At 33.1% G+C, this 140,439-nt stretch overlaps 12 protein-coding genes across 13 annotated transcripts in view; 6 read left to right on the top strand and 6 right to left on the bottom strand.

The window, feature by feature from the left end:
• Positions 1 to 1,440: 1,440 nt before the first annotated feature.
• LOC134228626 (fibrinogen-like protein 1) lies at positions 1,441 to 5,362 on the bottom strand. Its single transcript, XM_062710294.1, has 3 exons — positions 5,264 to 5,362; positions 3,910 to 4,006; positions 1,441 to 1,592 (listed from the first exon to the last, which is right to left on the bottom strand). Exons 1-3 carry the CDS (start codon positions 5,360 to 5,362, stop codon positions 1,441 to 1,443), a joined length of 348 nt encoding a protein of 115 aa, XP_062566278.1.
• Positions 5,363 to 19,170: 13,808 nt separating this feature from the next.
• On the top strand, positions 19,171 to 20,774 carry LOC134228621 (octopamine receptor-like). Its single transcript, XM_062710288.1, has one exon. The coding sequence runs from the start codon at positions 19,320 to 19,322 to the stop codon at positions 20,748 to 20,750; it is 1,431 nt and encodes a 476-aa protein (XP_062566272.1). The 5' UTR covers positions 19,171 to 19,319; the 3' UTR covers positions 20,751 to 20,774.
• A 1,614-nt stretch (positions 20,775 to 22,388) lies between these two features.
• LOC134228625 (uncharacterized) lies at positions 22,389 to 24,921 on the top strand. Its single transcript, XM_062710292.1, has 3 exons — positions 22,389 to 22,485; positions 22,904 to 22,982; positions 23,178 to 24,921. The coding sequence occupies exon 3, from the start codon at positions 23,260 to 23,262 to the stop codon at positions 24,919 to 24,921; it is 1,662 nt and encodes a 553-aa protein (XP_062566276.1). The 5' UTR covers positions 22,389 to 22,485; positions 22,904 to 22,982; positions 23,178 to 23,259.
• A 2,013-nt stretch (positions 24,922 to 26,934) lies between these two features.
• On the top strand, positions 26,935 to 28,794 carry LOC134228620 (muscarinic acetylcholine receptor M2-like). The gene has a single exon (XM_062710287.1). It carries the CDS (start codon positions 27,110 to 27,112, stop codon positions 28,703 to 28,705), a length of 1,596 nt encoding a protein of 531 aa, XP_062566271.1. The 5' UTR covers positions 26,935 to 27,109; the 3' UTR covers positions 28,706 to 28,794.
• Positions 28,795 to 30,074: 1,280 nt separating this feature from the next.
• LOC134228624 (mediator of RNA polymerase II transcription subunit 6-like) lies at positions 30,075 to 37,940 on the bottom strand. Its single transcript, XM_062710291.1, has 8 exons — positions 37,931 to 37,940; positions 34,177 to 34,384; positions 33,991 to 34,082; positions 33,722 to 33,804; positions 33,215 to 33,254; positions 32,468 to 32,536; positions 31,249 to 31,389; positions 30,075 to 30,448 (listed from the first exon to the last, which is right to left on the bottom strand). The coding sequence occupies exons 1-8, from the start codon at positions 37,938 to 37,940 to the stop codon at positions 30,333 to 30,335; spliced, it is 759 nt and encodes a 252-aa protein (XP_062566275.1). The 3' UTR covers positions 30,075 to 30,332.
• Positions 37,941 to 38,047: 107 nt separating this feature from the next.
• Positions 38,048 to 40,228, top strand: LOC134228642 (histone H4 transcription factor-like). Its single transcript, XM_062710322.1, has one exon. It carries the CDS (start codon positions 38,321 to 38,323, stop codon positions 40,163 to 40,165), a length of 1,845 nt encoding a protein of 614 aa, XP_062566306.1. The 5' UTR covers positions 38,048 to 38,320; the 3' UTR covers positions 40,166 to 40,228.
• Positions 40,229 to 45,124: 4,896 nt separating this feature from the next.
• On the bottom strand, positions 45,125 to 48,656 carry LOC134228641 (methionine synthase reductase-like). The gene is made up of 2 exons (XM_062710321.1): positions 48,602 to 48,656; positions 45,125 to 47,794 (listed from the first exon to the last, which is right to left on the bottom strand). Exon 2 carries the CDS (start codon positions 47,785 to 47,787, stop codon positions 45,583 to 45,585), a length of 2,205 nt encoding a protein of 734 aa, XP_062566305.1. The 5' UTR covers positions 47,788 to 47,794; positions 48,602 to 48,656; the 3' UTR covers positions 45,125 to 45,582.
• A 5,745-nt stretch (positions 48,657 to 54,401) lies between these two features.
• Positions 54,402 to 67,893, bottom strand: LOC134228640 (collagen alpha-1(II) chain-like). Of its 2 annotated transcripts, none has more exons than XM_062710318.1 (18): positions 67,582 to 67,893; positions 64,661 to 64,718; positions 64,499 to 64,534; positions 64,220 to 64,279; positions 63,135 to 63,152; positions 62,912 to 62,929; positions 62,689 to 62,706; positions 62,016 to 62,042; positions 61,782 to 61,799; positions 58,626 to 58,652; positions 58,371 to 58,388; positions 58,200 to 58,217; positions 57,552 to 57,578; positions 57,266 to 57,283; positions 56,566 to 56,883; positions 55,816 to 55,878; positions 55,567 to 55,701; positions 54,402 to 55,465 (listed from the first exon to the last, which is right to left on the bottom strand). In XM_062710318.1, the coding sequence occupies exons 1-18, from the start codon at positions 67,891 to 67,893 to the stop codon at positions 54,711 to 54,713; spliced, it is 1,944 nt and encodes a 647-aa protein (XP_062566302.1). In that variant the 3' UTR covers positions 54,402 to 54,710. The 2 variants fall into 2 exon arrangements, with proteins under 2 accessions (XP_062566302.1, XP_062566304.1); XM_062710320.1 differs by lacking the exon at positions 67,582 to 67,893 and adding an exon at positions 64,923 to 65,271.
• A 5,496-nt stretch (positions 67,894 to 73,389) lies between these two features.
• LOC134228638 (uncharacterized) lies at positions 73,390 to 79,468 on the top strand. The gene is made up of 6 exons (XM_062710316.1): positions 73,390 to 73,585; positions 74,446 to 74,626; positions 74,900 to 75,082; positions 75,459 to 75,719; positions 75,862 to 76,118; positions 78,777 to 79,468. Exons 1-6 carry the CDS (start codon positions 73,435 to 73,437, stop codon positions 79,466 to 79,468), a joined length of 1,725 nt encoding a protein of 574 aa, XP_062566300.1. The 5' UTR covers positions 73,390 to 73,434.
• LOC134228639 (programmed cell death protein 7-like) lies at positions 79,428 to 86,596 on the bottom strand. The gene is made up of 9 exons (XM_062710317.1): positions 85,850 to 86,596; positions 85,064 to 85,207; positions 84,645 to 84,734; positions 83,659 to 83,790; positions 82,173 to 82,311; positions 81,652 to 81,764; positions 81,125 to 81,248; positions 80,042 to 80,129; positions 79,428 to 79,687 (listed from the first exon to the last, which is right to left on the bottom strand). Exons 1-9 carry the CDS (start codon positions 86,567 to 86,569, stop codon positions 79,564 to 79,566), a joined length of 1,674 nt encoding a protein of 557 aa, XP_062566301.1. The 5' UTR covers positions 86,570 to 86,596; the 3' UTR covers positions 79,428 to 79,563.
• Positions 86,597 to 95,839: 9,243 nt separating this feature from the next.
• On the bottom strand, positions 95,840 to 124,991 carry LOC134228637 (hemicentin-1-like). Its single transcript, XM_062710315.1, has 7 exons — positions 123,807 to 124,991; positions 100,508 to 100,629; positions 99,441 to 99,657; positions 97,865 to 97,906; positions 96,947 to 97,234; positions 96,360 to 96,398; positions 95,840 to 96,007 (listed from the first exon to the last, which is right to left on the bottom strand). The coding sequence occupies exons 1-7, from the start codon at positions 123,940 to 123,942 to the stop codon at positions 95,901 to 95,903; spliced, it is 951 nt and encodes a 316-aa protein (XP_062566299.1). The 5' UTR covers positions 123,943 to 124,991; the 3' UTR covers positions 95,840 to 95,900.
• An 11,199-nt stretch (positions 124,992 to 136,190) lies between these two features.
• The window catches only part of LOC134228635 (organic cation transporter protein-like), a 7,413-nt gene continuing 3,164 nt past the window's right edge, over positions 136,191 to 140,439 (top strand). Inside the window, exons 1-4 of the mRNA XM_062710312.1 lie at positions 136,191 to 136,309; positions 136,797 to 136,894; positions 138,479 to 138,684; positions 140,182 to 140,412. Of these exons, the coding sequence (XP_062566296.1) occupies positions 136,242 to 136,309; positions 136,797 to 136,894; positions 138,479 to 138,684; positions 140,182 to 140,412 (603 nt within the window). The 5' untranslated portion in view covers positions 136,191 to 136,241. The remainder of the gene's footprint in view (positions 136,310 to 136,796; positions 136,895 to 138,478; positions 138,685 to 140,181; positions 140,413 to 140,439) is intronic.

Raw genomic sequence — 140,439 nt, 5'->3', positions numbered from 1 at the left:
AACGAAATATTTCTAATTTCAAATTTATTTCAACACATGTAAAGTACACCTTTTACTGAATACATTCAGTATCGCTAAAACAGAAGAGTTCAACCCCCTTCCTTTACCGAAAACACATTTGTTTACATGTTTTTAACTTGATGTTAAATATTGAAAAAAAAAGAACTCAGTGATAAAAATTGATTTAAAATCGTCTCTTGAGGGTTTGCATAATCCATGGATGATCTTTCGTCTGTAAAAAAAAATGAATTAATACTTCACATATAGAGGTATATTTGCATATCCACTGCTCTCTCCCACTATGAACATGTAACCATCCACTGCGTTCATAGGACTATAGACGCAACTGCTTCCACTATGAGTACAAGTGCGCTATCTCACTCGTGTAGAACAATCTCCACTACACCTATATGTCGTGTTGAGAAGTATATATATGAATTGTTTCGTAAAAGGACTAAATATAAGTTTTTAATAATATTTTTTGGAAAAAAAGGAATTCAGAACAATTTGAAATTGCCGTTTGATATCTTTAAAAATTTGATTTTGGTCAAAGTATTTAATTGTAAAATAAAACCCTTAAAAAATTGAATAGAACTCCATATTTTTATTTTTTCGTATCATGCATACTTGTACAAAGAACGATAACTCTTCAAACTTGGGTTAATAGCATTCAAAAAGAGAAAATTTCTTTAACTAGTAGATCTGTATCTATTTCAAGAAAAAATAAATAGAAAAAGTACCAAAAAAATCACAGAAAAGCATACTGGAGTAATAATCATAATAAAAGCATTCTCATTTTTGTCATAGTGTTAAATTATTGATTTTTGTCAGAGGATTTCAATAACGTTGATCGATGACGTCACGACTGCATCAAAACAAAAATTAAGAGAATGTGATGACGGCGCTGCTTGTATCCAGATAACTGTGTTTGAGAGGGAAATACTTCATAAATTGTGATTTATTAGAGAAAAAGAGTATTGATCAGGTGTATTGATTTTAAAGCGGTATGGTTTTCTTTACTGAAGACAGAAGAAGCTGCGTCCTTATTTAAGTCAGGATTTCCTCTGATATTCTTGTCAACATCAAAGAATGCAAATATAAGTAATAAACAACGATTATTTAGTGAACATGGCGTAATGAATAGCAATAGCTCTGCTGGCATATTTTCCATGATGCGCTAGCGCGCATCATGGAATATGCCAGCAGAGCAATTGCTATTCATAACGCCATGTTCACTAAATAGCGTTGTTTATTTCTTATATAATAGCAAATGTTTTCTATATAAAAAAAATATAACTGAAATTTTCACAGTAATATAAAAAAATGGTCATTGATATTAAATGAGGTTTACCTAGTGACGTCCGACCATCATGGTGGTCCCCCTCACTGATGTACACTCTGTACTGTGGGATACCATGGCATAGACCAGGAGTCCGGGGATCAGTGACCATTAAGGAAGGCGACGTGACAATGGTGAAACCACCACTCTCCTGTAATGTTACTCTGGGCAGCACAGTTACCACCAAGTCTGTCATTATCTCTGTCTGGGGCGGAGAATGACATAAGGCCATGAACGCTTCGCATGCTGTCTCCTGAAATACAATTATATAACAATATAAATAAACACGAGTCAATCTGTCTTTATCCCTGTCCGGGTTGGAGAAGGACATCCCAGACAGATCGTAGTAAATATAACTAGTGTTTAACATACTTTCACCTGTAAAATTTAGCAAAAGGAATCACAGAGATAATTGATTTATATATATTTATAATTTAATTTCACTTGTATCAAGCTATTTCATTGGCTGAATCATTCAGAGGAACATATATGGATAACATAACTTGCCTACGTCACAATGAATTACGTCAAAAACGTATTACTCCGCTTGATGTTACTTTTAAAATAATGCACAATTTGAAGCCTTATTCTGGAGGAAAAATTGTCTTATTGTCTATACTGAAATTAAATTATAAGGAATGAAGCTAATTTCAACTTATGTTATACGATATAACAAAACTTGGGGCAGTTTACGCTTTTTTATAAACCGCTTCGCGGTTTATAAAGCGTAAACTGCCCCAAGTTATGTTATATCGTATAACATAAGTTGAAATTAGCTTCATTTCTTAATTAATCTAATTATCATTAATACTGAGGTACTTCTAAGACGGCTTTAGGAGCTACAAAGAGTAATAATATTTATTGCGTTCAGTCCTCGAATCCCCGGCATCTATCACACTGGTACCTGCAGAATAAGATAAAATATATAACAGAGATAATGATTATTGATTATTGAATTCTTATTTAAATCACATTAATCTTAATACTGAAGTACGTCAGAGATACATAGTTTAACGTGTTGTTCCCTGTAAAGAGAGATTGCAAAATACAAGTCAACAAAACACTGTACAATTTACATAGCATCCTTTCTAGTGTACCAATGAACAAAAGGTGTATTACACCTTTAAAGCATGGTACATGTATTTTTTTTTGGGGGGGGGGGGGTTACGGTTATTGAAAATATTAATAAATGAAATATTCATATATGTCAGAGACCATGCTTTAAAAAATGTATGAAATGCAATACGTAGTGACTCATTCATAATTATAACGATATCAGATATTGTTTACATGTAAATGTTTTAAAATATTAGATTTTCGTTCACTTAAGAATTGGTATTGTAAATGTGAAACGCGTTGAGGTGTTTTGAATATGGATTATTAAACTTTTTTTGTTTGAATAAATCTAAGATAGTTTTTTTTCATCATTAAATTTTCGTAAACTTTTCGACATTTACGATTAATAACGCTATGTAATCTTCCTATTCCGTAGTATTTAAAATGTGAATTATTGAAGATTAGACCAAATTTTCATTTAATAGAGAAAAGGTATAGTAGATATGAAACACGTTGCGGTATTTTGAATTTGTCTTTTCTAAAATCTTTTAACATCAATTTTTGTGAATATGTTGACAAAATATATCATTTAAAGTCTGTAAACTTCTTTCTCCGTAGTAGTTAAAATGTGAATTATCAAAAAATTATCAGGAAACCAAAGCTGAATGATAATGGTTGAGCGAATGTTATTACTGGATTTGTTTGTTTAAAATAATTACATAATTTTCCCTGTACATAAAGTATATAATTTGAAATTCTAACTACTTGAAAATAACAAAATTCAATGTCTGCTGAATACGTGAATTGTACCTACAAATGAAATATTAAAATGTTTAATTAGCATGGAATCGAAAACGTTTACAGAATATATGAAAAAACGTGTCTTTCTCTTTATTTTACAACTTAATATTTTAATGCAGAAAAGTATAATTATGATAATATATGTAATTTGAACCAGATTTTAAGAACTTAATATGAATACAATTACCTAAGGTTCCCTTCGGCAGATCCTGTAAGAAAGAGTTGATATTTCCCTGCTTCGCCGGAGACATTCAACCCATACTACATTTCATATAGAGTTGTACCATTCATATGAGTAATGGATACACAAAGGGATGATGAGTTTTCTTTTGTTAATTGATGGATTACGTCATTTCCTGTATTAAGATATATCTGAAATCATCGGAAAAGTTCATCGCATACAATTAATTCTTTTAAAATCTATATGAATCTGCCGTAATGAAAAATCCAATTTTTTTCATAGTGTAGACAATAATGCTATATTTGATCTCATTAGAATATGCCGCTAGATGATAGTCTTATTTTCTATTTTCAAAAAAAATTATTTGAGATATCAATTAAACTCGATATCTAAATATCGTAGAACACACATTAATTAGTCTTAAAGTTAGATCTTTTTTAAGCTTCATAATTTTTTACCTGCCACAAGAATATTTTCATCTTCAAACTTTAAAGGAATAAAAAGTTCTTATTTGAAATCGATTTACACTTACCAATCCAAACCTTCTGTTCCGGTGAACCAAAACCATTCTTATAATCCGACCAGTTCCTGTCAAAGATCACGGATCTGTCTACTCTTTTCTGAATTGCCTTTAAAAATTAACATGCATAACAATTCAATTTATTGTTTCGGACATTCATAGGATCCATAGGTTATGATATAAACTACAATACAATCCTACAATCCTTAAAACCACCAAAACAAGGTGTGTTATGTTAAATACTTTTAATTTTAAAATAAACCACATACCGTCCACCCCCAACCATTACAGCAGATGCTCTTACCACTGTTCCACGCGGACGACTCTACAGCAGACACACTAACCACTGCACCACGCGGACGACTTTATAACAGACACTCTACGCAGTACTGTTAAGGCTTCCTGAAGCTAAAAATGCATTTAAAACGTAACAGTGCATTGCAAAGTTGATTTTAAGTTTTATTATCGGCCGCAGCAGCGGCCGATCTATTTGTGGTTGTGTTAGAAAGTGCACATGGGGAAATGAGTCGTTATTTTTCATTAGTTCAGTTAAACAATTCTTGATTGATAAAAAGTAAAAATCATGAGTAAAATATTTTTTAAAAACTTCCTTTAAAATTAACATTAATTGTTGTTATTATATTTCAATTTCATTATCATTTCTCGTCAGATAATTGATAATTTATGGTACTATAAAAAGAGTGTACAATAGATACTCCCCGGTCTGGGAGTGTGTAAGATGTGAAAGGAAATCGTCATGATTTTCCGGAAAATGTTGACGTGATAAAAGTTCATGGTGAATATTCATTTCAGTAACATTATTGTTTTGAATATGCTCTAAAGCTGCAAAGATATTTTCCCTAAATTTTGCACCGCAGCCATGGGCATTATCACGTGACAAAGATCTAGGGTATATCAGCTCGTGGTTTATCTTGGGATACCTACATCATCATTTACTTATCATTCCATCATTGTCTTATTTTTTTACGTCGATGAATCTATGAGCAAATGCGGTAAAATGTCTATTAATTAATTTTCTAAAAAAAAAAAGTTACTTTGCTTTAAAGATAGTCTGAAAAAAAAGATTCAACCATTTCTCCTTTGAATATCTTGACGTGCTTTCCTTGCAGGGGCGTAGCTGCCTATACGCCAGCACGCCATGGCGTGCACATCTTTTAGTCCAAAAAAAAAAAATTACTGTGCATTTTTATAAAATTTATTATTAAAAAAATGATTATATCGTCATATAAAAAATTCAATTCCTAAAAGATTCCGTGTAAACTTACTATGCCTGCAGGCCTAACGTTATATATGTAATACCTAATCAACCATGCTATAGTTAATCCGGATTTACATGTACATGTACCGCTACAAGTGGATGAAAGTATGCCAAGACAGTGTAGAAGACAGACAGGGAGAGCCAATCACCCAGCTGATACTCCCCGACAGCATTGGCGCATTTCATTGTATTATCCATTTGTGGATCACGTTATTATGGAACTCGATTCGCGACTACTTAAATCCGAGGATCGCTTCATGGCACAACACCTTCTTCCCATATATATTTAGAAAATATTACCAATGAACATATTGCAGCCATATACAATGCCTTTCAGGACGATATCATATTGTCTTTGGAAGAGTTTAGGAGAGAAGTTGCCCGTTGGCGCACAAGATGGGGATTGACGGCGCAAGATGAGAAACCGCGCACACTTTGCAGTACATTAGATTCTATTAATTCAGCGCTATATCCAACAATAGAGTCCATTTTATTCATATTGCTAACCATGCCGGTAGGAAGCGCAACTGCGGAGAGGTCCTTCAGCGTTTTGCGGCGACTGAAAACGTACATCCGTTCCACTATGAGAAATGACAGATTGTTATGGCTTGGACTTCTCCATATTCACAGAGATTTTAAAATTGATATAGAAAAAGCAATGGGACTATTTGTTAATGCTAAATCCAGAAAAATGGATTTTGGAGAATTTTAGGTCAAGGCTAAACGATAAAACACGAAACATGACGCCGCACGTTTTGGGGAAATTAAATTTGCTGGATTAAAATTGTTTTGTTTTATTTTCATTATTTAAAAATTAGACAAAAAATGGAACTAAAAATACCTTTTTAAAGTAAAAACAAAAATTCATACAATGCACTTGATTTTATTTAAAAAAAAACATAAATATTTTTTAAATATTAATAGATCTATTATTTTTTGGTTGTCATAAATCAAAATATCGCGAAGTTAACTTCATCTCGTAGCATACGTTATATATTTAAAAATACCGTAAATTTTGTCCGTCTAAACGTGAAAACCGAGGAGCTTCCGGGGGCTTCGCCCCATGGGCCCCCACCAGGGCTTCCCCCAGACACCCTGCCTTTTTTGGCGTGCACATCATTTCCGTCTAGCTACGCCCCTGCCTTGCATGTGAAAGAATTTTTTTTACTGCTAAATTGTTTGCGGCCGATTTGATGCTTTGCATCAATTTAACTTGTTTTAAAGTTATGTACTTAAGTACGCCCAATTCATACAGAGAGTTCTCTAAGCTATATATAAACATATTTGTAACGATATCACATGACCTTGTTGATCATGTGACGGTCATTTCTTATTTTTTGGAATGTTTCACATAAATCGCTTCGGCGCAGGTTATTAACACAATTATTATTAACTTTTTGTCACATAAATAAACTCATTGGATCCTTGTGAACCCGAAATGTGCTTGGGAAAAGTTATACTATTTCTTTGGGACAATTTATTTCACATTAACTTCAACTTACCAACAAATCTGAGGGTATTTTCCGCTGAATATCTTCATCTGTTTTAAAACAAAGCCATAATACATTTTCCCAAGCAGGATTCAGTTAGAGGGGAAACTCCTCTTACATATTTCCACAAAAGATATTAAATAAATCCTCATTAACAACCTGCACCAGGCTCTTTTATACACATATTATGAATTCTGTCTCTGTCCACGGGCTTAAAAAAGGGTAAATGTCAAACGTATATTTTCGTATGTAGTTTGAACACGCTGACTCTTAAACAAGAGTAATTAAGCAAAGTTATCTATTTTTTTGGCTATATTAAATTTTTGAAAAAAAAAATGATTAAAATACGTTTATCTTAAACTAGCATTCTGCATCCTTTTATGCAGATTGAAACAAGGCGTAAAATTTATGACACTCTCCCCATCTTTACAGCTCAAATATGCAGTGACTTGACGTCATTTTCAATTATGACGTCATACATTTGTAGTTCAGAGAAGTGCATGCACAGAGTACACTGCAATATTCTCTGGGAAGCCTTATCGTACCTGCGTAACAACTGCACCACGCGGACGACTATACAGCAGACGCTCTAACCACTGTGTGACGCAGGCGACTCTACAGCAGACTCTCTAACCACTGCCCCACGCGGACGACTCTACAACAGACGCTCTAACCACTGCACCACTCGGCCGTCTCTACAACAGACGCTCTAACCACTGCACCACGCGGACGACTCTACAGCAGACACACTAACCACTGCACCAGGCGGCCGTCTCTACAACAGACGCTCTAACCACTGCACCACGCGGGCGGCTCTACAGCAGACACTCTAACCACTGCACCACGCGGACGACTCTATAAAAGACACTCTAACCACTGCACCAAGCGGATGACTTTACAGCTGTCGCTCTAACCACTGCACCACGCGGACGACTCTACAGCAGACACTCTAACCACTGCACCACACGGACGACTCTATAGCAGACGCTCTAACCACTGCACCACACGGACGAATCTACAGCAGACGCTCTAACTACTGCACCACGCAGGCGACTTTAAAGCAGACGCACTAACCACTGCACCACGCGGACGACATTACAGCAGACGCTCTAACCACTGCACCACGCGGACGACCCTACAGCAGACGCTCTAACCACTGTGTGACGCAGGCGTCTCTACAGCAGACGATCTAACCACTGCACCACGCGGACGACTCTACAGCAGACGCTCTAACCACTGCTCTACACGGATGACTCTACAGCAAACGCTCTAACCACTGCACCACACGGACAACTCTACAGCAAACACTCTAACCACTGCACCACACGGACAACTCTACAGCAGACGCTCTAACCACTGCACTACACGGACGACTCTATAGCAGACGCTCTAACCACTGCACCACGACGACACTATAGCAGACTTTCTTACCACTGCACCACACGGACGACTCTATAGCAGACGCTTTTACCACGGCACCACACGGGCAACATAACAGTAGACGCTCTAATCACTGCACCACAGGGACAACTCTACAGCAGACGCTCTAACCACTGTGTGACGTAGGTGGCTCTACAGCAGACATTCTAACCACTGCACCACGCGGGTGACTCTAAGCTGACGCTCTAACCACTGCACCACACAGACGACTCTACAGCAGACGCTCTAACCACTGCACCAACGGACAACTCTACAGGAAACACTCTAACCACTGCATCACGCGGACGACTCTAAAGCAGACGCTCTAACCACTGCACCACACGAAGGACTCTATAGCAGACGCTCTTACCACTGCACCACGCGGGCGACTCTACAGCAGACGCTCTAACCACTGCATCACGCGGGTGACTCTACAGCAAACACTCTAACCACTGCACCACGCGGACGACTCTACGGCAGACGCTTTTACCATGTCTCCAAGTGGGCGACATTACAGCAGATGCTCTAACCACTGCACCACACGGACGACTCTATAGCAGACGCTCTAACCACTGCACCACGTGGACAACTCTGCAGCAGACGCTCTAACCACTGCACCACACGGACGACTTTATAGCAGACGCTCTAACCACTGCACCACGCGAACGACTCTACTTCAGACACTCTAACCACTGCACCACGCGGGCGACTCTACAGCAGACACTCTAACCAATGCTCCACACGGGCGTCTTATTAAACAATAAACATCAACCCTCTCTATATGACATATCATTAGGAGGGTTACACAAAAATTATGCTGTTTTAATTTTTCTTCTTTCAAAGACAGTAGAAGAAATGTCCTCCCCGGCATTTAATTATTTATTTACTTTTGTAGAAATACCCAATGCATTTATTTCAACATAATGTCAAGAGGCCTTCCGATTGTAGCAGTATCCCTATTGAGCTGGATTGTTACAGGTAGATGACATAACGACTCACCTTCCGAATGGTTAAAATGTAAATGACGGAAAAGGGGAGCGGTCATTAACTCTTAAATTTGTTGTCTATGAAGATCTTAGAAATTAAAGGTACTTTCTCTTTTTTCTGAAGCGAATATGAAAACATATGATTGCTCCTGCCGGAAAAAGGAAGAAAAAGAAGAAAGTCGTTGAATATGCATCTCCAGAAAACCAAGCATAAATTATTTAATTTAACATGCCATATGATTGGATAAAAGATCTTTTTACATCCTATAGGTTGCCTAACTCACGATATGTTAGGTCGAAAACATATTGCTCCCCTTGATGCTACTTTTAAAGTTCAATTCGAAGCCATTGTTTTGGGAGGAAAAATGTTTTATTGTCTACACTGAAATAAAAAATAAAAGGATTGAAGCTTTTTAAACCTATGTTATACGTATAACGTTAAACTGCCCCAATTTATGTTACAACATTGGTGTCGGATGGAAATTGAAAGTGTGTTTGTGTGTGTGGGGGGGGGGGGCTATTCGAAAGTGGGGGTATACCAACAAAAAAGGTATATCCCAATTTTCAATGCCTATATAATGTCTATTTTCAGTATTTTTGCAAAAAGAAAGTGGTAGGGGTAGGGCTACCCCCCCCCCCCCCCCCTCTCTCTCTCTGACGCCTATGTATAGTGTATACCATACATGTATGTTAAAATAAGCTATATTCCTTAAATATTTACATTTGCAAATGTTTTCCTTTATATAGCACTTCTGAAAGCAAGCGTTTTTATAACTGTATAAATACAGGTACGTGGTCAAGAGGTCATAGATGTTCGTATGGATAAACGTTCGACGTAATTTCTCTGTGACGTCATAAAGGGTCGACGCGCGGTCAGTGGATTACATACATGCCGTTGGGTTTGAAAAACAATGCATTTCACACGTTAAAAGTCACAATCAGGCAAGTTTAAAGTATGAATAAGTCACAAATGTAAATATAAGTAATAAGGTATCATTTTTTGAGTGTTATTGGGATGTAAAACGGGTTGGCACATGATCAAATCTTCCATAAAGCCCTTCGGGCTTTATGGAATTTGATCACGTGACCAACCCGTTTTACATCCCAATAACACTCAAAAAATGATACCTTATTTCTTAAATGCTATCATTGACATCTCTCTCTTTCTCTCTCTTTGTGTCTCTCTGTCTGTTTGTCTGTTTGTACGCAAAAACTTTAATACTGCCAATAGCTTTTGATTTAGTGGAGCTATGACTTCATATTTCACATGTGTATTTTTTGTGACAAGACCTTTCCTAGGGTACCACATAACTTGACATTTTGACCTTGACCTAGGAGTTTGACCCAGTTTTACATAAAAATCCAAACTTTTACTTTGGCCATATCATTTGAACATTGGATACCAGGGTTGTTATAATTTTCATATAATTCACATATATATTTTTGTTAAGAGACCTTTCATTGGATACCAACAACTTTGACCTTGGAGATTTTAGTACTTGTGAAAAAACTTTAACCTTGGCCATAACTTTTGAACGGTAAGGCCTAGGGCTTTCATATTTCACCTAATTGATCCTTGTGACAATAAATTTCATTTGATATTAAGATTCTTGACCCTTTGACCTTGACCTTGGAGTTTGACACATTTTTACACAAAAAATCTAACTTTTACTTTGGCTCTAATTTTTCAATGGTAGATTCTAGGAATATCATATTTTAAATATCAAGTCTTCGTGACAAGAGCTTTCTATTGAAACCAACAATTTAAACCTTTTGACCTTAGAAATTACGCATTTACAAGAAAACTTTACCTGGCCATAACATTTGAATTGTAAGATTTAGGTCTTTCAAACTTCACTTATGTAGTCATTGTGAGAAGACCTTTCATTGGATTTCAACACATTTAACACTTTGACTTTGACCTTGGTTTTTGACCTACTTTTTACAAACAAATCGGAGTTTATCCTACCTTTAAAAACGCTTACCTTGGCCTTTACCTTTGAACAGGTTGTGCAAGGGTTTTCTGTGTCATATTTGTATTTTTTGGAAAGGCCTTACTTTATGTACCAACATATGTGATCTGCATTTGAGAAACCTTAACCTTCGCAATGTTGCCATACGGGGGCATCAAAGTTTCACAAACACATCTTGTTATTGCATGCTGTTGTTTCTTGGAAGGATTAAAGACGAAAACCCCAAACACCTGGGTATATACGGAAACAATTCATTCATAACATGCTTTCATTTTTATCAAATGCATACAATAACAAAAATATTTTTGTCAAATTTCTCTACAATGCAATTGATTAAAAAATTGATACTCTTTAATCAAGAAATATGTAGATTATATTTTAACACCTTTGATAAAAAAGTTATTATTAGATTTTTTTTGCTTTCTACAAATCTGATTTTAAACTTTAAAAAAACATTAAATCTGGAAAATATATTTCTGCAGTGTATCAAAATTGTTTATTTCTAATTTCACCCATAAACATGATATTCCTATGTTATTCAAATTGAAATAAAGTTTGGCCTAGGTTTGCTTATGCTCGTTAGAAAATCTTCTATTGTTACACATACCACGACGCAAAAAAGAGAATACTTTCCCTTCAAATGTCTACTGAATTTTGATACAGCGGATCAAATCTTATAATTTTTAGAGCATTCAGGATGTAAAGCAACAACTCATATTGTATCGATGGTGTTTCAAATTTGAAGATTATATAATTCTTTTCTTGTCCTTTTCTGCAGAAGTTGATCTCAACGGTTCATTTGCATTTCGTGCCAATATTTTGACATTTGACGACAATGAAAGACTCATTTTTGATAATTGGACACCAGTGACGTATCAGAACTGGAATCCTAACGATGAGGGCGAGACAGCAGTTGACCCAATCTTTGGCCTCCTTTTGACTTATCATAACGACGGCAGGTGGCGCTGGGTGACTGAGAGAAACTACACGTACTATACGGGAGAAGACGAACTAAAACTCCCCTTTATTTGTGAGGATTCTCCATTTTATTTGGAGCATGAAGAGTGTTCTGTTACATAATGATTTATTCTCTTTTAATTAAAATAAACATTTGCAATCATTATCTTTTGTTATATAAGTTCATTAAGCATGGTGTATAAAGTTCTAAATCATTAAATGGAGTATTCTTAAGTTAACGTTGGATCGTATATTCGTCTCCTCGGAAGTCATCTAGATTTATCCTCGGATCGTACATTCCTCTCCTCGGAAGAGATCTAAATTAATCCTCGGATTGTATATTCGTCTCCTCAGAGGAGATCTAGGTTTATCCTCATGTTTTAAATAAACTATTGATAGCATGTACACAAAGACAGACAGTGCATTATATTGTTTCGTTATTTTCCCAAGGAAACTGACTGGGATCTCCTCTCACCATACAAACAAACATTTTAGCACAAAGTGTTGTTTTTGAAATTTCTATCCGTAATTCAAAAAAATAAGGGGCAAATATATTTTGCTGTGACGGTCGGTCCAGTTGTCTGTTTGTTTGTTATTTTTTTTTTCCTGATTTATCTGTAAGTGGTAAGTCCTATTTATATATATATATATATATATATATATATATATATATATATATATATATATATATATATACTCTAAAGCGTTTAATACTGCAAGTCAATATAAAACAATGATTTCACAAAAATGGTCATGAAACACATAAATGAAAGACATTTATAGTACTTTCTATGACAAAATCAGTTTGAAAAATATTCCCCTCATGAAAATGGACAAATAGCATTCAACAGACATACTTTCAATTAGTAATGCAATATAATTGAATATATTTACATTTGCAAATGTATTCCTTTATATAACAGTACTAAAAGCAAGCGTTTTTATAACTGTATAAATACAGGTACGGGGTCAAGAGGTCATAGATGTTCGTATGGATAAACGTTCGACGTAATTTCTCTGTGACGTCATAAAGGGTCGACGCGCGGTCAGTAGATTACATACATGCCGTTGGGTTTGAAAAATAATGCATTTCACACGTTAAAAGTCACAATCAGGCAAGTTTAAAGTATGAATAAGTCACAATATACAGTTATTGACTGGGTATGAGGGCAACATATGATTTGTTGGACCTGAAGGTGAAAATGTTGCCCGAGGCCGCAGGCCAAGGGCACCATTTTCATCTTCAGGTCCAACAAATCATATGTTGCCCGAATTTCAGTCTATAACTGTTTTGTTATACCCTTCACTGCTCACTTAAGATTGATCAATTTTATCAATACACGCTATACTATCAATTGTTTTATATGGAAAATTATGGTTTCTTCAGTAAACATCAAGCTGAGAAAGAACAAAATCAATTATAAATCTATTATATCACAAAAATTATTCACAAAACATAATCTTCCCTTCTACCTTACCTTGCTGTTAGCAGCAACTCTTAATAGCTCTTAACTTCGGCTATTTTCGCGTCGCCGATATTGAACGATAATTATTAATTGTGACGTAACAGACGAGTGACGTTGCGGTCTAACAATTCTTATGTAAGACCGGTCAATAGTGATATTGTTAGACCGATGTAATAAACATTTCTTTTGTAGGACTTTTTATTAGTAATAAATATATAGAAGGATATTTATAAGGGTATAACAAATGTAAATATAAGTAATAAGGTATCATTTTTTGAGTGTTATTGGGATGTAAAACGGGTTGGCACATGATCAAATCTTCCATAAAGCCCTTCGGGCTTTATGGGATTTGATCACGTGACCAACCCGTTTTACATCCCAATAACACTCAAAAAATGATACCTTATTTCTTAATAAAATAAGAAAATGCACAAGAAGCATTTTCTTGAAATTTTTAATCCTTCAAGACTGCCCAAGATAACCTAAAAATGTCTTGGGTCTTTTATACACATGAATACCACAGCAAAACGTCCTTTATTTCCAAGCTTATATTTTTCATAAGGTTGTCAGACACAAGAACATTAACCCAGGTACAAGCCTTTGGACTTATCTCAAAGAAACTTTCTTCTTTGTATTAATTTCTTATGATAAATCACTGATAGCCCTTCCACTGAGTATGATTTCATGTATTACCGGACCTCTATGTTCTATGTTGAGAGCTCTGGCTTCTCTTTACAATAATAAGCAAAATGTTTTTATTTTATTCTTTCTTTTAATTTGGTGTCCAAACAGATTTTGATTGTCCAGTTTAATTGCAAACTTGTAACACCACCCATTATTTGGATCCTTTTAATCCATCCGAACACTTTGCAGCGTAAAAAGGCGTGTCCTTTTTAGATAACAATACCACATCTTTTACACTGGTTCTGCAGCAAAAATTTATAAAGAAGGAAATTTGTTACATACGCCCTCATTTTCATCTTCTGAGCAGAGACCGTTTTAGACAGTTTTCAGCTCAGTGTAGTGACTTTGGTTGATTTACAATGTGCATTTCTTTGCAAAGACTTAAGGGAAAAAAGGTCTTCATCAATCTAAGGTGCATATAATTATTTCTATGAAAGAAAATAAAATATGTAATATGTTATGCGCAGAAGAATATATACGCAAGTAGCAAATCCAATGTAACTGAAATCAGATGTTAATGGAAGTGTCTTTCTGCACAAAAGAATATAAAATCAAAATACTGCATAAGATTATTGATGTGTGGTGGACGAAAAATGAGAATTCATTCTAAAATATTTACATAGATTGTATGTCTAAAAAGAATGATTTTCAAATAAAGTTTGAAAATTACTAAGTGACTGATAAAATACAAGTTGATCATTAATTTTTCAAATTAGACAACGGGCGAGTCTAATCTTTTCATACCACATCATAAGAAGAAAATGAAAATCCATAGGGTTATTTCTATTGTAAGCGTAGTCTGAACAAATTTACCATGTAAGTGAATCATCTTCAATACAGTCACATGTGCAATAACTCTTACAATGAAACAGGGATAACAATAAGTATTCAAACTTAAAGTCTATTTGTAAAATGCAAAGCGGGAGTAGGAAAAACATGGACCTAAAAATAGCAGAGAATTTAGGTGCCATGGGGGAGATAGCATCTCCTGTCTACCGGTCACATCCCAGTGTGCTCCTTGTCATGATCAGGTAAAAGGAAAAATCCGTAGAGATTTCAGTGTGTAAAATAGTCTTACAATTAGTATAACAAAACATTTGTCATCATACGACATCATGAAAGATTGCATCCGTTGATCAGTTCATAGTATCGAACATAAAACTTGCAAAATGATGCCTTCAAACGAAACTGTTGATATACTTGTTTCATCAACTTGTTGATAAATAGCTTGCATCATGTAAGAAGCGAATGTTCTTGCATATCGAATGGACTGGGAGACGTAACCCCAAATGTTGGTGATAAGGTATTTTGATACATAATTAGGGAAACGTGTAGTGATTACGTTTATCATAAAGTTTTGTTGTTAGCTTCAAACAAACGTCTTTTTCTAGATAAATGTTCAAATATAAAACAATTGTGTCAGCCTCCATGGGGTCTTTCAAATAAAGATCACGGCGATATATCGAATCGACTTATGAATGGAAGTAACTATTCTTAATTGATAATACCTTGTCGATATATCTGTATATCGAGTTGAAGGCCACAGCACATGTTTGCAAATAAATTCTGCTTCAAATTCAAAAATATATTTGCTTATAATTAATGGGCCGGTGGCACTTGGTACCCATGAAAATTGAGACACACGACTTTACGATAAATTGCATTTGTTATCAAGACCATCGTTTAAAGTCTATATTTCGTAATTTATATTGTCGATCGATACAATGACTTGTCAGCAACAGCATCTATCATCATACCAAATGTTGACTGATGTTTTTCATGCAAATTGTTAGACCATATTTGATACTGAATTATAAACGGCTTTTCGGATACCCGATCATGACAAGGATCACACGGTGGGTGTGACCGGTACCCGATCATGACAAGGATCACACGGTGGGTGTGACCGGTACCCGATCATGACAAGGATCACAGGGTGGGTGTGACCGGTCAACAGGGGATGATTACTCCTCAGGGTCACCTCATCCAAACCGGATGTTGTAGTTCTTAAATGGACTTTGAAGAACAATTAATGTTCATAATTTTTCCCATTTCTGTAAAAATGGATGAGTTCTGGAGAAATTAACAGTACCAAAGCATCGTTGTTACTGGGCTACAAGATGAAGATAAACATAGGTAATCAGAGATTACAGAGCTCACCTCAACGAATGTTGTCTTTAAATAAGGCAAATTCACACAATTAACCAACAAAAAGTGTACATTCCAAAAATGAAAATATTTAAGCAATTTTGATCTGATACTTTGAAATAGACCTACATAAAAAATTTAAACTAGTTCTTTTTCATGAAAATGTAATCAAAATCCAGCATCTGAAGCAAATTTGAGAATTTTCATCTCTTGATAAAAACTTTAACCTGTTCACTCAACCAGAAAATGTAGGTCAGATTCAGCATCCGAAGCAAGCCCGGTAGTGTGCATCCTTAGATGTATCATGCATGCAAGTTTGGTCAACATAGGGCTTATAGTTACTTGGAAATGAAACCAGCACCAAAAACTTTAATCTGTTCACTCAACCAGAAAATGTAGGTCAGATTCAGCATTTGAAGCAAGCCCGGTAGTATGCATCCTTAGATGTATCATCCATGCAAGTTTGGTCAACATAGGGCTTATAGTTACTTGGAAATGAAACATGCACCAAATACTTTAACCTGTTCACTCAACCAGAAAATGTAGGTCAGATTCAGCATCCGAAGCAAGCCCGGTAGTATGCACCCTTAGATGTATCATACATGCAAGTTTGGTCAACATAGGGCTCATACTTACTTGGAATTGAAACCTGCACCAAAAACTTTAATCTGTTCACTCAACCGGAAAATATAGGTCAGATTCAGCATTTGAAGCAAGCCCGGTAGTATGCATCCTTAGATGTATCATCCATGCAAGTTTGGTCAACATAGGGCTTATAGTTACTTAGAAATGAAACCTGCACCAAAAACTTTAACCTGTTCACTCAACCGGAAAATGTAGGTCAGATTCAGCATCCGAAGCAAGCCCGGTAGTATCCATCCTTAGATGTATCATCCATGCAAGTTTGGTCAACATAGGGCTTATAGTTACTTGGAAATGAAACATGCACCAATAACTTTAACCTGTTCACTCAACCGGAAAATGTAGGTCAGATTCAGCATCCGAAGCAAGCCCGGTAGTATGCATCCTTAGATGTATCATCCATGCAAGTTTGGTCAACATAGCGATTATAGTTACTTGGAAATGAAACCTACACCAAAAACTTTAACCTGTTCAATCAACTGGAAAATGTAGGTCAGATTCAGCATCCGAAGCAAACCCAGTAGTATCCATCCTTAGATGTATCATCCATGCAAGTTTGGTCAACATAGGGATTATAGTTACTTGGAAATGAAACCTACACCAAAAACTGCACCAAAAATGTTAACCTGCTCCAAAAACATTAACCTGGTCATTCCTTTGCTGAAATTGCAGCATCTGAAACTTTGACTGATACAATGAAACACACTAGAACCATCTTCCATGCATGTCTAATCAATATAGGACATAGAAGTACTTAAAAAGAAAACTGCTCCAAAAAACTTAACCTTAACCTGGGACGCCGACGCCGACGTGGACGCCGACACCGACGCCGACGCCGAGGGTATTACATAAGCTCCCCCAACTTCGTTGAGGTGAGCTAAAAACTCAAAAGCCCTGTTGCTCATACGCAGGAAACCAGTAATTTTATTCCAAATATCAATTATCAGTTTCTGGTCTCGAGAATCGTTCTACATTTGTGCAATAATATCGTCGATTAAATTAAAGTTGAGGGATATTTCTTAGATAAAAGATGAAAATATATCCATATCAGGGATTTTAAAGCACTGTGGTAAAGGTAATATATTTCCCGGCCTCCATACCGTCTGTCCGATGCATGGTGAACAATGTCCGATCCATGGTGAATTTTCAGTTTTTTCTAAAAACTCGATTTTTGGGGATATTTTCTCAATAAACGGCATATAATTGTGTCCTAAATTGTTATTTTAATCACAAACTAAATGTTAAACTCCATTTTGATAATTTTCCATCGGTAGCGATATCGCTAGAACTTGTTAAAGTACAAGGGTATCCGATGCATGGTGAATTCACCCTATGTGGTTTGTAATAAATCGTCATTTGTGGCCCTGTTGCGGGCCTGTAAACTCGAAAACCTCATTGCACGTACACAAAACCCCATCAGGCCTGTTCCTTAATGCAAAGAGGTTTCCGATTTCTAACCGGCCTAGCAGATGAAAAGGAAAAAATCCAAAACTTCCTTTGTTCATATTGTAGGGTACCGATCATCACCTGAAGATTAATTGGCTAGTGCTAAAAATGTATGATAAGATAGTGTGACACACAGATGGAGATAATAAAAATATATCCAAAATTTCTCATCAGAGCAGGGATGAAATCTTTTGCGCAACTTTTGTTTTCAGAAGGTTCCAGTGACTTTATATCCCGTGCTTAAATATTTCTCATGTTTCCTAAAACAAAATGTTCACTTATTATAATGAGCTTAAGGTATTATGTCAAACAGTACAGTATTTACTAAATATCAAACAGGATCTATGTATTGTATGAAGACACGAGGAGAATAATTTACCACTCTGTACATTTATATTTAGTAGGAATTAAGTGTAAACTCACGTCCATCACACTAAGGTAATTATTGAACGGGTATTTAAATTTTATAGTATGTCAAGACAAAATGTTTTCTCTTATTTAAAGAAGTTTTTCTTCCTTCAACGATAAGTTTTAAATGCCAACTAGTAAATGTTTTCACTTACTACTTTAAAAGAGAAAATGTAATTTATATTAAACTAGGCACCTAGAAATAAGAGATGGCAATTCACATTTTGTAAAATAAAAATAGTTTGAAAGGATGGTGCATATTTATGTTGTTTAATTGTTTATATTTTAGTAGATATTTAAAGACAACGAAATTTTCTGGCATAGTTTCCTTTGTACCTGGAAAATTTATATTGCTCCTTTAATAGTTTTGTTAAAAGCATTTCTAAACTACCTGCCTATACAATATGCACTCAAGTAAAGTGAAGTAATATTTTGTATTTAATTTTTTTCTTCCAACATAAGTGGAAAAGCCCAGAAAGTCAACAGAAAATGAAAACTTCAAAAGTTTTGAAAAGAACAAAAAGATGACAAATAACAGAAGTACTTCTGTCCTTGATTATACATATATTCCCGAGGATTATATTCTGTGGATTGCGAATGAACGCTTGTACGATATTAACAAGCCCACTGTGGTTATCTTTATACTGTTGATAATTTTTGGATTATTTGGGAATCTTCTCGTTATTTACGTTTTTGGATTCCGTTTAAAGAAGTCGACTGTGCATGCCTACATTGTGAGTTTGTCTGTGTTTGATACTCTAACCTGTCTATTGTTAATTTTCGAGGTTTTTGATAAACGTTTTCCCATGTATAGTGGGAACTTCCCTGAAATTTGCAAACTAGTCCGATGCTTAGAAGTGTTTGCCAATGGCTGCGCCAGTCTTACTATGGCAGGCATTGCTTTCGATCGCTTCTACAAAGTTTGGAAGCCTCTGCGGAGATTGTCCTTAAGAACAGTTAAAAAGAGCATGCTGGGAATAGTAATAACAATGATTGTCCTCAGTTGGCCCATGGCAGTTTTTCACGGCCCAGAAACAGTTACAACTATTTATCCTACCATAACAGGAACAGACTGTGCTGATGACGATCGCTTTAAAGGATCTGTGTACACCGGGATCTATTTCCTCGCTTTATTCGTCATTATTCTCTCTTGTATGGCAGAAATCGTCATCATGTATCTTTTAGTGTTTATCAATATCTTGAAATGGAAACGTAATTTAACTGGAGAAAATATTCCATCAACCTCAAACAATTCTAGACCATCTTCTCATTCTTCAAAACATATAAACAAGTGTGTAAAGAAAAACAATAGAAAAGGGCAATCGACTAAAAAGAATTCTGTTTTTGATGAAGACGATGTGGCCAAAAGACATGATTCCGTAAAGAAATCTGATCATAAGAAAAAAAGATATTTCTTCACGTTAAAGAAGGAAAATGAGGTGTTTTCTGATCTCACAAAAAGCATATCTGCCTTCACATTATGTTCTAGTAATAGAGACAAATCTAACTTCAGCCTCTCAAACGAACACAAAGCAGAGAGGGAATCTAGGGGAAAAACGGAAAACATGGAAACTCCTATACACACTCTAGCTAACCCGCAAAACTCAAACCATATAAAAAATAAAGAAGAAAACAAGGAGAGTTTCTCTAAACCAAGATACATGATTCGTCGAGAGAGTGGAAAGGTCAAGGTTAAACTCGGTTCCACAACGGTCATGTTTAGTTTGATAGCATTGGTGTATATACTTAGCTATATTCCAACAATAGTTGTAGAAAGCATAAACGCCTTAAGTCCTATCAATGAAGAACAACTCTCAATGTCGGTAAGAAAAATTATCGTGTTCTGTAACTCGGCCTATTTCATAAATATTGCCATCAATCCTATTATATATGGCCTCTTTAACAAGTTCTTTCGAAGTGAAGTGATACATATTGTAAGAAAGAAAGCAAAGTAAATTGTATTTTCTGTTCGCAATAGACATCCAGTGTATGATCATATTTTTGTTCAATTATATTTGATTTGATTTTTATCATGATTGTGATAGCTTAATTTTTTTCTATACTTGTATGCATTCTATAAACCAGTTTGGTTTTATAATTTAACAATATTGCAGAAACCAAGAACATTGTCATTCTAATAAAATGACAACGTGAACATGACATTAATAGCTATGTTTGATAATGTGATACTTGTATATTCGAATTATTTAAGAAATAAATTCATAATCAAAATAATTTAAGTAAATGATTCTAATATCAGCAATTTCGATTCAATTGAATTTTGAGCCTTCCACGGTACCAAATTTATAAGTGTTCACATTAAATTTCATACATTTCTGAACAAATATATGATTTTTCCTTTATACCTTTCCTCGTTCAATATTGATACTTATTTGGTGAATAACAAACCATTTTTTACCCTTGAAGAGTTCATAAATATGCAATCATGGACTCTTTCGGTGGTTTTTGTTTGTTTGTTTGTATGCATGTCGTTTAACGTCCTTCTCGAGAATTTTTCACTGATGGAGACGCAACAACTTGCCAGTGTACAAAGTTGAGCAATTTAATTGTTGTGTAGTGCGATTAATAAAGGATCTCCCATGATTTGTAGCTGAATATAATTTTTATCCAATATGTTTTTTTTTATCATCGAGCCTTCGTGATGGGATAAAAACATACAACGAGTTGGATAAAAATCATATCCAACTACAAATCATAAGATATTTTTATCCCATTTTTAATACTTCACAATCAATGTTTTACACACTTTATTTTATTTCATCACGCTAACGCAAAACCCTTTGTTCTGTTTGATACGAAAACGATATCATATGAGCTATATCCGCGGGATAAAGGGGTAATAATGGCATAAAGGCAAATATACATGTATTCTATATTCGCAAAGTATATATATATATATATATATATATATATATATATATATATATATATATATATATATATATATATATATATATATATATATAACAAAGTCTGGCAGAGATTTTAAGGACTGTTGGGAACAAATCTGGTGCCTGCACACGGGCGACAGATGTTCTGGCACCAAATGTATACCTGACAGTGGATGTAATAGTAACTTCCATAAATAGAGTTCGAAAATCTCAGGTAGAACTAGTGCTACAATTGTGGTGTCATTTATTTTTCTTCAAAAGGTTAATTAGAATCGATATCTAAAGTATCCTTTTAATTAACTTTCATACATGTTTATATTGTACTACAAGCTGCTATTTATCAGTTTATTTATCAATATTCATGTATGTGATATATAGATATCACATATTTTGCATTGCATTAATTAATTAATAATTATTTTAATTAACAATTTTTCCGTGTGTTCAAAATATAAAATATTTTTTGAATTCGAATGATTTTTTTTTCTTTTCTTCATTTCCGTTATCTTAACTTATTTATTGCGAAAAGGTAATATCAATGGTGCAATGCATCTTTGCGATCTGTTGTGTCATGAGTATCAACAATAAGTAGTCACATTTTTAATATAAAGATTTTAATTGATATGTCTGTATGAATCTCTAGTAAATGTCTTTAACCTAAATCTAGTCGATACATCCTGGAAATGTAAAATGGAGGTAGCAGCTTAGTATACCAGGATGAGTTTCGTTTACGTCCTTGTCGGTAAACACCAGGAAATAATTACAGATATCATGGCAGGTAAGCTTAAACTGAGATATAAAATAAAACTGATTTTCATTTTCAAATAAACTGTTATACAAGTAAAATTTGGATTATGATTGTTTTAACTACTGCACATGAATGATTCTCATCTCAATATCTCTTACTCTTTTTGTGTTTGTTTGCGTGTGTCTAGACCCTTAGTACAAGCATACAATCAAGATCAAAATATTAAATCTTTCATTTTTGTTTTCTAATTTGACATAAATTGTTAAAACTCATCCATAATATGACATTATGATATAAGATACAAGATCATTGATATGGATTAGGTATATAAATCTGAACAGGTTTTAGTAAACATAAGTAACGTACAAGAGATGAGTCATCACACTTTTATACGAGGGGGAAATATTAGGTTTATAATTTACTTTTACGAAAAAATTCTCTATTTCAGAATATGCACAGACGTCTACTTCGATATTTTAAAGATGGATCCCATTCTCAACTTGGTAGCTATTTGGATGTATGTAATAGTAAGTAGATACTGCTCTCCGTGAATAAGAATTCACTTCTTAAAACTAAACTTTGACTTGCTTACTGTTCTTTGTGATTTCCTTAAATCATAAGTTTATTATATTAATTCTATTGATTATTTTTTTAAAATAGAGATAGATAGATGAAAAATCTTGATACCTTACACGTATGAATTATCTCCCTTCTCTTTACAGATTTTTATAAAGAGGCAGAGCTAACATATACCAGTAGTTCTCTGACACCCGCGTCAGGAAGTGGAGCTAGAATGAAATCACAATGAACCCAACATGGCTAATTTTTTCTTGGAGTATAAGTGCCATGGTCATCACGATAGCTGACACCATTGAAGATGGAAGTACCACTGTCTCCAATGTGTCTGCAGAGTACTTATTATGGATATCTAATGAAAGACAATATGAGATTAATCGCCCTTCTATGATCATCCATATAATTACAATCATTTGGGGTTTAATCGGAAATTCGCTTGTGATATATGTGTTTGGAATCAGATTTAAGAAGTCAACAGATAACGTATTTGTAACTTGTCTGGCAGTTTTTGACACAATCATGTGTTTTCTTTTAATATTGGAAACTTTAGATTTGAGATTTCCGATGTACAGCGGCGACTATCCAGCTCTTTGCAAAATGGTTCGCTTTATAGAAGGTTTTATCAAATCGTTTTCTATCATCTTACTTATATGTGTAGCATTAAACCGTTATTACAAAATATGCAAACCTCACAAGCATATTTCAGTTGAAAAAGTAAAGAAAATTTTAATTGCAAGTTTTGTAGCTGCCATGATTTTTAGTTGGCCCGCCTTATTATTTCATGGTTCGGAAACGATGGTGACACACTATCCTAGAATAACTGGAAATGATTGTGCTGCTGATGATAAATTTAAAGGTTCGCTTTATTCTGCAATGTATTTCATTTTCATTTTAGTTATAATATCTTGTTGCATTGTTGTATTGCTAGCTTTATATTGTTTTGTTATCTGGACATTTTTGAAAAGGAAGTTCACAGCTATTGAAGAGAATCAAGATTCGGCTATATGGTATTCTAATACTTCGTATCATTTTCAAAGATCTTCAAACATAAGTTTAATTCGAAAAATACAGTCAGGAACAGATACTGAACAGAGACTACAGTCCAATTTTACGGACATGGCTGAAAATTTTGGAAAAGAAAATAATTCTAACGAACAGAAACCTGATCGTAGGACAGTCGAAAATAAACACCAGTCCAGATTCGTGGTTCTGGGGGAACAAAATAAATCTACAAATGGAAGCCAAAATGTTTTAACCCCAGAGAGTCAAAATAAGACAGAACTACAAAATACACCTATTCCGTTAAGGGGTATTCTGAAAAATAAGTTAGAAGACAACAACAAAATGCTAAATAAATCTGCTATAGCGTATCTTAGTGGTCAATATGAAGCAGAGGAAGAGTTCCAGGTTAGTGATAGACCCAAGAAGACCGTGTCCTTCATGTTCTCAATTGCTGACTGTGATGAACATCCCAAAGTCACACCTTCTGAACCCGAGGATAATTCAAACGAAGTGTCCCAAAGGCATCTAGCATTAAATGTGGACGAAGAAGAAATAGTGGATACAGTTTTACTAAAAACTAAAAACATAAATACTTTGGTGAATAAACAAAATAGTGGTGCAAAGGAAAACGATGGATCTATAACTATAACGTTCTGCTTGATAACAGTAATCTATGTGTTATGTTATATTCCAACCCTAGTAGTAGAGAGTATGAATGCAGTGCAGCCATTCAACCTGAAAGAGATGTCAACCACAGCCCAGCAATTCATGGTGCTAGCCTATTCAGCCTACTTCATGAATCTTTTATTCAAACCCCTTATATACAGTGTTTTTAATAAGCAGTTTCGAGATGAGATTATCTTAATTTGGACAGACAAATTCAAATAAAACACAATTAAAAATTATTTCACTATTTGTAATTGTTTGTTGTTTATATTGATGATTTGATGGAAATCAAAAGAAATGTCGAAGTAAAATTGAAACAAATATTTTTAAGAGCTCTTATTTTAGGATAAGATTGAAATTCAATATTATCGTAAATATTAATGCTTTTTACTTTTAAGAAACAATGTCTTGAACTTGTATCACAATTTAAAACAAGCTTTAAGAAGTTTAAAAATAATGAAGGATAAATTGGGTAATCAGCTGAGTCTCGATATTGTACATCTCTCTCCAAGTTTTGGGCTTAAAGCACTATTGTTCTGTCATATATCTCAATTCTATCTATCAATTAAATTAATTTTTACAACTGGGCAGAGTAAAGATGGTCCAAGATATAACAAAATCCATTTCTTGTTGATGTCACTTTTTTGTATCCCGCTTTTGCGAAAGAGAGGAGACATTGAATCTCATTTGCTTGTCAGTAAGTCTGTCACAAAAGCTTTAACCTTGGACATAACTTTTGATTGGTAAAAGATAGGTCTTTCAAATTTCACAAGTACGTTACCTGTGACAAGACCTTTCAAAATATAATTTGATATTTGCCCCCATGACATTGGAGTTTGATCAACTTTTCGAAAAATTTAACATGACTTAAAATTGGTGATAACTTTTAAAACAGAAAAGATAGGATTTTCGTATTATATAGTATGCATATTACCTGTGACATGGCCTTTTTAAATACACTATGTCTTTAACCCTGCTACATCTAACTTGAAGTTTGGCCTTCTTTTCAAAAATGATATTTTTTCCTCATTCCTTTTGATTAAGAAGAAATAGGACTTTCATTTTTGACAGACGCATTACCTGTAACAAGATGTGTCCCTGCTTTCTATGATTTTTGACCGTTGATCTACATGTTAGACCCAAATTTAAAGAAAAAACGTTGCCGAATACTTTTGAATGACATAAGATCGGGGTATCATATTTGACCCAATATGCCATAAACAGTTGCATTGCATCCATTAAAATACCCAAACGGGGGAAACAATTCTTTGAATTTGCTGATTTATATTTGTTATTGAATTCCTTGACTTGTTCAAAAGTTTGAATTCTGTGCCTAGATATATGAATAAAACTTCAATTCAGTACTAAGAACTTTATACCAAGTGATCATTGTGAACATGAATAAGATATTGGCACAAACTATCAAGAATTCAAAACTTAAGAGTTGATTGTTCATTAGCTAAGGTTAAAAATATCAAATAAAACGCAGAAGTGAGGTTACTCGCCTGTAAGATAGAAGTCGTCATCAAGAGCATGAGAAATGTTCTAGTCCATTACACCTACCCGGATATACCCACTTAAGTGAATGAAGTTGAATTTAAAGGACTCAAATGAACTTTTAACGTATCCTACTTTACCTTTCTTTTAACTACGTTTAAATTTGTCCCTCTTTATTTTCGTTGACAGTGCTATAGGGTTTGTTTTGCTACGACTTGCAATAGGCTGTAGACTTGTGCTGATTTTTTTTTTAGTTTTTGGAATACTTAAATACTGTTTGTTTTTTATAATTATGAAACAAAGCATTCTAAATTTCTAAACTTATTTTCTTGATATTATTTTCATTTTCAGTGCATGGCCAATTTTCAGCACTTGACACTTTTGACGATAAAAAAAGAACACATATTACATCACTAAACAATCTTCTACTTTTAGTATTGGTTATAAATTGAAAGTTATGATGCATAAAATTTCCAGCATTTGAGAGTATTTCCTTCTATTGATCTGTCCAGTGATCCATGACAATAGCATAGCAATGTGTACCGGACTGTGGTTTATCATTTTTTACTTACATTCATCATACGTGATCACGGAGTAATATCGGCCTCCTTACGAAGGTAGTGCACGCTGGCGACACGCAATTGTTGTTATTCATTGCTTTAAAAGCCAGCATTTATATCCTATTCCGGATCGAATCTTTTCACTGTCAGAAATGCACATTATACTAAGCCCGTTTATTTGGATGAGCGATTTAAGTTTTTAATTTTAAAGGTAAACAAGATTTTAAAAAGTTAACTGTAACGCAAAAATTCGTTGAGAAAAACATTTTGATAATGTCAATGAAATGAAACAGACCAGGAAATGACATGATAACGCAACAAGCAGGCCGGGTGTAGAAATGTAACATGACAAAATGGTGAATATTTCATTAAACGTGGATTACTCCAGTGAAAAACAGAATGTGGAAGCAATCAAGAACACCTCTGTCTCCCAGGAGTACCTGCTGTGGATGGCGAACGAGCACCTGTACCACATAAACATACCCACTGTTGTCTTCTACGTCGTCGCCATTATTGTAGGGATTTTTGGAAATTCGCTGGTGATATACGTGTTCCGATTTCGTTTTAAGAGGACCACTGCCAATATATTTATTGTGTGTCTAGCTGCTTTTGACACAATAACTTGCTTTATGTTAATTTTTGAAGTTTTCGACAAGCGCTTACCCATGTATAGTGGCAACTACCCTGCAATTTGCAAACTAGTGCGGTGTCTAGAAGTCTTTGCCAATGGAGGTGCTAGTATCATTTTAGTGGGGATAGCGTTTGACCGTTACTATAAAATATGTAAACCATTTAAAAGACTTTCGATGAGGAGCGTGAGGAACTTAATTATTGGGACCGTGATAGTGATGGTCCTTGTCAGCTGGCCTATGGTGTTATTTCATGGATCGGAGGTTGTTACTACGAAGTATCGGGATATTACGGGACAAGACTGTGCGGATGATGACAACTTTAAAGGATCTGTGTATCCGGGAATTTATTTTATCATCCTTTTCATTTTTATCATTGCTTGTATCGGTATGATTGTTGTTTTATATGCTTTAATTTTCGTTGCAATTCTTAAATGGAAGCATAGAATTGTCGGCGAAGACATTCGAATGGGATCTTTGTCAGACAGTATTAAAACTGTATCTTCTTGCTCCCAGAAACAAAGAAGACAAACAAAGGAGCACGTTCCAAATCTAAGAGAAGAGAATCCACCATTTAGTATCACAAATACCATGTTTAGCAAAACTTGTAATCATTCATGTTCTGGTGAAATTTGTGAAGATAAAACTAGGCAAACATGCATCACACAAAATGAGGAAAATGAAAATAAAATGAAAGAATTAGCAGTAAAAAAAGTAGATGAAGTCGCGATAGAAAATGATTCATGTACTGCTGGAATAGTTAATGAAGGATTCACAGATTCTGATGAAAAGACTGAGGAAGAAGTGTTACCAGATTTGACAAAAACAGTGTCCAGTCTAACAATCAACAATTATACTGAAAATAATGTGTCTAAAACAACCATATCTAACGAGATAGTCATAGAAAACCTAGGAGACGAGGCCGATACAAAGCCTAAACAGGACTATGTCATTAACGGGTCTATGAGTATCGAAGAAAGCAAAATTAAACTGAAATATAAAGTAAAATTTTTAAACTTTAGAAGCAAACTCCGGCGGCACGGAAGCAAATCCGATGTCCGGATAAGTGCTACAACTGTTGTGTTTAGTTTGATAGCCCTTTTGTACGTTTTGAGTTACATCCCTACTATAGTAGTGGAAAGCATTAACGCAATCGACCCTCTAATCGAAGAGAACCTGTCTGATAACACAAGAAAAGTTGTGGTCATGGCAAACTCTGCGTACTTCATGAACGGAGCCTTTAACCCACTAATCTATGGACTCTTCAACAAAGCCTTCAGGGATGAACTTCTTTTAATAGTCAAAGGAAATCCAAAATAACTTCTCATTTGCAATGTTTATTATTATACAGTTATGTTTTAGAAATGTCAAAATGTCTCAGTGAAAATAAATGAAACATGGGTTAACACTAGGGCTGTATCAATATATCGATATATCGATACGTATCGATATTCAAGAAAAATATCGTATCGAAAAATTACTTCCAATACGTATCGGACAAGCAGTTTTTCTTCTAATTCTCATTCATACATCAACTATGTTTACTATTAATTTTTTTTAAAATAGTTATGTATTTTCTTTTGATAAATAAAGTTGTCTCAATTCGAATCTCACGCGACCACTAATTTATTCTTATTCTACATGATATTCATGTCTTTTTCGACCTCAATAAATTGACTCCGTCCCGACACTTGGTGATTGACAGCTATCAATCGATTGTCCACAAAAAACAAATCTCGCCTCCAATAAATCACCAAAGTCCATCAATACAGTGACAAGACGAAACCAAATTTACTGCAAGTGGCACGGCAGATAATCTATTCAATGTCTAAACAAGTTTCCATTTTATGCGCATTCTTTTTATCGATAAGATCTATATATGGTCGTAAAGTCTTCAAATTAAAGTATAAACAGAGTATATAACCTATGTATTTTTAATTTTCTGTGTGACCGGTCGGTAGGAGATGCTCACTCCTTCAAGCATGGCACATTATTGCCCCCCCCTACTTTAGCGAAAGTTAGGGGACATTGAATCTCATTTGTCTGTCCGTTTGTCACAGAAACTTTAACCTTGGTCATAACTTTTGGATGAGAAGAGATAGGGCTTTCATATTTCACATGCACATTACCTATGACAAGACCTTGCCAAATTTACTGAGATTTTTGACCCCGTGACCTTCACCTTGAAGTTTGGCCTACTTTGCAAAACATTTAACATTACATGTACTGTACTGTTCTGTACTTTAAATTGATCAAAAATTTTGAAAGGGAAAAGAGGTTTCGTATAACACATGTACATTACCTTTGCAAATGCCTTTCTAAATATATACTTTGACTTTTTATACTCTGATCTTGACCTTGAAGTCTGACCTACATTTCAAAAATGTTATCTTTTCTTGTAACATTTGATTGAAAAGAGATAAGGCTTTCATATTTGACATGTAATGCCTGTACGTGTAACAAGACGAGCTTGCTATGATTTTTTTTACCCTTGACCTTGACCATCAAGATTGACCTTATTTTTAATAAAATAACTTTGGTTATTTCTTTTGTATGACATATGATAGGGCGTACATATTAGAAACTATGCCCTAAATAATGGCATCCAATCCATGAAGACACAAATTTTTTACTACACATTTTGCATTACAATATGTTTAATGAAAGTAAAAGAATAATTTTGCATTCCTCACTTTTTTAAAAATTATTTTTACTCGCTCAAAATTACAGCAGAGATAATTCCTTTAGATTTTCTTTTTTCCAAGTTTCAGAAAATCTCGTTAAAATTGAGATAACTTTATACCGGTAAGTCTGAATTCTGAATGTCATCTGAACATGCACATCATTCAAAGAGCTCATAAAAGCATCAGTTTCACTCAATTACATGTAGCTGTAGTTAACAATGCGGACATCAACCACTGAGCAGAAGTCATCTCCCGAGCGGGCATCACCTCACCAGCTTTGCGCGCTTTTCGGGAGGAGGTTTGATGCTGTTCGTTTTGTCCTCGGCTTTTTCCTGCTTGATCTCCTGCTTCACGACAGATTCCTGTTTAACCGGCTCCTCTGAAAACGATCAAATTCCTCAATACAACAGCCATGTATACTCTCCTGATCTATCAGCTAAATTTTACATGTTTATATTCTCCTAAGATTATTTTAATAAAGTTCAATTAAGGAATAACTGTCTTATTTTTTGATTTCCTGATATGATCAATCGATTGGCTTGCATGATAATTTGCATAAATGCCGAAGGTGTATAAAATTATCACACAAACCAACTGATTGATCATCGTCATAAAATCAAAAAATCTGACAGTTATTCCTTATATTTACATGGCATTGATTCTGCCAATCCACGTGCTAGAAGCCCTGCCTCTCGTCTCTATTTGTCCCGCCTCTCATGTGATTTTTTTTTAATGGCACCTATCGATGAACCAGTACATTGTTGGAGAAATAAAGTACATTAACAATTTGTAATTTTATCTCAAACAAAGACACTGGAAATGTAAATATAGTAAAATATTACTCATGTGGAAACAATAAGGAAATGATTTTCATCGAACTGTTCCCACAGATTTTAACATGGATCCACACATGATTACATGAAAAAACTACCTTTGCAAATTAATAGTGAAAATTAAACGACTGCTCTGCATTGGGCAATATTCCATCCCATGTGGACTAACATAATCAATGTTGCCTTAAACCCCACTCAATATTTGAAAACTGATAATTACAGGAGTAGATCTGATGTATATAGCATAAAGGGGGAGGACTGCTATTGGGAATGGGGCCCATATTTGGCCCTACATGGGGCAGTGGAAAATTCCTGAGGTTGGGTGATTTTTAAAGTTTGGTCCTACCTTTTGTGTCTGGTTGAGCTGGCTGGATGATTTTGGGAGGAAATTTCTTGGCTAGTTCTCCAAGGAGATTATCCACCCTATGTCGCTGAAACAGAGAACTCGGCTCCTCTTTTTTCTTTTTGTCAGCTGATTCCTTCTTCTCTGTTAAAATGAAAAAATCTGTTTATCGATCCTCAATTCTGGCATTAAACACTGATTAACTACAAGAATCTATATTTTCATAATAATACAAAGAAAATCAAATGTTCCTAGAAGAGGAATCTGCCGATGACTGTTGATGTCAGTCTAGTGTGATGTCACAACTGAAATTGGTATTCCCCTTCGAAAAATGTGTATTTCTCTTAGACACAAGTGCCCCTTCTTTGTCTTCAAAAAGGAATACAAAAAAGAGGAAAGAGTTAGGGAACACTCCTTCAGGATTTTTAAAATAGGTCACCGGCTTGGTATTATTTTCTGGTAAATATATGCTGCAGTTTTAAAAATGTAGTATTTTTTTTATTCTTGCAAATGCAGCCAATTTGTTTAAAGGGTAATCTTTTACAGATCAAAGTCATGGCAAAGATTAAAGTAATAAAGCATAAATAAATCTATTTAGGATGGTCTTATTTTTTCAAATTTACATGTATTTGACTAAAAATATTTTTTTGTTGGGGGGTATACTAACATACAGGGAGACCAGTACACTGTATTCAGAGAAATGAACAAAACTCTGTTGACCACTTTTCAGTATAAGTGATTTAAGGAATCACTGTCTGAATCACTGATGGCCAGTGTTGGGTATGCCATGGTATCAACAATTGTTTGAAATGTGGGGTAATTTTCATAATGGGCAAAGCCCATAAGCCATAATGTAAAAATTATCCCATGCTTCCTACTGACAACCAGACAGTGATTCCTTATACATGTATTTACATTTATATGTAAATTAAATCGTAAATATAAATTTTAAAAAAGTTGTCTAATAGATTAAAAATAAACAAAGCCTCCCATGTTAATTTTATTACTCCCCACCCACTGGCATCAGACACAAAGACTGCCACATGAGATTGACATGCATACTTTCAGGCGGAAATTTACCTTCAGGTGTAACTATCAAGAAATCAACTTACCTAACTTTTAAAGAGTTATCACATAGAAAAGATCTGGGAAAATATCATGAAATAAAGTAAAATCATTCTTTAAAGCCCCTGAAGCAGCATACTCATACACAAACACATACCAGTTTCATCTTTGTCTGAGAACTCCCAGGAGTAGCCTTTTGATGGATGATAACGGGAATAGGACATCGCTGAGGGAAAAAAAGAGTTAAAATATCACACTTTGTAAACTAGAATACATATATCTACTCATACCTCAGGTATTTTCATTTTTCAAATATATAAACCTTTACGTAATTTCATTCTACACTACACTGTTTATCCATCTCAATTTGGTTCCAAATTTTATACTTTTGAAAGTGAAAATAAGGACTTTTCATATTAAAAAAAGAAAGATTTGCAAATTTGTTTTTTTTCTATATTTAATCTTTAAAGCAATATGCGCTGCATTTTTGAAAATTTTATTTTGCAGTAAAATGTGTTATTATGGTTAATCTGTATGTAATCTAAACCCTTATTATCAAAAAGACCAAAATAAAGTTTTAAAATGTTTCAGAAGAAATATACCTTTACAACCAAATATACAGTATTATATAAGAAATCATTATTGTACAGGACGACAATAATTCAATTTTGCTCCAATCAAAGCTTATAAAAAATTCTTCCATAGCAATGTGAACAACAGAAGTTTATTCACGTTCTATTTTTCTGTCATTGAAATAGTTAATTACAAATTTGAAATATTTTTTTCCGAAGTCAAACATGCAGCTCATATTGCTTTAAATAAAAGTGTCTGAATTTGTGCTTAATAATATTAGAGTTTTAAAACATAAAGTCAGGATTCAGTACATACCTGTAAGAAAACTTACCTTCATCAAATGCTGACTGTAAACTTGACACAGTGTTTAACTATATATAACAAAAAAATTAATCAGGAGAACTCTTCACAAAATGATGAATTTACATATTACTTGAGTTATGAAACCAAAGAATTAACACGCAACTGTCACTAAATAATGAAGTATCACTGAAATTACATCGAAATTTTCATATAAGAAAAAAATTGCAATACAATTTGATCTGCATCTATCCTCAGTATTCCAATGAATTATATATTGTATTTTTTTTATTTAAAATAAAGCATAAAATTAAATTAACAAGAATTAATAACAGACCATTTAAAAAGCATCAATACTTAGAACCATTAATGCATATTGTTACTTAATGAAACGATACCACCGAATTGGTATTTTCCGCACACTGATATCAATTAATATACACCCCTTATTTATCATTTATTGAGGTCACTTTGATGTTGAGTTCCACTTGTAGACCTTGAATATAGATTAATCAACAGATTAATCAACAATACTTACCAGTCTGGAATTGATGACTGAGTACAGATCTGGGGCTAAATGGACCACTCCATTTACAATGTAATAATCAGCTAATGGAGTTACTGTAAGCAAAATTTTGAAATCTTAATTTAAATTTTCATCCATGTTGATTTATAGTAAAAATTGGTAGCTATTGCCCAGAACACAAAATTTATTTAAATATTTTAATAATCAGGAATAAATTCTATTTTTCAAGTCTCACGCTTTTTTTTTTGGACATTTGTCTTTTTTTGAAAACAAAATTATACCTTGGGTAGGAGAAAATCTGTGTTGTTTTCTTATCACATAAAGAATTGGTTCCTGTACATGCAGTAAAATGAACTCGATCCCTACCATATTACTGTAAAATGAAACATCACAGTCATTTTTTTTATTTTAAAAAAAAAAACACACAACATGGAAACAGAATGAGTTATTGAGGTGTGTATAAATACTTGAGCTGGTCCTGACTTAGGCGTTGACTCTTTATGATCTGATTATTACAGGTATGGTCATAGAAAGGATTGGTCCGTTCACAGAAATAGTCCAGCACATTGGACGGGTTCAAGAGGGGGACCCATGCACTGTCATACCATGTCATCCCCAAAAGGGGGTTTTCTGGAATGAAAACATTAACAACATGAATTAAATATTTTTTAAGAACTCAAATTCACTTTTTGAATAATGTACTATAAAATGACAGCTTATTGTATAGAGTATTGTTAATGTGTTGGAGTTCAGAAAAAAAATTATTTTCAAAGAAATTTTTAAGTTTATAGGAATAAAAATTTTAAAATCAGCTGTGTCAAAGTTAAAATCTAATTTGACATCTTCTGTATTGATTTTATACAACATTGCCAACATTTTTTTTATTTTCGCTGACCAATCCAGTATCTTTCAAGTTAGCATTCCTGAGTAAGACATTGCAATCATTATTTGATTTTGCCAATTTTTCCAGTCTTGACTAATATTTAAAAACAAGCTGGTATATTTTGGCATATACAGGAAAAACACCTAATTCAATTTTTGTTGCTAACTTTGATTCCTTTCAATGCACACCTAAGATATTTTTTAAGGTAAAAATATTGAATTTTTTCAAGAGGAGTTTTATCAAAATTATTGGGATTTGTATTAAACACCCATTCTCAATATAAGGGCTCAAATGATGTCGCCTCATTTTCATTTAAAAGAAATACCACTGATGTAATTTCTAAATCAACATTATAAATAGTCATATAACAATGAATAAGAATTCATATAATTATCGATCTGAAAGGGTATTTAAGGAGTTCCAAATTCAAATATAGTAGCCTATTTGAAATGTACGTTACTGTCGCCGAGGCAAATATTATTCTGAATCCCCTCTGTGTAATATATAGTTTTGATTCTTAAGTAAAAATTTTCTGATAAGTTAAACCTTGTATCATATATATTTCTTTTCATAACAATAAATACATTTTCTTTGTGATAATAAATAATTTTTATTGTGCAATGTCCCTGTCGCTTAATTCTATTTCAACCACATTACAAGCAAACACAAAGATTATACACCTGATAGTTTTGTTCTCCTTTATTTACTGATGGGCTAAATTTGAAATTTCAATAGAATAATTACTCCTACTTAGATGATGTAACATGAAATTGAACAATTTGAGCAACTTTTATAAATATGTTTACGGAATGAAAGACATTTTCAATCGTAGAGATAAGAAAGAAATGTACGTTACCTATATTCTTCCATTAAGAATATATATTAAGTAGAAAATATGAGACGACTCTGAATAAGCAACCCCTTGTATCCTGTAAACTGGCAAAGACGTTTTGCTTAACACAATTAAAAATTATTTTTTACATGAAAAGTGATCATTTGAAATGTACGTGACTGAAATGTACGTTACCATGAAATTCGAATTAAGTGAATCTCGCACGAATTTTCATGTATTCTCATACTTTCATACACTCGAATGTGTACACAAAGGAAAGTTTCAAAGGTTGGAGGTCGGCTAAATCCCAAAATTAATGAAAAGAAACATTTCTGCTGAGGAAAAAAAATATATTAAGGTCAATTATATGTAATATAATTCTGATACCTGGTATATATTTCTGAATACGAAACCTGAATGATGCATTCCTTATGATATGCAAGTTCAAATAGTATCAATATATTGCGTGTCTAACGTACGCTTGTGGAAGAGAATTGGTTTTTATATTTGAAATGTACGTTACGTATGGTAACGTACATTTTACGTATTTCTGACATTTTTTTTATTTAGTCAATGAATTGCGTTTACACGAGCGAAACAAAATTATTGTTACAATCCATTTGACAACTGGCCACATAAATCCATCTAAATGCACCCCTAATCCTCGTAAATGTTTTAGACTGTTACCACATGCTAGAAAATTTATTTCAAAGTGTCTTAAATTCATCTTTGGCAACCTTTTTGCAGTTTGTTTACTTTTAATATGCGACTTTTCGTCAATATTAATTTAATTGTTGTTGATAATTTAAAACAAGGTATGCATAGGCTTATAGTTGGTATAAAAAGAAACAAAAAATAGAAAAAAAGAAACAAATAGGCCTAAACCCAGAACACAAGACGGTCACGTACATTTCAAATACTGAAAGGCACACAATACTCAGTTTTGTTTGAATTATTGCATTTTGGGTTATATTTTTCCAGATCTGCTGAAAAGTACATATGTTTGTGTTTTGAAAAACGATGTGGCAACATACTAAATGAAATTGTTAACAAACTGTCGATGGATATATTCGGAATATATTTATGTTAAGTTTCAATGGCCAAACAGAGCATTTGTTAGATCATAGCAAAATACGTCTGACTCTTATATTTTTTGTCTGTACCCTTGCACACAGGTAGAAGTAACTAGGCTACGAAACAGCACAAAAGAATGGTAATGAACTGAGGTGGAGGGGACTCTCCAATAATATGTGAAATGAATGTTACCGAAGTGACGTGACATTCATGTAGTTGATGACAAATAACCTCGTTTGTTACATTATGATTTCTTATATTACTGCCTTAAAACGCTTCATTAAAATGATTTTTATGTCAATAATTGCTTTTTTTTCAAAATTTTCTTATAACTAATTTACATATTATTACAAGCTTGAAATGTACGTTACCTACTCATATTCTGAGGCAATCGTGTCTTTATAGTTGTGATTGCGACATATAACACAATGTGATTACATAGAGAATCTTTTTTTAATAAACTGAAACAAAACGATGAATTTTTAGATGAATTTTCAGCTTTTTATTAAACAGAAATATATCTTGAAATGTACGTTACATTTACGTAGTTTTTTAAATCGGCATGGATAAATGTTAAAAAAGACAGTAACTACAAAATAGAATTTAACTACATGTACATGTTAGGTTCCAGTATCTATAGAAAATGACAAGATTCCAAAACTGATCGCTCTAAATAAAACAGAGAGAAGAATTTAAAGCATATATTTAAAAAATGTTTTTATACATCTTGATCAAAAAGTAACCATTGTTTTTTGAAAGGAAAAATCAAACGCACGTTCGTATGCTGAGAAAATATGTTGCTGACAGAGTTGGTAGGATGTGCTGGTGTTAAGATGAGCTATTCCAATTGTGATTTTAATGACTACATTTTTTTTTACATATCTTTTTGGACATTGAAGAAAGAGTAACGTACATTTCAAGCTACATTTCTGAATAAAATCACCCTCTGCTTTATCGTCTTGTCATTATCCCATGTATTATAATTTGATGAAAAAAAATCTGGAAACAAAATCATCAGATACATTCTTTCAAAGGTAATTGATAGAAAAATTGTTTTCTTGAACTTCATTTTTTAAAAAATCAGAGAGGTATTTGTGCCCTTATATTGAGAATGGGTGTAAAATCAGAGATGCTAAATTTCTGAGGAGTATTAAAATACATTTATACTGTAGTTTTTAGTTTCAAAGCTTTTTACAGTCAGACGGTAGAGTAATAAAACACCATTACACAGGTACTTGGGGTTTTAGATTAAAAATATTTACGATGATACTGTATGCATAAAAAAAAGAAAACAACTGTACTTTATTTTATCACTCGGTTTATCGCATAATTCAGAGTGCACTGGTAATTCAACCGATTATGCTAAACCTGTATGAGGTATAAGACAATGCTTGGGAATAATTTATGCTTCAGCAACTACAATATAATTTACCTAGACTCATATTGGAAAAATCACTGGAAAACTCTTTGTACACTCATTTTACGTCCGCCATTTTGAAATCACGTGACACCACATCCTAAAAGAAAATCATTGCGGTGAATATATATCATGAGTTGAGGTTTTTTTCTGAAATTTTGAGAATTGGAGAATGGAGAAATTATTCTGACAGCGAGATTTTGATCAGAACAATTTTTAAAGTTCTTATTCAAAGAATAATACTTTACGATCGGGCTCGATGTTGTACGGAATCCCAGATGGTTGACGCGCGGAGCGCTCCGACTCGCCCAATCAATGACAACAAATCCTCGAAAGAGTGGATCAAGAGTGAACCTATGATAAAAAACAATACATCATCTATTCTTGAGTGAATCAGGATTAAAAATGGCATCAAAGAAACGAAGAGCATCACGTCCAGAATTGAGAAGATTGCCATTGTCTTTGATGTGTGAATGGGCATCATGTAAAGAAACATTTCAAGACATGGAGCAATTTACAAACCATCTTAAGGCTCACCTCACTGGCGTTACAAGCAATGGTATAATGGAAGAAGCTACAGAATACAGGTGTTTGTGGAGGGACTGTGAAATGACGATTACTGGCCATGTAACAGACTTTGTTAGACATGTATACTTCCACTCTTTCCATGTCAAAATTAAATGTCTAGGATCTCAGATGGTACAAACCTTAAAGTTACAGGGATGTCAGCTGGATGAACAAAGTCGCAATTTGATTCCTGAATTACCAGAGAGATTGCAGTGTGGTTGGAAGGGGTGCGAGACAATCATGGACATCCCAGAAGCCTTTTATCGCCATGTGGACAGTCATGCTGTATCTTTTCCCGAGGGTAATAATGTACCCGGAGGCTGCAAGTGCTCATGGGAGGGCTGTGATGCTGTGTCAAAAAGTAGATATAAACTGCGTGAGCATCTTAGGAGTCACACTCAGGAGAAAATCATTGCCTGCCCTGTGTGTGGAGGTCTATTTTCAAGCAGAACAAAGTTTCTAGATCACATGAAACGCCAAGAAGAAACAGATGTTCAGTGTTACCAATGTTCACACTGTGACAAACGCTACACCACAGAGAGACTTCTGAGGGATCATGTTCGCCACCATGTGAACCAGTACAAGTGTCCGTGCTGTGATATGACTTGTCCCACACCCTCCAGTTTGAAAACGCATTTGCGCTACAGACACACTACTCAGGCTCCCTACAAATGTGACCATTGTGGACATGGAGCCAAGTCAATTGCTGACTTGAAAAAGCATTTAGAAAGTCACAATATAGATGTTCCATATCATTGCCACATTCCAGACTGTTCCTATACATCAAGAACATTTCAAAGCTTAGAAAATCATTTCAAACGTCTTCATCAAGACCTTGATGTTCAGAAATACAAATGCCACGTCTGCTCTACTCTGTTTACCCGTGGTACAAATCTTACATCCCATTTAAAGAAAAAACACAAGTTCAGATGGCCGTCTGGACATTCACGCTTTAGATACAAAATGCAGGAAGATGGATATTTACAGCTGCAGACCGTGCGATATGAAAGCATTAAACTGACTGAGCAGATGGAGAGTGATGAAGCAGTTTCTTCAGAAGTTGATGTAAACCCGCTTTCTTCCACAGACACTGAAGAAGTCATTAGCAGAAGTAAGAAAAGAAGAAGGACCTTTAAAAAGGAGAAAGAAAACACAGCTTCTAAACCTAATGATTTACATCAAGATTACAGTTTATGCAGGACAGAGCAAATTGCTGGAAATCTAGTCTCAACTAATATCCGCTGTGGCAAGAATGAAGTCAAAGAACAAACTACATTACAAGGTCCTGAACCTGAAACAAGATATCAGTATGTTTCATTTGTAGAGCTTCCTCCGGACTATTTTTCTTTAAATCCTCACTTGAAACAAGTCCCTCATGTGCCCGAAAGTGAAATATTACAACCCATTACCATAGGAAGCAGTGGTTCGGATCATTTTAAGGATATAACGAGAGAAATGGACGGGGACAATATTTATCAGAGTTCAGACCGAGAGCTTCCATCGGAGCAGGAACATTCATCACAACAACCTACCGATACATCGGGTGAGGACGGAGGACAGAACTATAATCTGGAAATGCTTGGAGATGTTGCATTGAGAGCACCCCCAGAGAAGGAAAAATCAAGTCCGGGGAAAACCAGAAAAAGAAAACAAACACTGACAAACAAATGCAGGAATGCTTAATGACAAGATTCACTGACTTCAAAAGTCTATGCCATGAACCCAAATCAAGCTATGAGAGATTGAATTTTTATACGCCCGTCTTAAGACGGGACGTATTATGTTATAGGCTTCGTGTCCATCCGTCTGTCCGTCCGTCTGTCTGTCTGTTAGCTTTTCTTGTGTCCGGCTCATAACTTTAATACTATAAGGCCTAGAGTTGTCAAACTTTGTCAGCTGATAAATCTTGGGTAGAAGGTGTGTCGCGCACAAAAAGTAGGTCGCTCTGACCTATAATTAAAAAGTTATAGCCAAATATGGAAAAATCATTTCCGGTCCATAACTAGAAAACTATTAGACTTAGAATCGTCAGACTTGGCCAGTTTATGCATCTTAGGTAGAAGGTGTGTCGCGACCTATTTCAAGGTCACTGTGACCTTTAATTTAAATGAAATTTTAAAAAAAAAATGTGTCTTTTTTCTATTCATTTACACACTCCAAAAAATGTAAGAGTATTGCACTACCCTTATTAAAAAAATGTTAAATCAAGAAAAAACTTATTTTTTTTAGCATAAACTTGACAGCAATCTATAACAAATATAATGTGTGTAAGAGAAATTCCACCACTCCCATGAGTGTAATTATCAAGCACTGGTCAAGAAGAATTTTGATAACAGAAAATTGCACATCAAATTAGAGAGAAATTAATGAGTTTAGTGTGAGGAGTAGGTGATAGAGCATCGGTGCTATCTATATCCCCTGGGAATTGGGGAAACTGGGGTTAGCCTGTTGGATTAAGAATAGCTCTTGTTGGCTAGGCTAAGTTTTAAAAAGTAATTAAAACTAATTTGATATTGCATATTAAACTATTTTGATATTACATAGTATTATGAACTTAAATACTAATTTTATGGGGGTGGGGGTGGAATCAGCATGTCCATATGAACTGCATATTAAAACCTGTTGGACATTAAATCTAAAAAAAAATCATTGATGTTTTAGATGTTTAAAATTGTTTTATGGTAGATAGTGCAGATCCAATAATCTCTTGGGAGTAATGAGTAGACAAGCATCCAGTTAAAGATTAATTAACGTGTTCAATGTAGGAAGGCTACTGTCTCAAACATTTCTTCAGAGCATCATCTTATCTGTGTCCTTTGGGAATTAGACAGAAGAACTGTTGGTCAGTTTATATTTGATGGCCAGCCTTTTATTTTCAAAATTAATTACTTATTAGGTATAGATTAAGTTGTTAAGACTAATTTGATATTGTGTGATGGGCATTTGGCAAGGTCTAACACAGCCAGTATAGAAATCTATGAATGATGCAATATTTGTTATAATTAATGCCTACACCACAGGAGATGGAGAAACAAATATTTTAAGGAATGGAAAAATCATGGAAATCTTGAAATCAAGGTTGACATGATTTTCTTGCACTTTATTAAACTGTTTAAGATAATTGTAATTTTTTTGACGGGCGTATCATGCTGTGGCGTGGCACTTTATTTATTTATATACCGGTATAAATACCTTAACTTAAATATATTAATGTCATGGTATATTCATCATCTTTAAAACTTAAAAAAATTGAGAATACATTGTACAAAGCATAAGTTCTTATGCTTAAATTAATCTTTATAGTTTGATTAGCAATGATTTTTAGCTTTAAACAAATGTTTATTTACAGCTACCCAATATAATCAACCCTGATAAAAGTGATTTTTTTTAGACTCTGACTCTAAAGTTGTATCTTAAAGTAAAAACAAAATCTACACAAATCTATCTTTTATTATTGAATATAGGACATTTTTTCTCAGTCTTTTTGATCATTGCTGATCTAACTGGGTGAGTTCTATAATGACAATATTTGTAAATGTAATAAATTGACAATATTTGTAAATGTTGTAATAGATGTACTTCACTAATCACAATTATGCAACTTTGTCAGTATAAGTAGTCTATATGTTGTATATGAATTGAATTCTGTAAACAAGGCAAAATCAGAACACATTTCTTTTTATCTCTGATGTGCAAATTTATTTAAATAATAGCATTTGAAGTCTTCTCTAAAAAGTTGTTTGGTTGACCTCTCCTAACTGACCCCCCCAAAAATGGCCCAACTTAAAACTTTTTAAAACCTACAGGAAGCAGTTAGTGAGTTACTTATTTAATTGTATTCTTGAAAATAGATTTAAAAATTCAAAATTCACTTTTGAAATTAAAATTCTCTTTAAAAAAAAAGAAATGTCACCTAGTGAACTACATACAGAGCCAATTTAATTTTTTTTTTCATTCTGTGTTGGAAGAGGGCAAACAAACCTGACATACTGTTTTATATTGATGCTTTACAGACCATGTTTTCTTCTCATATTTCACATGCAGTATTTTCACATATGGTTTGTTGACTTACATTCAATAAATGTACAATCTTATTAATTTCACTTTTAATTTTGCTTGAAGAATTTGCATGTTTAGTACATGTATGTGTATATTTTAATATGGACACCAGATATACAGTCAAGAAAAGATGACTAAAAAATTATCTGATATTTACTTTATGATCTTGGGGGATGAATTTGGCATTTTAGTGCAGGTATTCTGTTTCATTCCTCTGCTCTCAAGTTTTGAACCATTAAACCCTAAAATCTGTCTGATTGTGTACTGTGATCTCCAGCGCCAGATATTTTGCTTCAGTCCCCTGTAAAGTTAGTAAATGAACATAGGTATTCAGTGATTACACAGCTCACTAAAACAAATGTCATATATAAAGGTCAAGTCCCACATCAAAATAATAATCTAGCTGTGTACATTTCTAGATGCAATATTTATGCAATTTTGATCAGATAAGGCTTACAGTTTTCTTGGGAGTAGACTTATCCAAGAACTTTAAACTATAGTCACTCATCCAGAAAATGCAATTAAAATCCAGCATTAGAAGCAAGTTGAGATTGTTCATCCCTTGCTGATGCATCATCTATGCAAATTGGGATCAGATAGAACTTAAACATGGTCCATTACTTAGAAAGTGTATAATGTCAGAACCAGCATCTGAAGCAAGTCCATAAGTTTGCATCAAACCAAAAACCGATGCACTAAACTATGTATTTCAAGTTGGTGTATTCTACTTGTGTGCCATGTTAGATTGAAATCATACCAAAACTAGGAGGAGTAGCATTTTAAAGGAATTAATTTTAAGAAACTTCCATTTTTAATGATCATTTTTAGTAACCATGGCAACACCGTTCATCATACCAAATAAAAAACTGATGCACTAAACTATGCATCTTAAAGTAGTTTACTTGTGTGCCAAGTTAGATTGAAATCAGACCATAACTTTAGGAGGAGTGGCGCTAGCATTTTGAAAAATTAATTCTTTACAGACAGAAACGGACACCTTACTATCAAATAAGCTCTTCTGGTATTTGACCAGTTCAGCTGAATTAAATTAACCTGGGATGTTGACACTAATGCTGAGGGTATCACGTGCTCCCTCAACGTCCTTGAGGTGAGCCAAAAAATGACCTGTCGATGATAGGAACTAGCAGTGTAAATGGATGTGATTTTTATACAAGTGTTTTCTGTTCCTAAGCCTTTGGATAGAATGCTTACAAGTAGAATAATATAACATTAATATTGTATAATTCTCATGTCTGCATGAATGCTTCGACTGCAGACATCTTCAAACAGTTTGTCTTAATATAAACTTAATTAAATTCAGGTAAAAAAAAATTCCATTGGTCTGGCTCCACCCCATCCCTGGGGGCCTAAATTGTATTGGATTTTCACTTTGTTATGATGTTTGCAGATTAGTAAGTCTTATCCTGCCTAATGTGTTCAATTTGAGATTTTCCCATTAGTATGTGCCCATTTCTCTAGAGAATTTTCTACTCATTTGGAGATTCCACCATTTGCCGAGGAGAGCTGCAAATTTTCACCTATGCTCAGCACTGAGGGTCATTGAAGAGTGAGGAATCTTTTTTTGTGTCAACGTCTACAGCAACTCAGGACCTAAAAAGGGTTTATACTCTGTTGAAGAGTTGGTATTCACATCCTCCTGAGGGATTCGAATTCGCGACGTAAGGATCAACTCTCAGCAGATGCTCTCATGTACCCCTGTGCAACGCAGACTTCTTTCAGAGGGATGAACTGACAGACCGTGAGTATGTCACAACATGTGATCAGAAAAGCTAAATACTAGATAAGCTAAAACGTTAATGATAAACTTTTCAACACTTATTTAAATATTTATTTTGAAATAGATCAATAAAAGCATTTTGACATCAAGTATCTTTATGAACAAAAATTGTACTTTTCATTTTCAAAGATCGACTCATGATTTATTTCTTTATTCTACTTATGAAAATAATTAATAGTATGTGCCATGATTAGAATTAAGATACAATAATATTATACAGTTATTTTACAATATAAGATTAAACATTTATAAAAATACAAGAATCACTGTGCTCTATTCATGCTCATTATTTCAAGTAACAACTTGTAATTTTATTAAGTATAATTATTGAAGATGTGACTTTCAAGGAAGATTCTAAAGAGAGAGAAAGCCAAAGGGCCCAGCAAGGACTGCATTTGGTTTTATAAAAGCCATCTTCCCCCAATTATTCAAAGGATACTGATCCATTTAGTGACAAAAACCTAAAAGTTACAAAGCTTGGTGATCTTAAGAGTCTCCTGTAGGAATTTCAGGTATAGTGTTTTCAATAAAGAGAGACACATTAGTTTTGCAAGATTTGGCCAAAAAAATATAGTCTTGTTTCCTGCAACCCAACCTACCCTATGTTTTTGCACCATGGCCCTAAAGTTTTTTTTAGCTTTTGGGGAAAATTAGAAATTGCAGGAATTTCATGTTCCAAAAGTGAAAAAAGTATATATTCAAATTGTATTTCATGAAATATATGTTTAAAATATGGACTTTCATAAAATTCCACTTGAGTTGTGCATCAACAGACATGGAATAATGACCTACCTATGACATGTTTAATTTGGTTTTGTAGTAGTTCATATCTGAAAAATACCATTGGAAAAAATGAAATAAAATAAAAAAAATAAAAGCATTTTCCTACCTACTTGCCCTATGTTTTTCAGGCTGGTAGCAGGAAACAAGACTTTTCTCCCCATATGTACATGTATATCTACTGTTTTTTTTTAAGTATATAGTGAGAATTCTATTTTAAAAATCAAAAATATAGTTAATAATACTGCTATCTGGCATTAATTGAAGATAACCAATACAGAATCCAATTCAAAACAAGAGTAAAATCATCCAAATTCAAACATAGTAATCACTTGTATTATAACATCTTGTCAAATATACAAACTACTGAAAAAACACTAACAATTCAGCCTGAGGAACCATTTTAAAAAGTGATCAAAGTTAATTAAAGATTTATCTAACAATGAAATCTGATAATTTGTGGTTATGTCCACACATCCTCCAGGTACCGTTTTCCCAGCCTCAATTTGGTCACATGACCTCTGGCTTCACTGTCACTTAGGCCTCTCTTCTCTTGCAAAATTGTCATAAAAGCTTGATTCACGTCTTTGGCCATATTCTTTGCATCACCACAAACATAAATCACTGCATTCCTGTTCTCTATCAAATCAAGCACTTGATCAGCATGCTTAAGAATGTTATCCTGCACATATTTAGGCTCTTCCGTAGAACTATCTCGGGAAAATGAGACAAACAGTTCGGTCAAAACCTGAGCCTCCTGTAGTCTCCTAAGTTCTTCCCTGAATAAGAAATCCTGAGATGGGTTCCTGCAGCCAAAGAACAGAAATATTTCTCCAAACACTTGGTCCTCAGTTTCAGGATGGCTCATCTGCATTTCTCTGTGTTGTAAGAATCCCACAAAGGGGGCTACACCTGTACCAGGCCCAACCAAAATAAGGGGCACAGATACATCAACAGGCAAGTGGAAAATCTGATTAGATCTTGCAGAAATTTGCAACTGTAGGTCTTTTCCATTAGTCACTTCTGATTCCTGATATCCTATATTTTGAACATCTAACGTCCTCTTATCTAACATACCCGTGCATATTCCCTGTCTTGAAAAACTCCTACCATCTCCCTCTGGAATATTGACCACATTGAAGACAATATCTAGCTGTCCCGGTGTTTTCAGTGGGGAGCTGCAGGCAGAGTATGGTCGTGGTTGTAGCTTAGGAAGTGACTCTATTAACCTCTCCACAGGAGGCTGACAGGAAGGAAATGCATGGAGGAGGTCTAGTATACTGATCTCAGGATTCCGGATAAACTTGGTGTAATCAGCCATACCTTGTTTACTACAAAGCTCTTGAAGTCTTCGCTTCTCTTTGGGGTTTGTCGTCTCTTCCACAAGCTGTCTTATCATAGACTTTTTTGGAGGTTCCCTTATATCTATATGGTGAGTGAATAAGTTTTTGAGTGTTGAGACTGTGGGGAGATGGAGTGGGATCACTGCTTTTGCCTTCTTGGTGTCTTTCATCAGCTCAATCTGAAAAACACAATCAGCCTTGTCTAGAACATTCAGCCTCTTAAGTAACATTTCCACCTCTTTTTCTTCATTCTGGCAATAAACAGACACAGAATCCCCTGGTTGGTATGAAAAATCACTGTCAAGTTTTAGTCCCAATTTCAAAGTTTTCTTTATTGCATCCTGTGATGTTAAAATATCTGCACTGATAATTGTGGCATTGGAAATGTTTGATGCAGTAGAAGTATTTAGTGGAGAAGGAAACTGGTTTACACTCTCTGTTGGATCATATTTAATGATGAGATATCCAGGTGAAAGCAGTGGAACTGTTACAGCACTATCACATAGTGGTTGAACTGATTTCCTGAGAGATGCTTCTGGGGTACCTTCTAGTAACACATCTTCAAGCTTTCTTTCCAATGATTCTGTCCCATTAATTACAGATTTTACATCTAATTCTGATGTAGACACATTATGTCCATTAGAATCATCTTGTTTCTCTTTAGAATCAACACTATCATTTGGAGGATCTCCATTTGTTGATGAATGACCGTTTGTTGTAAAATTAGTCACTTCACTTTTCTCACTTTGAGCCACACCATCTTTATTTTCTGCAAGTTTAACTGCACACTGAATACTATCACAACTTGTTTCATTGCTGCAGGGACCAGATTTGTTCAGTGAATCGAGCGATAAAAACTGTTTGAGTGCTGGGAACAGTCCCTCAATCCATGGCTCCACTGCTTGTTCTAACCCCACTGCGTCATCAGCCCAGCCACAGGGATAGAACCGCCGAGCCCCCAGTTCCTCTAATCTCTTGTCCAGGGTCTTACCAGCATTGCAGAAATTAGTATAATTAGAATCACCCAGCCCCAGCAGAGCATAATTGAGATGTGATAAATAATCACTTGGTAGTGTTTTCTTTTTCAATCTCCTGAAAAATTTTAAAGCCGTGTCAGGCGGTTCTCCATCCCCGGTTGTGGAAGTGACGATCACAACACACGTCTCTTTTTCCAGGGTGAATTTCTTCTCCACCTGACTAAGGCAATGTCTTTCGAATTCAAGGCCGTGTGTGACCGAGTTCTGTTGGATCTCCTCAGTAATAGCATCAGCCTGTCCAGTCTGGGACCCAAAAAGAAGCAAGCAACGGTTTTTCTTCTCAGGCATTTTTTACCTAAAAAATAAAATTAAAAGAACTTAGTTTTTGATTAACACATCCTTGCATTTTCATGAATTATAAGTTGATTTATACCTTAGTGTTTAAGAAAGGAAGCAATTGTGTTTTGCATAGATGAAAAATATACAGCTTTAAGTCTAGAAAATTCAGAGAAACTGAGTAAGAATGTTCGAAAGCAAAACCCTCTCACTGGTATCGTGTCGATGCTCAGTGTTGTGTACAGGGTTTAACAAACTGAATACACCCATGAAACTGTTTTTTGTAAATTGGACTCTGTTATTGTTAATTTTTACGATTCTCCGGGTGTGTTCAATTGTTAAACTCTGCAAACACCACTGACCACAGACTTTTAATACTGTGAGTTGATTTTGCTTTCAAACATTCATACTCTGAACTTTCTGGATTATAGTTTTACTATTTTTCATTAGTACACAACAAAATTTCCACTTCTTAAGTACTATTCTATTAAGAATGAAATCAAAAATTCGTGATTCAAGCATTTTAATCGTTATTGTATTTATTATGATCAATTTAAAATTAATTTGTACCTTCTTAAACAATTTAGAAATATTGACATGGATTAAAAGTGACGTTTCACCTAGTTTCATCATGCATCATTCATAATGACCCCACGCATTGACACCGTGATTAGAGTAAACACTTTTAAATTTAATCAAGTCCAGATAAGTAAACATGAACACTGATGAATGGATGTGGTTAAAAGAAATCGCTAACAAATATTTTGAGCTCTTGTGAAAAGTAATGTTTATGGTTAAATGAAGGAAAAAGAAATGAATCACATACCTCTTTTCAGAGTTTTTGCCACGGTAAGTTCGGGCTTACACAATACAGGATCTAGTAATTATGCGACTAAAATTAAAAGTCATCTACGAAAGGCCCAAAACATCCCGGAAACACGAAATGAAGGATAAATGTCGTTAGGGATAGAGTTAGCGGGGTTAGGCTGCAAGGGTAATGGTTAGCATTAGGGTTAGGGTCGACATTAGGGTTACCAAAGTATGGTTTCAGCAATAAAAGAACATTTTTATCTCTAAATTATTAATTATAGCGGGTAGTCAACGTCAATTATCTTAAGACTTACCCTAGGAAGTTGGCTCCTGTTACATAGGCGTCGGAACCGGGGTGGCTGGGGGTGGGGGGTGGGGGGGGGGCTTAGCCCCCCCACCCTACCCATACTTTTTTTTTTTTTTTTTTACAAAGATAGACATATTATAGCAGAGACATATAAAACCAGTTTTATGTCTCTGATTATAGGCATTTAAAATCGGGATTTACCTTTTCTGTTAAACCTTTCAATTAGCCCCCTTTTTAATTTGCTTCCGACGCCTATGTGTTATCATAAGTATTGAGAATTTTTTTTGCCAAGTATTTTTTTGAATCTACACACATATAGCTTAATAATATTAATATCAAAACAAAAAAATGGTGGTGTTTGCGCTTCTTTTAGCACTACGGAACATTTAATATGGCCTTTTTGCACTGTAATTACGTCTAACACATAATTCAATTTTTCAAAGTTTTCCTTCAACATTTTTTATCCAAATAAATTATTGGATCAAACACAGTTTTTTTTCACTTAAATAGTCACATTTAAAATTGTGGCAAGAAAAATTGCTTCGCGGAGTCAATTATTTGACCGTTCCGCAATCAAAAATGTGATTTTTCTAAAGTTAAAAATATAGAAAGAAAAAAAATCTGTTGAAAGAAATGACTTTTTGCTAAATTTAAGTATAGTGGCTAAAATTATCTATCATGTTCAGCAAATGAAATAAAAAGTGGGAGTCTGTGATATTAATTTTTAGACATTACTAAAGTAGTTCTAATTTTAAGCTTAAACTGGACTATTTGATATACTTGTAGCCTACATGTATTATAAAATTCACAACAGTTAATTTATTATATAAATTTTCAGGACCAGCATAGAACATTTCATTGTACAAAGTTATTTTGTGTGCAGCCTGCATGTAAAATTAGGAATCCAAACTTAACAATGCTGAATACTTCACGATGGGATCTTAATTGAATATACATGTAGTTTAATTAACATTATAGAATCCAATTTTATAGAAAGAAGTTGTTGACAAAAGTTTTATTGTGACGTCTCTTAACTTAGGAAAATCTGGACTGAGACGTCACACGACGTTGTTCAAGTGAAAAAAAAATTGATAGATTACACTTTCAGTACTGGTTCTCAGCTGGCAAAGAGGGTAACAACTTGTCTTTGTAAGGCTTACTTTTTAATTTGTATTTTAAAGGACATGGAATTTCACTCTACAAGTGGAAACCCAACATATACCATAGCCCCCTCTTTCTAAGGAGGAAATTCTTCAAAATGATATGTCATTTTCGAACAATTTTAATATTTCGACAACCTAATGAATTTAAATTATCATATCTATTTTGTTTCCACATTTTCATACAAAGATACACAGCAGGTTCCAGTAAATGTTCTATAAAGACTCTTTTTTTTTACTCACCACCGATATATTAACAGCAGTGCAGTAGAAACTTCAAGAGTACTGTCGCAAAAATATAGTCGAGAAGTGGTGTAAATCAGATTTGGATACTATAAAACTCTAAGGAACTTTTCGAAAATTTAAATGAAAAAATAACCAAAATAAATACATAAAAATCTACGACTTCAACACTCTATACAACTATTCCTCAGATAAGATATGATCTATAGATCTAGGTTTCTTGACATCATAGACAGCTGCTCTTTCAGTAAAATTGGAACTCGTAAATTAAATTAACTTGACATTGGTCATTTGCTAAATTATATTTTGTTAAAAACATTACCCACAAGTACTTTGAAGATGCTATTGAAAACATGCTTGAGTTTCTGAATGACAATATCTATGTGGTTTTGGAGACCAGTCTATAGGTACCAATCCCGCCCCGTAATTAGCAGACCTATTTTTGTATTCATAGGATTAGGAGGCACAATTCATTCAAAATCTTATATACCAGTTTGAGAAGAAGAGAACTCTAGCTTTAGCCTGAACACCTTGACATTTACATATACCGACGACGCATTATCAATTAACAATAATTATTTCCATTCAAATGTCGACACGATATATCCCAGTGAGCTTGCAATTAGGGATACCACAGTCTGACACGTCTGTTTCATATTTGGATATTTTACTAGAAAAAGACTTCAATGGTAATCTAACAACCAAGCTTTATGATAAACACTATGACTTTAATTTCAATCGTCAACATCCCTTACCTTTGCAGTAATTAGCTGCAGAACTGTAGCTCTCCGAAAAAAAATATATTGACAGACCGGAGAGCTACAGTGCCACCCACTGAAAAAAATGTATATTTATAGCACACAAAAAAAAGTACGCTCTGTTCTGGATTAATTCTTCCAAATTCTTACCTTAATTGCGAAAAAGCTATATTTCAAAAAAAGTCTTTACTCCTCTATCAATTACTTTCGTAGTTTACATCTGTATGACAGTGGTATGAAGCACGTTGGACCGAATTATCTTGCAAACCAAAATGGCAGTATAAATAGGCGAATTTTTCCATGATCTCAAATTCTGGGCTAGGAGAGCTATTATAACAATTATAAGGAATGTTTTGTTGTGGAAACAGTGAAAGAATATGTTAGGAACACACGGTTAGTAATATTTTGAGAAGGCTGTTTTAAAAACACGGAGAAATAAATCGAGAACAGGGTACTATTTTGTGCGCAATAAATATACAGTTTTTTCAATGAGTGGCACTGTCTGTCAATATATATATATTTTTCGGAGAGCTACAGTTCTGCAGCTATGCATTAGTATACCCGTAACACCTACATTTGGGGTTTTATATCTCAGTTGATTTAATACGGGAGAGCATTGATTATCTACGTGTGAATATTTTCTAAAACGAGGTAAATTATTGACAAAGAAGTTGATGAAACACGAATATCAACACTCTCACACAAGTCACCATTTCGTAAATTCTATGGTCGAAACAATGACCTTGTCTTCAAAATAATACGATCCAATTGCTGACTGCTTTTCATGCCAATTTTTAGACCATCTTTTACACACCGAATTGTCAACGGATTTTTCCAACGGGTAACCCTTTTCCAACATAGCAAATTTAAGTGCATATTTCTTGGTGAACTTTTCCGTGGTTATCGCGAGGATGCGAGCCAAAGAACTATAACGTAGTCATAAAAATAATTTGTTTGAGATGCATTGTGGGTAGTGTACAGAGGTTTGCTTCGAAAAAAATATTGTATTTGATTGAGCATGTAACAGTAGCCCACAGCTCGCTATTAATTTAAAATGTTGCTGTTTTTTCTGCAGCTGGTACTGTTGACAGTGAGTACGAAGAAATAGTATTTATAAATAAGGTATTTAATTTCTTTAAAGCTAGAAAAAAAAACAGGACCGTTCTCAAAATAATATTGGACTGGTCATTTTGTTAGCAAATGGCTATTGTCCCTCTACCTTTTAAAAACAGTATGTATACTAAATGCATCTCGTTTAAAATAATTCAGCTCAAGGCATATTTCTTTTTGTCAGAGATTCAACAAAACAATAGTAAATTTCAACATTCATAAAATAAATTTATTGTATTATACATTCAGGTGTTTATCTTCAAAGTTGAAAACATACATTCATAGTTCTATAATTTGATATCAGTACCTACACTGACGTATAAGTATATCTAACAAGATAGTCTTGCGATATATTTCGTAACTTTAGGGAGGGATTAAGCAAGTCAATTCTAACTAATTACATTTTATAACTCTAATGCTTCATCACTGAAATATATGGAGATATCGAACAGTATCCAAGCTCCAAAGTCCAAAAAAAACAAACAAACAATATAGGAGCAGAGCAAACACGGACCTTCAAAACATCAGTGGTCGGATCAGGTGCCATCCCTTACTACAAACCTTAATTTTATTCAAAAAAGTTTTCAACATTTGCTGTGAGCACTGTTTATACTAATTATCTTAGAATAATTACGATTTATTTCAAAATCAACACATGTACCTGATCAGTTACTCTTCTGAGGAATCCATTACAAAAAGAAGAAGGCCTATTACATTTATGTGAAAACATATATTTTACTATACATAGTAAGACTTGAAGCGTTGTGTGTGACGTTTTGGGCAAATTAAGGTGTTTCCACCCTCACAATTTTATAGGTTCAAAGTACAAACACTGCATTTATTTTCATTAAATATACTTTAAATTTCCCAATTATTGCAAAAAATGTATAGGTCACCATATCATTTAAGATGCGAAATATAATTAAACAGAAGTGTATTTAAACATAAAAAATCGCAGTTTTTTAGTAAACAGCATTATGAAAATATGTAAAAACTGGTAAAAATGTACAATTCTGATGCTGAATGTTCCTAAATACTTCCTACTTAAAAGATCCTTTTGAATTGTGAATATCAGGGAAACTATTTTACAATAAAGCAAATTCCTGATTGAAGATACCTTAGACGGAGTTCTTGCCCTTGTCAACATTTTTAAAGATTGAATATTTTATTAAATATAGAAAATATGCATTTTTTAAGATCTTTAACTTAACAATATTTATCATTACACCTATTGTAAAGAATTCTTCCAAGAGATATTGTTCTATTAGGTATGAATATAAACTAATTACAGTTTTTGCAAAAACCTATGACATCATAGGAGGGTGGAATTACCTTAACATGGCACTGAAGGAGTTGTTAATCCAGTTATGATACTGACAAGCGTTCCCACTGGAAAAGTATTTGATGCAAAAGCAACAATTCGGATATGTATAAATTAACTTTTTAAGGTAGGATTCTTCTCTGGTTTCTGACTAGATGGAATATTCAAAGTAAATTTGTTGATATGTCTTACATATTTAGATGTAAGAGATTTAAAAGACCATATTTTTCTTTCCTCATCAGAATTATACAACTTTAAATAGAAATGGTGAACTGTGTTTGAAAACTAGCAGGGACTATATTTTTGGCGGAATGGTGGCGTATGAAAATATCTTCTTTTCTGCCTCTCAAATTTATTATAGTACATTGAATTTAGTTATAATTTTTACGCAATCAAAGACTAGACGAAATATTCAAATGTAAGTTAAATTAATAATAAGAGACGAAAGTTTCAAAAAATATCAAATAAATAAGATTTTTCCCACATACTAGAACTATGTTGGCTTTTAAATGCTTCAAATCTAATTACAGATTTGAGCCAAAAATCCGTAAAAAGTGTTATTTCTCTCTTATTTAACGATTAAAACGTTTAGTTTTTTTGCATTATTTTGTTCCTTTATGTGACAACTTAACTATATGTGAAAATTGGAAAAAGTAAAATATAGGAAGCTTATAAAAATAACTAATAACTCCTAAGAATTTAAGAAAAGAAAAGTAAATTCAGATTAGCAAATATCCATTTTATTTAAATTATCCATTCATTTTGTTAATATCATCTTATAGGCCCCATATGGTGGTATCTTTTTTATGCAAAAAGAACCCATTCAATCTTTTGAATTACAAGTAGGTATAGCATGAATGGAAACTGTATTTTTTTTATTTTTAATGTCCAGGAAAAAGGTAATGACCTTGACCTGACCTTGCCTCTAATATTAAACGGTCAAATTTAATCTCACTGATACTTTCACTTAGTGATATTGTCCTTTTGATTCTGTGAAAATTTCATCAATTTTTAAATACAAGAAATATGAGAAGAATCCTACCTTAAATACCATTTTCCCACCCCTCACAAAGGATTGGATACACAAGGATAGTCAAAAAGCCAAATAAATTGTCAACGTCAGTTACATGTACTATGGTGTTTTGCAGATGTTTTCATACCAAATAATATGTTGTCTCATACTGACAGACATACAGACTATGTTAAGTGATCTCTTGCTACACATGTCACCGAAACAGTATTTGATAATCAATCAGGCGCCCGCTGTCCCATCCTAATAGTCTACAATTTCTTGGATTTCTATCATAAAAGAAACTTATCATAGAAGTTCCTGCATAAGGATTAATAAAATTTAAAGATAATGATATAGACTCCATTTTGAATAAATCGTAAGCAGATTGGATAGTCGTTCTCTGAACTGTAGAACTCGACACCAGGTACAGAATTCCACAGGATATAAATCCATTCCCATACTCCTGAACTTTCACAGGAACTTTTATGCGTCTGTACTCTCTTAAGGTCCCAGGGTAAAAATGAAGAACATATATATTATCCACGTCATTTTTCTCAGTGTATATAAGCCACAGGCCATTGTCATCTGCTTCCAAGTCAAAATAGGAATTACTATCTTTGTACAGAGTCGTATCCCCTTCGTAATTTGAATTGATCACGTCAAACGCCATTACTACAGCACGTAAACGGAGATCATAACAAACTATTTTTAGGGTACCTTTCCAATGGTAACAAAATGTACCATTGTACACTACATGGTCCGTTCCTTGGTACATAAACTGAGTTAAGTTATACATGAATGTTTCCTTGCTTTCCTCTGTAGATGAATACTCTGTGAGATACTGTCCACTCACTCCCTCTGTGACCCAGATTTTCTGTGACGTCATTAAAGGATCTCTCATCCAACATCCCTTCAACGACCCAGACTTCGTTTTGAAGAACGGAATTCCAATTTTCTTTATGACACAATCTGAAACAAGAGTATTCGGATCAACATTCAAAGATTATATGCATTAGCACACAAATTATTTATAATTACAGTGGCATACTAGGATATGAGTTGATACTGACAACTTTTCCTCGGCTTCGGTGTCGTTGGGACAAGAGTTGTTGAGGTGGTGGCCACGGTTGTTGTTGTTGTGCTGCTAGTTGTTGTTGTTGGAATTGTTGTCGTTGTTGTCGAACTGCTGGTTGTTGTGGGTGATGCTGGTTATGAAAATAGTTTACACAGTTTACTAAATAACATAATTTTGGACTACATGTACTTCAATTGTAAATGCAAAGAATATTTTATTGAGCAAATTACTAATTAAAACATACGTGAGCATGCCACAACATCAGTAGTCGTTTCTTCCTCTGAAAGAGAATTCTCTGTGGGGGATGCTGTTGTAAAATATGAAAGGTTGCATTACAATGTGTAATTATACTATCCTATAACAAATACATTTTAAATAGTTTATATATCCACACACCTTTGATGTAACTTATTTTCCACTCATTATGTTGCATTCATTATATTGCATAAATGTTCAGTTTACTAACCTTTACAGCAGCATATATACATGTATGTATATTTTTTTCAATTTGTGTCATTATAATGTATTAAATAAGCTGAACAATGAGTTGTTTTAATAAGTTACACTGTAGCCATCATACCATTATATTACTTTTCAAACTGTACAACGAGCTAATTAGGTATACATGTATATTGTACTTATGTGATTTATGTGTATTTATATGTAATCATAAATGTTCTATGTCATGCCACATGAGGCCCTAATTTGGATATAAATTCTATTCTATTCCTCTCTACATCCCACCTCTGAATGATTTAGAGGTTTGTTTTATTCCCACAGATTGCCTTACCACTGTATTTTGGATAACGGTTCTTTCCTATTTATATTACACTTTGACCAGTCTAACGGAAGTGACCTTGACAAATTTTGCATTACCAGATATATACTAATTAAGACCAAGAGAAACCCATTGTTGATTCAGTAAATTCACAGCTTTCATTCTTAGATTGTTTATTAACAGAAGATGTTTGGCTTTGAATGTAATACTGCTTACCGATGTAAGTGCAGGAACAGAGACACGTGTCATTTGATGTTGGAGACCAGGCTTTTCCAGGTGACCCCTTCTCTCCCCGTTCGCCTTTTTCACCGGTATCTCCACGCTCACCCTTAGGACCGGAAACACCCCTTTCACCCCTAGGACCTATATCCCCTTGGTCTCCTTTGGATCCAGTCCCTCCCATTTCTCCTTTCTTACCAGGGAAACCCCTACTTCCTCTTGAACCCACGTCTCCTTTTCGACCAGGGATGCCTCTTTTTCCTTTTGGACCGGTAGCACCCGGGTCACCTTTTTGTCCTACGTCGCCTTGCTTACCTGATCAAAGAAAACATCATCAACATATCAACGGTGGATTGGGGACTGATTGACAGAACTTATAGAAGTTTTTATTATTGAATTTATTTACGTTTTTTGAGAGTATTACAGAAATAACCGATTATAAAGTATTATTTTTCAATGTCTTGGAAATTTGTTTTTTTTTTAACTTTTTTTATATGATATAATTTTTTCTTTCCTTACATGTTTCATAATTTGAAAAAAAAGTGTTCAAATTGTTCATTATTATTTTTGAAAACATGAATTTAATGCATTTAAGATAATTAAGTATCTTGTTGAACTTTTGTTCTTGTTGAACTTTTATCGGTCTTGTTAGTGGCTCTATAGGTAGTGTAAAGCCGTACGCTAATTAAGTTCTCACCAGGATATCCGGGGTAACCTGAAATCGATTAAGAGAATCATTGATATCAGGGTTACTTTTGCAATCTTATATTTTTATCAAAAAGAAAAGAAAGGAAAATATTATCAGCAGGTTTGTTATTCATTCGATGATCAAAAGCTGATGAATTATGTGGTTGTACATAGATAATACCATCGAAAATACTACTGTAATATCTAAGACATTTATAATTTCATTCAGAGTATCTCACAGAGACTACAACGTAAGGATTTAAATTAAATGTTAAGTGAAGGAAGCTTGGCTCAACCTCTTGGTCCCTCAGGTCCAGGGCTCCCTGAAAACAAATAAATAAATAAATTTACTTATGTTTTATTAATTTCAATCAGTCATTTACTAATTTTCATCAATGTAAGAATATTCTTACTTTATAACCTTTGTTGACAAATATAAAAGATGCAAAAGAAATCTACTATTGGAGATCTCCAATATATACATAATGATCTCACTAAACACTAAATCAACCACTAATTCCTTCAGTGATAAACTTTTTTTTCTTTTGTACAGGGGCATCATTCTTAACAAGGCCACACGAAGTTAATGGTTTGGGAAAATAAAAAAAAACTAGCTTCATATACACTTTGTTGTTACCGGAAACTTCAGAAAATTTAGCAAAATTCTTAGGTAAGTGGAGATGTTAAGAAATTTATTTCTTAAAAAAAAATGCATTACAGTGGAACGAAGCAAGGGTTATTTAGAACTTTTCTTTTTCTTTTGAGCCTTTAATATACATCCACAATACCCTAAACCTTTATTTGCCGAGTGTCCAACTTTGTTATATATGCACAACTGTACAATATTTACATTAACGTTCAGTGCCCGAAGTTTTTGGAATAAAAGGCAATTATCTAGCTTATAAGTACTGTATTTTAAATTGCAAGAACAAATAAGAACTTACCATTTTCCCCCTTTTCTCCTATAAAATTAAGAAAAAAAGTATTTTTTCTTCACTAGAAAACTTTGGAAGAAGGATAGAATTATAAGATTATTTTAATACTCAGTATTCCGAATTCTCTACAATTAAGTAAGAAATGTATTGATATGTTTATTTATAAATATATTTATTTACCTTTCATACCGGGTAACCCTGAAAGAATAAAGGGCGACTTTTACATATCTTCTTGCATATGTTTTTACATTTAGAAATTTATTCAACTTCAGCATCTTTTATAAGAAAATATAACGAAAGAATCTTGTAAAATTGATGATTTTTGAAAGGTTACGAATTCAAAATATTTGATTTTTAATAAATTTGTTGTCACATGCAAACTACTAGTACACGATAAAATAAATATTTCTTTTATAAATAAGAAACAATGATTACCTGGTATACCCATAAGGCCTGGGACGCCTGCAAGTGTAAACTAAGCAAGTAAACAACTTGAACAGCTTTGGACATATTCAAATATCTTTACTATCCGAAAAAATTAAACATTTACAATAAATGATAAGTCTTGACAGAATAGAATAAATTTTAAAAAAATGTATGGGCATACAAAACTATAATTTGATGGATAGCCAGGTGTGTGTATCTTTATACAAACTGTCGAAGGTTATGTGCTCTCAAATGCGGGCAATAATGAATAACTCAGTTCGCATGTACCTGAAGCACATTTGCAGCTCTGTTCTGCAGCTATTAACATGATAAAGCAAGTGTTTGTGAATACAAAAACTTTGCACATTTAGATCCCATAAATTCCTTTATATACATAAATACACTTAATATATAGAGGATATCTATATTGTGTGATTTGATATTGGCTTTATCCAACGAGTTGAAATGGTGTATATATTCGCGAGGCTTGCCGAGCGAATATACACCATTTCAATGAGTTGGATAAAGCCAATATCAAATCACACAATTATAGATGTTCTATTTATCTCATACAACTTTCGTTTTAACAAAACTTTGAGACTTCCCCTGCAAAACTACATGAATGATTGCCAATTCAAATCGATGACGTATAACTTGATGACGTAGCACCGTTGACGTTGACATGCTTCGAAAGAAAGTAGACCGTGTTCAAAAGTTAAAATTTTTGCTATCTGCGTCTTTGAAAACATTATGAGACAATTGCTGGATCTTTACATTAAACCAACGTCTGACTGAAAGTTGTAAGGACCATGGGATCGTGAAAATTAACTCTTCAATGTACGGTGGCAGTACAAAAAGTGCTGGTCAAGGCTTTGTAGACTCATTGCTGATCCATGGTAAGCTACACTTACATTACATGTACTAGGTAGGCATACGTTGTATAATATAAGAAAGCATTATTGAAGATATTACAGGAATCTTATAACAACAATCTAACTGCTAGTCTTTACCTTTTCCGAAAACGATTTAAGGGGGGGGGTGTAACATCTGTCTTCAAGTAGCCAATACAGGTTCTTGATAAAATAAGACACTTCTTTGACATATACGAGTCTTTTTCTTGCTTTTAACAACATTACTGCCCTTTATCATTCATTCTATAAGGGCAATAATTTTCACAAATAAAAGTTTCAATTAAATAAAATCTTGAAGCGAGGGATCGTGTCAAAACCGGAAGTGCTATTGATAAAGCATCTACCCGTTGATAAAGTATAAGTTTATCCAACGGCCTGTATCACCCACACGTATGAGATAAAACTTTTTATCTCATACGTGTGGATGATACAGCCCGTTGGATAAACCTATGCTTTATCCACGGGTAGATGCTTTATCAATAACACTTCCGGTTTTGACACGATCCCTCGCTTCGAGATTTTATTTTATTGAAAGAAGAAGGTACACTTTCAATACAAATTAAGCCCTGTATTTTTCCAAAAATATGAAAGTGATTTAAGAAATTAAAATTCATTCTTTCTGAATCATAGGAATTCCATGCAATAAGAATACTCAAATTGTTTTTCTCATTTGACCTCCTGTATGCTAATTGTGACGTCATTAACTGGTACATTTTCCCGTATTTTCTTAAAAAGTTGCAGAAGACATTAATTTTCAGTGAAATTTTCTTCCAGAAAACATACTCTGCCACCGTCGCCCAGAAAGATTTTGATATATGTGATTTTTCAAAGCAGTTTACATAATATATCCAAAAATTGAAGTGGGCGACGGTGGCAGACACTATTTTCTAAAGGAAAATAAGCACAGAAATGAGTCATTCTGAGGCTTTTCTGCACCAAACTTAGAAATCTACCGAATTTGTGACGTCATATTTTCAGAATGGTCCTCCATCATGCCGTATTCTTTAATGATTTATCATATTCATCTACTAACTATTATTAAAGCCAATTTCACAACTTTTTAAAAACATTAAATTTTAGGGCACAATAAAGCCCAAACCGTACCTTCTTCTTTTATTTGTGGAAATTATTGACCTTATAAAATGAATGATAAGATCAATAATGTCGCTAAAAGCAAGAAAAAAACACGTAGATGTAAAAGAAGTGTCTTCTTTTATCAAGGTACCTGAATCATGCTGTATTGGCTACTTCAAGACGGAGGTTACATCCCCTCCCTTTAAACCGTTTTCGGAGAAAGTAAAGCCTAACAATTAAGTTGTTGTTATATAAATATTCCTTTAACATCTTCAATAAATGCTTTCTTATATTATACTACGTATGCCTACCTAGTAACATGAGTAATGTAGGTTTAACTTGCCATGGACCAACAATAGCCTTGCCTAGCACTTTTTGTACTGCCACCGTACATTGAAGAGTTAATTTTCATGATCCCATGGTCCTTACAACTTTCAGTCAGAAGTTCGCTTGATGTAAAGCTCCAGCAATTGTCACATGTTTTCAAAGACACAGATAGCAAAAATTCTAAATTTTGAACACGATCTACTTTCTTTCGAGGCATGTCAACATCAACGGTGCTACGTCATCAAGTTATACGTCATCAATTTGAATTAGCATGTATTTCCGCAGGGGAAGTCTCAAAGTTTTGTTAAACGAAAGTCGTATGAGATAAATAGAACATGTATAATTGTGTGATTTGATATTGGCTTTATCCAACTCGTTGAAATGGTGTATATTCGCTCGGCAAGCCTCGCGAACATATACTGTACACCATTTCAACTCGTTGGATAAAGCCAATATCAAATCACACAATATAGATATCCTCTATATATCTGGACAGTTATTGGTAAGTCTACAAAACTGGTGGTTAGTGATACAGAATGTTACTTCTGTATTTGTACTACTGACATCCAAAGCAAAAAGACATTTAGACACAAGTTATAAGTTAGCATCCGGTAACTATACTATTAAACGAAAAATATGCGCTTTAAAAATGCTTTGAAAATACACTCTTACGGTAAAACTCATTTTGTGTTATACACCTACATGTATATTCAATTTTTAACGATACCCAAAACACACTTTTGCCATCTTTTCTTTTAGGCCTACAATAATTTATTTACTATACCATTTTTTGTACTATTTATTCACTTATTGTTTATTTCGTCATATATAGAAAAAGACTGCAAAATCTTACCTCTATCTCCTTTTAGACCTGAAATATATCTTATATTACTTCACCAAAAAGGAATGAGTATGTGATACATTTTATTATTATTTTGAAATTATTTTGATCTTATGTAAGGTATGTTTAAATAAATACATTTTTCATTGGCAAAATACACACACTGACTTGTAGTTAGGCTAAATAGCAAGCAAATATAATTCGACTGTTTTTGTTTAACCTTAAAAACGAATAAATAAAGCTCACCTGGTAAACCTGATAGCCCTGGTTCACCTGCAAATTAGAAATAGCAATATTTGTGACGAAATACAATAACTTGGAAAACAACTCTTACAATCCTTGTCATGGCATAAATTTGTTGATGCAAGGCTTTATAACTGAGAAATTCAGTTATAGTTAAAAATGACAATAGTGAATAAAATAGGAAGAAAATAGCCAAAGCAAAACATTTATGAAATAAAAAAAGAAGAAATGGTTTTAGAATATCAAGTGATGGAATGAAATTTGTAATAAATTATCATAACAGCATTGATGGTGAAAAAAAAATACCTAGAAAATATCCATCGCACGAGGCTTGTGATGCAGAGCACCATTTGACGAAAAACGATAACAAAAACGCTAACCATAACGATATTTGTGCTGGGATATTATAGCTAGAAAATGCACCATAAAAAGACGTCAAGGAATAGAAATAGAAAACTTATGATTGAATAAAAAAAAGTTTAGTTTGAATACTTCTTCGTGGTTACTTTTAATTAAACTACATATGGTAATACATGTATATAAAATTGGTAAAATATGTTGTTAATGAAGTAAGCTTCTATGGTTTAAAGATTTTTTTTGAGGTAGATCACTGTCCATTAAAACATGTATTTATAGCAGAATATATAACAGATTATAAAAAGTGGAGGTGGTTTACCTTTTTCTCCTAGTATACCTGAAAAGAATCACGTTCCATACATGAAAGAAATTATACTAGTTTTTTAAAAAAAACTTTCTCGAACAAAATGAATATTTGGTAAGTTCATTATACACCTTAATAAATCTTTCTAACTCATTTCAATATATAACTTATGTAGATCTTTTTAGTGGAAATATCGAGATATGAAGGAAATATTTACTGAAGAATACAGTGTTCTTACCGTTGTCTCCTCTTTTACCTACAAACACGACAAAGGCACATCTGAGTAACTTCTTACTGTATTGGTTTAGAATTTCAGATACTTTTAAACCTCAAACATTTTTTTTTCGGTTGTGTTACAACTTTATACATGGTGGAGATACATATATATCGAATGATATGCTTGCTTTTAAGACAGGTTGAATAATTCATGTTATAAAATTCGGAATAAGATATATACTTACCAGGCAATCCTGGTATACCTAAAAAGTTAACTTTTAATTATAATCACGTGAAGGAATGGACTTTTAAATAACAACTATTCAAACAAACACACATAAGAATAAAACAATTTCTGTGGCTTTCAATTCGAATTCTAATCTAGATATATTGAAGACGCGTTATCCATAAAAATTATTTCATATCCATTCAGGACTGTCGAGTATGTCGACTGTTTATATCCAAGGTAAAGATACATCTGTTTAGTGTTCAGATATTTTAGTAGATAAAGACCTTAATGGTAATATAACAACGAAACTTAATGATAAACTTGACAACTTTCAATTTTTCTATCGTAAACTTCCCATACTTGTGTAGCAATACATTTATACCCTTATCAATTGCATATGAGCCCAACTGATTCAATACACATGGGTTTGCTCAACGTACAATGTACGTACAATTTCTCAAACGAGGCAAGCTATTGACATGCAAACAATTTGAATAATCAAAGATCTCTACTGTCTCGCTTAAAGTCATCATTTTGCACATTCTTTGGTCGATACAATGATCCTGTCAGCAAATACAATTTATCATTGAGTCCATTATCAATAAGCGGGAAGCTGACTTAGTTTTATATGCCAGTTGGTAAATATATAGATCATGTTTAAAATTACACACTGAATTGTCTACAGATTTTTATGGTTTCACAATCATGGCGTTTGCCCGATAATGGTAGATACATTTTTACCCATGACAATGTTTTTAATTTGTTTTTACATGTTTTAGGTGATCTTTTCAGAGAGAGAGAGAGAGAGAGAGAGAGAGAGAGAGAGAGAGAGAGAGAGAGAGAGAGAGAGAGAGAGAGAGAGTAAAAATTGAATATAGTTAAAAATATACATGTATAGTCTTAAATTTTTAATTTCTTTAAAGTCATAATATTAATTAAGAAATCAAAATTATCAAATATCCTTTTAGATACACGCAGAAGATATAAACCTTACTTGAATCATTCCAAATATCCGCTACATGACATCGTAGGGAATATATGTTAGTATTTTTGAATGCACCAATGCATCCCAAACACTGCACACAATAAAATTATACTCACCCTCTTCCCCCTTTTCTCCCTTACACCCTTTTACTCCTTTACCATCGATCCCTGGCTCTCCTGACAAAGAAGTAATAAGCTTTTATGGTGATATTACGTATTTTTCAGAGATGTATAATATTTGATGGATAATATTATTCAAGTGTTTAAATTATATTATTCTTTATTTATGTCGATCTCGATATTTTAAAGTTAACTTTCTCCATGTATTTTTATTACTTCATGCTTGAATATATACTAGCAGTAATTGGTGTTTATCAAATTATTTGGGAAAATTACCCTTTTCCCCTTTAGATCCAGGAGGTCCAGGAATAACTGAAATGAAGAAAAAGATACTAAGATACTAAAATTAGATGTTTAAAAGGACCCTTTATTACACTCTATGAGTGCTATTAAACCGACAAAGCGAGAGAAGTATCTGTATTTAATGAACTTTCTTACCCGGAGTTCTAAGATCACAGTCCGAGATTACTTTCCTGCAAAATCTGTAGTCAATGGTCTAAAAAAAAATGAAAAACATTTTAGAATTCAACAAATTTTACCAGTTTTATAATTATCATAGCCTTCTATGATGACAGGAAAACCGATATTAATAGTTTTTCAAAATTGCTAAACTCATTAAACACGTTAAATTTGCTTAATTCATCAGACCATATTCCAAACAAGATAAAGTCATACTCTTACATTATTTCTTTTTACTCACCACATTATCGACTATGAACATACTATTACGCCGCAGACGGTTAGATTTCCCGCGTAATTTATCTTCGTACCTTGAGTAAATATTTATCGTCTGGTCATCGTGAAAACAACTATTTCTGCTTGTAACAAACAGAATACCAGTAAGGCACGTATTTCCAGCAATAAGTAAGTATATAATTTTGATGTGCAAAGCCAGATCACCTTGAGCCTCCATTTTGTTTATGGAAGAGATCTGTGAGCGCTTGCTTATCAGACATTGCCCTTGATAGATGCTTTCTCCAGTTATTATAACACTTGGAATATTTTTCCAGTAAAAAATCTTATCAAGAGAAGTTTTTTGATACAACACGTTTAAGCAAGGTATTGTTGATTCAGGTTTTCTAGTTCCAATATCTTAGATGCCTTTGTTTATCTCGTGCAATTCGATGTTGGATCACGGAACAATGGATGTTTAATTGATTATTAAAAAGAACATATATAAGTGAGCAGCTACAGGGCGTTCAGAAGGCCTATAGTGCGACAATTATGATAAAAATTATATTGTTTTTTAAACATATTTTATTAAATGAATCAAAAGGATTAGAAACATGGTTCGTACCTCGTCCCTCTCCCTATATAAAACAATATGTCATGCAATTAAAATATTAAAATATAATATTTTCAAGTGATATAAGTGAATAACAATTGAAATCAATTTAAAATCTGCATTTTTCATCAATAAATTTATGGACAGCATCAAAAATATTTTTATTAGTTAATACACGCAAATCTTTATCACCCCATAATAACTTGTTCGTGTTTGAAAAGATTGTTTCTATCATTTGCATAATTTCTACAAGCAAAAGAAATAATAATGATCAACATTGATCTCTCTTCATACTTTCCACATGAACAAAGAGGACTGCTGATAATTTCGAGTTTATATATTATCATGATTAAATATTTAAAAACAGTTGTGTCTTAGTTTTGTATAAATTAAGCATGTGTAGCGTTTGCCAAAAGAGAAATACGTTTTAAACCTAAATTAAATCTTACTTATAAAAAATTTGTTTTATCAACTAACATTAAAGCCTACTTTAGGTAAAATTTTCACAACTTGCAAAAATCTCACCAAAATTAAAATTATTTGCATATGAAATAGTATATACACAAAAAGGCAAAAAGATCATTTTCTCATGGTATAACACGATTTTTCGATAACTCGAGTAGGTCGTCTTTCCATTCAAAATTTATCTTCAAAGTTCTCACAAAAATGCACATTTTTTAATTAATAAATCAAGGAGCAAAGACCAAATATATCTTTAAATACACTTTTAATACACAACATTCACATTTCATCCGAAAATATTTGTTTAATCAAAGGTTATATCACGACCCAAATTTGAATGTATTCAACAGGAGTTATCATTATAGTTCAAACCCCACGAATACCACTCTATTTTTTAAATAACTGATTTATTTTTTTCTCTCGAAGTTTTGTTTATCATAATTTTATAAAATTTACCATAAAAATTTTACTGTAAATGCTTAATTAACAAAATGAATATGATTCTTATAAATATGAAATTATAGTCTTTCTGCACACTTTGTTCACCCATATCCATTCTTACAGAATGATTAACCCTGTGATAAAATTTTAAAAATAGTCGATATCTAACATCATAGCGAATTTGTATAAAGATCCCTCAAAGAAAATTAAAATTGTGGAGGACAGAACAAGATACCACTGCTACCAATAGACTGTGAGAAATATGTGAAAAAAAATATTTTATCGTACAATGATATAAAGGTATAGCAATAAATTATCATATCATTATATTATTCCAATATTTTATAATGTCCATTTCAAATTGGATCGGTATTATATCATATAAAAATGATAAAGCAAACTAATATTATATCAGGTTAAGAATAGTCAAATATGATTTATTAAAAAATATGCAGACATCAATACATGTGACATTCTAAACAGGGTTAACTGATACAGGGTTTTTTTCACGAACACGAAAACAACGAAATCAAGTGAAAATAAGTAATTCTCAACACACGCCAAGGAGCTTATTCTTTTATTATGACCAATTCATCACTCCTTCATGGCACCTGATCCCACTTCTGATGTTTCGAGGGTCCGTGTTTGCTCTGCTCCTAATTTGTATTGTTTTATGGACTTTAAATTGAATACTGTTCATTATCTCTATATCCTTCATTTATCTAATTTTTTGCTCTTTATAAAGCGACCCTTTTTATATTAAAAAAAAAATAGCACCTACATCTTAATTCTGGTAATGCAAATCAGTAATTGTAAACTACGCAGTCTCAATATGCATTAAAAGGCAATGGATTCAAACTATTGCTATAGTATCATACATGTACCGTATAAGTAGAAATTTTAGCGAGAAGCTTATTTAGCGATTTCTTCTTAAAAATTGGGAATTTATTTTTAGCGACAGTTAAACCTAGCGCTTTTAAAATGCTTACTTAAGCAGCTATTACAAATAAAATGCAATTGATTTTAAGCGGTATTCAATTTAAGCGATCTCATGACCCTCGCTAATAATGCCAAAATTAAATCCTCGCTAAAAATTCTACTTATACGATATTTTAAATATACAAATGTTACTCAAGTTAACAAACGCAACAAGAAAAATGATTGTACTCACCGAGGAGTAGAAGTCGTAGGATGAGGACAGCCCGGAGAAGGTGACGTCTTGGTACATTTCCGGTGGCTCCAGGTTGTTCCTTTTGGATCTCTGGGTCTCATCCTCGCTGTTATTTCCGCCATGGCTGAAGGGAAAGTTCGACCATCTGGCCTCATTCAACCGTTTTAGTTCGGTATAAGCCTCCAACGAAATCCAAAGTGCTGCAATGCTGGTGGCGGACAAAACAAACAATAGAATGTATATAATTCTTAGATGAAAGAGCGCCCTATGTGTCTCCATCTCACGAACCATGGCAAAAGATGTTCCATTCATACAGACGGTGCAATTATAAAGAATAAACGAAGAACAAAATATATTGCAATAGGTTAGTCGTAATCATTCAACAGGATTTCTCTAATAGGTTTAGATAAACTATTGTCTGTCTAGATGCAATTGCATGATATTTCCAAAAAGTGCTCGTTAAAAGGGCAAAGTATATCTTGTGGATCAAGCGATTTTAATCATTCCGACTCCCCCTCTAACGCCGTAAAATCTTTGATTTTCTGTATAATGAGCACCCCCTGTTTTTGTATACGATTGAGGTAGATCTACCGATAAAGCCTAATAATCCAATGTACTTAAACACCATTCCACAACTAGCAATGAAGAGAACCCGAGTGAAGGTTGCTCAGTCTTGTCGTCATATGTGTATAACCACGAATAAATGTAAAATTTATGAAAAATTACCGCATTATTATGATTTATAACAGCCAAGAATTCAGGGGGGGGGGGGGGGTCAAAAGGTGTGAAAATCTTTGATATGTTTCATTCCACTTATATCTTTAAATACGAAATGTTTTCAAATCCATGCCAGCAGACTATAAAATGTACATATGTCGGAAATTGTTCCTTATTGAAAGTTATTAAAAAAAACATTTATTGAATTTTAATGAAAAACAAAATTTTTAATTCTAACTGTTTGATGCATAATTATTTTGTACAATGTATTAGAATACATGTATTACCTCAAAATGAAAAATCTTTAGTATACTATGAAATATGGAGATAACGAACAGTATTCGAGCAAAAACGTCAATTAAACAATACAAAACTGGAGAAGAGCAAATACGGACCTCTAAAACATCAGAGGTGGGATCAGGTACCAAGGAGGAGTGAACATCCCCTGCCGACCGGTCACATCCGCTGTGTGCTCCTTATCATGATCTGGAAATAACGGGAAAATCCATGGACAACTCAGTGTGTAAATAATGGGCTAGCAATCAATATGAAAAAAAGTCATTTAGCATTTGACTTAATGATAAAGAACAAAAGCCACGAAGTACCAAAGTACGCCCTGTTACCAAAATGTATAAAACTTTCCATAATAATGTGTAAAGATTAGCAGATTATAAAACAATTCATTTTATGACAATATCTATTTTAGTTTTCTTTTTACAGTCGTTTAAAGTTGGTATTGTTTTTTAAATGAATGCTACATCATGACGTTAGAGCTATATGCTTTTTAACGTCGTAATGACGTTATTTCACAGGCACTTGTTTCGTATACGGGGTACCCCTACTTATTTTTACCACAGAGGTAAAAATAATTAGGAGTGCCCCGTATACGAAACAAGTGCCTGTGCTCCTTTTGCCTTTTTAGCATTTTGATATATATATACATATTATTATACAAGAAAGTGATTATGTATTGTATATTAATGGAATAAAATTCATTCTATCATGAGGGTTTTTTATATAGAAGTTCTGAAACATGAAATAAATAACATTTTCTAACTTCGTGTACTTTTGAGAATTAATTGCCAAATGTTAGATTTCTTAAAATTTTGATATTCTGACACTTTACAGATTTGTACACGATAAAGAATAGACTCTTTACTTAGATAGTAAAGGAATTTTGTCGTAAAATTACAACTGTATAAATTTAAATGTCTATCTCAATAGCTTTTCTATCTCCAAAAGTAAACATATACTCGCGTACATGTATTTCTCATGACATTTTTTTTTAAATAGGCATGTTCCAAATATGTGTGTATAAATTATATATAAAAAAAATTGTATGACTTGGCATTTATTTTATAAAAATAACAATATCATTACGAAGTATTTATGATATCACATAACAGTCATATTAACAATACCATTACTTAGTATTTACAATGCACATTATGACGTAACAGTCATTTACATGTAGAGTTTCCCATCAAAGCATCCAACTTAAAACACGTGCAGTAGACAATACATGACAAGGAGTAAGCTATCATTGTGATGGAAATAAATTGTATACACAGTAATCATGGGCGTCGAAAGCAAATTGAAAGTGGGGGGGGGGGCTTAACCAACAAAAAAAAAAGGTAAATCACAATTTTCAATGCCAAAAAAATCTCTATTTTATGTAAATAATGGCTTTACTATGAGAATGAAAGATGTCAGTCATCATTTGGCTCAATGATTAATTGTATTAGCTGGCAAGGTCATTGTATCGACCATAGTACTTATGAATTGACGACTTTAAACAAACTGCTGATGTTCTTGCTTCGTCAACTTGTTTGACAATAAATTACCTCGTTTTTGAAATTGTTCATTTGTAGAGCATGCTCTTCCGTATCGAATTAACTGAGAAATATAAACACTGTATGCATCCAGGTGACAAAGGTATATTGCTGCATAAGTAAGGAAAGTTGACGATAGAAAAATGAAAGTCTTCACATGTGTCATAAAATTAAGCTTTGTTGTGAGATAACCATTAACGTCTTTTTTAGTAAAACAGACTCTGTAGTTTCTTTTATTTCAAGCTCCCCGGGATTTATAGTGCGGGGTCTTTGCTACATGTGTATAGTATATTGATAAAAGGAACTGGAAATGGCTGGATCTGTTTGAAATGGAGAGTAAGAATGAAATTTCCCCTGAAAGCATTGTATTGGATTATGACATAGCTTATATAGTGAATTATTTGTAATTTGGGATTGAAAACGGAAAACAAAATGTAAACTATAACATTAATTTACACACACTTAAAACAAAGAAGATGCTTTGAGTATCTACAAATAACGTCAATTTCTAATAACAGAGAATTAGAATAACTGCAATATTCCAAAGAAGTATATTTTTTAAAAGAAAATTTTATAAATCTTTCTTAATTGAGGCATAATTTCATTTCAAATTCTACATGATCCATAAGTTATGTTTGAAAATAAACAGTGCATAAAATGTGTTCATTTGTTAACATCAGACTATAAGGGGCTTTCGTAGGTACTAGTAAGTCTTAGCTAGCTAGACTGCAAGAACAAACGAATGACATCTTTCTTACGAAATAGTGTGATCTAAGGTGCCAAAGATATCAAGAATTGAGGAATTTCACAGGTGCATTGTTCAACGCAATTTACAGATCCTCTGCTTTTAACAGCTGCCTGAGTGCCTTCTTCTTACGCAATCACAAAATGCTCCCTGTACTCTTCTTTGTTTTTATTTATTTTTCTCTTTCCATACTTTGTAAACATCATAATTTTGTTTTAAAGACGTCCATGTTAGTTCTGCACAAATTTAATTAAAGCAGGTGATAAAGGCACACCGTTTTCTGATTCTATTTAAAACGACGCCTGTAAGCGTGGAATATATTATTTTTGGTTTCTTTACAATTCCTTTAAAAATTGTTATCCAATTGTTTTATGTAGGAAATGCGTATTATTTAAAGATTTGTATTGTACATGAATAAGAGAGTAAAACTCATTTTAAAAATACATGCTTCTTTATTTATTTTAGTTATTTATGACAAGTATTTCGATTTTCGACAGATGAAACTGTTAAACAAAAACCTATCATAGTTGTGCAACAGGGTTATCAATTTATTTTACTCAAATTTTTACACGTCAACTATATGAAGTAAGTTCAATATTTAACGAGGCCGAGTCTAATTCGAGTGCGCATCACTTTGCGCAGCTTTTTAATTTCATGCAGTTATTTGTGTGAGAGTATACTTTTGAAAATTATTTTATTTTAAATACAAAATTAACATTATTTGTAACTCCTACTGATCTGAAAATGTGATTTTACGACAATTATTGGAAAAAGAACGTTGAAATGGCTCTAACATTTCGGATTTTGTAAGCAATGCATGACGCTGAAGATTGATGCATGACTCGCTTGTATGTTCAAGACGTCCATGGATATTTTACTAAAAACTGATGACATATCTTCCCAAGAAACATACTAGCAATCTAAAAATTGCTATTTATGCCGAAAAAAATTGTATGCATCGATAATTCATCAGCAAAGATATGTATTTATACCGTAAAATGGCAATTTTAGAGGTATTTGGCTTCGAAAAAATAAACTCCGTAATTACTACCTAGACCAATCGAGATGGTGAACTTTTTTTAAATTTCACAATTTGGTGACTTTTTACATTTACTTTCATTTACTTGAATGAAAAAAAAAATCCCTAGGGCAGAAGTACAAAAAATATGGGGAAAATGTAATAATTTGGCGATTTTCCAACAAATTCCCATACGGTCCAATAGTAAAGTTTGACAACATTTAAGATAGCCCACTAAGAAATCGGGTTGGTTAACATTCGATTTTTTAATCCTAAAACAATAAATATAACCGTAAAAATTAGTTATCAAAAATTTATCAAAATCCTTAGGGCAGAAATAATTAGACTCGGCCTCGTTAAATAAGAAATAAAAATTAATTTCGCAAGTAGTTTTTATAATGTAGTCATTACCATAATTTATTTTAATTAACTTCGCAAACGAGGATTGTCAAACCCTCTTGATATTTGCTGGATTCGATCAGACAAAACTAAGCGAATCTTTTATTCTTCAAGTATTATTTGTGTTAAATTCTTTAATACACCATGCAGTAAATAATTTTAAAAAATATTGTATCAACAGTTTCGTTTGAGGACATCATTTCGCAAGCTTTGTGGTCGATACTATGACCACCAAGCCTTAAAACGCCTCTCACTGAGTCAGATGCTGACGAGTTTTTTTTTTATTATTACTTGCTAGTCTATTATTCACACTGCATTGTCCACGGTTTTCCCATTCCGTTTCTCCCGATCAACACAAGGAGCACATGGTAAGTGTGACCAGTTGACAGAGGATGCTCACTCCTTTATGGCACCTGATCCCACCTCTGATGTTTTGGAGGTCCGTCTTTGATCTACTCCTGATTTGTATTTTTAGGAGTGGAACCCTAATAACATTAAATACATCCATAACATGTTACAGATCAAATAATTACTTTTTATTGGCAAAAAAAAGGTGTCATCACCTAGATATAAATGTAAAAAAGGATAAAACCATAATGAAACTGTTCATTTCGTTTAAATACGAAAAATAGATGTCACAACGTCCTTCACTAGTCTTAACTTTCAATACGAAATTTAAATGAAAAAAAATGTAAAGAGGGAAACCTGAACTGGGATGTCAAATAGAGACATGCTTTATGGTCAAGAAATAACAAAAGAGAGACAAATAAAAATGTTCAAATTGACCTAGCTATTTAAATAAAGCATAAAAATTGAATGCCCCTGCCTTATTAACGTTCAACATTTTATGTTTACTGTCTGGTTATTTTACGAGACTATAAAAGAATATGTGCGGATAGTCCCTCATTGCAACTGGTTAAAAGTACATTATTAAAATTAGTCAACAATAAAGTACAGTTTTATATAATCTTTAATCTGTTAAGAAGAACAGAAACACAAACTGACATTAAGATTTAAAGCATTCAATCTCAGGAAACTGATGAAGGATGCTATACACTTAGTGTAATAGACGGTCGGAAGCGGCCGCTCCAATAATACTCAGTGAGTAAGAGCAAAGAGGGAGGAAAATATCAAGAACAATAATGGATCATAACAGGTTTAATGTGCTTATTATGATTTACCTTGCAACTCTTGGAACTAGGTATTTAGTTAGGTGTGAAGTTTTCACGGAATCTGAGCAATCAGCCGTAGATGAGATGATAAAGGAATTAATGAACTGCAAGCGAATTCCAGGTAGGTCATACGATTCTTGGCAAAAAGATGTTAGACATTCTGGCTGGAAAAAAAAAAAACAATTCTGTATTTACTTTGACATCTTATATGAATAAACGACATTTGGAACAAGAGTATTTATTCAATGATAATATAAATAAAACAAGGTCACAAAAATAAAACAATTTATTTTTATCAGCACATTCTCTAATTTATTAAGTTTAGATGATCAAAACATGAAAAGGATCGATGTAAAATTAAAAAAAAAAGTAATTAAAAAGTAATACGAATTCAGGATCAAGGCATGGAACAAATGTACAATTAGAATGCATACTTTCAGGTTCGCAAGAAATATTTTTTTTTTACTTTTTGAATAAAAAAACTAATCAAGACAAGAACTACAGCTGTATATACATAGACATCTAGCAAAACTCATTAAGTGTAGGTTTGAGCTCAATGTGTTATCAAATGTGATTTGCTGAAAATCTTTACAAAATTTGATAAATCTTCATTAGTTTAGCGATTGTATGAATCAAAGTCTTTAGTCACTTGTTTGATAATGTACAAGTTCAATGATCTTCCCAAAATGTAAAAGGTAAGGACTCTAAGACGGCTTGGAATGGTTTCTTGTGAAAGTGGTAAATGAATACCATAAGAACACACATTTAGTAATAACATAAAGACAGTAAAAGAGAGTTCTCTTTGTGTGTAATATATCTGATATATTCAGCGATTTACAATGTGTATTGCTCTCTGCTCGTCCATCTCATTTTTGGAATAGCAAGCTGAAATCCTTCAACTAAGTTAAATCTAGAATTAAAGCTCTCTTTATGAAAAAGACACAAAATGACTCTCTGTTTAAATTACGTACCGGTTTACAGGTCTGGGGTTGAGTATAACCAAAGGGGAGAAGTCCCTGGCCAAAGGTTATGGGGTGGCGGACGCGGAGGAAGGCACCCCTATGACCGAAGACACAGTCTCGTGTATCGGTTCTACGACTAAGGCGTTCACAAGTGCTCTGCTAGCTGCCCTCATAACACGTGACAAGAGTCGGGGAGGAAGGTGAGTAGACTTTATGTATGCCAATTTCTAAATAAATAGTCCAACTGAAACAAAAGATATTGAAAAGGTTCTCGTTTTTCTGGGACAACCCTCGATGTATAAAATTGCTTCAAAATAGATTAACTGATACAATTTTAATTTATATCCATTTTTAAAAAAAGTACATGTTCTGGTGACTGATTAATACGTTATTTTATTTCATTATAAAATGTACTAGGACATTGTTTGTAAAGTATTAAGTTTTTTTGATGAAAAATACTTTCATAATTTCAGTTTATCCTGGATGACAACTTTACGGGAAATATTTGGTGATGACTTTGGTTTGACTTCTGACCCCGTGATAAGTTCACAGGTCACACTAGCAGACATTTTGTCACATCGCTCCGGTGTTGCCTCAGCTGACGCTTTGCTGATGGCGCAGATTTATTCGGAGAGTAACAGAAATTTACTTCTCAGGTGAAGGCAATTCCTGAAATCTAAATATTTATGTTAGTAAAGCTTTTCTGGCTTGCAACCGGATAACATCAGATTAATTGACGGATGAAAGGATTCCATTATCGGTTTTGTTGAAAACTAAAAAGATTTTCGCAACCATTTCTTACTTTTATCCAGCATTATAACATTTACGAATACAATGTCTGCTAGTACTCAATAAAAGCTTCTCAATAATGATTTAATGCCTTACAATAACTTCAGTACTTCAAGTCTACGAGTCATTGTACTTGATCCTCTTGTTTTGTTAGAAAGTTCATATTTGTAGTATGCAGTAATTAAGTCATCTCATATTTAAAGCATTATGTACAATACCAAGTCATTCTAAAAATTCTTGTAGACAATTGCACCTTATCCCAAAGAAAGGAGTTTTTCGTGGTCAGTTTAGTTACAATAACTTAATGTACAGTCTGGCGGGGCTGGCAGCCGAAGCGATAGGGAAGAAGCCTTACTTTGAGTTACTGAAGGAGATGATACTGGATCCTCTAGGAATGGACTCAGCAGTGTTAGTGGACGATCTAGATTTTACCCTGAACACCACTAGTAAGCCACATCAGATCATCAACAGATCCGTCCAGATGAGCGATACAAAATTCTACAGGTAATCACGTGCTGGGGAAAGTTTACGTGTGCAATGTACTTGGCTCTCTGTCTCAGTTCAAAAGGGTCATTACAGATTAGACTTTTTGAGTGTGGAATTTAAGAACATCTAAGTTAATGTAACATTTTATTATCATTTTAAGGTTAGGTTCCTTTTCCCCGGCAGGAGGGATATGTATGTCACCGACAGATTTCAACAAATGGCTGTTTTTCCTAAATAGCAAAGGAAAAACAATGTCTAAGAAGACAATCGTGGACAGCATGGTTTTTCTCGACATGGTTTTACCAAAACAGGCACTGGACATTCTAACTCAGTATGCTTTTGGTCTGTATGAGACCTTCCCTGAGCCGTCCTACACCTCTTGGTATGGAATGGGTTGGTTTGGTCGCTTCTACAGAGGTAAAAATTGCTTCTTCACCATTTTCTTTTAAACACGGTACCGTATATGTGATACTTTTCTCCATAATTAGGGCATTCTTTTTTTCATTAATGAAACATATGGAGAAAATGAGCAGTATTCAAGTTCAAAAAAGCCAACTGAAAAACGCAAAATTAAAGCAAAGGAAATACGGATCTCCAAAAATCAGAGGTGGGATCAGATGCCACGGAGGAGTGAACATCTCCTGCCGATCGGTTAAACCCTGGCTCATTGTCATGATCTGGCAATAACGGAAAAGTCTGTCGACAAATCAGTGTGAAAATAATTGCCTAACAATATGAAAAACGTAAGTCAGCATTTGACTTAAGGATAAATTTCAATTGCTGACAAGGTCAGCGTTTTGACATAGAACTTACGAAAAGGTGACTTTAAAATGGCAATATTCTCGTTTCAGCAATTTGTCTGTTAATAATTTGCGTCTAAGAAATTGTTCATACGTAGAGGGAAGTTTACGATTGAATAGTAAGTCATCACGTTTATCATAAAGCATGGTTGTTAGACAAAAATATGCTTAGTTTCTGATTGACAATATCTATGTTGTTTTTGGACACCAGGTGTTTCAACAATCTATTGGAATTCCAATGGGTACCAATTGCACCCATTTATTAGCAGACCTCTTTTTGTATTCATATGAAACAGAATTTGTGCAAAATCTTAAGAGCGAAAAGAAAACAGTTGCTGTGGTCTTCAACACCCCTACTAATGTGTTCGGAACCTTTTATTTTTCGGTGTTCTACACATTATAAAACCCGATAAGTTCAGAGTAGCTCTGGCAGTGGCTCTGGCGAGAGTTCGCAAGACTACAGCGAGATAGGGTAAATTATTCACGGAAATGTGGCTAGGAAGTGACTAGCACGTGAAGACATGGTAAACAGAAAAGTTACGTTGCGTTTTAGTTTTAACCACCCTATAAAATCATTCTGTAAAAATGTACTTCAATTGATCTCTCTTAAATTCATTCAAATTTAAATTATAAGTATTATCTATGATAAAATTTTCTGCTATCATGAATTAAAATTTCTTTTTGAAAAATGTTTTTGCCTGGGAACCGGGACTATATTTTTTGGCGTCAGATTAGCAAATGAGGCACCAATGTGACTTTAACTGACCAATCAGCTGAATGAGAATTGCATCATGGGTTACTACGAATACTGCAGGAATTTTACGCTAGATAAATTCCTTTATTGTACTATCGGTGAATACAATTGTCTGGCTAAAACACGTGACCACGAGCATAGTTATGTAAAAAAATGTTTTGTCCATTTAAATGCATACGAGAAGCTGCTCGTTTTCCTTACCCTTAAAGTGCTGGTGTTCTGAACTTGACACTAACTATATATACATTTTATTAAACACATTTTTTAGTTAACAACAAATTAAAACGCCCGTGACATCTTTCATAGTTTCTAATCTTTGCATTTTGTTCATAAGAACTTTTTTTTATTTTGCACTCCACTGACATGATCATAGATTGATCTGAACCACGTGTTCGAAGTGATATGTAAACATGCATTTGGCGTAAACGTATTCAATCAACGAATGGTCAGTTCATGCACAGAGTCTGACACATCTGTTTCATACTTGGGTATTTTACTTGAAAAAGACTTAATTGTAATCTAACAACCGAGCTCTATATAATAAACGTGACGACTTTTACTTTTCAATCGTCAACTTCCCTTACTTATGCAGCGATATACCTTCGTCACCTACACACGGGATTTAAATGTTCAGTTTCGAAACACAAGAGCATGCTCTACATATGAACAATTTGTAAAACGACGTTAATTAATTACAAACAAGCTGATGAAACAAGAATATCAGCAGTCTTGTTTCAAGTCATCATTTCGTAAGTTCTATGGTCGATACAATGACCTTGTCAGCAAATACAATTTATCATTGAGTCAAATGCCGACTGACGTTTCTCATACTAATTGTTAGTCCATTATTCATACACTGAATTGACAGATTTTTCCGTTATTTCCCAATCATGACAAAGAACACACGGCGGGTGTAACCGGTCGGCAGAGAATGCTAACTCCTCCTGTTTTGTATTGTTTTATGGACTTTTGATCTTGAATACTGTTTGTCATCTCCGTATGTTTCATTAGCATTAATGTCTTTTTCAAGTAAAATATCCAAATATGAAACAGATATGTCAGACTATGTGATTATCTGAGGCTCCCCAGGATATGTCGAAATAAGAATGGAATTTACCATTGTCAAAACATTGTCGATATATCTGAATGTCGAGTTGAAGTCTACTTGTTTTCTTCTTTATTAAGTTAAAATTTTGATATCACCGTTGTAAACTAAATAATTGAAAAGAACCCGGATCGAACATGGCTCGCGGTGGTCCGAATTCATTTTTTAAGAATTCCACATCAAAATCAAAACTGAAAAATATATATATATATATATTTATCATTGTAGTGCTTGATGTTTTTGCTCTCATTAAAGTTTGATTTTGTATATCAAGTTTTTAAAGAATTCTTTCAAAATGAAGAGTGGCATGTAATTCTGCAACATTTAATATTCCTAACATCAATATCAGCTGAACTTGTTATACAATGAATTGTGAAATCTTTCATGAAAATTTTTCATTTAATCCATTGTTTCAGCTAACGTGGATTTCTTCCATGGTGGATCCATGTTCTCCTACTCCACAGTGGTGGTAACAGACCCAAACAAACAGATAGGGATAGCAGTGACACAGAATGGACTGTATCCCGTGTCCCTAGAGAGGGACCTCTATCCCCTCGCCTACTACCTGAAGGACATCCTTCAAGGTCACACTCCATGGCTAAACAAATCCACCATCTGCTCCTACCCTGAACCCTGGCGGCGCTCCTATCCAATCCAGCTACCAACACAGAATGTAAAGGAGAAATATGTAGGAGATTCAGAGGAATTTGCGGGCACCTTTGGTCATTCTTTATTTGGGGAGGTTAAGGTTACAGAAAAAAATGGGTCTTTGGATTTACAATGGGGGAATATAATCAAAGGAACGCTTTACGATTTTGTCAAGAAAAAAATTAATTTCAAACTGAGATTGCGAGATGAGACCTATCAGGTCATTGGGTATGAATTAGGCTCCATTGATGTTGTGTTCCATGAGAAATCCTCAGGTAAATACATGGAAGTGGAAATTAAATTCTCAAAAGTAATGGAGACTTATAATTTTAGCCGACAGATTTCTTTCTTTTCTCCTTCTACATCCTCATCAACAGTCAAACTGCATTTCCACAAAACTGAATTATGTCTATTGTGCACCCTTTTGCTCATCCTTGTGAATGTTTTTAACTCATTATGAAATACTTTACAACAGGGATAGTTTCAATGTATAAATTTAATATTTTCAAGTGTCTTATAAGAAGTTGGCCTTAACATTAAGACTTAAACAGGATATCATGTGTCCTTTACAACACTGGCCCATTTTTCTGATGAAGGATCTGTAGGAGCCACAAAGTGGGTGGGGATCCGACTTCCCCCTGGTGTGTTCTCCGGTACAATAAACCTGTCCCAGTCTTGTCTGTTAAAATAAAACGTTTTATGGAAATATATACAGAACATGTAGCCTCCGGGTCCAAAACATAAAGCATTATTTCTAACCTCTCAAAATAATTTGCGCTTGTGTTTTAGAAATATTATATCATTGATCTTGTTTTTTAAAACAATATTTTATTATGAATAAACTTAATAGAGTTGGACAGCAGGCACTGCCTATATAAGTCCTATCCTCATTATTCTTTTCCTTTACATGTGATACCCATATCTTACATGATACTCAAAGAAAAATATTACTTGACTTCTACATACTCTGCACAGCCATAGAAACATGTATTTGGGTTGTAATTTTGTTACTGAATGCTGAGAGTTTTTTTACCTGATTTGGATGAAAGACTCGTAGCTGTAATTAGCCTGATCATAAAACTGGTAAAACGGAAACATGGCTTCACTGTCAGAGATGTTCTCTGTAAAATATTTGTAATAAGATAGAAAATCATACAATAAAATACATGGGACAGAGGTGTTTGATTGATTTTTTTTTTATGTATTTTTGTAATTTAAAATAAACACATGAACTTTAATATTTTATTTGATATATTTTCTACATTTTTCATGTTCTTGTACCTATATATTAATATATACTTTACCTTTTTATAATATTTTTTGTAAGTACGACATTATTCTTATCTTTATATCTGTGTATTAAACTATTAACTTTGCAGTTTTTTTTAAAGCTGAATGATTCACTGTATATGAATATGCCTGTTTAAAAAATAAACAAACAAATGAAACAAAAAAATAATGTATTTTATTAATTTGCATATAATAAAGTGTCAAGGATGGCTGATGTAGCTTGGTTATAACCTTAATTAGTTATACATGTATCCATTTAGTTCACCACACATTTTATAGCCATTTAAATTCACTTCAAGGGTATTGTCAATTTATTATGTTTGTTCACTTTAATAGCATGATTGACTTTTAAAATATGAAGACTTTTTAAAAAATGATTTTAATTTATATATGTGTCTAAAAGAAATTATACGGTGTTCTTTTTCTGGTATTAGGTGTGCATTATACAATAATTAAAAATTTTTATTATCTTGAAGTTTTTGCTTTTTTATCTTGAAGTTTTTGCTTTTCATATGTACACAAAGCATTCATTAAATAAATGAAAAGAGCATTCAGTGAATGTTTATTACATATTGATTCAGTCTGAAACATCTTTAACTTTTAAAAATGTGCTTGAAGACAGAGCTCAAAGTGTTAATTGTTCTTTACACTTGCAAAGGAAGATATGGCTTTGGATCTTCTTTGAAATGTTAGATTATAAATCCAAACTGACTCTCTAAAGTTAGGAGTTAGGAACCATTGCCTTTATCATGATGATGGAGGTATCAAAATATGTGTAAGTCCTGCTGCAGCAAACTTGACTCCACTAGGACATATAATAATTTACCTGATTTCCCAAACATGATTTCCTGTATTTTTTTATGTTCCCTTTCTTCTCGGAGTTTCTTAATTTTCTCTCGCTGTTCTCGCGCTTTCTCCTTCGTCTCTTCATGTTCAGTTTCTAACATGACCTTAAAAAATCATTTTATCAGCATGACCTTTAAAAATCATCTTAATAGCAGCATAACCTTTAAAAAATCATTTTAGCAACAAGACCTTAAAAAATCATTTTAGCAACAAGACCTTGAAAATTCTTTTCAGCAGCAACAAGACCTTAAAAAATCCTTTTAGCAACATGATCTTAAAAAATCATTTTAGCAACAAGAGTGAAGACCTTAAAAAATCATTATAGCAACATGACCTTAAAAATTCTTTTCAGCAGCAACAAGACCTAAAAAAATCATTTTAGCAACATGACCTTAAAAAATCATTACAGCAGCATGACCTTGAAAAAATCATCTTAGCAGTAAAATGGATATTCCACAACAAGAACAGAGACAGTGAAGGTAAACTTTAATGTGAAGAGTATCATACCTGCAGCGCCCTCTCCTCTGCTAGGTAAATTTCCTTCTGTTTTTTCATGGTTATGAATTGTTCATCCATAACGTCTTTAAATTTTTCATCACTTGCAGGGTTTGCATGAACACCTATATAAGAAAAACAAGGGGAAAGCTTTTAATGTGACAACAAACTAGGTTTCCTTTTGTTTGAAAAGTACTGATATATTTCACATGAATTATAAAAAAATTATTTTCAAAACTGTAGGAAGTGACAAACCAAGAATATCAATGTACCCTGAGAACATATTTTACCTAAAAATAACATTTCAAAAATAGGTATTTTCATCATAAATAATCCAAAATCAAAATTCAAGTACGATATTTTCTCTGATTATGTACAGTTGATTTGCTATCAATTCATTCTAAATATTGTATGAGGAGTTGTCCGGGAAACAAATTTCACTTTATGCAATATAGTGCTGTCTAACCTTGGCATATCACTACGGATTGAAATCAGAACTTGTTTTGGTTTTATACTGCATTATGATCTCTGACCTTGCTGTTTGAGTCTATCACTGCGGAGTTTCCTCAGTTTTTGGATTCCCTTCAATAAGTCCATGGTTTTGGTCACATCACTTATCTTCTTCCTGACTTCATTTAGAATGGCATCTGCTGCCTTCTTCAGTTCTTTGGCCTTAAATCACACAAATATATAATTTACAAGTACCTGATGGTGATTTCAACAAAGTTTGAGGAAATCACTGTTGAGGTCTGGGGTCACAGAGTCTGTATAAGTCTTACCTGAGCAGTAAGTAATACAGATACTGTACATACTTAGTTAAACACCTAGTTAGGGCTGGGCAATAATATCGGTATTTCAATATATTGCAATACAATGACAAAAAATATCGTATCGCAATACGATTTTGTAATATCGATATATTGGCAATATGCTTATATTAAGGTTTCGTCAAAGGTCAACATGTTCAAAAATTTATTTTTACAATGGCCCAAAAACTATATGAGGTATAAAGTTAAACCTTGTACAGTTTATCAATTTTTCATTGATTAACAGACAGAAAGTATCACTTGATAAAAAAATACTTGGAAAAAATAGTTATTGAGAAAAATTCTTCTTAAAAATGCACATATTTTCAAAAAATACACCTAATTTATTCTGTGCCTATAGTGAAAACCATTATTGCAGAAACAAAATATGTTTATCGATGAAGGGCAAGTTGGACTTCGATAACCTCTGGAAAGTTGTTTTTCCTGTTTATTTTGTCCAAATGTTAAGACTTGAAAGTGAAAGTACATTGCAAATGGCGGGTTCTAAAGGGGTCTTGTCTTTATACATGTCATGCTTTCAAAAACAGCCTTTCAGAGACCATTCACGTCCAACTTGCCCTTCAATGATAAACATATTATTTCTGCAATGATGGTTTTCACAAAAAGGACAGAATAAAGTAGGTGCATTTTTTAAAATATGCACATTTTCTGATACAATTTTTCTCCAAAAAAATTTTTTTTAAAATATTTGTTATCAAGTGATACTTTCTGTCTATTAATCAATGATATATTTATAAACTGTAAATGTTTTGATTTTATACCAGACATAGCTTTGGAGCTATTGCAAAAATAATGTTTTAGACATGTTGACCTTTGACAAAACCTTAAGGAATTTTATCATTAAATATAAAAATGGACTTATGAAAGGTTTGTTATCAAGCCAAACAGTAAGACAGAAGCTGTTTTGTGGGAACGTTTCAGAGCATAACTTAAATGAAATCAACAAAATTTTTCCCCTGTTGGTTACTTATCATAGTTTTGTACATTCTGCATGTAAATTAACGTAAATATAGTAAGAAAATGTCATTTTGATTACATAGAAAATATTGCAATACATATCGCAATACATTTAAAAATATCGCAATACGAAATCTCTGGCCAATACCCAGCCCTACACCTAGTACATGTACATGTATATACCATATTCATGGAAACTACATTACTGTTTAAAGAAAGATAACCCCTGTCTCACCTCTCTTTCCTCGTTAGCTTTCTTCCTTAATTTCTCCTGCCATGCGTCAATCTCAGCGTGTAAATTATTTCTCCTTTCTTCTTCCCTCTTCTCTTCTTCCCATAATTCTTGCCTTCTTCGTTTGAGTCTCTCCTGAAAAAAATTGGTGTAATGTTTATTGTTATTATCAAACAAAAAGAAAGATAAAGACATTTACAAACTAGGGATTTCTATTTCTTTATTTTTAAAACTGGAAGTATTTTTGATATTTGAAGCTTTTGGTAAAAGTTATCCCACTAATTTGTACTTATATTGATTTCCTGAGACCAAAAACTTATGTACATGTATAAATCATTAAACATTGAGTTTTCAGTAAATGACAGAACAACTTGTACATGTATTACTTAGACAAACATATGTGTGATCGATTGATCCAGAGAAATATTCTCAAAGTAAGACAGATCGTTAGCAAATAGGAATTTTAAAAAAAATTTTCTCAATGCTGAATTTCATACAACTCTGAATATGAAGTAATTCAGGTGCATGAGTTGCATCAACAAAAATTTTCATTTTCATGTAATACTATATGGTACGTGTACCTCCATTACTAAATAGACAATGTGACAGAATTTCAATTATCACTAAACTTTTTATAAACTAATCCAAAAACTTTAATTAAGAATTACTTAATACTAGAAAGGATACAAAATATATTTGCTCTAAGATAAAGGATATGAAGGAATCAAAAGTGCAATTATTTCAAAACAAGTCTTCATTTGACCAGACTGAAAAAAAGAAGTCTCCATTGTATTCTAAAAATAACAATCCTTTAAAAGCAAATTCAATATCAAATGTTTTACTCTGCATTACATATTTTTAATTCCAATTTTCACTAATTATACCTCTATAAAATCTTACATTAAAAAAAATTCAAAGATATTCTAATACAATTTTAATGCATATATTAAAGTTTCATTTTAAATAAAGCTCTCAAAGAGTCCTCTTACCCTTTTCTTTTTCTGCTGTAGGACTTTTTGCTTGACTTGATTAATTGTGGTTTCATCACTCATCTCTTCTTGTATTTTCTCAAGCTCTGTCTGTTTAATGTTTGATCAATAAAATCTCTTAATATTCAAAGTATATCTTAAAGAATCTTCCATTCAATGAAATATAATTATGACAAAAACTGCATAGCTACACTGTTAGAAACATTTTTTGATTAAAAATAAAAAAAGAAAAGAGAAAGAGTGTTAGGATCTAATGCCATTTAATGGTTTGATAAAGGCATGTATACATTAATGTCAAATCTGACACTGAATTTTAATACTGCTTCTAACAGAACTTTTTTTTTATTTGTTAATAGAAATAATCTGTCTGAGGTCTTGACACCTTTAATACCTTTAGTTATTAAGACTAAATGTTGTACCTTTAGGATCAGAACTTTCTGTCTCTGGTTGTCCCACACATTGTCTGGGGCTGATCTCCCCTCATCTGATAAAGTAGAGGTCTCCTGTTGAAGTTGTGCCATTAATAACATCATTCTTCTCAGCTTGGCTTGAGTGGAGTTAATCTATCGAAAAAAAAATTAAATTGTTTGAGAGAGGGAATTAGATATGATTTAATGCCAAACTATTGGAAGTAAAATTACAACCTGTATATATATATATATATATATATATATATATATATATATATATATATATATATATATATATATATATTGGATAACATTAAAAAAAAAAAAAGATGAATTATCCCAAAGATTGTCTTTAAATACTCTATAAAGGGTTATTTTCGCCCCGTGTTATTTTTGCCCTTTCATATTTGGAAACAAGTTTGCCCTGTTTTAAATTCGCCCAGAAAGATTTTTGTTTAAGATATTATATTGTTTACTTTGAATTCGTACCGTATTAAATTCGCCCACTTCCGACGAGGGCGAAAGGAGCGAAAATTAAACGGGGGCGAAAATTTCCCTGTATACAGTATACATCTTCGAAAATATCCATTTTCTGAATTATTTGAAACATGATATTCAACTCAGTTTAGTTGGTTTATATATCTTTTAAAGATCTTAAAGGGTCAACAAGCGAGTACATTGTAAACATGGTAAGCACTAGGGCTGGGATGATGTATCAATATTTACACTCAAACACATATTAAGCAAAACAGGCATTGCCAATTATTGTATAAAAAATGCTTCCAATTCACTTACTGAAACACTTTTAAAGGATGAAACATGCACATTTGGGTCAATTTTTCCTTTTTCCCTTTTCTTCAGCCAGACTTCCAGTCTCTGTTTTGCTTCAGTGGAATCATCGATGACTTTCTCTGGTTCAAACTTTGGCACAGTATTGGGTGTAAAGCTTGGTGGCGGCACTGATTGAAGAGGAAGAGGGGGTGGTGCTGTAAACTGCATGGGATTGGGTGGTGGCATGTTCTGTTGTTGAAATGACATCGGCTGTGTTAGTTGCATAGGGGGTCTTTGGAATTGTTGAATATTCTCGTGATATGGATTGATGTGTTGAAAGTTAACATTGCTATTGCCCTGGTTAGGTAGATTCCCTGTCATATCTCCATATATCATTGGCATTTCGGATGTGTTTCCCTGAATCCTAGTATTATGTGGAGAGTCTAGTGGTCCAGGTCCAGGGATACTGTTGGACAATGCTGGTGGGTGATAAAATCCTTGTCTAATACTTGGTGGTGGTCTTTGGAAATTATTTTGCACTACACTGTTTCCCTGCCAGCGAGGTCCTTCAAACATATTTCGTGGTCTTTCGAATTGAAGCCTTGGCATGAAATTAGAGTTAAAATTATCATTTGTTTGTTGGTTCCTTTCCGTTGAAGCATGATAAGATGCATTCAAACGCATGTTTTGACCAAGATTTTGAGGATTGTCAGGACGAAAATTATTTCGAATGGGCGCAGCCATTTTCCTTGAAGAATACCGATCCCGATCTGAAAACATTCCCAGTAACCCTACATCTTGTCAACTTCTCAAACAGGAATAATTATTCTTATAATATTATTTAAAACTCTCAAAGCTAGCATGAAATTAAAATCTTTTCATGCAACAATCAGTCTTGTAAAAAGATGACCTTTCATTTCATGATAACACTTAATTAACAATTCAAATTTCTATTAAAATGATTTAGAGTGATATTTCAGTTCAAAACCCTTAACTTTCAAATTTCCAAACAGGTTTTAGAATTTTAAAGATTTTGATTTTTATCTTAAATTTTCCAAAAACGAATTTTGTATAAAATTTATAACGGTCCGTGTAACACTTAACAATTCAAAATTCTTAAATGAATTTGAGTTTTAGAATGTTAATAAAATAGTTAACAAACTTTGTCAACTTGATAATGACGAAATACCATTGTTTAATACACTTTACTTTAGGAATATTTTCTTTCGTCATGAATAATGAATGATATATTTAGACAAAAAACAGTAATCACCCCCAAAAGTACACCAAACAAATCAGGAGCAGAGCAGACACCGACCTCTAAAACATCAGAGGTGGGATCAGGTGCAATGATGGTGTGAGCATCCCCTGCCATCCAGACACTCTCGCCGTGTGCTGTTTATCTTGATCGGGCAAATGGACAAATCTGTGGATTATATATACAGAGTGTACTAGTATATAAACAATGTAGTTCAGTCAAAATAAAATAAAACGTCAAAGAAATTGCAACACAAATAAAATATATTGGAAATGGTAGACGGTACTAATGTTTTATATATAAAATGTTAAAATTTTACAATCTAAATCCATGCACAAATGCAAAAATATGGGGGTCGACATTTGGTATAATTCGCATTCCCTGTATGGGATTCCATAGTGCATCAATGTTGTCATCAGTGTGAACAAATGTCGTCAGATGTCATGAGTTGGGAAAATGCATACACTGTAATATTTATGAGATGAGACCATTTTATTTCTCATTTTTAATTGCATTTAATAATTATATCACATTTTATGTTTCTGTCTTCATTTAAGTGGAAAATATCCCTTTAATAAATAACTATACTTCAGCTATGTACATGATTCAATATGCACCTAAAAGTGGTGTAATTTATAAATACAATCGTGAGAGTATGAAAAGAGATAAATATGGCTAACAATTTGTATGAAAAACGCAGGCCAGTTTAAATTGTATTTGCTGAATTATTGTCATTTTACTATCAACCACAGAACTTGCGAAAAAATCGCGTTTATAATATTTTCTAAGAGTTCTGTGGCAATTGAATTATTTTATTTGAATTTAGCTTTTTTGGGAAAAATTGGTTAATTCATATAAAATCATTCTCATATATTTATACATTATTTTTCCTATACCTTTTTATACGTAATTTTTAATATAAGATAAAAAAAAGCTAACCGGGGGCTTACAAAAGATGACGCAGCTGCATAAATCATCCACATATAATAGCCATTATAATTTCTATCTACGAAACATAATTTTTTAACATGTATGGAGATAACGAACAGTATTCAAGATCAAAAGTTCATAAAACAATACAAAATAGGAGCAGAGCAAGAGCAAACACCGCGAACCTCGAAAACATTAGAGGTGGAATTAAGTGCCAGGGAGGAGTGAGCACCCCCTGCTGACCGATCACACCCGTCGTGTGCTCCTTGTCATGACCGTGATATAACGGAAAAATCCTTCGTCAATTCAGTTTATAAAAATGGACTAATAATTAGTATGAAAAACGTCAGTCACCATTTGACTCAATGATCAATTGTATATTGCTGACAAGGTCATTGTATCGACTATAGAACTTACGAAATGATGACTTCTAACGAAACTGCTGATATTCTTGTTTCTTCAACTTGTTTGTCAATAATTTATCTCGTTTTAGAAATTGTTCATACGTAGAGCATGCTCTTGCGTATCGAGTCAACTGAGATATATAAATGCAGGCGATGAAGGTATATTGCTGCATAAGGAAAGTTGACGACTGAAAAGTTAAAGTCATGCGCATGATCACGTTTATCATAAAGCTTGGTTGTTAGATTACCATTTACGTCTTTTCAAGTAAAATATCCAAACATGAAACAGATATATGTCAGAATCTGTGGCATCTTTTATCTCAAGCTCACCGGGATATATCGTATTGACATAAGAATGGAAAGTACCATTGTTTATCGACAATACGTCGTCGTAATATATATATGTCGAGTTGAAGGCTATAGCAAGTGTTTTCTTCTTACACATAAAAGATTTTTGGACAAATTCTGCTTCATATGAATATTGGTACCCATGGAAATTCCGATGGATTGTTGAAAGACCTGGTCTCCAAACCACATACCGGTAAAAGATATTGTCAATCAGAAACTCAAGCATCAATTTGATGTCAACTTCAGAGTACTTGTGTGTTTTGGTAAAAATTTTGTTATTTCAAATTGTCCAAAAGTTCCTTGGAATTTTTAAGTATTCATATCTGATTTACGCTACTTCTTGAATATATTGTTGCACAGTATTGAAGTTTCTCCTTCGCTACCGGTAATATCTTAGTGAGGAGTATGGAAAGAGGCTTGGTTGAACATTTACTGGAACCCCTATGTATCCTTTTAAGGATTCTTTTGAAGTTTCGGAATCCAATATAGATATGGTTGTTCACCTTCATTTTGGCTCTTTGGGATATTAAAAATATTCAAAACTGACATATGATTTTGGAGAATTCTTTCCTTAGAAAGGCAACTAAGAGTATAAGTTGGATTACCACTACCATTAGGGACCAGGCAACATTTTTCACAATGATGGGACCGGTACAAACGGGCATGGGACAATGAGTTTTTTTTTCATCGAAGAAACCATGGGAGAAAATATTTTTAGCATTAAGTACCCATGGGACACAAACTTTTTTCAATGACTTGCAGTTTTAACCCAAGAGAAATATTCATTTTATATATTTTTTAATCATATCTTTGAAACTGAATTAAGAGAAGGATAAAATGGCAATATAAATCTTTTAATGGAAAATATTACAACAGATGAAAAATTTTTTTAATGAACAAACAAAAACATTTTTTCGATGTTTGAAATATCTGTAGTCTGAGAGACTCTTTAGTTTTGTAAATCCAATTATCTCACTAACACCGAGATGTAACCATGGGACAATAACTTTTTTTATAAGTCTCAAGGCATGGAACAGAGATATTTTTTAAATACCAAAGCCATGAGACACGTACTTTTTAGAAATGAAAATTTTGTTTTGTACTGGTCCCATCATTGTGATAAATTTTGCCTGGTCCCTTAGATGAAATCCAAGTTCTTCTAAGATACAATTTATATAATGAACCTTACAAACAAAGACAATGTTGTTACCTGCTTTGACAGCAAGGACCAGTATATATAAAGTCGCTTCTAGTTTATTACAAAGTATATTCTCGCACATGGGACTAGACAAGGTCCTTTAAGCCTTATAAGATGGAAATTAGATATTTCTAAGTGTATGACTTTGATTATCATATACAGCCATACTCCAACAAACGAACCACTGCATCGAAAAGCCTAACATCATATTCAAATCAACATATATCATTACTTTCCGAGTATGTATTTAATTTTACCGCTTTTGAATGACAAGAAAGAGGGTAATTTTATCAAAAAGCAGTAAAACTTGGGTGGTTTATGAGAAAATTAAGTTCACGTGGACTTCGGTTATAAATAATTAAGTGGCTCCAACACAAAGAAGCTGTAATACATCAAACAAATACACGGTTATGGCGGGCCAACCATCTATTGTAAATCTTATTCAATTTGCCTACGTAATAAGATTTAAACAGTCCTCTAGGGTGAAGAAAAGAGTTTGTCCATTCACTTCAGGATAATCTACTAGCATATGTAAATATCAACTGAAGGTGGAATCATTATTTTCAACCAGAATATCATGTCTACGAGATAAGGGATTATATACTCCAAAACTATATATATTAATACTTGAACAGTTGTTAGTGGACCCCTAATTCAATTCTAATAAGCATTTTGGTTCTCTGAAGGACAGAGCATCCTCACTCCTGCCTCCCGTTAAATAGCAGTGAATTTGGTAAAGCAGATCTTGCAAAAGTATCGGTCTCTTTGCTCAAAGAAAAGAAAAATATTTTATCAGAAAAACTAAAAATTAAAGATGCAAATAAATAGGTACAACAGTGTAAATTTCAAACAGAGTGACTTATTGAGCTCAATGCGTAGATATCACCGAAGCACGAAGAAGACGAACAATAAACAAACTTAAAAGTTTATTGATACAATACAAAATTGAAACAGAGCAAAAACAGGACCTATGAAAACATCAGGTGGAATCAGGAGACAAGGAGGAGTAAGCATCATCTGTCAAACAGTCACACCCGCCATGTGCTCCTTGTCGTGAAAATGCAAACGGAAAATCTGTCAAACGTTTACAGAGACACTTAAAACGGGGCACAATAAAAAGAAAGCCAATTTAAAAAAATGAATTGTAAGCAAATTAATGTGAATCAATCTCACTATAACAGATAATGACATAATAGCTACTCAAACATTACTGAAATAATAAACTAAATAATGAAATAACATCAATGGAATGTACATATGTATGAAAATAACGTTAGGTTTCAAGCTAAAAAATCCATTCAAACAATACACATCCGGAGCAGTGCCAACACCGATCTCTGAAACTGTAGAGGTGCAAGGGATCAGGTGTCATAGGGGAGTGAACATCCCCTGAATTTCGTCACACCCGCCGTTTGCTCCTTGTCATGACCGGAGAATAGCGGAGTATCAGAGTGTAGATAATGGACTGACAATTACTGGGATGAAACATATGGAGATAGTATGAAAAACGTCTATCAGCATTTGACTTAATGATAGATTGTATTTACTGGCAAAGCCATTGTATCGACCACAGAACTTGCAAAAGGATGGCTTTAAGCTAGACTGTTTATATTCTTGTTTCATCAGCTTGTTTGTCAATAACATACTTCGCTTTAGGCGAACAAGTACATAGAGCATACTTTCCGAATCCGAGAGATAAAAATCCCAGATGCAGGGTATATTGCTGCATTTGTTAGGGAAGTTGACAACTGAAATTCGAAGTCACCACGTTTATAATCAAGCTTTGTTGTAAGATCCCATTAACGACCCTTTTTTGTAAAATATCCAAAATGAAACAGGCCTGTCAAACATTTTTTTTATGTAAAAAACTTGTATGTAGTTTTGAAAAAGGAAACATAAATGCATGTCCATAAGATACTTTAAGATATACTAATAAACTCTGTGGGTAAAGATTATAAGAAGACTTTCTTTTTCTCCTTTCTTACTTTTTTTTTCTGATGGTGAGCTTAAACGAAACTGAGTATGTTTTAGGAAACAATATGTAAAGAAAAACCTTACTTCTCTCTCTCTCTCTCTCTCTTTATAAACTTTTACACTGATTTTGAATGTTTCAATTATAATTATTCTATTCTGATTCTGTATTGTACATATTCTTATACAGATGTTTGAATATATATATATTTGTGATATGTGTGACTGTATGAGAAATTCAGTGTGACATTAAAATAAAAGATATAACAATAGATAATATCTATATGCTCCTTCAACATGTTTAAATGACGTAATCAACATTAATGGTAAAAAGGATTGTAAAAAAAAAAATCAATATTTTAACGAAAATACCAACGCACGACAAACTTAACTTGGCATCAAAATCACTCCTTCGCACTACTCGAGTTTTAATTAATGTTGCAGTATTTTTAAGAAAATTCAACAATCTTAAGAAAATTGTGTATATTTATCGCAAAAGTTTTCGACGCTGTCTGTCCTCCTGTAAACTCTGCTCGTCCATAATTATTGTAAATATGTATATATGTACCTCTTGTACCATTCAAATTTTTTTGAGTGAACAAATGAATGAATGAATAAGAAGTAAATAAGACATATTTGGGGTCTCTCCATTTTTGAAAGTTGAACGTATGTTTAATCTACTTACGCTATCAATCGAACCAATGAATGTACAACAGGTGCCCGTGTTTCTAAAATACGGAATTGTTATTTTTCTTTACAGAAATGTGTTACCTCGAAAGTCATTTTCAAATAAAAAGATTTCGAAGAGTGAATTTTGTTCTGTAATTCTTTATCAAAGATTAACAGGAAGACCAGAACAATACTCATGATGATGTGAGAAATAATCTTTTTTATGGTTAATGATCACGATTGACACAAATCTGTAGTTAAGAGGCGATGTCTTTATAGATTCATACATTGTGATTCTATTTTTGCCACTGCCAAAAAAATTATCGAGGAATGAGTTTTAATTGCTTTGTTATTTCATGATGTTCTAATTTTTTGTTCTAATTTTTTTGATGAAATATATGGAGATAACAAAAAGTATTCAAGATCAAAAGACCATTAAAAGACGGACCTCCGAAACATCAGAGGTGAGATCAGGTGTCAAGGAGGAGTAAGCATCCCCTGCTGACCGGTCACACCCGCCGTATGCTCCTTCTCATGATCAGGAAATAACGGGAAAATCCGTTGTCAATTCAGTGTATGAATAATGGACTCACAATTAGTTTGAAAAAACGTCAGTCAGCATTTGACTCAATGATAAATTGTATTTGCGGACAAGGTCAGTGTATCGACCATAGAACTTACGAAATGATGACTTTAAACGAGACAGCTGATATTCTTGTTTCATCAACTTGCTTGTCAATAATTTACCTCGTTTAAGAAATTGTTCATACGTAGAGCAAGCTCTTGTGTATCGAATCAACGAAAAAAAAATCCGTCGAAAATTCAACGTTATATAATGGCCTTACAATCAGTGTGAAAAACTTTAGTCAGTATTTGATTTAATGATAAATTTATATGTACCGACGGGAACATTGTATCGACCACAGAACTTACAAAATGATGACTTGAAACGAGACTGCTGATATTCCTGATTCAGCAATTTTTTTATCAATAATTTACCTTGTTTTAATAATTTTCCTACTTAGAGCATGCTCTTGCGTATCGAATCAACTGACATTCCATTCCTACGTTGTTTGATATATCCCTTCAAACTCAAAGAAACCAAAAGAAACCTACACATCAGTTTCACAGTTGTATATTTTCTTAAAGAAAGACATAAATGGCAAAATATAAAATGATCCTTATGAAAACGTGAAAACTTTGATTTCACAATCGTCATCGTCTCCCATAAATGTAGCACATCACTTCTTGAATACTGTAGATCACTTAATTTTCGCGACACCTTATTTTTGCGAGGTGTCCATTAACTCTTTATTAGCGAGACAAAATTTTCACGAATTGTGATGACTGCTCTATATTATATTCTTATATTAAGAAATACTAATATACGCGAGAATGAAATTTTCGCGAGCCTTTTATCTCGCGTAATTACGCCAAAATAAAGTTCTTGTGAATAAAAAGTGATTTACAGTATATTGTTGCACAGTAGTCTTGAAGTTTATCCTTCACTACTGTCAATATCTTAGTGAGGAGTAAAGAAAGAGGCTTTATTGAACATTTACTGGAACCCGCACTGCATATTTGTTTGTAAGGATTCTTATGAAGTTTCGGAATCCAATATTTGTTTTTCGGGATATATAAAATATTCAAAACTGACATATGATTTTGAAGAATTTTTTTTCCTTAGAAAGGGAACTATGAGTATAAGTTGGATTACCATCTGTTGAATTAAATCCAAGTTCTTCTAAGAAACAATTTATATAATGAGATGTGCAAACTCTTATGCGTGAAGAGAAAAAAAAAACACTTGCTGTGGCCTTCAACTCAACATTTAGATATATCGACGACGTATTAGTGGTAATTTCCATTCCTATGTCGATAGGATATATCCCGGTGAGCTTGAGAAAAAAAGATACCACAGAATCTGACAAATCTGTTTCATACTTGGATATTTTACTTGGAAAAGACGTTAATGGTAATCTAACAACCAAGCTCTATGATAAACGTGAAGATTTTAACTTTTCTATCGTCAATTTCCCTTACGTTTGCAGCAATATACCTTCATCACCTGCATACGGAGTTTATATATCTTTTAGTTGCATGATTCGATATACGCAAGAGCATGCTCTTCGTAAGAACAATTTCTAAAATGAGGTAAATTATTGACAAACAAGTTGATGAAACAAGAATATCAGAAGTCTCGTTTAAAGTCATCTTTTCGTAAGTTCTATGGTCGATTCAATGGCCTTGTCAGCAAATACAATTTATCACTGAGTCAAATGCTGACTGCCCTTTTTGTACTTATTGTTAGACCATTATTTATATACTGAATTGACGACGGATTTTCCAGTTATTTCCTGATCACGACAAGGAGCACACGGTGGGTGTGACCGGTCAGAAGGGGATGCCCACTCCTCCATGGCTTTTGATTCCACCTCTGATGTTTTGGAAGTCCATGTTTACTCTGCTACTATTTTGTACTGTTTTATGGTCTTTGATATTGAATACTGTTCGTTATCTCCATATCCTTCATTAACAACCGGGGCCAAGGGCGGGTGTAAATGGTCAATAGGGACGATAATTCTTTAAAGGGACCAAATCCAACACCTGGTGTTTCCACCTCCAGGTGTATATGTTTTATTTCCTGGTGATCCGTTTTGTCTAAGTAGTTGCATGTATAGAAGATTGATCATTAATTCTTTTATCTTCTCCTTTAAATCTTCGTCGATTATTTCATATTAAATTTAGTTAATGTTCAAAACTGATACCATCATCGTTATTATTTATTTTGTTATGAATTTATATATTAAGTTTTTTGTTATTTGCTGAAACCCTGAATATGTACTACTACATGTATAGGCATTGTCCGTTTTTTTTTATATTTAAAGAATTATTTTGGAGGGAAAAGTACGACATGTATAATATGAGTTTTTTTGGGGGGAAGAGAAACATTTCTTAAAAAAGACGCTGTTTCAGCTGTTTTTGGTGATGATAACGTCATGAGATAATTCTTGCATTTCTAATGCAATGTATAGATGCTCCTTGTTTTTTCCCTTACTCAATAGTTTTACGCTGTCTAAAATTGTCAAAGGTAGCAAAATTAATCGAAATTGCATTGTATTTTGCTGTTTAAAAATTATAACAAATTATAAGCACTTCATCTATTAATAAGAGGAAAATTTCTGATAGATGCATACCCATTGCGTAACATATTTGAAAACTCCAAAAAGTGTGGAAAAATATATTTATGTAACAATATAATGCATAGAAAATTAATTCATTGAAAACAGATAACAACTAAGTCCGACAATAGTGAATTATAACACAAGGTAACAGATGAAAAAGTCCAGGAAATGACGTAAACAAAGATGATGCAGACGACCTTTGTGACTTGGCATAGCGATCTAAAATGGAAAATACACATACATAATAGTATATTCATAAACTTAATTAGATAATTAGATGTAAAATTATTGTAGCATAAGTACAAGATATATTTGAAAGAAACCTTGCTTCCAATTTCAGCATACCATATCTATTTTCTCAAAATTACGATTGGAGGTTATGCAATACAATCAGAGAAATATGATTATATTTTGCAACACAAAAAAGAAAGAAAAGGGAAAAGGAATAGGAACAAAAATGTGTCACTGTGAAACTCCTTGGTACTAATTATTCGAAATTCTTTGAAAATTAACTTTTCTTTATAAAGTTTTTATCAATGTGTTATATCACTATGAGATGTAAAGAACTTACCTTCGCTATCTGTTCCTCGCTTGGAGTTTATAGACCTTGCTGGAATTAAAGTTATACAAGTTATGAATATTGTGAAAAGTAGTTAAATTCCATAGGAGACACAAGTTAATAAAAAAAGATTTACGAGAGAAGAAACATAGCTAATATACAGAAGATCTATGAATAAATTAAGAAGACTACTGGCATTCAACATATTGACAGAGACCGTATCCTATGGTACAACAATATAACAGACAGCTTTTAGGATGTACCAGGGAGATTTCACAACATTACAGAGGTGACCAATCAAATTAAACAAAACATATTTTACGTAGGTGACTGACCAATCAAAATAAAAGTAAAGAATTGGCAACAATTGACTAAAAGTTGATCATGACTGCATATTTAGCAATAAAATCTCAGTTTTGAAGCGATGTCGAAAGTAAAGCTTCAACGTACTTTGTCTTATAAATATCGGTGTGGTAACTAAACAGGGAATAACTCCTTGTGACAAAAAGGATACATCAAAATTTTAAACAAAATTGGGGATTCGGCAAATTACGCATTTACATTCAAAGCAACGACACATTTCCATAGCAGTTTCTTACCACTTAAAACATGAATTTTTGTGTTGCTGATCTGAGATTCGGACGTCCGACAAACGTACGTTCCGGCGTCCTGTAGCTGTGCATTTGTTATTGTCAGTTTACTAATTATCACCTTTTCTACAAATGAGGAATACTTTGTTATAGTGGTGCGCGAATTTTCTCTGACTTTGTGTCCTTCTACAAACCAGTCTATGTCTCCGGTGGGCAAATCTATGGCGGTTGCATTGCATATCACCGTTATTGTACGACCGACTTCAACAAAGTTGGAGCTAGTCGTAATGTATATGTCTGCAATAGTAAGAATAACGGACAAAAATCACAACATCAATTTCATTCCACTGTTTCTATACACTGATAAACAAAACACTATTGACAACCAAAGTAAATCAAAAAATAAATTTTATTTTAATAAAGAAATATACATCAATTCATCAAAAATATTTATCTAAAACAGGGACCAAAAGAGTAAAATCAAATTCAAGCATGGTAGTTCATTGACAAATCATGGTACAGGCCGAAGATGTGGATGTCTGGAAAATTACATCTATCGATTAGAAATCATGCAAAAAATTTAAATAAACACAATGCTTTGTCCTAACCAAAGACTGCCATCTTGGTTTTTGCAATATTAGAAATATATTTTTATATAAATTTTGTGATTTAGCAGACCTGTTTTCAAGTTGGACCAATTATTCAAAAATTATAGGGAAAATGATCACAGAGATTTACTTTGTTCGTCAGCTATGATAAATAACTTGTTGGCATCTTTATTAAATGCTTTGAATAATTCAAATGGACAATCTCCATAATCCTGTAAACCAAACATTTTTCATCAAGTTGATATATCATTATAATGGAAAAGTGTGAATGCTCGGATTTAAAATCAATTTTTAATCACGAAAGCTATTTTTAAGCTACCTGGTGGAGAAAATGTTTTCTGGGTCGTTGTAGATGGCGCTTCTGAAAGAAAAGAAACAGCAGTATACTAGTATATGTATTATACGCTCTTCATTGTTTTACATATAAAATGTTAATGAATTAATTAATATATAAAATAACAGCACACAGTTGAAAATGGTTGGCAGTTGGTCGTGACTTTAACCGTAAGCGTAACATGAGGAAGAATTCCAGGGAGACGCGACACAATAACACGTTAATCTGATCAGCTGATTACCGATTACCCGATGAGGTTACACCGTAAATGATGAATGAGCAGAGAACTAGTTCAAAGAGAGAACGAGTACAAAGAAGATTAAAAGTCTGTCTTTCTCGTGACAAATGCCATGTGTTCAGCGTGTTTTGTCTGCACTTTATTTTGTTTCGGACGAAAATGTTTGTCAACAAAATATACATTTTGATAAGTTTTTGACTCTGAAATAAAATGTTTCATTGAACAGACTTAGCTACAATTATGCCTGCTAGCATTGTTATTCTGACTCTTTAAGGCTTAAGCCTTTTGATTCAAGTGCTATTTGATTATTGCTGCTGTGATATAGCTACCACAGGTACTTGTGGACAGGACCCCCCCCCCCCCCCCCAGTATTTAACCCCGGGGTTTATTGGGCATTTTTTCACAAATTATATTTATTACACTTATTCATCGTGTGTACAATAAGAAAAAATCGCAAAAACCTCCAAAATAATCGCTCCACAAAAAATACCCTACTACAGTGTATATATATACACTATAAGAGAGATCTTATAATGTATAGTAGAGTATCTTTGTGGAGCGATTATTTTGGAGTTTTTGCGATTTTTTCTTATTGTACACACGATGAATAAGTGTAATAAATTTTAAAATTTGTGATAAAAAAAATGCCCAGTAAACCCCGGGGTTAAATATCGGGGGGAGGGGGGTCCTGTCCATAAGTACCTGTGATTGTTACATGAGGAATACAATATTCATCGAGAGGGTGATGCTTAGCGTTAGGGTGGCTAAATCATCGTTTGGACTGAAAAACAACTTTAAGTGTTGTATTTTATCATTTAGTGATTAAATTACAAAAACTTCTGATTTTTAACACTTATTGAAGCCTTAACAGAATGCAGTGGTAGAAGCGAGGTTAAAATGCATGTAACTAGTTGAAATATTCTGGAATTTTTTTTTATCTTTTTTGTGCATTGTAGAAAAAGAGTCTGGAGGTGAACACAGCTTTTCATAACTATTTTATAGTATCAATTTTGATGTTTTCAATCATTTTTAATGTAAAAAATTATGATCAATGAAATGACTTTCTCTAGCACAGGTGAGCAACTCAAACAATCAGAAGAGGTAGAAACTAATTAATCATTAATTCCTATAAAAAAGAGTTTCCTCAGATATACATCCTTTGTCTATAAGACAAATGCTCACGTTTTCATCCTGACACAGAAATGTCGAAAACTTCAAAATCATGCATTAGGCAACTCAGTCTCTGGAGATAAAGAACATCATCAAATGGAAAGGAGAATCTGCTGCTACGTTTGAGAGAAAGCAGAATCGGCGAGAACTTACCAAGGACATTAAGGAGGACGAGTCGCCGGGAGCCCGCTCTTTCTTTGGCACTTATTTGGCATTCGTACACACCAGCGTCATTGATATTCACGTTCTTAATCATCAAATTCCAGCTGCCTCGATATGGAATATGTTGCACGTGATATCTATCGTCTGGTACATATATGTCCAGCCCGACGGAAATAGGATGCGGCTGAGAGGTCCTCCGCCATACTACCTGTGAAATTTATCATTGATATATGTAATTCAAATACTAGTATAGATGGTGCATTAACATTGACAAAATGATCTAACTTGATGAATTATTCAAATAATTTTAATGAAAGTTGGAATTTCCGTTTTAGGAATAATTCCAGGCAGGCATAAAAGTGTTGGCAACAAGGCATATTGGGAAATTATTTGCGGGACCTAGTTCCAATGAAGACTTTTTATCCTTAATGCAGTACCACCCTCATTGTTCCCAGGAGAAGAAGATATCCTTCAATTCCTCCAAAGCTAACGCTCATAAAATACATTTTGGAGACAAAGTTTAAGAATAATTGTATTAAGCCCACAATATCGTTCACTGCTTTAAAAAGCTTGAATTTATGGATATTGATACGTAATTGATGCTTAATTATTTTTCATACTCGATCCAGTACCTCTCCCAATGCACATCAATCGCGTTCAAGACTTCAGTCAAGACTTAACATTGATCTCCTGAGGCCTAACCTGATCATCGTTGATTCTGACTTCAATTTTAAAGCTATGTTTGTACATGGCTGCAAGAAGCACTAAGCTTGTAATGAAAAAAAAAATAAGTGCACATTAAATTAATTATCCCAAAGCATTAAATGCCTTTTTCATGATATACCTAAATCAATTCATTTCAAAAGATTAATTATACACATCTATTATCTCTGCTTCTGATTTGTTTGAATGGACTTTTGAGCTTCAATACTGTTCGTATCACCATATTTCGTGAAGAATCTCCAGCTCTTGTAATATGGCAATCAAGAGACTAATTCCTCTGGGCAACCTTAACTTACACGTCGCTGACACAATGTATTGACTGTCTTTTTACTAACCACTTTGGTACCTAGGTCTTTGACTCTACAGTAGAGCGTCGCCAGGTCGCCAGCTGTGTAGGTGAAGTTGAACTGAATGTCCATGAATTCTGTGGAGTGGTGATGCTGACAAACATACATACCTAAAACAAAAAAAAATAATTAGTATCACAAGTTGTCAAATCGTTAACCAACAGCAAGAGAATTGACAAGGACATGGCTAGAGACAGAAGGAATCAACGTCAAATGTCATATTGTCGAATTACTGACAGAGGACTGACACAAAGACATACGTAGGAACAGATTGATGTTGTTTTACATCCCATTCGAGAATTTTCCACTCATGTAGAGATGTCAACATATACCGGTGAACAGCTTCAAATTTTTACCTTTACTCGGCACTCAGGGCCATTGAGCAGTGAGGGATCTTTATCGTGCCAGCGCCTGTCGTGGCACAGGACATCGGTTTTTAAAGTCTCACCCGAAGGACCCACAACTTTCACTTAAAATTGCAGAGTGCATGGCGAAGGAACTGCGGTTACCCTTCAGAACTGACAAAAAGGCAAATATAGGGTAGGAGAAATGAATCAATGTCGTCAACTGTCAGATGAAGAACTGACCACAAAAACACACCTTAGGTATTTCAGATAGTCTATCAACTGACAGAGAACCGAAACAAAGACACTACTTTATAGAGGAATAGAAGGGATGAACATTGTCAAATGTCAGATAGGTAATTACTGATAGAGAATGATTTTGTGTCATCAGCTAGTCTATCTAATATTTTGAACCACAGAATTCTTAATTTTTCAGTTTTGCACGGAAACAGAGAGACTTGTTGATTTATTAAAACGTTAGGCAGAGATTGATGACTAAAGAAATAATCATTTAACAGTTCAACACCATTAAGTGCACCAAAAAAGACTGACACATACGTACCAGAAGTGGTTTACTTGACTTATTTATCTCATCTAATTTTACACTACTCCAATGAATGTACAGAATTTTGGTAAAATATGAAATTTTATTCATATAAACACTTTTATATAGACATTATGGTTGACACCAATTGTATAGAAACACTGCTAAACAAAGGAATAGTCATTCCTTCTGATGAAAACGTGATGATATTTAAATGATTCTGGATCGCTCATAAATGATTTCTATGTACACTCTTTCATCTGTAATTACAGAGATCAGAGAGCATATGTTATAACGATTAAAAATATCTTGAACGAGTTCACAAAATATTTTGTTTTACATTAACTTAGTGATAAAGGCATTTTGCAACTTTAGAAAATAAATAAGAAAAACTGCAACAGGAAGAAGGCTGAGGAGAATCAGCTTTGTTACAATCTGGCAGAAATCCCAGATCATATAATTAAAAAATGAAACCAAGGAATTTCACCAGAAAACTTAACAATGAAACATGAAGCATGTTCAGCATGAGGAATATTACAGTGTCAGAAGTTAAATGTTATGTTATGATTGTGAATTAAGAAATGTATTGCTACGATGTTCTTTTACAAGAGGTTGTGAATGAAACGGATCAACGAAGTAAACGAGCTCTGTACCTCCTATTATGATATTGTAATGCCAAGAAAAATGGCTCCCACTGAGCTTATTATACATATTGATTCCTAAAGGAATTTGTGATATAAGTTGATAGTTAGTTCCTGTAGAGAAGATAAATTTAATCTGATATCTTTATGAAGAAAAAAATCTTGATGTACGGAAATTACACAATATCTACAGTACTTTTGTATACAAGAAGAACCTTTTCATCAATTTGAAGAAGTGTTATTACACCATTAATAAAACTGATCAGTGGTTATTGGGAAAAATTACCCAATTAAAATAGCTCACTCCTAAGTATAATAAGCCCTACAGACCTTATGGTTATTTTACATAGTAGTATGTAAAAATAACCTGATGGTTATTTTTACATAGTATTTGCCTGTAAATTAATCTGTATCGACCAGACAACTTTTACAGCTGCTGTACTTCTCACAAAGCTAGTGTAGAAGACTAGAATAAGTGGGCAGAAACTCTTGACCGAAAGCCATAATGAAAGGAACCTAGCACCTGCTCAAGACAGATTCACAAATAAAAACGGGAAAAAACCTCGTCTTCAATCGATTTGTATTCGTAATTAAATCAAGACAATTCTCTGTACATTACATCATGTGTTTGAAGAATGGAGATCCGAATTATTTTTTAATAAAATCTTGAAATAAATATTTTTTGAAAGGGATTTAAGTATGACGAAAAGAAAAGATATTGTTATTGATAAAAATGATATTATTAACGATTCATTCTTTTAAGGAGGTTCACGATGGTCAATTGCTGATACCACAGAGTTTCAGCACACATCTGTCAAAACAGAGGTTTGATGATATCAGAGTTAAGGAGGACAATTGTTCAAGTAATTGGCTGCATTTGATTATTTGGCTCAATATATCACAGACGGGAAGGGTAATTTAATAGCCACAATCACATAAAATTTTCCGATTGGATATAAATAAAAAATAAGCCCATGTTAACCGATACCACCTAATTTCCTGTCGGTTTTCTTTGTTAAGCGATCTGTTTCGCGCTGGCCTCTTTGAGTTTTTACAGTCTATTTCAAATCTTTTTCGGTTGTCTTGAAAGAGCTATCGATTAAGCTAAGTATACTTTTTCCAAAAATCAAACAATTTATATATTGCCAAGCACATCAATGCCCAATCAAATCAAATAGAAAACATTCCTAAAAAGTTTCTTCGGAGTTCCTGTGTTTCAATAAAAAAATACTTTTGTTTTAATGAAAAATGATCTACTCACACGTAATGCACACGTGAATAAAAAGCCCCTGTCTCTTCTGGGGAAAAACTTTTTGATAAAATTAATAGTTTGATAAGTACTTCAATTTTCTAAGTCATGTCATGAATTCAAAAATGATGTTTTTTTCTAAAGGGCGTTCATGTACAGACATGTATTTCTTAAAATTTTCTTAATATTTTTATTGAAATGTATAGAAGATCTTGAGTGGTATATTTTTAGATCATTATGCATCAAAGTTTGGTTAGTAAAATTGAGATAAGTCATAAGTACCGTACATCTGGTTAAAAATGGACACCAGCCGTAGGCAAATTTTTGTTTAATTTGCTGTTGATCTATTTTAAGAAAAGATGTACCAATAAGTTAGAAAGGATTGGAAACTTAGACTAAGTACTGAATGCCTGAATACCTTCATATGTTATAGTTTAAGAATTTTGGCTATCTAGATGTTATCGTAGTGATACTTCTAAGGTTTATTAATTTCTTTAATCTTTTTATTTCTTTTCCTCTAACGAGCTGCAGAATAAATGCTTATCCATAGCTAATTTATTACAGGTAACCAGTTAAAAGGACTTCAAAGACACAAGGTGCATATTTATATTTTGGAAATATTTTCCGATTCCTGAAGATAAAAGAATATAGAATGGTCAGTCATTGATAACATATGTTTGAGATTTCCAATAGAACAGCAAATTGTATTGAATAGTTCTTGAATGTTCTCTAATGTAAATAATATGTCTAATATCACCATCCCTAAGAGCCTCTGTTGTTTCTGTCATTTAATGCTTGATTAATGTTGTAAAGTCGTCGTGATTTTAGTTTCATTAAGATGTTTTAACACTCGAGAATCATTTTTATTACGATTTTATTTAAAAGAGTTCCTTATACTATATACTATATACTTACTTACTTTGATCAAAAAGAAAAGATGAAACATTTAATGAATAATGAACAGTATTCAAGCTCAAAAATCAATTCAAACCAAACAAATCAGGAGCAACCCAAACGTGGGTTCTGATGTCATCTTTTACCTCGCGGTCCCAACCGCCGAGTGCTCCTTATCATAATCGGGGAAAATGAAAAAAAGAAGTCGAAGATAATTCAGAGTGTAAAATCTGGACTAATTATTTGTATAAAATCGTCCGTCAGTACAATCAGGTATTTGACTTAATAATAATTTGTATTTGCAAAGTCAGTATATCGACCAAAGAATTTGTAAAATGGTGTCTTTAAACGAGACTGTTGATGTTATTGTTTTTATAAACATATTTGTCAATAGCTTAAATTGCCTCCTTTTAGAAATTGTTTGTACATAGAACATGGTTACATGTAATCGTTTTGAATGAACCGAGCGACATAAAACTAAACCAATATGCAGGTAATACATGTATACCTGTATTGCTACATAAGAAAGGAAAGATGATGATTGTAAAGTTGTAGTCAACACGTTTTCATAAGGCTAAAAGTTTTTGATAGGTTGTCATGGACGTTTTCTTCTAGTTAATTATCTAAATATGGAACAGATTCGGCTATGTCGACGTGTAACTTATTATCTCAACTACTTCAGGTCAAGAAGCATTTTCCAGTGATGATATACATGTTTTTTCCACAAACAATTAGAGACTTTCAAGCTAACTTAAATTTGCAAGTCAACATATCAAACTGCATGTCAACACAATTAAGTTGTATGCCAACATAAATAAATTGCAAGTCGACAAAATTGAGTTGCACATTGAAACGTACATGATTATGTTGCAAATCGTATGTTAGATGTCAAATAGGTATGATATTTTAACTTTAATAATTAAAATATTATTTTATAATTCTTATCCTGTCACATTTTCGATGAATGTCAATTTCTCGACATAATTTTGTTCCAACTCTCTCGCCATTGTATTGAAATAATATTCCCTGAAAATATTCTTAAGATTGGCTTTTGGAATTTTTTAGTCATTTTTTTCTGTTGAACTTGGAAATACTACTTCATGTTGCCTGTTTGAGCTATGATGTATAAGGACAAGACGTTTGTACACGTTATATCTTGTCTATGCTTAAAAATGGCAAAAAATGGACTACAATTTGTATGAAAAAGTATATGTTTTACTCATTGACCAGGAAAAAGGATCTTTTTTTAAACAAAACTGGGACATGCGTCAAGCTATTCTCTTTAGTATTCTCGTTTGATTTACAGATTTACAAAAAAAAAGAGTCAGCTGATGCAAGAAAGCTTAGAAATAACAGTGTAATTCATAATTACACCTCGACATATATATAGACTTACTAAAAAGAATCTAGGATTTGTACCCTTCCACCTTGATATAATTCTATAAACTACATCTGTAACTAGGAATTTACGCGCGCTCTTGCTTTTTTTGTTTCCATAACCAATTCCTTTAAATAATACAACATGAAAGTGCTATGAATTATCATTACGAACACTCAAAGACAGTTATAAATCAATTTCATTTTACCGTCTATTTTTGTAGCCATGTTATTGCTCTGAGAAAGCTATAGATTATGTCTACATTGAATGCAGAGGATTCAGAAGGTTCTTAAGATATATTTTTCCAAGGCCATATCATATTTGACGACCTCTTTTTCCTTCAATTTTACATATATCTGATATTTGGAAAAGAATGCAATATAGATATTTCTTTCTTTGTAACAAAGAAAATAAAGAAACCCGTGACGTTGATGAATGCATATTAATAAAAAGAATAACGGGAGATTTTGACGTTGTTAATCATGTAATGGTAACAAGAAATAACATGGAGTGTTGAAATTAAATATCGATTGGGCTTAATCATTAGACTATTAAAAACTAGTCATAAACTCTACAGAGCTCTTCCCCCGTCAGATAGAACATCAAATGTGCCAATTATCAGGGGTACTTTTATAGGCCTTATCTCCACACACATGACTTTTTTGATAGTTAGGTCTTCAACATCTCAAAACAACATAACACATGATATTTTTTATTCGCTAATGATAGAAAGGTCTGTCAATTTTCAGAAATAATCAACTTATTTTAGAGAGGAATATCTCCGATACGAAATGTTTCGTCTTTATCTTATCGAGAAACCTGAACATTTTCCCCAGACAATAAATTCAAGGAACACACGGGTATTATATTCGCCTGTTTTGTTGGAATAATGAAACAGCTATATTGCATAGAGTGTTGGAGAAACTTATTTGATCTAAATATCGTTGTTAAAACCGAGAAATTGATTAATTTTACAGATGATGAGAGTTCTTTTTTAAGACAGGCTTGTCATTAAAACTTGATTAAAGCAGATGAGAAATGTTCTAGTTGAAAAGGAGAGAGAGAGAGAGTATGACTTCTTTTAGGCTCCTTGACAGAATATTTGTTTTTGGTTCAAAGTTAATGAAAACTATGTACATGTACAACGGAAATTCATTTAAATCAATAAAAATAAAAAAATGTGTTTTAGAACCTGTTTTAAACAACCAACAATTTATATAGTGCACTTAAACCACTGTATTCGTTAAGGGTTTTAAAGTGTTACAATGAAAACCTTTGCTAAAAACAAGTTTTTTTACGGGCCTATTGAGAACACTTTATCATTTTTACAATATTCCTCTAGGTCTTCGTATTGCAAAGTGGTATACGTATCATTAGCTGATGAAGCAGAAATACTTTACAGTGTACATTCGATATTACGTTTTGTTCCTAAATTATTTACATATTTCTAATAAAGAAGATGCAGAACCATTTTTAATACTGTAAACATGTTTTGTATATTAAGATCGTGATCTTTGCATTGTTAAAGCCTTATTGTGGAATATACACAATTTATTGCATGATATTGTATTGGAGGAAATGATTGTGACGAACGATGCCCTAATAAATACCTTTTTAGGGAAAACTAATCACCAGAGAGTTTTTTCATGTAAATCGAGAAAGGTCTACCCCTCTACAGTTCAGCTGAAATGAAAGCGTGGCACAAAGCTCACCTCCACGGTACAAAATCGTATTACAATGTGCTTACGAGACTACAGAACTAGTCCTGTAGCTTCCAGTCAAGTCTGGCCCACTATGAAAGCCAGAATCTCATTTGTTTCGCCACGGGTTCCAAGAACGTTGCTTTTTCTATTCAGATGTAAATCATTTAAGGGAATGAAGATTTATTGGACAGCCCAGCTTCCGAACAGAAGGTTGCACATACAAAATTGATCTTTATGTGGCCTCTCAATCACTGTGTTAAGACGGGGATATCGTTGATCCTTATATATACAGAAAACAAAATATTCTACACTGACAGACGTATAAAAACTAAAGTGTCGCTGGCTTCTGAGGCATTGAAATCTCAAGAATCAAATAATTCAAATTAAGAGGTATAGTTAAAAATTGGAAGGTTAAATTGAATGGAAGTATTTGTATTGTAAATATTTCCACGTTTCATTTTATTACATTTCAAAATAGATCATCTCCAAATCCAATCTAAAGAGAGCTAATGGACCATCAATATGATTTGACACTTCGGTGAACAAAGATTTAGACATTTGTATTTTGTTTCTTCACATTGAAAGGGTATGAAATGTTGCTGTCGATATTATTACTAAAGTGTTCAAAGACACATTTTAATTTTGAGACAAATTTATGAAAAGTTTCTCGACCATATTTATTTTTTGTTTTTAATACACGACGTGTCTATACATTCCTGACCAGATATAGTACCTGTCCAAGCCGAGAAGGCAGATAATGTTCAGCAATGTCCTTGTGAGGCTTACTGGTATTATTTTCAATGTTTTGGAGGAACATGGATTTAATTCTGCAAGTGATTTTTCAACATACACATGTATACACAAGTTCATTTTAGAACTATGAAGTAAATTCTTCAAAGTCATATTTCATTTTTCAATTTGACGAAAGATACATCTACTACTTTTAAATGATCAATAAGTCAGTATCTTCCCTACGTTAATTCGTCATATTACGTGGAACATGGAATAAAAGATAACAATATACAACTATCTAATGCAACTGTTTCATGAAACGTATGGAACAGTATTCAAGATCAAAAGTCCATAAAACGATACAAAATAAAAGCAGAGCAAAAACGGACCTCCAAGACATCACAGGTGGGATTAGGTGCCATGGAGAAGTTAGCATACCCTGCTGACCGGTCACACCCGCCGTGTGCTCCTTGTCATGATCGAGAAATAACGGGGGAAAAAATTCTTCGTCAATGCAGTGTATAAATAATGGACTAACAATTTGTATGAAAAACGGCAGTCAGCATTTGACTCAATGATAAATTGTATTTGCTGACAAGGTCATTGTATCGACCACGGAACTTACAAAATGATAACTTTAAAGGAGACTGCTGATATTATTGTTTCATCAACTTGTTTTTCAATAATTTACCTCGTTTTAGAAATTGTTTATATTTGGTTATTTGTATAAAATGTCACTCAAAATATGACATATAGCAGTAGCTTGCTTTTACTGACAAGACAATTGTATCGAATGAAGAAAATTAAGTCACGAACCATTGACTTTAACCGGGACTGTTGATATCCATTTTTATCAACTTATTTACAATTGGTTGCATAGTTTTAGATGTTGTTTGTACGTATTGTCGACGGTTTTCCTTCAGACCGATTTCAATATGTAGCACGAGCCGTGGTTGAATCTGTCCACATAGGATGCTTAGTCTTCCTTGGCACCTGATTCCATCGGTGATGTTTTTTGTAGGTGCCTGTTTGCTCTGTTTCCACTTGTTATGGTTCCAGTGAGCCTTTGAGCTTGGTTACTGTTCGTTATCTTCATATTCACTACAGAAATACACTGATAAATATTGGATAAAAAGGCATTCTTTCAATTGTTGTGCAAAAATGAATTGATTGGCAATAATGTATTATTTGGATATTTTTTTTTTATGAAAATTAATTGGACTTCGGGAAAAACATTTAACTCCATTACTTCAAGAAAATATATTTTCTGTTTTAATTTTTTTTGCTGAGATTCCAAATTTGTTGATTTCAATTAGTGTTACGTAATTCTGAGAAAACACATCACCGTTGAGGAAATTACTGGGTCAATCAAATAAAGATTGCTTGCATAAGTCACATTAATACCAACATTGCGTTTAGGTAATATTAGATGCTGTTAGCCAAATGAAAAAAAAAATCGTATCTTCATCAATTGAAAAATGCCGAATTATATTGTTTTGTTTAAAAAAGGATTTATCCTTTGCATAAACTTGATGATATCTAGTTCAGTCTTTGCGGTTGAATCAGATATAAACATAATTAACAATGAGGTAGACCAAGTGTTTTGGACAACAGAAGAAATTTTACGTGGTGAATGTTAATTTCAACGAAATGTTAAAGAGTCCTCTGAAATAGTTGCATATTACATATTATTAAATAAATTGAAAACAGACTCACTAGTATAGAACCTCTAATCTGAAATAATAACTTGGTAATAATTCTACGTCTGGAAATCCAACATCGTCACAGTTCACTCTCTTAAGATTAAATTCGTCAAAATCAAGTTTCAGTATTTTTAACGTTTCAGATGTTTATAATTAACCAAATATTTCAATTGATAACAAACAGTATCCAAATCAAAAGTCAATACAAAATAGGAGCAGAGCAGACACGGACAATAAAACAAAAATATTTTCTAATCTTTTTGTTACAAAAAAATTTCACAGAATCAAGAGGACAGTATTACTAAGTGGCGGTATCAGTTAGATTAGTTTTGACCGTTTTTCTATAAGAGTCAAGAATAAAAATGATTGCATCCAATCATGCGATAGGGTTCTCTATTTTATAAAATTAAATGTTTTTCTTTTTGCATAAAAAAGATATTACCACATAGGGTCTATAAGATGATATTACCAAATTGACACAAAAAGCTTAACAAAAATGGATTTTGGCTAATCCATATTTTCTCCATTTCTTAAATTTTTCGGATATTTGAGTAATTTTTGGGTGCTCCCTATATTTAAATTTTTCTTATTTTTACATATGGTAAAGAAGTCATATAGAGATACAAAATGAGACAAAAACAAAAAGTTTTGACCGTTTACTAAGAGAGTAAAAACACTTTCTACGAGTTTTTGGCTCATATCTATACTTAGATTGGAAGTTTTTAAAAGCTAACATAATTGTAGTTTATTTGGAAAATCATATTCATTTGATAGAATTTAAAACAACTTTAGTCCCTTATTATCAATTTAGCTAACATTTGAAAAGTTTTGATTGTGTCAAAATTATAACTAAATTCGTTGTTCTATAATACTTTTGAGAGGCAAAAAGAAGATATTTTCATACGCCACTATTTCGCCAAAAATATAATCCCTGCTAATTTTCGAACACAATTTCTATTTAGAGTTGTACAATTGTGATGAGAAAAGAAAAAGGTGGTCTTTCAAATCTCTTTCACCTAAATATATGACATATATAGCAAGTTTACATTGAATATTTCATCTACTTAGAAACCAGAGAAGAATCCTACCGTAAAAGCTAGGACGTCGGAGTTTCTTGTTAAAAACATATATGTATAATCTTCGATACAAGGTAATTCTATAAATTTTTAGAATTCTGTCGGGAAATAATTATGATCCTTGTTATCTCAACTGTTTTATATTCCTACGTGAGCATGAAGCAGAATTTATTCCAAAACTTATAAAATAAAAGAATACCAGTTCTTGTGACTTTCAACTCGACATTCAAATGTATCGCCGGATTTTTTCAGTAACTGTTATTACTAGTAACTTCAATTCAGTTTCAATATTTTCAAAGTAGTATTCCTCTTTCATCGGCATATGGAGTTTAAATATTTTAATTAATTTGATACACACGATCAATGTTTAAACTGGGGTATGCTACTGGAAGAAAAGGGTGTTTCAGAGATTTCGATCTGTGTTAAAGTAAGTAATTCATGATCTATATATGATCGTCAAAGTGATCTTGTAAACAAATGTAACGTATCTTTGGGTCATTTTTAGCCTTCATGTTTCATATAATTTTTGGCGTCTGTTTTTACATGTACATACGATAAGAAAAGTTTTCCGAGGGAGGGTTTTCAGTTCGCTTTTATACTCTGAAATATTAGTTATGTTAGCAAAAGAGGACATAAAGAGCTATGGAGGGCAAAGATCAGTCTGATATTTAAAAAATCCATTATATCTTAACAGCAATAGTAGTTCTCGGAAAAAGGGAAACAAGTCCCCATCTCTCTAGAACGTAACTGTATTAGCAAAACTACTGCAAGTCTTAAGAAGTCAATTTGTGAAGGACTCTCTCTCCATCTGAGAGAGAGAGAGAGAGAGAGAGAGAGAGAGAGAGAGAGAGTTGCTAGTTCAGACATATACAGTGTACTACTATTGCAAGAGAGGCTTCTTTTCATTTTATAGAGAATAATTTATGATGAAAATCTTATTTTCACTTTTTTGTACTGTATTTATGACAACCCTTTTCAACTCTCTCTTGGAGATGAAATTTTATCAACGAAATGTTTATTATGCAAATAAAAGTATATTTTACAATATAACATGTCGAATATTTGAAACGGTGTCAAGACGGTGCAAGATGCCAACTTAAGTCTCAATGTGGTAATTTCCGTTCACTAATGTGTTAGAATCGGAAAGCGGCTCATAAATTTTTATCGATTCAACAGAAACGGTTCTCTACATATAATTTGTTCGTAATTGGGAAATAAAGTAGTAATTGCAATCTGGTCCCAATAAGTATAAAATCCGGAATTCTCCGCAGGAAATCGACAACATCCCTCACGTATATTTCTCACCTTGGAATGGAAACAGGTATGTGGTGAAGGGAAAGCTCGAGTTCACTTTATTGCTATAGACATTATCCCATTATTATATATACCGCAAGAAGAAACGATATAGTCTATATTAACTACAAAAACAAAAAAAAAATCATTGACGATTAATGAAATCATTCAAGTGTTGTCTGGCAAGTATGCAAAGAAAAAAAAAATCACTAAATACTTACAATGACGTAAACCATAAATAAAAATAAATACAAAAGTGTAGTATTTGATCTTGATGGATATTTTCTTTATTTTTATTCTATTTATTTTGCAATATGCTTATTTTAACATAAGGTTAAAAATCAGAATAACAAGAAATATAAGAAATATATTGTTACATATTTATCAAAAAACAAATTATGAAGAAAAAAAAATTAGGCATTGCTATCTTCTTGTCTTTGAAATAACGCTGTTGTCCTTCAATAATTGATTTGACTCATACAAAATGAGAAATATGTCTATCGATATAAATTAATTTTGAGAATATCCAGACTCGGATCTGTGCATTCAAAGTGTTTCATTATCTTTTTTTTTTTTCATTTGCACCGTCTTTGCTAAAAAAACCTAGCAACTATGAAAAGGAGCTTCCAACTAGAATTTTAAGTAGGAGAAGACGAAAAAGACATGGACTCCGAGGAAAGATTGATTGATTGTATATATATTGTTTAACATCCCTCTCAAGAATTTTTCTTTCATATGGAGACGCCACCACTTGCCGATGGAGCGCTTCATTTTGTCATACTCGGCACTCAGGGCCACCGTTCCTATTCTGGTAAAATATAATTAATCACTAATATTAAAAATAATACAATTTTTTTTATAATCACTTTTACAAATGAATAATTTTGAAGGAGATAATTTTATTCACAAATGTACTGCATTGATTTTGTTTGTTTTTTTTTTAATTAAACAAGGAAAGAAAAAATATTCTGTAATAAATTCAATAATATATTGACTTTATAACTGATGAGTCAATCCTTGAATTCTGATCCCTAATCTAATATCTTTCGAAAGCACGTCATCCGTATAGCGACATATTAAAGTGTTAAATCAATTAACTTCAGAAACAATCTTGTCAGAAGAAAAAGAGCGTGTATGAGAAGAAGAGAAACCAACAATATCTGCAGTGTCAATGATGATTACGATATCTTGATTTCAGTTCAGCGAAGTATGGATGACACAAGGCTTGTAAAACAAAAGTTAAAAAATAAAACTTATTTTTTGAAAGGTACTATGTATATATTCTAAATTATCAGTTACATCTTGATCAACTTTAAAAAATATTCTCTACACACAAAAATGTCAATGACATTAATTCCGGTATATAAAAAGTTTTAATGGAAATGAAACTCTTTAAATTCAGAGATTAAGCCTTCTGTTTATAAATGAAACATATGAGATAACGATTAGTATTCTAGATCAAAAGTCCATAAAACAATACAAAAAATAGGTCAGAGGAAACACGGACCTCCAAAACATCAGAGGTGGGATACATATGAATATAATAAATTACATTTTGTGACTGAATAATATCCCTTGATCCCTTGATATGAATAAATTTTACTATTCTTGTAGTCAACAGAAAAAACCCATAAAATTCCTTTTTTCGGTTTAAATTTCTATCCAAGGACTAGGAGGTACAAAGATTCTAAATAAATAGAAAAAAATGTCTTCAATTCATCAGTAACTCGGAGCATATTAAATATTTTTGCATTGCTTTGATATTTCAATTTTTTAACTTTCTAAATATGACCCAATTTCTGTGTCGGCCAAAACAGCCTTCTAGTGATATCCCCCCAAATCTAATAATAACCATAATTGACGATCTAACATTGAATTTATCTTTATACATCTCCGAGTCACTGAATCAATGGCTATAACTCAATGTTCAGTATCCTGTCTGTCGCACATTTTTTAGCATAACCCAGCAAGGGAATTACAGGATTTTAAAAATAGTTTTTAATATATTAAACTACGTAACTCATGTGAATGAGAAATCTGGTTTTAGCCGTCATACTAGGTTCATATGTTGGCTTGACTCTCAAGCGTATAAGAACATTGTAACCTTTCTACTGATCTAAAAACAAATGGTCTGGATTGGAAGTATTTTTCTTTTATTATAAACAACATGCGTCTTCTCATTTCCATTAATATTTAGGATTTTTGTATGCAGTCGGAATTTAATTAAGGATAATTGTAAACATTACCGCTGCAGAAAGCTGGATTTGATTAACAGTGAAATAAATAAAGATCAAAGAATTAATATTATTCTACTCCATGGATTATTGATATAAACCAAACGTACCAAAGATGCGATCATCATGGAGTTTAAGGCTTTCTCTCACACATGACTCTCTCTCTCTCTCTCTCTCTCTCTCTTGTATATAAAAATTATCACCAACAATATTCCTTACTTATGTGGTGATAAATTAAAATAAGACTTGCAATTAAGTAATCACTCAGTGATAAAATTATACAAATCAATATAAACCAGCTAAATGAATGGCATGTAAATATGAATATAGTTCAGTTTCAATGAAATAATTCGGAAATTAATAATCGTTATTTGAAAAATAAATGAAAAATAAAATTTTACCAAATACGAATATTATATTTTATAGTCTTGTTTAAAGTCATCATTCCGTGAGTTCTATGGTCGATACAATTACCTTGTCAGCAAATACAATTTATCATTGAGTCAAATGCTGACTGACATTATTCATACTAATTGTTAGTCCATTATTTATACACTGAATTGACTGTGGATTTTTTCGTTATTTCCCGATCATGACAAGGAGCACACAGCAGGTTTGACCGGTTGGCAGGGGAGGCTCACTCTTCCATGGCACCTGATCCCACCTCTGATGTTTTGAGGTCCGTGTTTGCTCTGCTCCTTTTTGTATTGTTTATGGACATTTGATCTTGAATACTGTTCCTTATCTCCATATGTTTCCTTCAATAATGCTTTGATTAAAATGTATTTTTGTAAACTCATTTAATTCTTAATGTTTTATCACTCCTATACTTTTAAAGCAGTTGATTACAGGATTCTCACTGATTTTGATACTTAAACATACAACTTTCCTAACTATAGAACATACAGATTCGTGACCAGTACTAACCATCTGATCTGTTCAATACCGATTCCTCTGAGAAAGCTAATTTGATGAGAAACAAGCGACAGTTGTTATTTCACAGCTATCCATTTGATGATTTGGGAGATAGCACTAGAGTTCTGTACTGTAACATACACCCAGCCGTGATGATGCGTTCTAACTCACTCAACTCTATTTTTTTTTTATTTATAGGGGCGTTTAACTGATTTTTATGTTTGATACAACATTTTAAAGTGAAATGTGAAGTCAAATATTATACAATTATGGACTCTTTTGGTGTTGCATTAGTTTGTTATTCAGCAGAAAAATATCAATATTGACCGAGGCGAAGCAGTTTATTAAGCGTAGATTGTCTTAACCCAGGTTATACAGTATAACTCCTGGTTGCTACTTAATTCATTGTAAAATATTGAAGGGCATACTTCTGGTACAAGGGATTCTTTCTATTGTCTTTGATTGTAAGGCTGATTATAAAAATAGTATTTTAGAAGAACTTGGATTTAATTCTAAAAGTGGTAATCCAACTTTTACTCATACTTCCCTTTCTAAGGAAGAAATTCTTCAAAATCATTTGTCAGTTTAGAATACTGTAAATCACGTTTTATTCGCGAGAACTTTATTTTGGCGTAATTACGCGAGACAATGAGTTCGCGAAAATTTAACTCTCGCGTTTAAAAGTATCACTTAGTGTTATATGGAGGAAAAACAACAATTCGTGAAAATTATGTCCCGCTAATAAAGAGTCAATGACTATCTCGCGAAAATAAGGTGTCGCGAAAATTTAGTAATCTACATTATTTTTAATATCCCAAAGAACCAAAATGATATTGAACTACCATATATATATTGGATTCCGAAACTTTATAAGAATCCTTACAAACAAAGATACATTGCAGGTTGCAGTAAATGTTCAACGAAGCCTCTTTCTTTACTCCTTACTAAGATACTGACAGAAGTGAAGGAAAAACTTCAACAGAACTGTGCAACAATAAATTCAAGAAGTGGTGTAAATAAGATGTTGATACTCAAAAATTCCAAAGAAATTTTGGACAATTTGAAATCACAATATTTTACCAAAATCAACAGCTTAAAAACTTAAGATATTTCAACTTAATACACAACCTTTCCCCACGATAAATTAAAATCCAGGCTTTTGTATATCATTTACTACAGCTGCCTTTTCAATAAAAATGGATCTCGTAAATTTACTTACTTGGTCATTGGTCATTTGCAAAATTATTTTAATAAAACACATTCTGATTGCACACATAAGTACTCTGAAGTTGACATTAAAAAGATGCTTGAGTTTCTGATCGACAATTTCTACGTGGTTTTTGAAGACCAGGTCTTCCAACAATCTATTGGTATTCCCATATGTACCAATTGCGCTCCATTATTAGCAGACCTATTTTTACATTCGTATGAAGAAGAATTCGTGCAAAATCTTAAGCGTGAAAAGAAGAAAACACTTGTTATGGCCTTCAACTCAACATTTAGATAAATCGACGACGTATTGTCAATTAACAATAATAATTTCTATTCTTATGTCGATACGATATATCCTGGTGAGCTTGATATAAAAGATACCACAGAGTATAAAACATCTGTTTCATGTTTGGATATTTCACTTGAAAAAGATGTTAATGGTAATCCTACAACCAAGCTCTGTGATAAACGTGATGACTTTAACTTTTCTATCGTTAACTTCCCTTACTTTTGCAACAATATACCTTCATCACCTACATACGGCGTTTATATATCTCAGTTGATTCGATAGGCAAGAGCATGCTTTACGTATGAACAATTTCTAAAACGAGGTAAATTATTGACAAACCAGTTGATGAAAAAAGAATATCAACAGTCTCGTTTAAAGTCTTCATTTTGTAAGTTCTTAGGTCGATACAATGACCTTGTCAGGAAATACAATTTATCATTGAGTCAAATGCTGACTGGCGTTTTTCATACTAATTGTTAGTCCATTATCTAAACACTGAATTGACGATTGATTTTCCCGTTCTTTCCCGATTATGACAAGGAGCACACGGCGGGTCGGATGTGACCGTCAGCAGGGGATGCTCATTTCTCCATGATACCTGATCCCACCTCTGTGTTTTAGAGGTCCGTGTTATCTCTGCTCCTATTTTGTATTATTTTATTGACTTTGATATTGAATACTGTTCGTTATCTCCATATCCTTCATTCTCCTCTATGGGACCTGATCTTAGCTCTGTTTTCTGAGGTCTGTGTCGGCTCTTTCCAATATTTATATCGTTGGAATGACCTTTTGAGTATCATTATTGTGTTTATTATATTCTATAGTCTATTTAAAGTCCCTACATAATATATACAAGCACAAACAGTTCATAACACTACACAATCATCGGATTTTGGGCCGAATTCACCGGAGGGTCAGTGCAAGTGCAGCGGCATTGAAAGGTCACAATCAACACCTCAAACAACTTTGTAAACAATGGTTGCAACAGCCGCAGTCAGTTATGTATCTGAGCAGGAAAAAAGTTAGACATTTGTTCTAAATAAATATTTTAGAACAAGATTTAAATATCAAGTGGCTTGCGTGATAATTTGCATAAAGGCGTATATCCATAAAATCACAAAAGCCAATCGATTGATAATAGAAACAAATATTTTAAAAATTTGACATTTATTCCTTATATTTAAGTTCTCTCTATTTCGCAAATCTACAAAGACATTGGAAATTTAAATATAATATTATCCCACAATGTGCATGCTTTGTGACCATGTAGGGGAACATATGGAGAGACTGATACCCCGAAGTATGGAAACACCGAACAGAACTTGTTTATCCAGCTAATAGATAAACCATAGTTTTAGGCCTCTTTCATCTCTGTTTAGGTAGGTACTGTCGATTCCAGTTGGAGAACCCCTTTATTTGATGGTGATCTTTTGCCTTTAGCAAATATTCAGCAAAGAGCCAAGTCAGACATGGATCTGCGGAATCTCACGCGACCATTGAGAGAGCTCGTACTTAACATCTCTGTGTACTTTTGTCCTGCAGTGCAAGATCGGACCTTAGATCTTACTAAAAAGACAAAATGAACCTATTTATGACGCCATTTATCAAAAATATAATTTCCCTGGAACAATATTTTGTTACGATTGGTGCCAAGTTTCTAATGTGTTAATTATTATTTCCTCAAGCTCTTTGAATGACCTCCAAGAGCTCTGTAAAATTACCTCTAAGATTTATTGTGGCAAATGTCTGTATCTCTTACTCAGTTTCTGTCAGTCTGATGAACTTCAGTCTGATGAATTATCTCATTGAAAAAAAAAATCATTTCGGGGAAGTGAGGTGATGGTTAAGCTATAACTGATCATTGAAACATTCATGAAATTTTGACATTTAAAAAAAATATTTTCTTTTTATTACTACTATGTACTTGTATATGTAGTAGACCATATGTATACATGTAATTTATTTTGGCAATTTTACAAAATGTTGTATAAGGAGAAGAGTATCTAAGTTTTTGAATTTGTGTCTAATACATTTGACTCTTTGTCTATAAATTATGTTCAATTCAAACATTCATTCTTCAAGCCATTAAATAGCTTTAAATTATATTTGTTCACCTTGCATATCTTTGCATAATTCAAAAATGAATAAAGAGAAGATAACGAACAATGACCAATCTTTAAAAAAAAATCTAAAACAATATAAAAACAGGAAATAAAAAGGGACAACCGGAAAGATAGGGTAAGGTGCCTTAGAGAAGCAAAGGGAGGTAAGGGCCCCCTGTAACTGGTGACCCCTGTTAAGGTCACATCCGCTGTGAGTCCTAAGTCATTTTAAATGATCAGGTGGACGGAACACTCCATCTTAGGATATAACTAGATGTGCTTTGAGCACTGAGATCACTAAATGATTCTCCCCGCCTCCCGTATGATTATCATGGTTTTATTCATGTTTTGTTCTAGAAAACCTGAAATAAGTGTCGGATCAAAAAGTAAATTAGAAGGTGCACAGTGGCATTGCGTAATAAAGAATCTGTGAAAGTATCATCAAATATTATTAAATGGTATAGAAGGAGTTGCGGATAAGAGATGGGTACTCTTCAATATTATTTAAAAAAAAACGGTTGTGCCATGGTTTACTATTGGAAACCCAAAATATTTGTCGGATCGAAAAGTAAATTATATGCTGTACAATGGCACTATGTAACAAAGATTCTCTGAAATTTCATTCAGTGGTATAAGAAGAATATTTGCTACGTAGTGCCATTGTAACCTCTTATTTTACTTCATGATCCTCCGAGATATATTTTGAGTTTCCCATAGCATAACATGAACATTTCCATTTTTTCTATAATATTAAGGGGTACCTTTCTCCTTTCCATTCCTCCTCCAATACTACTGAAAATGTAATGACACATTCACATGTACAGATTGTTTATCATCATATGAGGGGTGGGTTATTATTTAGTGAGCTCAATGCTCACTGTACCTCTATTAATATGAAGGAAAATATTTATATTTGATGATAACATCTTTAATTAGGCTTATAAATAGAAATAGTTTACCTGTTTAAAGAATTCATTGCAAATTTTAAACTAAGAGGGTGATGAAATGAAAAATTGATAATATAATAAATTTTAATTCTCAACATAAATCTTTGTAGATGATATGGCATTCGTACCAAAAATTTTTTTTTTATTCATCAAGTTTAATTAGAATTTAAAAGTAAAAATCACACCATAACGGAAAGGAAATTATGTATATATATATTTCAAGATCTTTGGACAGAAAATAAACTGATTTTATGCTACATTGGTGAATCTAAGTTACTTTTTATATAATATGTTAACTGGATGATAATTGAATATGGAATTCTGTTTTGGTATTTTAATCAAAATCGAAATGTGTGTTTTGAAACATCAAGTGTTGAAAAATATGATTCTGAAGTTAAACAATTATAGTCCGATTTACTAGTATGTCCTGTAATTTCAGTTTCGGGAACTCACTCCAACAATGGACCTTTGGATTTAAATTAATTGTTTTAGCGATTGTTATAAATATTGAAGTCTTTTGGATAGACAACACAAATGTTTTTTTTTTATCAGGAATCAGTAAATTTGTTGTGTTAATGTATATGAGAAAATCGTTTAAAACATATTCCAAAAGTGAATGTAGAAATTTTGTAGGTTTTTGTTATATTTTCATAAGATGTATGCAAACCTTCACATTATTTTATATATAGATTCATACTGAATACAAAAGATTTGTTTTTGAAAAACTTTAAGTCATATTTACTTATAATTAGTACATTTCAATCAATTCAATTCTTTACGAAAAAAGTTAAGCCATAAACGATCTATCACAGAGAAGAGTGTAAACTCATTAACAAGATAAAAATCTTTCAAAAGTTAGCACAATACCATTTAAACTTACATAGTTGAATCATGTTATACCAATATCTAATATTTTTGTTTTGCTTTAAATGTTGAGGTTGAATATTTGATAAAACATGCATTTTTTCTTAAAAAATGAAATCAAATGGTTTTTTTTTTTTCGAGAAATGTAATAAATTGTTTATTGATTAAGCAGATTTACAGTTAACTCATTGTGTTTGGGAATAAAGAAACAGAGAGACATTATAATATTTATAACTGTACAACAATTCACAAAAAGTATGGAAAAATTATACAGTTTTATGTATCAATGATGACTTAATGAGGTAGATAGTTATTTATTGCTAAAGATTATGGGGGTTTGTGGATCTTATATACTCTTTTATCCGAGTTGTTTCGTCAAGAAATGACCTTTATTTTGTAGTTAAATTGCAACAGATCGTATTTAGCAGACAGCATAAAAAGCTTTGAACAGCTGTTTGACATGAAAAAAGTCCGAATCTGGGCATTAATTTATTACTCAAATTATTTCATTCTATTCGAGAATGATCTATATCATTGTTACTATCAAGATTGTGTGTGTTTTTTTCAGATATATTTTATTGAACTGCGACAAATTCATAATATTTAAATATCTAAAAACATTTAATGAGTTGTTCAGCTGAGTAAGGTTATCAAGAAATGGACAATGGATATTATTCTTTAGAAACAACTTGTTGTAAGTGTTTGTGAAGGATAGACATAACAAAAGCATCGAGGTAGGAAGCGTAAGCGTATTTATCGATTGCTCAGTCTGGTGAGGTCTGGTATCCTGTTCTATGATTAGGATTAATTGGGATTAATTCCCACATTCTGACGAGAGATAGGCTCGGGCGGTAAAGAGATAATAGCTGAGCTCTAAGCAAACTTTCCATTCTATACATACAATGCTGTCTTATTAATGGCCGAAATGGCTCATGGTAGATACGATCGGTTTTTTGCCTTTCTTATGGTAATTATAATTTATTACGCTCGTGTGAGCAATATTTAAGTAGAAATGACAGGACTACAAACATATAAAATTTCACATAGAATAAACAGGAAGAGCTCTTTTCACCTTAAAATAAATGTTTAAAGTTTGAGTGAACTTTGATATTTCAAATAGAATCTTTCTTTGAATTTAACAGTTGGTTTTGCTCATCACCATATTCTTCTCCCGCTGAGCAATTATCTACTCCATGCGTTCTGTTCCGTGTCTGCTATATCAGGGAAATATCACCGAGTGTTCGAAATAGATGCTTTTTAAATATAGGGTTTGTTTTTGTCATATCTGAGGGAGGAGTGGAACATTTCGGTTTTCTCGGTGAACAAGAGATTAGAATGTCTTTATATGACTTCTACAAATAAATTTTCAACTTGTAAATTTATTTAAGTCGTTACAATTTCATATTCTCGTCTTGCTTGTGGTTACAATATACTTCTCTGTCCTTTAATTGGAGTAAATGTAGATATGAAAAGATCAGAATTATTGTGATCTAGTTACACAATGTTGTTCCTTAAACTATCTTGACACAAAATAGATGCAGTATAAAAAATTAAACAATCACCAACCTGGTCTCAAAAACATTGATTTTCTTGTGCTCACTATAATACTGTGATTTCCGAAGGAGCCCCTCTTTTTATTTTCATGGAATATATGATTGCTTGGTCTTTGAAAGCTTATACAGATAGTAAAGATTTACATTTGATCATAAATTTTCGGGTCGATGCCTTTGCAGCCTATCTATCAAGAATTATCTTTTCCATAATTTAACGAAGCTTTATAGACAAATTAACATGGTGCAAAGAGGGCATTAAGGTGTCCAGACAAGAATTTGATCAGCGTTTTCCACATAATCGATCAATCGTCAGGGGATCGGTTAACGCCATTTATCTACCGAGATGAAAATGAAACAAAAAGAACTAGCTCCCTCGTGTAAAACACTGATGGTTAACAACAGAGCAGTAATAAGAGAGAATTTTGTGTATTAAGACAGAAAGAGTCGTTTTCGTCATATTATTTCCTCATTCAGTGAATCCTTAATTACACAATTACTCAACAATATCTTATCAAAGAATTGGCATTCCATTTTTACCAGGGTATTTTTTAAATCCACAATTTGATGTTACATTAATTTAATGTACTGCTTAATTGAATTTTTCATTATTTGTCAATGTAAAAAATGATTTTAGAACAAGTATATATGCAAAGATATTTCATTATTTGAAATTATTATTATCATAAAGAGAAACTTACTGCATAAATGAAGGATAAAGAAATGTGAATTTTTCATAATTAGTCAATTAAAATACATGTAGTTGCATGTATTTTGAGTTTTAACAAATTATTGTGATTTATGGTGATCATGAAATGATTTTACGTAAAAAAAAGTTTATTGTAAACAGAAGATCTGAATTTTTCTGACGTTTCCTGACCTGGACGGCCTTCTAAAGCCTGACCTTCATTCCAGTCCATTTCCTGTGACTCTGTTTTACGGAACATTAACTAGCAACAGAGACCGAGGACCCAGACCGGTGAAGAAATCATAAATCGAACCATTCTGTGATTACTAACTTCATTACGCACGCCTGACCTTCCCGCCGATCTGTCCTAAATGGGGGCAAGGAAGGATTAGATCCCTATTATTGATTACTTAGAAATCTAAGAGGAGTTATAGAATCAAATTATTACTTCTCATACTCAACAACCATGTTTTCTGTCACGAAAGCGTTTTCCTACATTTACATGGTTTGACCACCATTAAGGAGTTCGTCCGAGTCTAGAATGTACTGGCGTTAACCTTCGTGAGCATAATTTTTGTCGCATTCAACAACCTGATTGACTTTGTCCTTTTAATTTCCTTTGTATTATTTGATTATTCATTAACTTACTTGTGAATCGAAACTAAATTCAGTCATTCCATGGTTCTTAAATAATACTGAGAAATATTACACTGGAAAATAACTTCATTTGAGCCAAGTTTTTGTGGTAAAAAATATTAACATTCATTACTAAAGACAGCTAATGCTTCGATCAGATATCCTTGATAAATTTGCTACTGGTGGCAACATAATTATCAAAAGAATTTTAAAGCTACGATAACAATATATCAATGAAAAATTTAACAATTTTTTTTTTTTAATTTATATTGACCGATACTTCCAAATCTTACCTGGAATGGAGATCAGGATAAAAATAGGAGAAAACCAGACTATATCCTTAAAATGAATTGTACATAAAATAAACTTAAGACATCTCCGGAAATATCTTCGAAAATCCATCCTTTCCATTGAATATTTGATCGACATTTCCTGAAAAATTCACTTTGTTAATGTTTTATTTCTTTTTCAACCAAAGAACATTGTTCTAGAAGTCAAATTCTTTTACAATTCTAAGAATTCACATTTCCTATCGTGGGTCGCGGAGGTATAAAACATCGATACTGCATTAAGGATTTGTAAATTGGTATTTTGTCCCCTAACACAGCTAAGTTAGTAATTCAATCAAGTTTCACACAGGCTCTGTCACAGGGGTCTAAAACTTAGAACATAAAAACTGAGAATTACCATCCTGTCTCCGCGGCCGTTCTCATCTTAATTTGTCTCTCCTTGGGAAGCTCCCATTTAACGAACCTTGATTGGCACTGCCTTATTTAGGTATCAGGCTGCTTTCAGATGTTTGATGTTTCAATCAACAGACTACCAGTGTTTTAATTTTTTATGTCCTTCCCTGTGCTTGGTTGCAACACAACTGAGTTTTTGCCTCACATATCACAGAGCATGGCAAGAATAGCTGATGACATTAAAATGTACTGCTTATTGAAAATCCAATTTTCAATGAATTTAGTATGTTCCGATATTGAAATCTCCTGCTGCATAGGAGACCTGGCGTGCCATAGATCATCCTCTGCAACGACGTCAAGATCAAACGTAAAGAATGAACAGTTCACAGTAATTAAGCTAATGATTCAGTCTGATAATCAAACTGATACTGAGACCAATTTCAATTTAGCTAAACAACCAAAGTCCACACAAAAAACTCCATCTGTATTCCGTTACGTTGCGATGGAAGCCAACCCGCCGAATGAAAGAACTTTACAGGCATGCGTTTGGAACCAGCCAATAAATCCGCACGGTACCATCTTCATGAAGTTGGTATTCTCATGACGACAACCTGTTATATCGAGTATCTAAATCCCAAAGGGGTCTAGCATCAAACACGGACAATTGAAATATAATCACCACTACCTGCGTAATTTATTAATTTTTCCTCCCTTTCTGCTATTATTAAGAAGTCTCGGAAGTTCTATACCGCCAATGATCACTGCAGATGAGATTAAGCTGGAAGCCGCTCTATAAGTGGAGAGGAATAAAGAGATAAGGGTATATGAAGAGCAAACAGCTTTATCTATATCGTTCAATTGCTGTTATATATAAAAGATTTATTGATAAGTGGATAGTGCTTTCCACTTCTTTGTTGGTTAAGTGTCAATGTTAATACTCTTACTTACCATGATAACAGCTTTTCTGCATTACGAAAATTCTCAACCCCACAAAAAGGCCACTTCAACGTGTCGTCGCCAATGATAAAAACATTAGCTTTCGATTGTTCGATGATAATTCAGCTACAGGTTGTTTGGTGAAATCTTCTATTAAATATTAATGTTATATTTTTGTTTTTTTTTTCTTTGTTTATTTAATAATTAACGGAAAACTGATTCTTCAATAAAAGACATTTAAATAACGAAAGTGTTTGTTTTTTTATTTGATGATAGCATTTTCTTTTCTTACTTGATTTGACTTATTTCATAAAAACTTTGAACTCATCCTAACCTACCCTCAGTGTATTTAGTACATTTTACATGAGCTCATACTAAAAAGACAGAATGGTGAGATGTTCGTGTGAGGACCCTGGATCTTTGATGTAACACCTACTCTATTAATGATGTCACAATTTATCAATATTTATATTTTTTATCTCAAAATTCTTCAACTTCATTTTGCTTTTAAAAATGAAAGTTGAATTATGACAAAAATTCGAATTGCATCCGTTCCAATATATACAAGGTAATATGAAGATGAAAAGTAGGTTTTCTTTTTACGGACACTGCAAAAAAGCTACATGAATGTATTCTTCTAGTAATATTCCGTTATTTTTGGGTGGAGTACATGTAATCACCAAGCTGTATTATTTCCATGAACACGATCATGACAAAGAGCACACGTGACCAATCGCCAGGGGATGCTCACTCCTCCATGGCAACTGATCCCACCTCTGATGTTTTGGAGGTCTATTTTGTATTGTTTTTTAGACTTTGAATACTGTTCGTTATCTCCATATCGTTCATTGGTGTATTTGGATTGACAGAGCAACCATCAAAAAAGTAGACAGGGTCAACGTAGGCTTAAATATGATAAATAAAAACAAATATAAAGCTTAAATATACATATTAAATATATATAAGAGGGTAAATATAAGTTCATGTATAAAGTCTATACAGACATTGTATTAATTATCAGGGAGCTAAGACCAATTAATTATTCTACTCCACATATTTCAATTATTAACGAATTTCACTTTGGATGTTTTATTTTTTGCGTGTGTTTCCTCAGTAATTCGTTAGCACGGTGTGGGAGGGGATGTGATATTTGTGGGAGGACGACGGAGTCAATCATTCAGGAAAATTCGAACAATTACTATGGAAACACTAATCAAGATTAACTTCATCCTCATTTGATTCAATAATGGGTCAGAGGCAAGGTTTTTTTTTCTTCTTTTTTTTTTACTTATTCCATGATGAGCATTGCAGACAACCGAAACACATAATCAAGAATATGAAGTAATGATACTGAGTACTCTTTCAAAAGAAATATAACGAAAAAAAATGTTTGTCCTTATAAAAATCAGCTTCGTAGTCTTCTCAGGCAAGATAGTTCCTAATCAAAATTACAAATATCTGGAATTTAAATGAATTGACACCAGATATAGGATCACTGATTTCTAATCCACGCTTGGTCTTTCTACAGCTTACAAATTAGACACTGTCCCTTGCAGCCAGTAACGAGAACCTATGTGTTATGTCTGCGACGTTAAGGAGACTTATCAATATTGAAGATAGGGAGCAGGTGGCATAAATAGGTTTTAATCAGGCGAACAATGTCTTATATACTACAATAAGTAAGAAATCATATACAGAAAAACATCCAATGGCAAAGTCTTATCTTTCCTCAGGATGTTGTAGGCACCGAAGATATCACAAATGCAATGTATCAGACAGTCTTAGATTAGAAAATACAGATCCCCTTTATACAAATATGTGACATATCTGCATAGCTTACTAAGCCATAAGATATCAGCATAGTTTATTTTAAATATATTTATGAAGGAAACATCATCCTAATTTATTTTTTCGTTGACTATTTGATTTTTCTAAATTCTGAAATTCATGTTTATCAGGATAACTTTTAATAATTTTTACTGACCTCTTCTTTAGTTGTGAAGAACTTGATACATGTATTGTAAATTATTCTAAACCGTTTCCGACAACTAGAACTGTTCAAACATGTCATGGATGTATATTCTGGAATTCTTAATATGCACTACCACTACATCTTAAAAACATTAAATTGAAAAATGGAGTTTAAAAATAGTAACTGGTACCAGAGCAAACAGGGACCCCTTAAAGCACAAGAGGTGGGATGAAGTGTCATCGAGGAGTAAGCATCCCCTATCAACCGAACACAACTGCATGGTGTACGCCCTTTGTCATGATTGGGAAAACGGAAGTATTCGTAGACAATTCATAGTAATAAGAATGACCTTACAATTTGCATGGAAAAGTTCAATATTCGATTGAATGACAGATTATATTTGCTGGCAAGGTCATTGGATCGACCAAAATTTGCAAAATGTTGACTTCAGACGAGACTGTTGATATCCTGGTTTTAATTACTTGTTAAGAATTTATTCGAACGTAGAGCATGCTCATGTTTTGCATAAATTACATAATTATGCAGGTCGTAAGGGTATATTGCCACACAAATAAGGAACCTTGATGATAGAAATGTTATGAAGTTTATCAGAAAGTTTTGTTGTTAAATTTCTATTAAGGTCGTTTCTGATAATCTTTTTAAATATCAAACGAATGTGTCAGACTCTATTGTTTCTTTTATTTCTAGTTTAAAGAAATGTATCGAATCAGGCTAGGAATGAAAAAATATTGCTAAGGAGAAAACGTTGTCATTATATCTTAATGCTGGATTTATTACCATGTCAGGAAACAAAGACATTTTTTCATTTCATGTAAAAAGTTTTTGAATGGATTCTCCTTCATATGAAAACAAATATAAAAGTTGCTTAAATGTGTAAGAATGAGAATTGTGCAGCTGTTTAGAATCAAGAAGTGTCGTAAAATGTAGAATTACTAATGAAGTGTCGTAAATAACGTAAGCTAGCGTAAAAAAGGCCTAAATTATTTAATAGCAAGACGGCTATAACAAACAATAAGTAATGTACGTTGTAAAGTGTTAAAAAGTCGATCTTGCTATATCTTTTACTTACTTTTCTTTAGTCTAGAAACGTGTTATCTTTCTAGGAGGACCCTCGCCTCAAGAAGAAACAATAAAATTGCATACATAAGTTAATCTTGTCAGTTAATAGCGTGGGTCCTCTCTCTCAGCGATGATTTGGGTGTTAAAATATTCTCTTACAATTTAGCAAGGGTGTTTTAAAATGAATCTATCTAACTGAAGGCACATAAATATGAGAAAATCAGAAAAGGAAGGGAAATTTTACAGTCGTCTGTTGTCTTCGAACCTTAAATCACTGCTTTGCTAATATTTCAAATAAGGCTATTTTTTATCTTATCTATAAGTTATTTATTATCTAAACCATACTGTAATCTATTGAAAATCTTACTAAATAAATGGTTTTACAATTGATACAATTAAGTCTTTTTTTTCGTTATATTATTAATTTAGTTTTGCATTAATGTTTTGAGTAGACTGTAGTTTGAGATTGTCTTAGAGTGCTCCGTCTACATAACACATGCATAGGGTTCACGGCAAGCAATCAGTCGAAGGGAATGCTTACTTTTCCCTGGCGCCTGATCCCATCTCCAGATTCGTATTTTGCTCTGTTCGGTATAGGTTTTTTACTGGATTTATGAGACTGATTTTCGTTATCTCCACCTTTACATTATGTACTGTTCAGCCGTGTGATTTTTATTCCATCTAACTACATCTTCTTTTGTATTATCGGATTAAACAACAGTTATAAAAACATATGCACATTAATTTTTTTAGTGGGCATATACTTACAAAACTTGAAAAAAAATCTTTTGATGTTTTAGCAGAAAAAAAGATTTTGTGTTGCTAATTCTTTAATCGCTAGTACAATATAAAATAATCATTTAAAAACTCTCATTCTGGAACCTTCATATTTCTAAAAATGTCTTCTTCTATGACCTCTAATTTACCTTCTTGCTTTTAGGTAATAATGGGCTACATCAAATTGGCTAAGAGAAAATACTGTCAAGCTCTTTACTCTTAAAAGCATATAAAGTGCACGTCATTCTTTTTAAAAGTGAATATGAAAGGAGAGTCGAGCTGTAAATTGAGGGTTTAAAACAAGTCCATTTATTAATCTGTGATAAGTTATGGGCTTTTAATTTTTTTGGCTAAAAATTTCGAAAAATTGTATGAAATTGTTAAAAGTTTTCAGATAATGATTGTTATGAAGGCCTGAATTTTACGCATTCACATACATAGAACAAAGAGGAAGCCGATGGACAACATTTCCAAATAAAAGCTGAGAAAAGACTGTTCAATAATCCCTTGTTGTAAAAGCAGGTAAGAAATAGATTAAACAATGTCAATGAAAGGTTATTAAACGTATTCCCATTTGATCCTTTTATTGAATGCTGAAAAAGAATTCAAATAAAATTTTTATTCCAAAAGTATCAATATTATTTTCTTGAATCAGAAAGAAAAATTGAAAATTCTTCATATTATTTACATACATCATTCAAAATATTTGTATTTTTTACCGTTGAAATTGTCTATAGTTGACTCATATAGCACACTCATCCATGTACGCCCCCTTAAAAATGCTTGATAAGTTTTTAAATATGAATTTTGTGTTGGAAAGTAACTGTAAATATTAACATATCAAAATAAATCTATCAAAAGCAAACATTCCTGTACAAAATAGATCAGTGTCACACTGATCTATTTTGTAACTGTCGAGTACACGGTGAAATAAATTGATATATATTATACATCACCCACATTGGTGGATTTTTTAAAAATCGCAAAGATCAATCTAAGTGTTTCTATTTTTTGTAAGTACATGTAGAAACATATTTTTTTTCATTTTGATTAAGTAGGTATTTGGTAAATTTAATGGTCTTTATAAAATGCCATTGTCTTTTGTCAAATTTAACCAATCATTGGGTCGTATGCTGCCTTACTTTTTTCATACCAATTCTTAGGCTTTCGGTTTAATACTTAATGTTGGTACATAGCATTGTGTAGCAAATAATTTATCCTGCAGTTGTCCCTACATTATAGCCTTGTACCCCACATTTGTTTTATCAAACGAATAATCCTTATTGAAGGTGATCCAAACTGATCGTCATATTGAAGGGGAAAGGGGACGTTAAGCCGGAAAAAAATATTAAAGATGCCATATATATGCTTTATCTGTTCTTAAAAATACCAGTTATTGAAAAAATAATTAGCCAGTAAATATAAAGATTCAAAATTCCATACAAACACTATAGAGCATTGTCAATCAATATTATTTTCTTAGTTAAGTTAAGAAAATTTAGGTCTTCGTTTTCAACTTCTTTATGAATGTCTCCAGTAATGACGTCTTCAGTAATGGCGTGTCCAACGGGACTGTAGTTGAAAGAAGAGCAATAACCCTCAAACGGAATATACATATCTCTGGTAGAACACATCAGTCCATTCAAAGAGAGATTTGGATACAGCATTTTCACTCTATAGATAAAATATATTTTTAAAGTGCAATGAGATATTTTACTTTTTCTTAGTTTTTGTTTAATTTCAATTTAAAAGCTGATATCTTATTGACCAGAATCTGACGTTAAAAATGTACAAATTCTGACGTTGTACCACATTTTAGAGACGTAATGTGCCAAGGGTTAATAGTGAAATTTGCAGAAAAAAATTGATCTTATCAAACATGCAATACTAAGATTAGTGAAACATTCTCAGCGAAAAGATTTTCAATGCATTTTTGCCGAATAAGATGTCAATGCAATTCAAAAATAATACCTTACTACTATTTAAAAAATTCATATCTTGATTTTTTGTTAATTAACAATGAAAATTTCCATTCTTATGTCGATACGATATATCTTAGTGAGTTTGACACATCAGTTTCATATTTAGATATTTTACTTGAAAAAGACGTTAATGGTAGTCTAACGGCCAGGCTCTATGGTGGGCGTGGTGACTTTGACTTTTCTATCGTCAACTTCCCTTACTTATGCAGCAATAATACCTTCATCACCTGCATACGGAGTTTATATATCTCAGTTGATTCGATACGCAGGAGCATGCTCTACGTATGAACAATTTCTAAAACGGGGCAAATTATTGACAAACAAGTTGATGAAACAAGAATATCAACTGTCTAGTGTAAAGTCATCGTTTCGTAAATTCTATGGTCGAAACAATGACCTTGTCAGCAAATACAATTTTTCATTGAGGATGCTGAATGACGTTTTTCATACTTATTGTTGGTCCATTGTTCGTACGCTGGGTTGGCAGCGGGTTTTTCCGTTATATCCCGATCATGGCAAGGAGCACACGGCGGGCGTGGCCGGTCGACGGGGGATGCTCACTCCTCCACGTCGCCTGGTCCCGCCTCTGATGTTTTGGAAGTCTGTCTTTGCTCTGCTTTTGTTTTGTATGGTTTATGGACTCTGTCTTGAGCGCTGTTCGTTATCTCCATATCCTTCATTAAATGTATGATCTTAATTTGAAGAATACTCTCAGCAAATCGATTGTTTGTAATCTGCAAAAAATAAAGACAAATGATTTTTTTTCTTTTTTCAGTAGGTTAAAAATTCCTAAATTATTCACTTACCTGTTTAATAGATTTTCAGCAGAAAAAAAACTGTTGATACGGATAACCATAAAATGACAACAGATTTTTGTATTGCTTTGTTCAATATTTTGTAATTTTATTTGTTCCATTTACCTGATCAATACATAGGACTCACTATAGGTGTGGTCAGTTAATAGGAGATGCCTATCCTCCTAGGCAACTTATCCCACCTCTGGAATTTACAGGGCTCGGTGTTTTAAGCCTTCTTCACAGATTTCTATTGTCTATAGATATTTTTTTTCTGAGATCGTTCACTCTTTGTTATCTGATCTTTTTTAAAATCTTAATAAAACAACCACATGTATTTTCATCCAGCTCTGAATTTGAATTAAAAGAATACGATCACAATGTATTAAGTTTTCGGCATATGAACCTAAAATCAACCAATGCATATTTCGTAAAATGTGCCAATTTCTCAAGTATTTATAGCTAATCTTTTCCCCTCAAGCTGAGATCAATTTTTACTCCATGAAAACAGTCACCTAATTCAGACTCACCCTATAAAGGAAGCTGTTTTATAAAAGTACATTGTACACATTAAGTCACGGAAATATGTATTACTCTTAGTGTGAATAGAGTGTTTTCGAAGAGATACAAAGAAAGGTTGGCTTTCTTTTATTAAATAATACACACAAACTAACTTCCCTATTTACCGTCGATGACCCTTGGACTTATGTATACTATAAGAACGTGAAGCCTTTTTGCGGCGATCGTTGCAATTTGTAATTTTCGAGGTTAGTCAGAAAACTTTTTTATTTAATTAATAATTGAAACAGTGGTTTTCTATTTGAAGAGAATTTGTTCCTCTGTTTTACACTGAATCATCCAGCTCAGATTTGTTAATTTAACAATCATTTTTAAAACATAATCAAACATATTTACAGTTCTGACAGAGCTGTATACCAATTTTCTTTTCAATTCTTCACTATTTTTCAAACAAATATGCAATTTATTATGCTCAAGACTGTCACGGAAGCTCATTTGGAAGAGGGCTTGGGTTCGAGCCCCACGCCGGATCTAGGTCGTTATAAAATACCTAGTAGATAGCAACCTTTCTTTCGGCAAGCGCTCGGCACTTCGAAGTGTTAGTCGTGAATGAGACCTTGAAAACCCACGCCCCGTGCCACGGCAGACGTTGGCAGTATAAATATCCGTTACTACTCCTTTGGTTTGATTACCGATTAAAGGTATAGATGAGAAGTCTTTAACCGGTATATGATAAAGTCTCTATGAAACATACGGAGATAACGAACAGTATTCAAGATCAAAAGTCCATAAAACAATAGAAAATACAAGCAGAGCGAACATGGACCTTTAATAAACAACTGAAGTGGGATAAGGTGTCATGGAGGAGTGAACATTCCCTGCCGACCTGTTACGCCCGCCGTGTGCTCCTTGTCATGATAGGGAAATAATGCAAAAATCCGTATTCAATTCAGTGTTTAAATAATGGACAAACAATTAGTATGAAAAACGTCAGTCAGCATTTGACTCAATGATAAATTGCATTTGCTGACAAGGTCATTGTATCGACCATAGAACTTTAAAATTCATGACTTTAAACGAAACTTCTTATATTCTTGTTTCATCAACTTGTTTGTCACTAATTTGCCTCGTTTTAGAAATTGATCATACGTAGAGCATGTTCTTGAGTATCGAATCTATTGAGATATATAAACTCCGCCTGCAGTTTATGAAGGTATATTGCTGCAAAAATACGGAAAGTTGACGATAGAAAAGTTAAAGTCATCATGTTTATCATAAAACTTGGTTGTTACATTAACAATTATAACGTTTTTACCAAGTAAAATATCTAAATATGAAACTGATTTGTCAGACTCTGTGGTATCTTTTATCTCAATCTCACAAGGATATATCGCATCGACATAAAAATGGAAGTGGACCCCAAAAACCACATACGAGATATTGTCAATCAGAAACTTAAGCATCTTTTGATGTCAACTTCAGAGTATACAATCAGAAAGTTTTTTAACAAAATGAAAAATTAACTAAATTTACGAGTTCCATTTTTATTGAAAAAAGCAGCAGTTAATGATATCAAAGAGTTTCGACTTTCTTTATCATGCGGAATTGTTGTGTATAAAGTTAAAAAGTCGTAAGTTTTTAAGCTGTTGATTTAGATAAAATCTTGTGATTTAAAATTGTTTAAAATTTCCTTGGAATTTTTAAGTATCCAAATCTTATTTACACCACTTCTTGAATATATTGTTGCACAGTACTCTTGAAGTTTCTCCTCCGCAAATGTTAATATCTTAATGAGTAGTAAAGAAAGAGGAGGCTTGGTTGAACATTTATCGGAACCCTCTATGTATCTTTGTTTGTAAGGATTCTGATGATGTTTCGGAATCCAATATATATATATATATATGGTAGTTCAAATTCATTTTGGTTCTTTGGGATAATAAAAATATTCAAAACTAACACGTTTGGAAGTAATAGTCGATGTATATTTGTAGGAGATACAAGGTGTAGTAAAAACGTTCAAAAGAATGCATGTAAAATCAATTAATCAATCTCTACTTTTATTGCATTTCATTGCATTCTGAATGATTATTAGCACAATTTTCTTGGAGAGTCCGCCCAATTGACATTTAAATCTTGTAATTTTCCCCAAGTTTTTCATAATATAAAACATGGAGTGGTGTGACCCAATATCGCCGTAGTGTTGTTTTACCTGTAAGACTCTTTACGTTTTTGCAAACGCGGTTTAGAATATTTTTTATTGCTGAAGAAACACAGATGGTTTGCAGGGGGCTAAACCTCCAATATTTTTGTCAATATATCATGTGCTGTAGAGAAATACCTACTTTATGCTTGCGATTGTGATGGTTTGCATAGCTATGCAACGTGAAAACATTATCTAAACTGTTTTTTTTTTAGAATTAACTTTAATACATGTACATGTTTTTACACAATTTCTAAAAAAAGAGCAGGATCAATATTGTATCGTCAAATCATTTACTCAAATTCATGTTAATTCCTTTTGTTCCTAGTAAGTAAGGGTCCTATTTAACGTAAGACATTAATTATCTTAACTAATTATGATGCACATACACACTTGAAAGCTAACATAAGAAACAATTCAAAGAGACAATTGAATACCGGTATGAACATGAATATAATTCATTGATGTTTGCAAATATCATATAGTCGAATACCATTTCATCATTTAATTCAAATGGCTGTGAATATGTATAAAAAAATGATATTTCCATTTCTGTTTGTTTTCTCTGAGTTATCTCTTTGAAAGTTAGCCGTGTTGATTTCTTGATAATTCAGCCGAAATGTAAATATCGGCAAGCGAAAGGTCGGGGGTAAGAAGGCCTTATTTGCATGTAGATCCCGTGCGTCTTTGTGTCGGACGTCAGTCGGCGGGGACTATTGAAATTCCTTATGTAATTTAAAAGTATTAAACATCATTTTTAAATCCAAATTTACAATTTTATTTCACAAAAAAATGGAAATATAAGTAATGGTTTAGTTAGTTAGTTGGGTAACGTCAAGGGCATCAACGAAAGTTGAAAACGTGGAATCAATAATGCATAACGGGCATCGATCCGTTGTGCAAATGAACCACTGTTGATTCTGGCATACCCAAAAAACTAGATAGTGATTCCTTAGATGTATAGGATATAAGTGGAATTGAACGATGATCTTTATAACAGCGAAATCAAAACAACTGAATAATGGGTTAAGAAATCTGTGTATCGCTTGTGTCAGATCATCAGATTTTACAGAAAACGTTGATCTGCGGAACTTTGACACAACAAAGAAGAAAGTTGATATATTTTCGTCTTTCATTTCCTCTTGCGTTAAAATTAATTCAAAATTTAATTTCTTCTTCTTTCTAAATAAGAATCTTTTTCACAGAAATTATATGATTCCCTAAGAATCTTGATCGGGTCTATTTTTATCACTATGCTATCTCCATTAAATCATAACCGTCGTTTTTCATCTGAATGAATATACAGGTAATTTCTAATTTTTAATATTAGTTGATCACCTGGCAAATAATACATTTTATTGCTGAACTTATATTTGTGAATATTGACACTCGTTGGCTGTATACAAGTGCACTCGCAAACTCGTGTATTTGTACAACCAAGCCTTGAAAATATTCACTAATATAAGTTCAATAACCCTTTAGTACAGGTGTTAAGCATTAAATTGATAGAACTTATAACACTCAGACCAGTCACCCAGTTGAGTTCACAAAAATTTCAAGAAAAAGAATAATATCCAAAGAAACAATGAACAAGTCTCCTTTACGTAGAATTCAAACTTTGAAAATCAGAATATGGAGTGTATCATTACTTTTTGTCAATGAATGGACTGTCACGTTTAGGGTTGACGATGAATAAACGGTTATGACCAGACAAATAGGACTTATCTGGTCAGCGACATCCAAAACTAATACAGGTAGCGGAGGTCACCTTAAGTTTTCCAAATAATGGATCTAGTACCTGATGTTAAGGAAAATGATATGGTCGGGAAAAAAGAACTGGATGGAAATTATATGTAAGGATATCTTAGCATCAAGTTTCTATGAAATGCATGTTGCCCTTTGTTTTCAGAGCTGATTTTGCTATCATGTTTGTTTGCATTGATAGCTAGAAGTTGAACGGAGGCTGTGTAAAAATTTCTATTCCTGTGCATGTTTCTGCATATACATGTTGCATTAATATACTGCTATATTCTTCATTGCTTTTGTATATGCCCATTTATTTTTATATTTAAAGATATTTCATTTTTAAAGTACTAGTTGTGTTGTACTATTCGTATTTAGCATGCAGTGGTCGGTGATGATATGTAGATATTCATGTAATAGAAGCCACCAAAGTATTTCTAAAACAAAGCACATCACTTCTAATTGCAAGTATTTCTTATTTGTTTTCAGCTTATAAATGACAACTACCAAGACTATGAGGAAAACAACACCTAAGGCATTTTATCTTTGCTTAGTAACGTCGAAGGTCGACCATTGGTCTTTGTTTTCTCGTTACAGATATGGTCGTTGGGGACCATACCAAGCATTTCAGGCTGCCTTTGCCCTTTTCCATATATGGCAAACAGGTTTTCAGCTTCTTATAGGAGTTTTTATCGGTAAGATCATTACAATGTTTAAAACAGATGTAGGAAGCACATACAATAGGGAAGTTTGTTGTGATTAGAACTTGGGATTGTAATGAATCAAGAATACCGGCAGTCTCGTTTAAAGTCATCATTTCATCAAGTCGAGTTCTGTGCTTGATACAATGAGCCTGTCATCAAATACAATCTATGATTGAGTCATAATATGACTGACATTTTACTACTAATTGTTAGTCCATCGTTTACAAACCGAGTTGTCGACGTTTTTTCCGTAATTTTACGACAAGGAGCACACGGCGAGTGTGTCCTGTCGGCAGGGGATGCTCACTCCTCCTTGACACTTGATCCCAACTCTGCTGTTTTGGAGTTCCGTGTTTACTCTGATCCTAATTTGTAATGTTCAATTGACTTTTGAGTTTGAATACTGTTCGTTATTTCTGCATATTTCATACTAATAAATACTAGTATTACTTTCAATACAAGTTTTCCTAATTTACTGAAAGTGAATCTTTTCTGGGTTCTAGTTATGATTTATTTTTTGCAGAGGGATTTCAAAAAAATTGTTTAACATTTCATACTAAATCTCTATCTCTATTATTCAGAAATATTCCAGAAATGTAAATTTCTACGATTTACTTAATTCATTCACACATGCTGTGTAATATGTAAATTTCCTACAAAAACTAAAAGCAGCACGTTGTCGACACAAACCTTGCTAGTCAACGAAGGCTGGAGCAAAATCTGAATTTCAGACTCTGATGTAACCTTAACCCCGACTTTTTCAATGTATAAGTAATTTTGGCATGTTATTTTAATAAAAAGTGTAAAGTTTGTTATAAAAATATAATGTGATGAATATTCCAGGCTATAATAAAGTAATAATTTCTACAAAATATTAATATAACGAAAAGTTACATGTATCAAGCTAAATCGTCCATTGAACAGTGCAAATTTCGAGCTGACATACAGGGACCCCTGAAATTGGGCGAATGAGGTGCCATGGAGGAGGAGACTCCCAAGTCAACGGTCACCCCCACCGTGTGTTTCTGTTTATGATCAGGCAAACTGAAAATCCACGGACAATTCAGACCAAATATAACGACCAAACGTCTGTCTGAAAAACATCAATCTACATACGACCTAACAAAAGATTTTAGTTTGCTGACTACCACAAGAAGTACTCCTTCATGATATCTTTTTCTTAACATTTCGTAGTGTGGTTTATAGCTGACTCATGTACTATTTGCATAGTTTTATTAAACAATACTATTTTTTTCATTATGACTTTGTTTAGTTACTCTTCAAAGTTGACAAGTGTTATACATTAAAAAGTGGCAATTCTTAAAAGGTCATGACAAGAAATTTAAAATTTGTTGGAAATCGCATGCACAGTTTGGAGTATCCAGTAAAAGCATTAATCAGGAATATTCATAAAATAATGGTTAAATCAAATCTTATACAACGTAATGATTGTAACAAAATCATTATCAGAAAAAATCGCCCTCACTGTATATGTTCTAGCAAATCTTTTTGTCACCTTAATCATGAATTGTCATGTATGCCTCTGACTTGCCAGAATACCGTTCATCATTTTAGCCTACAGACCAGGGTTCCAATGTGCAGCTTCAAACTTCGACAACCAATCTCTTACAAACAGTTCTATGTACATGAAATACGAAAAATGTCACGTCCAAATATTCCACAACGACTCAGATGTCCTGGATCCAAAACTAATAGCAACAACAAAGTGTCCTAACGGTTACCGGTACACCTTAGAAAAAGACCGAACGATCGTCACAGAGGTAGAATTGTTCTCTAAATGGTTTAAAATTAATTGTATCGATTAATAATAATAATAATGCTTTATTTAGAGAAGGTTACCCGATTAGTACAAAGTACTATTCTTCCCCGGGGCCTTCTAATTTCAAACAACATATTACATAAAATGATACAATCAAAGATAAAACATGTAGAGTTCATTAATGCATGAATAATTAAATGTAATGTACAGCTAAATGATATATAGACTCAAAATAAAGAAGTCAATATTAATTGTTCAGGAGACATTGTTTTAAACAATAGTAATAATCAAACATCTTGTTCAAAGGACATATTCAAACATTTATTTACAGACGTTGGCTAATCATAATTTTTTCTACATTTCGTCTAAAAATAGGTAAAGTTGGTGACAATTTTACATGTAATGGCAGGTTATTCCATAAATTTACACCTGAATATTGAATAGAATTTGTAAATAGAATTGTTCGATATTTTGGTAAACGAAGATTATAATTTAATTCTGAAGGTAAGGAATAGGAATCATGGCTATGAAAAACAAAAAGGTCCTGGAGATATTCAGGGCTCATACCATAAAAAGTTTTTGCCGTGGAGATTGGTTGATTCCTTCCGAGAAATATTAAAAGAATTACATAGGAACTTTCTGAGCACAATGATAGGACATTTAGAGCTGCCTCATATAAATATCTATGAAAACCCCTACTTGCAGTAAAATTGCAAGATTACGCTAAAACATAAAAACAAAAACTCTTAAAATTAAACTTTTGCTCAAATTGAAAATACTCTGATAGTGTTTTTACCTCAAACATGCGTTACCAGCGCTTGCACTAGAGTTGTGGAGAAAGAAGTTGATACCTTATATTGCAGGTTTAAACCATACTGCGAGACGTGGATACTGTTCCTCAATATAAAATGGTATAAGCCGAGGACCCGTGTCGCAGTAGGTGCTGACACGAAAAAAAATCCCTTCCTGCTTAGTGGCTTTGAGTTAAGATCTTAATTTTTTCAGTCCTCCATTGACGTATAGTGTCGTATCAATATGAAGAAAACTACTCGAAAGAATGGATGTTCAACAAACAGAGAATTTTCAACAATGATAATGTTAATGAAATTTATTATGTAATTTCCCGATCATGACAAGGAGCACATGGTGGGAAGGGGATACTTACTCCTCCACGGCACCTGATCCCATCTCTGATATAACAGAGGAGTGCATTTACTCTTCTCCTGATATATATTGTTTAAATGGGCTTTTGAGCATGAATACTGTTAGTTATCTCCATATATTTCATTGATATTTGATCTTTTCTTTCTGTCTGTTTGTAAATTTCTTATTTTACCTGCTTTTACTAGTATTTTATTTTGCCAAAAAGATCTATCTATAGTATATAATTTGCGCTTCGAAAAGTCAATCAAAAGTCAATCAAATTTGAAACTGATAATTTTTCATTTGATAAACATGGAGATAGGTATTACAGTAACGATAATTTATTTCATTTCAGTTTGATCTTGTCTGCGACCGAGCAAACTTAGCGGAACTTCTGCAGACGTTAGTGATGACGGGACAGCTTGTAGGCGCAGCCTGCGCCTCGTCTCTTAGCGACAGGATTGGAAGGAAGACCGTTCATCTTGTCTCTAACCTTTTGACTTTGATATTGGGAATTTCGGTGGCTTTTGCGTCAAATTATGCAACATTAGCAATCATGAAATTTATTCTTGGCGTTTTGCAACAGGTTGTCATAATGTCTGAGTCTGCTTTA

Source organism: Saccostrea cucullata, unplaced genomic scaffold (assembly GCF_032062105.1).
Source record: "Saccostrea cucullata isolate Sc308-1 unplaced genomic scaffold, CSIRO_AGI_Scuc_v1 ctg547, whole genome shotgun sequence".
In the NCBI taxonomy this organism is placed as follows: Eukaryota; Metazoa; Mollusca; class Bivalvia; order Ostreida; family Ostreidae; genus Saccostrea; species Saccostrea cuccullata.
This window is presented reverse-complemented; position numbering and strand designations above follow the sequence as displayed.

Coding starts and splice junctions, on each gene's coding strand:
- LOC134228621 (XM_062710288.1), top strand. CDS start 19,320: ATGACAAATAACAGAAGTACTTCTGTCCTTGATTATACATATATTCCC.
- LOC134228639 (XM_062710317.1), bottom strand. CDS start 86,569: ATGGCTGCGCCCATTCGAAATAATTTTCGTCCTGACAATCCTCAAAAT. Junction 81,765..82,172: donor TGATAGACTCAAACAGCAAG/GTCAGAGATCAT, acceptor TTTCTTATATAG/GTGTTCATGCAAACCCTGCA. Junction 79,688..80,041: donor GAGTCTTTCATCCAAATCAG/GTAAAAAAACTC, acceptor TTATTTTAACAG/ACAAGACTGGGACAGGTTTA.
- LOC134228624 (XM_062710291.1), bottom strand. Junction 33,805..33,990: donor CAGATTTTCTCCTACCCAAG/GTATAATTTTGT, acceptor TTTTGCTTACAG/TAACTCCATTAGCTGATTAT. Junction 32,537..33,214: donor ACAGTCAGCATTTGATGAAG/GTAAGTTTTCTT, acceptor TTTTTCCCTCAG/CGATGTCCTATTCCCGTTAT.
- LOC134228625 (XM_062710292.1), top strand. CDS start 23,260: ATGAACCCAACATGGCTAATTTTTTCTTGGAGTATAAGTGCCATGGTC.
- LOC134228640 (XM_062710318.1), bottom strand. CDS start 67,893: ATGAATGGAACATCTTTTGCCATGGTTCGTGAGATGGAGACACATAGG. Junction 64,719..67,581: donor CCTACGACTTCTACTCCTCG/GTGAGTACAATC, acceptor ATTTTTTTTTAG/ACCATTGACTACAGATTTTG. Junction 64,280..64,498: donor TGGATCTAAAGGGGAAAAGG/GTAATTTTCCCA, acceptor CTTCTTTGTCAG/GAGAGCCAGGGATCGATGGT.
- LOC134228620 (XM_062710287.1), top strand. CDS start 27,110: ATGGTGAATATTTCATTAAACGTGGATTACTCCAGTGAAAAACAGAAT.
- LOC134228641 (XM_062710321.1), bottom strand. CDS start 47,787: ATGCCTGAGAAGAAAAACCGTTGCTTGCTTCTTTTTGGGTCCCAGACT.
- LOC134228642 (XM_062710322.1), top strand. CDS start 38,321: ATGGCATCAAAGAAACGAAGAGCATCACGTCCAGAATTGAGAAGATTG.
- LOC134228626 (XM_062710294.1), bottom strand. CDS start 5,362: ATGAAATGCGCCAATGCTGTCGGGGAGTATCAGCTGGGTGATTGGCTC. Junction 4,007..5,263: donor ACTTTCATCCACTTGTAGCG/GTACATGTACAT, acceptor TAATTTTTAAAG/GCAATTCAGAAAAGAGTAGA. Junction 1,593..3,909: donor GGAACAGAAGGTTTGGATTG/GTAAGTGTAAAT, acceptor ATTGTATTTCAG/GAGACAGCATGCGAAGCGTT.
- LOC134228637 (XM_062710315.1), bottom strand. CDS start 123,942: ATGTCGATCAAATATTCAATGGAAAGGATGGATTTTCGAAGATATTTC. Junction 100,630..123,806: donor TATCCTGATCTCCATTCCAG/GTAAGATTTGGA, acceptor TTTTTGTTTTAG/GTATGTATGTTTGTCAGCAT. Junction 99,658..100,507: donor AAGACCTAGGTACCAAAGTG/GTTAGTAAAAAG, acceptor TAAATTTCACAG/GTAGTATGGCGGAGGACCTC.
- LOC134228638 (XM_062710316.1), top strand. CDS start 73,435: ATGGATCATAACAGGTTTAATGTGCTTATTATGATTTACCTTGCAACT. Junction 75,083..75,458: donor AACAGAAATTTACTTCTCAG/GTGAAGGCAATT, acceptor AAATTCTTGTAG/ACAATTGCACCTTATCCCAA. Junction 75,720..75,861: donor AGCGATACAAAATTCTACAG/GTAATCACGTGC, acceptor TATCATTTTAAG/GTTAGGTTCCTTTTCCCCGG.